This window comes from Somniosus microcephalus, chromosome 3, assembly GCF_052327205.1.
Source record: "Somniosus microcephalus isolate GS21.2 chromosome 3, FLI_Smic_1.0, whole genome shotgun sequence".
Lineage (NCBI taxonomy): Eukaryota > Metazoa > Chordata > Chondrichthyes > Squaliformes > Somniosidae > Somniosus > Somniosus microcephalus.
In genome coordinates, this window is record NC_140989.1 from 174,427,051 (window position 1) to 174,563,731 (window position 136,681).

General features: G+C 47.7%; 1 protein-coding gene across 1 annotated transcript; it reads left to right on the top strand.

Moving 5' to 3' along the window:
• Positions 1-6,264: 6,264 nt before the first annotated feature.
• LOC147121589 (solute carrier family 22 member 2-like) lies at positions 6,265-113,105 on the top strand. The gene is made up of 11 exons (XM_085981950.1): positions 6,265-6,760; positions 11,435-11,538; positions 11,644-11,798; positions 28,136-28,304; positions 28,394-28,508; positions 29,020-29,126; positions 30,871-31,085; positions 99,907-100,015; positions 104,288-104,400; positions 112,671-112,770; positions 112,879-113,105. Exons 1-11 carry the CDS (start codon positions 6,350-6,352, stop codon positions 112,985-112,987), a joined length of 1,707 nt encoding a protein of 568 aa, XP_085838076.1. The 5' UTR covers positions 6,265-6,349; the 3' UTR covers positions 112,988-113,105.
• The last annotated feature ends 23,576 nt before the right edge of the window (positions 113,106-136,681 follow it).

The window sequence follows — 136,681 nt, forward strand, 5'->3', positions numbered from 1 at the left end:
TATCTCCAGCAGATCCCTGGAAGTAGGCAGAGGTGAAGAAATTGAGGATGGCAAAGTGTGCCCACCAGGTCCTCTCGGCAGGACGTCTTCTTCTGTGACCACCTGACGCGATACCCTGAGCCTCAGAGGCACTGATGCTCCGTCATGTCCAGGAAGCTGATCCTTTGCCTATATACCCTGTGTTGGGGGTATTGCCTCCTGCGAGTTGCACCCCTGTGCTCATCCCTTCCCTCCTGTGGAGCGGCAGGTCGGTGAGGAGCAGGCTGCTGCTGATCCTGTTGGTGCTTCTCCTGCTGCCAGTGCTGTTGCTGCACTTTCCGCCCAGGGCCCCTGTATGGACACCACTCCTATCTCACTCCATCCCACCCAGGGCCCCTGTATGGACACCACTCCTATCTCACTCCATTCCACCCATGGCCCTGTATGGACACCACTCCTATCTCACTCCATTCCACCCATGGCCCTGTATGGACACCACTCCTATCTCACTCCATTCCACCCAGAGCTCTGTATGGACACCACTCCTATCTCACTCCATTCCACCCAGAGCCCTGTATGGACACCACTCCTATCTCACTCCATTCCACCCAGAGCCCTGTATGGACACCACTCCTATCTCACTCCATCCCACCCAGGGCCCTGTATGGACACCACTCCTATCTCACTCCATTCCACCCAGAGCCCTGTATGGACACCACTCCTATCTCACTCCATTCCACCCAGGGCCCCTGTATGGACACCACTCCTATCTCACTCCATTCCACCCAGGGCCCTGTATGGACACCACTCCTATCTCACTCCATTCCACCCATGGCCCTGTATGGACACCACTCCTATCTCACTCCATTCCACCCAGGGCTCTGTATGGACACCACTCCTATCTCACTCCATTCCACCCATGGCCCTGTATGGACACCACTCCTATCTCACTCCATTCCACCCATGGCCCTGTATGGGCACCACTCCTATCTCACTCCATTCCACCCAGGGCCCTGTATGGACACCACTCCTATCTCACTCCATTCCACCCAGGGCCCTGTATGGACACCACTCCTATCTCACTCCATTCCACCCAGGGCCCCTGTATGGACACCACTCCTATCTCACTCCATTCCACCCAGGGCCCTGTATGGACACCACTCCTATCTCACTCCATTCCACCCAGAGCCCTGTATGGACACCACTCCTATCTCACTCCATTCCACCCAGGGCCCTGTATGGACACCACTCCTATCTCACTCCATTCCACCCAGAGCCCTGTATGGACACCACTCCTATCTCACTCCATTCCACCCAGGGCCCTGTATGGACACCACTCCTATCTCACTCCATTCCACCCAGGGCCCTGTATGGACACCACTCCTATCTCACTCCATTCCACCCAGGGCCCTGTATGGACACCACTCCTATCTCACTCCATTCCACCCATGGCCCTGTATGGACACCACTCCTATCTCACTCCATTCCACCCAGGGCCCCTGTATGGACACCACTCCTATCTCACTCCATTCCACCCAGGGCCCTGTATGGACACCACTCCTATCTCACTCCATTCCACCCAGAGCCCTGTATGGACACCACTCCTATCTCACTCCATTCCACCCAGGGCCCCTGTATGGGCACCACCCCTATCTCACTCCATTCCACCCAGAGCCCTGTATGGACACCACTCCTATCTCACTCCATTCCACCCAGGGCCCTGTATGGACACCACTCCTATCTCACTCCATTCCACCCAGAGCCCTGTATGGACACCACTCCTATCTCACTCCATTCCACCCAGGGCCCCTGTATGGACACCACTCCTATCTCACTCCATTCCACCCAGAGCCCTGTATGGACACCACTCCTATCTCACTCCATTCCATCCAGAGCCCCTGTATGGACACCACTCCTATCTCACTCCATTCCACCCAGGGCCCTGTATGGAGACCACTCCTATCTCACTCCATTCCACCCAGAGCCCTGTATGGACACCACTCCTATCTCACTCCATTCCACCCAGGGCCCCTGTATGGGCACCACTCCTATCTCACTCCATTCCACCCAGAGCTCTGTATGGACACCACTCCTATCTCACTCCATTCCATCCAGAGACCCTGTATGGACACCACTCCTATCTCACTCCATTCCACCCAGAGCCCTGTATGGACACCACTCCTATCTCACTCCATTCCACCCAGAGCCCTGTATGGACACCACTCCTATCTCACTCCATTCCACCCAGGGCCCTGTATGGACACCACTCCTATCACACTCCATTCCACCCAGGGCCCTGTATGGACACCACTCCTATCTCACTCCATTCCACCCATGGCCCTGTATGGACACCACTCCTATCTCACTCCATTCCACCCAGGGCCCCTGTATGGACACCACTCCTATCTCACTCCATTCCACCCATGGCCCTGTATGGACACCACTCCTATCTCACTCCATTCCACCCATGGCCCTGTATGGACACCACTCCTATCTCACTCCATTCCACCCAGGGCCCCTGTATGGACACCACTCCTATCTCACTCCATTCCACCCATGGCCCTGTATGGACACCACTCCTATCTCACTCCATTCCACCCAGAGCCCTGTATGGACACCACTCCTATCTCACTCCATTCCACCCATGGCCCTGTATGGACACCACTCCTATCTCACTCCATTCCACCCAGGGCCCTGTATGGACACCACTCCTATCTCACTCCATTCCACCCAGGGCCCTGCATGGACACCACTCCTATCTCACTCCATTCCACCCAGAGCCCTGTATGGACACCACTCCTATCTCACTCCATTCCACCCATGGCCCTGTATGGACACCACTCCTATCTCACTCCATTCCACCCAGAGCCCTGTATGGACACCACTCCTATCTCACTCCATTCCACCCAGGGCCCCTGTATGGACACCACTCCTATCTCACTCCATTCCGCCCAGGGCCCCTGTATGGGCACCACTCCTATCTCACTCCATTCCACCCAGGGCCCCTGTATGGACACCACTCCTATCTCACTCCATTCCGCCCAGAGCCCTGTATGGACACCACTCCTATCTCACTCCATTCCACCCATGGCCCTGTATGGACACCACTCCTATCTCACTCCATTCCACCCAGGGCCCCTGTATGGACACCACTCCTATCTCACTCCATTCCACCCAGGGCCCTGTATGGACACCACTCCTATCTCACTCCATTCCACCCAGAGCCCTGTATGGACACCACTCCTATCTCACTCCATTCCACCCAGGGCCCCTGTATGGGCACCACTCCTATCTCACTCCATTCCACCCAGAGCCCTGTATGGACACCACTCCTATCTCACTCCATTCCACCCAGGGCCCTGTATGGACACCACTCCTATCTCACTCCATTCCACCCAGAGCCCTGTATGGACACCACTCCTATCTCACTCCATTCCACCCAGGGCCCCTGTATGGACACCACTCCTATCTCACTCCATTCCACCCAGAGCCCTGTATGGACACCACTCCTATCTCACTCCATTCCATCCAGAGCCCCTGTATGGACACCACTCCTATCTCACTCCATTCCACCCAGGGCCCTGTATGGAGACCACTCCTATCTCACTCCATTCCACCCAGAGCCCTGTATGGACACCACTCCTATCTCACTCCATTCCACCCAGGGCCCCTGTATGGGCACCACTCCTATCTCACTCCATTCCACCCAGAGCTCTGTATGGACACCACTCCTATCTCACTCCATTCCATCCAGAGCCCCTGTATGGACACCACTCCTATCTCACTCCATTCCACCCAGAGCCCTGTATGGACACCACTCCTATCTCACTCCATTCCACCCAGAGCCCTGTATGGACACCACTCCTGTCTCACTCCATTCCACCCAGGGCCCCTGTATGGGCACCACTCCTATCTCACTCCATTCCACCCAGGGCCCCTGTATGGACACCACTCCTATCTCACTCCATTCCACCCAGAGCCCTGTATGGACACCACTCCTATCTCACTCCATTCCACCCAGAGCCCTGTATGGACACCACTCCATCTCACTCCATTCCACCCAGAGCCCTGTATGGACACCACTCCTATCTCACTCCATTCCAACCAGGGCCCCTGTATGGACACCACTCCTATCTCACTCCATTCCACCCAGGGCCCCTGTATGGACACCACTCCTATCTCACTCCATTCCACCCAGGGCCCTGTATGGACACTACTCCTATCTCACTCCATTCCACCCAGGGCCCTGTATGGACACCACTCCTATCTCACTCCATTCCACCCAGGGCCCTGTATGGACACCACTCCTATCTCACTCCATTCCACCCAGGGCCCCTGTATGGACACCACTCCTATCTCACTCCATTCCACCCAGAGCCCTGTATGGACACCACTCCTATCTCACTCCATTCCACCCAGAACCCTGTATGGACACCACTCCTATCTCACTCCATTCCACCCAGAGCCCTGTATGGACACCACTCCTATCTCACTCCATTCCACCCAGGGCCCCTGTATGGACACCACTCCTATCTCACTCCATTCCACCCAGAGCCCTGTATGGACACCACTCCTATCTCACTCCATTCCACCCAGGGCCCTGTATGGACACCACTCCTATCTCACTCCATCCCACCCAGAGCCCTGTATGGACACCACTCCTATCTCACTCCATTCCACCCAGGGCCCTGTATGGACACCACTCCTATCTCACTCCATTCCACCCAGAGCAAATGTACAGACTTCCCTCCTAATAATGCACCATTCCATCCAGAGCCTTTGTATCAACTTCCCTCCTATATCCCACCATTCCATCCTTGTACTAGCTGTCCCGCACTTCAAATGGATTGCCCTGGAGTAGGACTTAAACCCACAACCTTCTGACTCAGAGGCACGAGTGCCACTACTGAACCACGGCTGAACACAAGGTGATCATTAACATATCAATATTTTGTTTTTGGATGTCCAGTCTCAATGTTACATGTTCATCGTGTGGATTTTAAACACATTGACCCATTTAGGACATATTTTAGATGCAGCTTCCAATCAAAGCCTAGCTACACCAGAGGAGGCATCATATCAGAAGTTAGATTAACTGAAAAAAACGTTATGGTTAGACTTAAAATTGGATCTTGAGCTGTTACATTTTGTGCCCATTGGATACGCTTACCTTTATTGTTTAATACTCCTTACTAGAGTACATAATAGTAGCAATTATTAATCAAGTTGTGTGGGGATCAGAAGGTCAGTCACACTTCGCAGACAGGGGAAGCTCTGATCTTTTCAAGTGACCTAAAGCACGCTTGGGTTGTTCATTTGAGTTGTCGGATAATATATTTAGCAACTTGGCTCAGTTTAATACTACTGACTATTTTTCATGTCATACTATTAACTAACCATAGGGTAGATTTTCCCTGACCTATGTGCCCAGGGAACACTGAGTTCCTCGAGTGAAAAGTTCAGGAATAGGTCACTGAGGCCTGGTTCCTGGGGTCTCTGAGCCTTTAACATTGTCTGAGGCTGCTGATCCTGCTGGTGCTTCTCCTGTTGCCAGTGCTGTTGCTGCTGAAGCTCATCTTGGTCCTCATTTGAGTTCCAAGGTAAGGCTGCAGAAGCGGCATCCATGCTGAACTGATGCCTGACAGATGGAAAGTGTAGATCAGGCTCACAAAAATCCAAGGTAGCAGAAATGTCCTGAAAAGTTGTGGAAATCAGCTGCAAAGTAGTGATCCCCCTGTCCAGGAACCTTTCACTTAGGCAAGGGAGCACAAGTGTGAGTACTTATAGGTTTGTTTGCCTGTCATTTGGTCAGCCCCCTCAAGTCGCACTATCACCTTGCTTTCACTAGCGAGTTCCAGGAAGCCCGGAAAACCTGTGCACTCAGAGTTAAAGCTCAAATCTTGAGTTAAAGCAGCTCCTAATTGCCTCTTAACATCTTTCAATTGCCAACCCGCCTTTCCCAAGGGGGTTTCTCACACACAGCCGAAAGCGTGCAGTTAAAAGCGGAAGTCAGCGAATTCGAGCCGGCTTTCCGTCCCGGTCAGTTTCATCTCTTTTAGCCACATGCCCGCTCCCAAACACACTCACTTTTTTAGGTAAAAATTTCCCCCAATATGTGCATGAGAGACAAGGGCAGAGTGACTGAGAGATAGCACACATGCCAACTATCCACAATTCAAACAATGGCACGGAATCTGAAACACAGTTTGTCCTTTATTTATTAACTCCATTATTTACACAATTGGTTTAAAGACCTTTGATCCAAAACCACTTCAGTTCTGTTACTGTCCTGCAGGCATAAAAATCATTCTGCAGGTAACATATTCAACTGAAGCAACTTACTAAAGTGCTGGTGAAAATATCTTGAGCGATGGCCACCTTTGATGATCTTTTGGAAGAAGTTGGGGGGTTTGGTGTCTACCAAAAGAAAGTTTTCTTTCTAATATGCATAACATCAGCAATGTTCTCCTATTTGTATGTCGGAATTGTTTTTTTAGCCGTCACTCCCAACCACTGGTGCAGGAGCCCTGGAGTGGCTGAGTTGAGGAATAAGTGTGGCTGGTCCCTTGAAGAAGAAAGGAATTATACGGTGCCTCCTGACAGTGCTGGCAGCTCCTCGTACAGTCGTTGTGAGAGATATGATATAGAATGGAACGCCACTTCAGTCAGCTGTGAAAATCCACTCCCATTTCTCCAGAATGGGTCGGCAGACCTACCACTTACGACGTGCCGGGACGGGTGGGTTTTTGAAGATGATTCGTTCCCGAGCATTGTGACGGAGGTGAGTTTCCTGACTGGAGATCATGCCAAGTATGTTAGCAAATTAGCAGCGGCCAAAGAAGAATTTTGACAGTGAGACCAAGGCTGCAAATCTTGAGCAATATCTAGTGGTACATTACCCCATCTAATTCTGGTAGTGAAGCAAAACAGCTGATCCAGAAGAGTCCACAAAGTTGTTTAAAATGCATATCTAAACCCCATAGTCAGGGAAAGGCTGCAGCAAGCACTTGTCAGTGGTTGCAGCCTCAGTGTAGCTTAGGTATTTTCACATCTATCTGTATTTAGCCAAATGCCTAATATCCCAAGCAGCAAGTCACAAGGACACGGGGAAAGGGCAGTGAAATGGGATTACAGTAGATAGCTTCAGCTGAAGAGCTTGTACAGGCACAGGTACGATGGACTGAAGCGTCTCTTTATGTGCTGTCATTTCTCTGATTCTATGACACACAGTCATTGAAGGACACTATATTTCTCCTCATATGTAAGAAGTTTAATTTAGAGGCTATTTAGAACCTCACCCTAATTGGAACACAATTTCAGACTTCCCAAATTGTGTACTCCCAGGCTTTAAACCAACATCGCACAAGACAGGAGATCATGTAACTGAAGCATAGATTCATGGAATGTTGCTGCTCAGGAACATGCTGGTGTTCTTCTCCATACCAGTGATCTGGTCTAATCCCACTCTTGGGGGTTGATTTTAACTGAGCCGTCAGGCGGGCTTTGAGGCGTGTGGGGGGTTAAAATCGCAAAACCTGGGGGTCGGGATCCCTCCCGCCTGGTTCCCGACCCCGAGCCATTTTAACCCAGGCGTGTCTGATGGTCCTGAATCAGTCCCGCCTGCAACAGGCGGGACTGGTCTTTAGGGCCCTTAAACAGTACTGATTGGCCTTTATAATCCCATTTTAACAGGCCCTTGCCTGTTTAACCCTTTTCCCACGTATATTGCGCCTGGTGGGGATCATGCCTGTGAAACCTGGCGCGAGCACTATTGGCTTGCTGACTATCAGCTGCAGGTCAACCATTAAAGAGGAGATTTGATCAGTCATCATTTGCAGGTGGCAGGACTTTGTTGTTTCAGGCCTGGGGCAACTTTTACCAGGCTTAAACACACCTGTGGAAGGTTGGAGCCTCACACACTTCTCCAATGTGACCTCCTGGGAAACCCCGCTCGCCACCTTCACTCAGCGCTTCCTCAACGGAGGCATATACCAGAAGCATGGGATCCATTTATTTCCTTCCCTTCTGGGCATTAGATGAGCTCGAACACCAGCCGCGGCACCAGCAGAACCAGGAACATCAGCAGCAGCAACAGGAGCACCAAGCTGCTGCTCACCCACCTGAAGCTGCACAGGCCAGAAGGGGCCAGCGCTTGAAAGTGGCTTGGGAGCACCTTGCTGCACATCAGGGGACCATGGGGACCGCCTCCTCCCAGGGGGTGAGGTGGGCTACTGATGGTGGCCCTCCTCCTGTTCTCGCTCATTCTCTTTTATTGTGAGCTCTCTTTTCCTGCAATGAGGGAGACAAGTGGAGTTTGAGTGAGAATGAAGGAGTGAGTGTAGAGAATCCATAGCATAGATGCTTAGAAGGAGACAAAGATGGAGTGAGGTGGCAAGACCAAGGGCCCTCCCTGTGTGTTGTCAGTTGTTTTCATAGCATCAGTGTGATAGGGAGTGTGAGGGCTGCATAGTCGAATAGTTAGGTGAATCTGAGCATAGAGAGAGAGGGAATGGGTAAGGGTGCATGGATGTCAGTGTCAAGTGGGATGTGGAGGAAGAGTTTGCTAAAGCTGAGTGCTGGTGAGGAGAGGCAATGGAGATCAGATTGAGAGTGATGGGAACTTCATACTCACTTTTCCAGTGCGCAGAATGTCATGAAATCTCTTCCTGCACTGTATCCAGGTTCTGCGGGTAGCTGATAAGGAGTTGACCTCCTCTGCCACTTGCAGCCATGCAGCCTTTGTCTGCTGGGGAGGCATCTTCCTCCCTGAAGAAGGGAAGAGCACCTCTTTATGAGCTCCTGCTCCCTCAACTAAAGCTTGCAGGGCAGCATCATCAAACCTGGGAGCAGACCTAGGTCTCTCGCTGGTCATTCTGCCTCCAGGTCCCTGTAGCATGAAAGGGCAAAAGGTTGGCAGCCTGCAGAAGAAGCAAGGCTTGTTGCAGACCCTAAATGCAGCAGCAATAATGACGTCATATTCTGCGACTTTCTGACTGGAAATACTCAATTGCCAAGGGTTCCCACACGTTGGAAATCAATTGGCCAATTGAGTTAAAATTGCATCAATCTCACACACCCATTTAGATTCGTGTGGGAAACACCAAATTTGGGGAACACGACAATTCCCCGCACCTGAGTTAAAATCGACCCCTTGATCTCTCCTCATGCTCTATTAATATTTAACATTTTAATTACCTGGGTACGGTAGCGTAGTGGTTATGTTATGGGACTAGTAATCCAGCTACATCAGTTCCAATCCCACCACAGCAGCTGCGAATTTAAATTCAGTTAATTAAATAAATCTGGAATGAAAAGCAAGTATCTGTAATGGTGACCATGAAACTACCAGATTGTTGCAAGAACCCATCCAGTTCACTAATGTCCTTTAGAGAAGGAAATCTGCCATCCTTACCCGGTCTGCTCCAGACCCACAGGAATGTGGTTGACTATTAAACGCCCTCTGAAATGGCCGAGCAAGCCACTCAGTTGTATCAAACCACTACAAAGAACTGCAGCAATTCAAGAAGGTGGCTCAACACCACCTTCTCAAGGGCAATAAATGGTGGCCTTGTCAGCGACGCTCACATCCTGTGAACAAATAAAAAATTCCCTTTGAAAAGACTTTATGGACTCTGCCCTCAACAATGGTTTTTGGTTGAGAATGTTACATTCTAAACAGCCATTATCTAAAGAATGTTTTTTTCTAAATTCCTGTTTCATACTTTGTATGATTATCTTCAATTTGTGCCCTCTCATTGACCAGTGGAAACAAACTATCACCAATTACCTTATATAATCCTTTATAACCTTAATTACCTCTATCAGGTGCCTTCTTAACTTTCTTGGCTCCAGTGAAAAAAGTTCTACCCTCTCAAGTCTCTTTTCCTCTCTGTAACCCTCTCATTCCTGGTTAAGTCCCAGTGAATCGATGCTGCAATTTTCCCCATTGCTTTTATGTTCTTTCTATAATGAGGTGCCAAAATCTTTACACAACACATCAACTATGGCCTAATTAAGGTCTTGTACAAGTCAACATCACCTCCTTGTATTCTGCACCTCAATCTCTAAAACCAACGATTCTGTTTGCCTTTTTAATGTATTTATCTGCTTGTGCTGCCACCTTTAATGACCGGTGTATCTGAATACCAAGACCCTTCTGCTTCTTTACTTCATTAAAACTGACCATTTAAGGTTTATTTATTTTTCCTATTCTTACTTCCAAAATGTATTACATCATATTTCCCACAATGAACTGAATCTTTTGCCAATCCTGCTAGCCTATCTATGTCTTCCACAATCTTCATCACAATTTCATATATAGCCTCCGCCCTCCCCCCGCACCCCAAAATTTGGTGGATCAGTAAACTTTCTTTTACCCTTATCCTTTGCTTTCTGCCTCCAACCATCTCTCTATCCAAATGGCCACATCCCCTTAGTTCTGTGCGCCCTTATCTGTCTCATAAGTCTCTTGTGTAATACCTTGTCAAATTCATTTTGAAAATGCAAAATAAACACATCCACTGTATTTCCTTTATCTATCCTCACTGTTAGTTCTTCAAAGAAGTCTATGAGATTGTTCAAGAACAATTTTCCCTTTAGAAATCCATGCTGACTGGCCCTAATTAACTCATGCCAAGTAGTTTGTAACTTCAAGTCCCAATGTCAGACTCCAGTCGTTCACCAACAACTGAAGTAAGATAAAGTGGCCGACAGTGTCTCGGCTTACCCCATCTCCTGACGGGTAGAGTCAGATTTGGAACCCTCAGTCCTCTTAGTTTCTGCCACTCCCCCATTATTCACTATAGCTTGCCTCCTTCATGACCATCCTCTTACGACTAATGTGCTTTTTAGTTGCGCATTGTTTTTAGTTATTTTTTTCCCTCGTACTCCCTCTTAGCCTTTCTAATCTCCCTTTTTAGATTTCCTGTTTTCTGGAAGAGGAAGTCCAGATCGCAGCAAATTGATATCTAAGGACCTTGTGCTGTGAATTTTGGGGTGAAATTGTTCTTCGGTGGTAGCGCTATACGGGCTCAGTTTCAACCCCTTTGTGTTTCCATAATCATAGCTCTTCATGAGACTTGTTCAGTTCAAGCTCCACAGAAGGGCTCCTCCAAGGCTCAGTTGATAAAGGAATTAAGTGGAATCAAGCCATACAGATCAGGGAAGTCCCAGGTTGATCCATGGCCCATGCTGAGTCAGCTGATCTCAGCTGCAGCGGCAGTAAGGGAAACATCACACTTCACCTCAGTGCAGTTGAGCCATGGAGAAGGAACATTAGCCAAGATTACTGTCCCTATCACATATCCAGTGATTCCTGCTGGAAAGTGGGCATGTGCAGGCGTGTGATGAGCACAGAATCAGGCTTAGCTTCAATAAATAAACAGTTCAAAAAGTATGAAACCTCAGATTAATAATGTTATGGTGCCATTCTTGTCTCCCTACATCACTTGTACAGTTCGGACTTGTGTGTGCTGATGCCTGGAAGGTGGACCTGTCTCAAGCTTGTCTAAATCTGGGATTTATGATTGGAACAATGTTCTTGGGTTATGCAGCAGACATGTATGTATAATTCACATCTACATTGTCATTTGCCAATTACACATTTGGTGATATTCAATATTGTTTACTTATTTAAACCTGAAAACTTTGCTCTGTTTTTCATAGATATGGTAGAAAACTGTGCTTCTTGTTTTCTGTGTTTGCGACCACGGTGGCAGGGATTGCAGTGGCATTAGCACCAAATTACATTTGGTTCCTCATCTTCCGCACTCTGCAAGGATTGCTCAGCAAGGGAGGCTGGCTGAGTGCCTACGTCTTAAGTAAGCTTTTACTTTCTTATATGAGTAATTAGTATTTGTACCCACAATGATCAATGGCACTGCTAGTATTTGCTATGAGTAGATACTCCTGTTTAATTAGCTATTGGTCTGGTATCATTTTTAGTTTCCTCACATTTTCAAAAGTATTTCATTGGCTGTGAAGCACTTTGGGACGTCCTCATGAAAGGCACTATATAAAAGAACATTTTTCTTTCCTTTTTGTTTTTAATTCATTATTAGACTGGCCTCAATTGTTAGTTGTAGACACTCCTATTTAATAAGCTATTGGACATGTATTATTTGTTAGTTGTATAGGACTAGAAAATCGTCTCGGACGGTGGCGCAAAATGGGTGGTATCAGATCGGCCGCCTGTATCCGTAGCGCCTGATATTCAGTTCCATTGCAGCCACTGCCTGAGATGAATTAATAGGCTATTGGACTGATTCCATTTGTTACATGCAGACACTCCTACTTATATGAGCCTGCATCATCAGAGCAAGGCCAAGTGCTTGCGCAGTAGTATAAAGAGAGGTGCATTTTGAAGATTAAGTTTAAATTGTGTGAATGGAAGGAGTGAACTGATCACCTGCGATTGATTTCACTAACCAGGGGAAGGGATGTCAATGGTCAAAACCCTTTGATTGCTTTAACACTGGGGGGAATTTTTCAGGGGGTCAGCGGGTACATTCAGTGGTGGGTCAGGTGGGAAAAAACATTTTATTTAACAGCGGGTCATTATGACTTTGTTAACAGACCATTAAGAAGTATTTTGCGCTCACCTTGACATTTTACGAGGTCACCCACGGGGTCCACGCTGCTCGGGGATCACGTCAGGTAAGCAGGTCGGGAGTTGTATGACCATGGATTCATCTCATTACTTGACAGCCGAAAATGGTCTATAAAAGCTCCCATCTCACAGCTGTTCACTTTCCAAGCTCAGAAGCTGTTGCTCACTGCATTTGGAAGACAGATTGAGCTTTATGCAGGTTGCAAGTGTTTGGAGCAAACTCTCTATCCAGTGTCACCTCATTGGAACAACCTATCTCACCATTGACAGATCGCTTCTGTCATCTCAAGTTCACCTGCCATCTATTACATCAGCATCGGTGCCATTGAAACTATCTCACCTTGATTTTCAGAATCCCACCACGATCAGCTCCAACACCAGCAGCACCAGGCACACCAGCAGCACCAACAACAACACCAACCTTCTCCGCAATCAACTGATACTGCACAGGACAGAGGGCATCAGCACCCAGCCACATTGCTACCTGGGCGGCCAGTGATGCCCTCACCATGGCCAGATTTACTTCACTTGACACTGTACACCCTGGCTGCCACATGATGCGCCAGGTTGGCACCACCCCACACCAACACCATAAAGCATCCCTACAATGCCAAAGCCATTCCATTCATACTCATCACCATTGCGGGGGTACCGTTATGTCTCACCATTCACTGCAACTCACTAAGCCACATCCAAAGGTGCACACAGATATGTCCAAGAACGCAAATGTTCAAAATAAAAATTTCAATGTTTGACACCACATTAACAGAAACGTTACATGAACATTGCATAACGCACACAAGTGCCTACCCTTGTGTGTTGTTAGTTGGTGTGATTGGGCTAAGATGAGGGTGAGTGTGAGTGATGGTTAGTGAGATGGGGATGTGATAATGTAGATAGAGAGGGGTGGGTGGAGATGCAAGGTAAGTTGGTGTGAGTAAGGATGTGCAGGAGTAGGGTAGATAAGGCAGAGTGATGGGGGTGTGATGAGTGGCACAGCAGGATGAGGTTGAGTGTAGCTTTGCAGTAACGTTTTGTGATCTACTGAGATCATTAAAAGGTTTGCACCACCGCAGCCTGGTCCTCCTGATGCCAACTCTCTGGAGGGAGTAATGGGAGAGCCTGGGTGCAGCCTTTGTGCAGTCATTGTCAGTGTTTGCAGCACCTCAATGCTGTAGAACACTGACAGCACAACTGTCAAAATCAATTTGCGCATGGTCCCTTTAAGGGAACCGGCTGATGATGCGTCATCAAATGACGTCATCAAACCCGCTTCCGTCAATTGGCCGGCAAATGCGCTGGGCGGGCTTAACAAGCCCAATCAGGAGAAAATCATTTTGGACAGCTGGCTGGAGCCAGTAGTGAGGCCGGGACCCACCACCGACGTCGCCCTCCACGGACCCGCCGTGGTAGGAGAAATCGTGGCAATGGTGGCAATGTCAGAAAATGTGACCTTTGATGTCATTCCACGATCACTGCCTACTTTTGACATGGCTCACCCATATTTCGTGACGATTGGCGAGCTTCCGACAGGAACCGATTTCCCACAACTGCCTGCCCCAGTACTACCCAAAATGAGATGAAGAATCCTACCTGGACTACACTTCCTCCCACCCCACTTCCTGTAAGGACTCTATTCCATTCTCCCAGTTTCTCCATCTCTGCCACGTCTGTTCTGACGATGCCACCTTCCATACCAGTGCTTCCGACATATCTTCCTTTTTCCTCAACTGAGGATTCCCCTCTACTGTGGTTGACACGGCCCTTGACTGTGCCCATTCTATTTCCCGCACTTCTGCTCTCACTCCTTCCCCTCCCTCCCAGAACCATGATAGGGTTCCCCTTGTCCTCACCTTTCACCCCACCAGCCTCCACATTCAACGGATCATCCTCCGCCATTTCCGCCACCTCCAACGTGATCCCACCACCAAACACATCTTCCCCTCACCTCCCCTTTCAGCATTCTGAAGGGACCACTCCCTCCGCGACACCCTGGTCCACTCCTCAATCACCCCCAACAGCCCTTCTCCTTCACCTGGCACCTTCCCGTGCAAGCGCAGGAGATGCAACACATGCCCTTTTACCTCCTCCCTTCCCACTGTCCGAGGCCCCAAACACCCCTTCCAGGTGAAACAGCAATTTACTTGTACTTCTTGCAATTTAATACACTGTATTCGCTGCTCACGATGCGGTCTCCTCTACATTGGGGAGACCAAACGCTGATTGGGCGACCGCTTTGCGGAACACCTCCGTTCAGTCCGTAAGGGTGACCCTGAGCTTCCGGTCGCCTGTCACTTTAATTTTCCACTTCACTCCCACTCTGATCTCTCTGTCCTCGGCCTAATACATTGTTCTAATGAAGCTCAATGTAAGCTCGAGGAACAGCACCTCATCTTTCGATTGGGCACTTTACAGCCTGCCGGACTCAACATGGAGTTCAACAATTTCAGATAATAATCCCTGCCCCCATTTTTCATGCAGTATGATTTTGCCATTCCCATTTGCAACATTTTCACAGCATGTTCTTTCAATTCCTTCCTCCCCTCCTAAACCCCCCCCCCCCCCACCCCGTCTCTGCACCTGTTTAAAATCTGTTACATTTCCAGCTTTTTCCAGTTCTGATGAAGGGTCCCAGACCTGAAACGTTAACCGTTTCTCCCTCCACGGATGCTGCCTGGCCTGCTGAGTATTTCCAGCATTTTCTGTTGTTATTTCAGATTTCCAGCATCCGCAGTATTTTGCTATTATAATCCAGGTTAGTGTCTGGGCTCACACAGGATGAGTGGTAATTTGGGAGAGGTACCAGAAGGTAGAAGCATGGAGCAGTTACTCAGCAAATCAGTGCCTTCGGGAAAGGATGGGTGAAAACTGGCGCAAAAATTAATAAATAAATGTTTATTAATTTGTATTTTCATGGCTTGATTTAGTCCTCTTTCCAATTGCTTGACTTTTCCTGGAGAGAGTGAATTGTGCTGGGATACTATTTCATACCATGCCAGCCCTCTTATACTCTGCACAGATGTCCATTCATGGTATGTGAGCCTGGGAAACGCATGTTGGCAGGCTATTTAACTGTATGAGGCATTGCAAGAATAATCCAATCCTTTTGTAAAGTTCATGCTTATAGCAGCGAAATTCCTGACAGGCCTCTGCTTCTCTAGAAATACAGCAGGCCAAGACTTCAGCCCACCAGTTTGAACCAGCATTGACCCCTTCCAAATCCCACTTAGGCAGTACTTGGGTATCTGCTGCAGCAGGAATGATAGAGCAGCACCTTGCTGCTCCATCAGTAGAGGGATGGTTCTGGCCAATCTGCCCAAAGTGCTAACCTGTTTTTGGAATAAAGGCAATGGGTGTAATTTTAACTTGCTGATAGTGTAAAGAGGATGATATCAGGTTAGTCATCTGTTCTACACCTCTCTTGATTAAAGTAAATGGAGATGAAAATCAGGAGATGGGTATAACAGGCAGCCAATCCGATATCGTCGGTTTTACTCTCTCAGTAAAAATTACCCCCAGTGCCTCAGTCGCCTGTTTCTTGATATTGATCAATTGGTCTGAGATCGACTGTCATTGGGAAACCCACATTCTGGGCCCCACATATGCTCCTAGACAGCAAGTGTGCCTCCATCATGCACTGCCTTCCAGAAAGGTGAATCTGGCAGGATTTCTTGGGGATGTTATCCCACCAGTACTGTCTCTTCCAATGGTATCATGACAGAATCTTGGATCACAGGCAGTAAGGGTTGAGAACACTGCAGACTGATTTCAACCCCACATTCCTCATGCCTGCACCCAGATTGCATGATTGTTTGTGCTGGAAAACATAGGAATTTCAGGGCTATTCTTTCTGGTAAATGATATGGAATGGGAATCCTGGCTGATTTTTCAAAATGTATTCATTCACGGGATGTGGGCATCGCCAGGAAGGCCAGCATTTATTGCCCATCCCTAATTGCCCTTGAGAAGGTGGTGGTGAGCCACCTTCTTGAACCACTGCAGTCCATGTGGTGAAGGTACTCCCACAGTGCTGTTAGGGAGGGAGTTCCAGGATTTTGAGCCAGCAACGATGAAGGAACGGTGATATATTTCCAAGTCAGGATGGTGTGTGACTTAGAGGGGAACTTGTAGGTGATGGAATTCCCAAGCACCTGTTGCCCTTGTCCTTCTAGGTGGTAGAGGTCATGGGTTTGGGAGGTGCTGTTGAAGAAGCCATGGCGAGTTGCTGCAGTGCATCTTGTAGATGGTACACACTGCAGCCATGGTGCGCCGGTGGTGGAGGGAGTGAATGTTTAAGGTGGTGGATGGGGTGCCAATCAAGCAGGCTGCTTTGTCCTGGATGGTGTCAAGATTCTTGAGTGTTATTGCAGCTGCACTCATTGAGGCAAGTGGAGAGTTTTCCATCACACTCATGACTTTTGCCTTGTAGGTTGTGGAAAGGCTTTGGGGAATCAGGAGGTGAGTCACTTGTTGCAAAATACCCAACCTCTGACCTGCTGTTGTAGCCACAGTATGGGATCGCTTAGCTGTCTATAGCATGCTGTTTTCGCTGTTTAGCATGCATGTAGTCCTGTTTTGCAGCTTCCCCATGTTGGCACCTCATTTTCAGGTATGCCTGGTGCTGCTCCTGGCATGCTCTTCTGCACTCCTCATTGAACCAGGGTTGGTCACCTAGCTTGATGATAATGGTAGAGTGAGGGATAACCATGAGGTTACAGATTGTGGTGGAATACAATTCTGCTGCTGCTGCTGGCCTACAGAGCCCCAAGGATGTTCAGGTTTGAGCTGCTGGATCCGTTCTGAATCTATCCCATTTGGCACGGTGATAGTGCCACACAACACGATGGAGGGAGTCCTCCGTGGGAAGCTGGGACCCTCCCCTCCCCGCCCCATCCCTCCCAGTGACCGTATTCTACGGTTGGCTAAGCCCCTGGGTGGGCAACACTGAATAAAAACCATTCCAACATTATACAGATATCTCTAGGAAGTATGTGAGAATGCATAATATGGAAACAGTTGGTATTCCAAATAATTTGTCCCACACAACGGGGTCGATTTTAACTGAGCCGTGAGGCGGGCTTTGAGGCGTGCGGGGGGTTAAAATTGCTAAAAATGGTGGGCGGGACCCCCCCTCGCCTGGTTCCCAACCCCGAGCCATTTTAACCCAGGCCTGTCTGATGGTCCCGAATCAGTCCTGCCGCCAACAGGCGGGACTGGTCTTTAAGGCCCTTAATCAGCAATAATTGGCCTTTATAATGCCATTTTAACAGGCCCTTGCATTTTTAACCCTTTTCCCACGTGAAACCTGGCGTGAGCACTATTGGCTTGCTGACTATCAGCTGCAGGTCAACCATTAACGAGGCGATCTGATCAGTCATCATTTACAAGTGGCAGGACTTTGTTGTTTCTGGCCTGGGGCAACTTTTACCAGGCTTAACCACACCTGTGGAAGGTTGGAGCCTCACACACATCTCCAGTGTGAACTCCTGGGAAACCCCTCTCGCCACCCTCACTCAGCGCTTCCTCAGCGGAGGCATATGCCAGAAGCATGAGAGCCATTTTTCTCCTTCCCTTCTTGGCATTAGAGGAGCTCGAGCACCAGGCGCGGCAGTAGCAGAACCAGGAACAACAGCAGCAGCAGCAGGAGCGACAGGCTGCTGCTCACCCACCTGAGGCAGCACAGGCCAGAAGGGGCCAGCGCATGGAAGCCCGTCGGCGCAGGAGATACCCCCCTAAACAGGGTCTACAGACACAGGGTCAGCTACCTCAACATGACTGAGCAGCAGTGCCAAAGGCGGCTCCGACTTTCGCGAGAGGTAGTGACTGACAGCTGCGCAATGATACAGCAAGACCTGCTGCCCAGAGGACCAGGTGGACACTCCTTATCAGTGGCCATCAAAGTCACCACCGTACTCAACTTTTTTGCCTCAGGCTCATTCCAGGGGTCATCAGCAGACATCAGCGGCATCTCCCAGTCGACCGCGCACACTTGCATCACGCAGGTAACCAATGGCCTCTTTGCCCTCGTGCACAATCACATCCATTTCACCAGGGATCGTGCTAATGTGATGGCGCGAGCGCTTGGATTAGCTCATCTGGCAGACTTTCCAAGGGTGCAGGGCGTCATTGACTGCACACATGTGGCCCTTAGGGCACCCCATCACAATCCAGGTATTTTTGTCAACTGCAAGGGTTTCCACTCCCTTAACGTTCAGCTGGTGTGTGACCACAAGAAGGAGATTTTGCAATTTTGTGCCAAGTACCCTGGCAGTTGCCATGACTCCTTCATACTGCGCCAGTCTAGTGTGCCTCCACTATTCAGGCCACCAGACCAACTTCACGGATGGCTACTTGGAGACAAGGGCTATCCCCTGAGGACTTGGCTAATGACGCCGTTAAGGAGGCCAGCTAACGAAGCTGAGGAGCACTACAACTCCAGCCACATTTCCACCAGATCCATTATTGAGCAAACCATCGGCTTGCTGAAGATGCGCTTCAGATGCCTGGATAGATCAGGTGGAGCCCTACAGTACTCAGCAGCCAGGGTCTCCAGAATCGTCGTGGTTTGCTGTGCACTCCACAACATGGCACAGCGTCGTGGCTTGCAGATTCCTGAGGACCAAGTGGCTCCTCACATACCCTCCTCAGATGATGATGATGTTGATGAGGAGGAGGAGGAGGAGGAGGAGGAGGAGGGCGAAAATGAGCATACTGCAGAGGGCCATCAACCAGCGGCAGCATTACGCAAGAACATTGCTGCCCGGGTTGCAAGGAACGCATTCATCCTGGCCAGATTTGCTTAGCCTAGTAAATCAAACTCTTGTGCCTCGCAGCTCCTTACCTGTGCATCAACAATGGCCAAACCCTGCAGATTCCTAGCTATTTGACCAGCATCCTGACAACTGCATGTAATCCTAAGCCCTCAATGTGAAAGCCCCATTCGCGAAATGACACACGCCAGAACTGCAACAGTTGCCATCAGAATTTTTATGCACAAGAACCAACTGATGTAAGAAAAAGGAGACTTACCATCAAGTAACTTTAAAGTAAGCTTTAAGTAACTTATAAACACACTATATACAAGAGAGGTCTTTACCATGCCTCTGGTAGAAGCCTCTTACAATACTGAACAGACCAGTATTTATACCAGTCCAACAGGAAGTGACACATGACAGGAAGTGAGGTATGTACACAGTTCATAGTTCATAGTTCACAGTTCACAGGAAGTGATGACATAACTCCCCGGAAGCTATTATTTTTATCACATTCTTCCCTCCTGCAGGTTTAGGAGGCTGTGGTCTACCTTTTGGTCCGCAGCCGCCGAACAAGGAAGAGTCGCACCCGTTTGGATTCCCGTCGTAGAGGGTCGCTGGTCCGCTTACATGCGGTTGGCCATTGGCCAGAGTCCGTGTGGCCTGGATTGCCCTGTGAAGGGTCGGGGAGATCATGGCTTCGAGTACGAGCCCCAATAGGTTCAAAGTCAGACTGCCTCTGTTCAGAGGGAGGTGCAGAGCTGGTCTGTGGCGGACAAGTACTTTCATGCGTGGTACTGGGAGGGTCGCAACCTTGAGCACGGGGTTCTACCGGCACCAAGCTAGTTGGTGTCCGATCAGGATCCTGGAGAGGGGTACCCGATAGGTCCCAAGAGTTTCCTGGTGAAATGCCATCACCCGATGTCCCACTAGGTCCTGGTGGGCAGGGAGCCAGATCCCGTAATGATACGGTAGATTCTCGGCCGTCGGAATATCGTATGTTTGCATAGGTGGGGTTGGCATCGGTTAGTTCGACCTCGTCTACAAGAGGGTCATTTTTAGACGTCCGAACGTATCTTCGGAGTAATACAGGTCCAGGAGTAGTTAGCCATGACGGGAGTGATGTCCCATGAGATGAGCGACGCTGGAATCCAAAGAACCGCTCATGAGGTGTAGTATTTGTGGCTGTAGAAAGCAGGGACCGTATAGAGTGCAATGCATCCGGAAGCACTGTTTCCCATTGCTGGTCTGGTAGGCCCCGAGATCTTAAAGCGAGACGTACGGAATTCCAGATGATACCGTTATACCTCTCTACCTGCCCATTTCCGATGGGATGGTATGGTGTTGTTTTGCTTGTAGCAATTCCCTGTTCTGAGAGGTAGTCCTTGAGTTCCCTTGACATAAAGGATGGACCCCGATCTGAGTGAATATAAGCCGGCATGCCACAGAGAGAAAATACCTGCTCAAGGCAGCAGATTACTGTGGATGCCAGCATATTGGAGCAGGGGAAGGCAAACGGAAAACGTGAATATTCGTCGATCATGGTGAGCAAATATGTGTTCCGAGTTGAAGAGGGCACTGGGCCCTTAAAATCGATGCTAAGTCGTTGCATCGGTTGGGTTGCATGTATGAGTATACCATCTGAGGGGCGGAAGAACTGAGGTTTTAATTCCGCACAAAGCCGGCATTCTGAGCATATTTTCTTTACATCTCCAGTGGAAAAAGGGAGATTCCGTGATCGTACGAAATGTAGCATGCGCGTAACGCCAGGATGACACAAACCATTGTGGACATCCATGAGGGTGGAGGATGACATAGTGGAGCAGAATGCCCGTGTGAGGGTGTCCGGGGCCACATTCTCCTTGCCAGGCCGATAGAGAATGGTATAACCAAAAGAGGCCAGTTCCATCCTCCAAAGTTGTATTTTATTATTCTTAATTTTGGTTCATTTTCGATTATCGAGCATGAAGGCGACTGATCGTTGGTCCGTGATCAATGTAAAGTGCTGGCGAGCTAGAAAATGGTTCCACTTCCGTACTGCCTCTATGATGGCTGTGGCTTCTTTCTCAACCGGAGGATAATGTAGCTCGGCACCTTGTAAGGTCCTGGACATAAATGCTACAGGACGACCTTCCTGATTCAGAGTAGCCGAGATCGCTACCTCCGAGGCATCACATTCAACCACGAAAGGGAGATTCTCATCAATGGAGTGAAGAGCCGCTTTCTCCAACTGTTTTTTGAGAAGGTTAAAGGCTGCAACAGCCGCTGTTCCCAGTGGAAATGATCTAGCATGCAGCAAGGGTTGGATTTTGTCCGAAAAATGAGGAATCCATTTAGCGTAGTATGCAAACAGACCGAGAGCCCGACGTAAAGAAGCCGGATTCTTAGGTGACGGGAGCTCTTGGAGCGGGCGAAGTCTTTCTGGGTCTGGCTTAATGATACCATTGCCTACGCAGTAGCCAAGGATGTTGATGGTCGGTCGCGACTCAACAGATTTGGATTCATTCAGGGTCAAATTACGGCGATGGAGGGCATCCCGAAATTTTTGGAGGTTGGAGTCGTGTTCCTGTTGATCGTGACCTGCAATGGTAATGTTATCAAGATAGGGAAAAGTGTCCCTTAGGTTTTCCTGCTTAACCAGGCCATCCATTGCCCGTTGAAAGACAGCCACTCCATTAGTAACCCCGAATGGGAGGCGACGAAATTGGTACAGCCGTCCATTAGCCTCAAAGGCTGTGTACTGCTTATCTGAGACCTTCAAGGGTAACTGATGATAGGCACTTTTTAAATCGTAAGTTGAGAACACTTTGTATTCGGCCAGTTTATTAACCATATCATCAAGGCGTGGCAATGGGTAGGCGTCCAAGTCGGTATATTGATTGATGGTTTGCGAATAATCGATGCATAGTCGCTGTTTGTGAGGTTTTAGAGGGTTCTTGACAATGACGACTTGAGCCCGCCAGGGCGACGAACATGGTTCAATGATAAATAACAACAGAAAATGCTGGAAAAACTCAGCAGGTCAGGCAACATCCGTGGAGAGAAATTTGAGTTGACGTTTCGGGTTTGACCCTTCTTCAAAACTGGAGAGAAAAGGAAGAAGGGTCAAACCCGAAACGTCAACTCAAATTTCTCTCCACGGATGTTGCCTGACCTGCTGAGTTTTTCCAGCATTTTCTGTTGTTATTTCGGATTTCCAACATCTGCAGTATTTTGCTATCGTACTATGGTTCAATGATATCCTCTGCTAGAAGTCGAGAGATTTCAGCCGCAATAAAAGATTGGTCTTCCTGATTAAAGCGCCGCGATTTCGTTATTATCGGTTGGCATTGAGGCGGAATACTGGCAAATAATGAGGGTTCATCAAGTGAAGCTGCTGATAATGCACAAAATGGTAATTTAGACGGTATATTAGAAATAGTAAGTCCGGGTTTGGATCCACCAAACTCAATGGTGAGTTTCTTATGCTGTTTTTGGAAGTCCAGCCCTAAGAGGAGATCACTACATAAGTCTTTGAGCGCCGAAAGTCGGGTGGAGGGATACATACGACCATGAAGTGTCATATCAACAACACAAAAGCCGGAGATTCTGGTATTAAGTGATGACTGGGCCATCGCAATTGCCTGGTCCGATGGGAAGACATGTAGTTTCAATTTCGCAACAATCTGTTCCTTAATGAAACTATCAGTACTTCCTGAGTCAATTAAGGCATCTAAGGTATGCCCTTTAATTGAAATTTTTGTGGCTGCCTGAGACAGGTTCTGTGGGCAAGCAGCTGTAATTGGTGTCGTTGCACAGAGAGTGGCTAAAACTCTCGGTGTGCTTCTTCGGGAGAGAGCGCGAGAGGAAGCTTGATAGGTCCTAGCTGGAGCATCTTGATAGGCCCTAATTGGGGCAGTTCGGTAGGTCTTAGCTGGATTGGCCCTCGTAGAGGCCCTTGATAGGCAAACTTTAGCAAAGTGTCCTTTTTTCCCGCAATAACTGCAGATTGCATTGCGAGCAGGGCAGATTTTCCTCGGGTGAAAAGCATCTCCACAAAAGAAGCATTCCTTCCTAGATTGCCAAGAGGCTGCTAAAGTGGGGTCGTCCTCCTCTTCTTCATCAGAATTATCAGAATTAGATTCCCCCATGATAGGGTTCACCTGAGACCGCTTGAATTGTCTGGTTGCAGCTACAGCAGCAGATCGAGATCTGGGCAGCTGATAGAGGTCTGCATTTCTCTTTGCCAAATCCAGTGAACAAGCTAGGTCAAAAGCTTTTTGTAGCTCAAGTGTTTTACTTTCTAGTAGACGCTGGCGTATAAATGGAGAGGCAATCCCGCAGATGAAAGCATCACGAATCATTTCTTGGTGGTACAGCTCAGCTGAGGCTGCCTGAAAGTTACAATCTACGCTGAGCCTGCGAAGTTCTTGCAGGAATTCGTCAATTGATTCCCCTGGCCCTTGTCGGGCTGTGGCCAGTAGATGTCTAGCATAGACCTCATTTGGGGTCTTCGCATACAGTTTCTTAAGTGCCCGAATCACCTCTTCGTAATTATCCCAGTCATCAACATATTCGAACACTTTTGGGGTCACATAATTGACAAGTATCTTCAATTTAGCAGGAGCATCCGCTTTACATTCATCCAGAAAATTCTCAAAAGTATGATACCAATGCTTCCATACCCTGCCAGCTGCTGGTGTATTCGGGTCCAAGTCCAGACGAATAGGTCTAAGGATTTTCTCCATGATGGGTGGTTCCCTGGATCCTTAACTTCCGAGTTTGTCTGAAGGTCTAGTATTTGTCAGTGTAAATATTAAGTTACTTAAATTGATGTAAGAAAAAGGAGACTTACCATCAAGTAACTTTAAAGTAAGCTTTAAGTAACTTATAAACACACTATATACAAGAGAGGTCTTTACCATGCCTCTGGTAGAAGCCTCTTACAATACTGAACAGACCAGTATTTATACCAGTCCAACAGGAAGTGACACATGACAGGAAGTGAGGTATGTACACAGTTCATAGTTCATAGTTCACAGTTCACAGGAAGTGATGATATAACTCCCCGGAAGTTATTATTTTTATCACACCAACTGATGGCATTTTTACAATATACACAAAATTTCACCCAAGTGACTACCCTTGTGACTACTTGTGCTTTATTTTCCTCTTATGCGTGCTCCTACGTAGTGGTTCCCCTGTGGCTTCAGCAGATGTGGAGGCCCCTTGCTCACTTTCCTGCTGCTCCTGTCTTGACACCTTTGGCGGGCGTCCTCTGGGGTGGCGAGCCTGTGAGGGTTCGTCAGCAGTCTGCTGCTGTCTATCTCACTTGGGTGTGGACTCTGGCGGGGCTCTGACCGAGGGCTCTGCAGTGGCATGGAAGTGTGAGCGCTTAGAGAGGAACCCCCATTTCCTTGAGGCCTGCCACCAACCTCCCTCTCATGGGTCAGCCCCCCCTCCACGCCTGCAAGTGGCTTGAGAGCACCTTGCTGCACATCAGGGGGGCCATGGGGGCCCGTATCTGCAATGACAGTCCTACTCAGAAGGACTTCCATGAAGGTCTGGTTTCTCTGTTCAATAGATGCCCATCGCTCCTCAAGAGATGTCATTCTATTCTGAACACTCAGCATGTTTTCCATACCCTGGCGACTAACCTCCTCCATGGCCGTAGCCCTCCTCTCCTCTACCGTAGCCAGCCTTACCATGAAGGCAGCAATCATTTCCACGTAGGTAGCCATCCTTTCCGTGTTGATGCGTTCATGCGCCACTGACTCCACAAAGGCTCTGCTCATGTTCGCTATGGACTCCTCCAATTTGCTCCACACTCGCAGCGACCCTGGAGACAAAACCTGCCAGAGACTCCTGCATCTGTGCATGGAGTTCCATCACCTCTGATCTTATGGATGGACCCAGCGACAGAGGGTCAACATGCAGCTGAGCCGAGCTGGCAGAGTCCTGCGCCCTCCGACGAGGACTCTCCACTGCTGTCCCTGTCTCCACAATCTGCTGATGCTCACTTGTGAGCTGTGATACACCAGGTGACAACACTACTCTCTGTCCCGAAGGTCCCCCCGAGGTGTGAGTGTCTGCGCTGGTGCTGGGTATGCTTATTTCTGCTGACGCTGCACCCTCAGATGTTGCAGATTCCTCTGAGGAGTCTGGAATCTCAGGCTCTTCCTCCTGCACACTGGGGACGGGGACTCTCGATGGTCCTGTGGGGGAGTCAAGGAAAAAGTTAGAGATGTGATGCCAAGGTTACATGCACATAGTATTTTGCAGATGATCATAAGTCCATATGACGTAGCTTCAGAATCATTATCAGAGACTCATGCAATGTCAATGAGAGAGATGCAAAACTATTCTGTCACCAGCTTGCGGGGATGCACCTGTCTGTCCTTCCCCAACTTCCGCATCTGTATCAGCCCCGACAATCTCCAGGACGGCTTCTTCCCAGGAGGTGAGCTGGGCTAATGCGGGTGGCCCTCCTCCTGTCCTGGCTCGCTCTCTCCTATTGTGAGCTCTCTTCTCCTGCAATGAGGGAGACAAGTGGAGGTTGAGTGAGAATGAAGGAGTGAGTGTAGGGATTGCATAGCATAGATACTTAGAAGGAGACAAAGATGGAGTGAGGTTGCAAGACCAAGGGCCCTCCCTGTGTGTTGTCAGTTGTGTTCAAAGCATCAGAGTGAGAGGGAGTGTGAGGGCTGCATGGTCGAGTAGTTAGGTGAATCTGAGCATAGAGAGGGAATGGGTAAGGGTGCATGGATGTGAGTGTCAAGTGGGATGTGGAGGAAGAGATTGCTAAAGCTGAGTGCTGGTGAGGAAAGGCAATGGGGATCAGATTGAGGGTGATGGAAACTTCATACTTACTTTTCCAGTGCGATGAAGGTCATGGAATCTTTTCCTGCACTGCATCCAGGTGTGCCGTGTGAGCCCCAAGGAGTTGACTTCCCCAGCCACCTGTAGCCACACAGTCTTGATCTGACTGGGAGGCCCCTTACTCCCTAAAGAAGGGAACAGGACCTCCCTGTGGGCCCTAGCCCTATCCAACAATGCCTGCAGTGATGCCTCATCAAACTCAGGCGCAGCTCTTGCCCTCCCGCTGGCTATTGTTCCTGCAGGCTCCTGTGCCATCATAAGGGGAAAGCTTGGAAGCCTGCAGAGGAAGCAAGGCTTGCTGTGGACCTTAAATGAAGCAGCAACGATGATGTCATCGGAGGGGACTTGCAGTCATGAAAAACCCATTTGCAAAGGCTTCCCACACGTTGGAAATCAATTGGCCAATTGAGTTAAAATTGCATCAAACTCACACATCCATTTAGATTCGTGTGGGAATCACGAAATTCGGGGAACCCGACAATTGCCCGCACCTGAGTTAAAATCGACCCCAACATCTCAGACAGCTTGGCCGGGATTTTCCCGTTTCCCACTCAAAAGGAGCGGGTGTGGGGGAGGGCGCCTGATAGACATTTAACTTCACAACGTGCATGTGACGTAATGGGCGGCTTGACAGGCTGGCTACCAGTCGGGCGGGGAACACCAGCTGACCAGGAAGCTGCAGCATCAGGGAGCTGCTGGGTCCTGGGGTTGGGGTTGGGGGAGCGGTTCCAAGCCGAGTGCGGGGGGGTGGGTGGTCTGATCCCAGCATATCCGTTCCGGGGTCTCCGATCTCTGACCACAGGGCTGAGTTGCAATCCCTGGGTGGAGGGGGGGAGGGGTCTGTCTCCGACCCCGGGTTGGGGCGGCGAACCTGGAGGGTGGGGTCCAATCCCTGAACCCAGAGGACAGCATGGTGTGATGGATCGCCGAGGGTGGTCCAATCCCCAACCCTGGCGGGAGGGAGATCGATCCCGGGGGGGGCAGTCCAATCCCCGACCCCGGAAGGGGGGTCCGATCCCCGACCATGGGTGGGGCGGCTACCCCAGGGTACGGCAATCCTGGGGGGGGGTCCGATCCCCGACCCTGGAAGGGTGGTGATCCTGGGGGGGCCTGAATAAGGGCAAAAGCGGGCGGGTTGGTGTCGGGTTTTAGATTTTTTCAATTTTCACTCCCCCCCCACCCCGCCTCCAACCCACCTGTATTTTTCATGTAAAAATTCCCCCCCAGTGTCTCTTTGGGAATGAACCCTTCTGAACTGCAACTACCTTCATAGTAACATCATCATAACTATAAATTAAAACAAAAATTCTTTCTGGTTAAATAGGTACAATTCATAAAAGATTACACCAGATTTCTACCTTTTAATTTGGGCTCTTCAAAGGTTAACATCTGAATACGTTAATTCTCTTGTCCATTATTTTAACAAAGATGTTAACCTGCTTATTTTATTTCAAATGGATCAATAATCAAGTAATGGTCAAAACAATTTTATGAATGCCTAGGGCCTATCATCAAGGATCAGTGTCCTCAAATATAATTTAGGTGCTTAAAGTCACAAAGAAAATTGATAAGATGGAGGTAAAGAATTTTGTGTAGAACCAAGAAAGAGAACTGGAGAAAATGAGTGCCTTAGAACAATAGGTTTACAGTACAGAAGGAGGCCACCCAGTGCTGGTAATACTTAATATTATAAGTCGAGAAAACTGCAAGCTGATAGTGATGTAAAGAAAAAGTTTTGCACACTTAACAGTTGCAGACTGGTGGAATAAGCTGACATCCAGCACTGTGAATGCTGGCATTTGAAACATTCAAGAAGGAAGCAGATTGATTGCTGATTCAACAGGAGGCAGTAGAGTACGGACTTGTTGCTAAAGCAGGCAGGAATGGAAATGGCCAATGCAGGTCCTGAAAGATGTGCTCTTTTTCACCCACCCTCTAGTTACAGAACTTGTTGGATTCGAACACAGAAGAACAGTGGGTATTATAAACCAGATGTGTTTCAGCTTCGGAGTGATGATACTTCCTGCTATTGCTTATTTTATGCCAGCCTGGAGAAGCCTACAATTGATGATTACCGTACCAAACTTCTCCTTCCTGATCTACTATTGGTAATATCTATCAAAGAAATCATTATTGCTGGCTTGAGTATGGAAACCAGCTGTGCCATAACAACAATCTGGCTGTCTTACATTCACAGGCTGATGCCAGAGTCTCCGAGGTGGTTACTGTCTCGAAAGAAAAAAGAAGAAGCCATGAAAATTCTACAGAAGGTGGCAAAAAAGAACAAGAAATCTTTTTCAACAAATACTGAGGTGGCCAACATGACAATTACCCATCAAATGTTACACCTTCTTTCTTTCTACCAATTTTTCTCCTCTTGCTCCCCTGAAGTTGGTGACTTCTGCTGATGTAGCTGAAGCCCTCACCCCATGGCTGAGGTTTCCCGTACCTAAGCTAAACTAAAGACACTAAAGCCAATCATAGTGTTCCAACTACTGCCCTGGCAGAGTGTGCCTATTTGTTTATGATCAAAATAAAAGGAAAATAAAACTACATGTGGTCATGATGCCACTGTAGCCGATAATTGTATCCCTGGTGCAATGTCCATAATGCAGCACCACATGCTTCTGAACACCTGGCAAAGCATTGAGCAAACTATTGAAATCTGGTATTATTACGTGTCAATTCATTGTAATATCTAATATCCATTGGTCACCCTAAGGAGATGGCACCTATTACAATTAGAGCCTTTCTTCATGTGCAGTTTGTTAATCAATAGGTGACATTCCAGGACATTTGATCATTTTGGGTTTTTTTTGGCAGAAAGCACAAATTGAAGATTGTGACGAAGAGCTGAAGAGCCCCTCAGTCAAAGACCTGGTAAAAACACCACAGATAAGGAAGAATACTCTTATTCTGATGTTCAACTGGTGAGATCATTTTTTAATTCATATGTATTGACATGAATTAGCTTACATGCCGAAATGTTACTGGGGAAGATTTTGATGCCTCCTGTCTGGTGGAAACAGGCGGTAGTGCCCTGAAAATTGAGTGACGAACTTACCGCTCTGTTCCCATCATCCCTGTGGTCATCGCTATTTTGCTGGGATCCAAGCACAAAGCTAATTTAGCTAATTAAATTGCAGTCCGATGACAGCAATAGGACCCCAGTGCCATTTTAGGACTCAACTGAGCAAAGCATGTATCACACACACTGAATTGTTTCAGATCAGTTCAGGTTCTCCACTGCAGCACCTGGAGGTAGAATTCGAGTAGAACGCTGTTTACAGATTGTGTGACTTATGCCTGAAGCCAAGTTGTGAAGCTGTTATAACTGAATCTTTTAGCATAATGTTAATGTTCATCATTCATTACTTGCCATTTCACTGGATGGATGTGGACTGAGAGTCAATGTTAGTGTCCTGGAGGGAAATCTGTTAAGCAAATCCACTTTACAGTGTCCACCACCATCTCTCCCTTCACCTCCTTCATTGGCTTGCATGCTCATCTGGAAAGATCCACAGTAAGATTTTGGAGTGCATGGACCCAGTCACAGTTGGGACATAAATGAGATGCCGATCTTAGTTTTGTATCTGATATTCCAGTTCTTTTATGAAAAGGTTTGTATCCAATAATTTTACCTAAGCTCAGAATTCCATCTTTCCCTGGAGATTCTGGTTTCAAAATGTTATATTCCCACCTCATCCCTGGTCCATGCAGGGACCAAGGATTAAGTAGCATGGAATGCAGCAGATCAGAGTTAGAAGTGTGGGTTGTAAGGTTGGATTGATATGATGGAGTTTTTCTTAATTACTCCTTGGGGTCGGGAGACATTTTAGAGAGCTTTATCTTTTTGGAAGTTCACCCAATCGTTAGTTGTCTCCTTGAAGAGATTGAATGTAGTAGGTGGAGTCCATGCTGAGACAAATTGATACATGCATGATATGTGGAGAGAACAGTCTCTATGGGAGGAAAAAGTCTTTCCCCATTCCATATTTTCTTAAGTTCCTAAATTTTTTTATCAAAACATATTCCACTCTGATAACTTACTTAGAGTGCTCCATTTAGAGCGTTTAGAACTCAGGCTTATTTGAAGTATATTCTTCTCTGTTCACCCTTCAATCTTCTTCCCTTGAAAAGAATTGAGGATTGGCTAGTGAGATGCAGTAGGTATTAAGTGGAGGCCGTACAGGCCTGGATTTTCATCTTCAGCCTCCCAGTGTAACTATTGGAGCATCTATTAGATATTGATGGACAGAGAACAGCAGGGTGCTGTGTACCCAAATTTCTGACCAGCCCCCCTGGAAAGTAAAGCTCTACACCAGCATGGTGAAGATGAAAGTCTAGGCTTGCGAGTCCATAGTGTCTCAAACTCTTAAAAGGACCATGCCCCTTGTGATTTTCCCCTACCGTACATGAAGGATAAATTAGAGTCACAGAATGAGCGAGAGCATACTGAGTGTAGTAGTCTAATTATTTACAATAGACTTACCCTGATGTGTTTATCTATCAATATGTTAAACAGATAACTGCAATAACAAACTCAAGGATGGGGACATCATTAGCGTACCAAACATAATCACGTTATGACAATTGTCTTTGTAACAGCAATTATTGGCTCAGCGGTCAGTGTAGTGGCATTAAATCAACTGAAATGAAAATCCTTTGTTCTAGGTTCACGAGTGCTGTGGTGTATCTTGGGCTTGTCATGCGTTTGGGAATTATGGGAGGAAACGTTTACCTCAATTTCTTCATCTCAGGACTTGTGGAAATACCGTCAGCAATCATTATTGTTCTACTTGTTGATCGGATTGGACGCTGCTTTCCCTTTGCAATGGGTAATCTGCTGGCAGGGGCATCCTGCTTGATAGCTGCCTTCATACCTGATGGTAAGTTACATGTCATAGTCTGGGATTTTAATCCAGTCGCTAATATATATGGGCTTCAATCTGGTGTCTGTAAATCAATGGTACATCTAAAGCTAACAAAATATGGGGCTATTAGTCAATCTACTATTGCATTTCACACAGTGGCGGGGGGGGGGATAATTTTTACTTTTGGCACGAGTGTAAAACAGGCAATATCAGATCGCCTCAAGATTATACTCAAGGGGATAATTAGACCAGGATACAAAGAAGTAGGATTTTTTAATTATACACAGTTTCTGATCACTTTTCCCAAATGAATGCTGAACACCCTCATGCTAAATGCCGCTCGATGCATTTTCAACAAAAGGGCAAAAAACGTCTGTTAAAAAAGTGCAACAGAGGAATTAAGCCTGAGAATGTTAAGCATTCATACAGGAACAACAAAATGATTGGACATGCTGTCTGTTTCAAAAAGATCTTAGGTAACAAAATGGGGCTCCAACATGACACATTTGGATGATGTTCCAACATGACACAGTTGGATGATGCTCCAACATGACACAGTTGGATGATGTTCCAACATGACACAGCTGGATGATGTTCCAACATGACACAGCTGGATGATGCTCCAACATGACACAGTTGCATGATGCTCCAACATGACACATTTGGAAGATGTTCCAACATGACACATTTGGATGATGTTCCAACATGACACAGCTGGATGATGCTCCAACATGGCACAGTTGGATGATGATCCAACATGACACAGCTGGATGATGCTCCAACACGAAACAGCTGGATGATGTTCCATTATGACACAGCTGGATGATGCTCCAACATGACACAGCTGGATGATGATCCAACGTGACACAGCTGGATGATGCTCCAACATCACACAGCTGGATGATGCTCCAACATGACACAGCTGGATGATGTTCCAACATGACACAGCTGGCTGATGATCCAACGTGACACAGTTCGATGATGTTCCATCATGACACAGCTGGATGATGCTCCAACATGACACAGTTGGATGATGTTCCAACATTACACAGCTGGATGATGATCCAACATGACACAGTTGGATGATGTTCCAACATCACACAGCTGGATGATGTTCCAACATCACACAGCTGGATGATGATCCAACGTGACACAGTTCGATGATGTTCCATCATGACACAGCTGGATGATGCTCCAACATGACACAGCTGGATGATGCTCCAACATGACACAGCTGGATGATGCTCCAACATGACACAGCTGGATGATGTTTCAACATGACACAGCTGGATGATGCTCCAACATGACATAGTTGGATGATGCTCCAACATGACACATTTGGATGATGTTCCAACATGACACAGCTGGATGATGCTCCATCATGACACAGCTGGATGATGTTTCAACATGACACAGCTGGATGATGTTCCATCATGACACAGCTGGATCATGTTCCATCATGACACAGCTGGATGATGCTCCAACGTGACATAGTTGGATGATGCTCCAACATGACACAGTTGGATGATGCTCCAACATGACACAATTGAATGATGCTCCAACATGACACAGCTGGATGATGTTCCAACATGACACAGCTGGATGATGCTCCAACGTGACACAGTTGGATGATGCTACAAAATTACACAGTTGGATGATGCTCCAACATGACACAGCTGGATGATGTTCCAACATGACACAGTTGGATGATGTTCTAACATGACACAGCAGGGTGATGCTGAACATGACACAGTTGGATGATGCTCCAGCATGACACAGTTGGATGATGCTCCAACATGACACAGCTGGATGATGTTCCAACATGACACAGCTGGATGATGTTTCAACATGGCACAGCTGGATGCTGTTCCAACATGACACAGCTGGAAGATGTTCCAACATGACACAGCTGGATGATGTTCCAACATGACACAGCTGGATGATGCTCCAAAATGACACAGCTGGATGATGCTCCAACATAACACAGCTGGATGGTGCACCAACATGACACCGCTGGATGATGTTCCAACATGACACAGTTGGATGATGTTCCAACATGACACAGCTGGATGGTGCTCCAACATGACACAGCTGGATGATGCTCCAACATGACACAGCTGGATGATGTTTCAACATGACACAGCTGGATGATGCTCCAACATGACATAGCTGGATGATGTTCCAACATGACACAGCTGGATGATGTTCCAACATGACACAGTTGGATGATGTTCCAACATGACACAGCTGGATGATGTTCCAACATGACACAGCTTGATGATGTTTCACCATGACACAGCTGGATGATGTTTCAACATGACACAGTTGGATGATGTTCCAACATGACACAGCTGGATGATGTTCCAACATGACACAGCTGGATGATGTTTCACCATGACACAGCTGGATGATGTTCCAACATGACACAGTTGGATGATGTTCCAACATGACACAGCTGGATGATGTTCCAACATGACACAGCTGCATGATGTTTCACCATGACACAGCTGGATGATGCTCCAACATGACACAGCTGGATGATGCTCCATCATGACACAGCTGGATGATGTTCCAACATGACACAGTTGGATGATGTTCTAACATGACACAGCAGGATGATGCTCCAACATGACACAGTTGGATGATGCTCCAACATGACACAGTTGGATGATGCTCCAACATGACACAGCTGGATGATGCTCCAACATGACACAGCTGGATGATGTTTCAACATGACACAGCTGGATGATGTTCCAACATGACACAGCTGGAAGATGTTCCAACATGACACAGCTGGATGATGTTCCAACATGACACAGCTGGATGATGTTCCAACATGACACAGCTGCATGGTGCTCCAACATGACACAGCTGGATGATGCTCCAACATGACACAGCGGGATGATGTTTCAACATGACACAGCTGGATGATGCTCCAACATGACACAGTTGGATGATGTTCCAACATGACACAGCTGGATGATGTTCCAACATGACACAGCTGGATGATGATTCACCATGACACAGCTGGATGATGTTTCAACATGACACAGCTGGATGATGCTCCAACATGACACAGCTGGATGATGCTCCATCATGACACAACTGGATGATGTTCCAACATGACACAGCTGGATGTTGTTCCATCATGACACAGTTGGATGATGTTTCAACATGACACAGCTGGATGATGCTCCGACATGACACAGTTGGATGATGCTCCAACATGACACAACTGAATGATGTTCTAACATGACACAGCTGGATGATGTTTCACCATGACACAGCTGGATGATGTTCCATCATGACACAGCTGGATGATGTTTCAACATGACAGCTGGATGGTGCTCCAAAAGGACACAGCTGGATGATGCTCCAACATGACACAGCTGGATGATGTTCCAACATGACACAGCTGGATGGTGTTCCAAAATGACACAGCTGGATGATGTTCCAACATGACACAGCTGGATGATGTTCCAACATGACACAGCTGGATGATGTTCCAACATGACACAGTTGCATGATGTTCCAACATGACACAGCTGGATGATGCTCCAACATGACACAGCTGGATGATATTTCAACATGACACAGCTGGATGATGTTCCAACATGACAGCTGGTTGGTGCTCCAACATGACACAGCTGGATGATGCTTCAACATGACACAACTGGATGATGTTCCAACATGACACAGCTGGATGATGTTTCACCGTGACACAGCTGGATGATGTTCCATCATGACACATCAGGATGGTGTTCCAACATGACACAGCTGGATGATGTTCCAACATGACACAGTTGGATAATGTTCCAACATGACACCGCTGGATGATATTCCAACGTGACACAGCGGCATGATGTTCCAACGTGACACATCTGGATGGTGTTTCAACATGACACAGCTGGATGGTGTTCCAACATGACACAGCTGGATGATGCTCCAACGTGACACAGTTGGATGATGCTCCATCATGACACAGCTGGATGATGCTCCAACATGACACAGTTGGATGATGCTGCAACATGACACAGCTGGATGATGCTCCAACGTGCCACAGTTGGATGATGCTTCAATGTGACACAGCTGGATCGTGCTCCAACATGACACAGCTGGATGATGTTCCAACGTGACACAGTTGGATGATGTTCCAACATGACACAGCTGGATGATGTTCCAACATGACACAGCAGGATGATGCTCCAACATGACACAGTTGGATGATGCTCCAGCATGACACAGTTGGATGAAGCTCCAACATGACACAGTTGGATGATGCTCCAACATGACACAGTTGGATCATGCTCCAACAAAACACAGCTGGATGGTGCTCCAACATGACACCGCTGGTTGATGTTTCAACATGACACAGCTGGATGATGCTCCAACATGACACAGCTGGATGATGTTTCAACATGACACAGCTGGATGATGTTCCAACATGACACAGCTGGATGATGCTCCAACATGACACAGCTGGATGATGTTCCAACATGACACAGCTGGATGATGTTCCAACATGACACAGTTGGATGATGTTCCAACATGACACAGTTGGATGATGTTCCAACATGACACAGCTGGATGATATTTCAACATGACACAGCTGGATGATTTTCAACATGGCCCAGCTGGATGATGTTCCAACATGACAGCTGGATGGTGCTCCAATATGACACAGCTGGATGATGTTTCACCATGACACAGCTGGATGATGCTCCATCATGAAACAGCTGGATAATGTTCCAACATGACAGCTGGATGGTGCTCCAACATGACACAGCTGAATGATGCTCCAACATGACACAACTGGATGATGTTCCAACATGACACAGCTGGATGATGTTCCATCATGACACAGCTGGATGATGTTTCAACATGACACAGCTGGATGATGTTTCGCCATGACACAGCTGGATGATGTTCCATCATGACACCGCTGGATGATGTTTCAACATGACACAGCTGGATGATGCTCCAACATGACACAGTTGGAAGATGCTCCAACATGACACAGTTGGATGATGCTCCAACATGACACAGCTGGATAATGTTCCAACATGACACCGCTGGATGATGTTCCAACATGACACAGCTGGATGATGCTCCAACGTGACACAGTTGGATGATGCTCCAACATGACACAGTTGGATGATGCTGCAACATGACACAGTTGGATGATGCTCCAACATGACACAGTTGGATGATGCTCCATCATGACACAGCTGGATGATGCTCCAACGTGACACAGTTGGATGATGCGCCAACGTGACACAGCTGGATCATGCTTCAACATGACACAGCTGGATGATGTTCCAACGTGACAGAGTTGGATGATGTTCCAACATGACACAGCTGGATGATGTTCCAACATGACACAGCTGGATGATGCTCCAACATGACACAGTTGGATGATGCTGCAGCATGACACAGTTGGATGATGCTCCAACATGACACAGCTGGATGATCCTCCAACATGACACAGTTGGATGATGCTCCAACATGACAGAGCTGGATGATGTTTCAACATGACACAGCTGGATGATGTTCCAACATGACACAGCTGGAAGATGTTCCAACATGACACAGCTGGATGATGTTCCAACATGACACAGCTGGATGATGTTTCAACATGACACAGCTGGATGATGTTCCAACAACTCACAGCTGGATGATGCTCCAACATGACACAGTTGGATGATGATCCAACATGACACAGTTGGATGATGCTCCAACATGACACAGCTGGATGATGCTCCAAAATGACACAGCTGGATGATGCTCCAACATAACACAGCTGGATGGTGCACCAACATGGCACCGCTGGATGATGTTCGAACATGACACAGCTGGATGATGTTCCAACATGACACAGCTGGATGGTGCTCCAACATGACACAGCTGGATGATGCTCCAACATGACACAGCGGGATGATGTTTCAACATGACACAGCTGGATGAAGCTCCAACATGACACAGCTGGATGATGCTCCATCATGACACAACTGGATGATGTTCCAACATGACACAGCTGGATGATGTTCCATCATGACACAGTTGGATGATGTTTCAACATGACACAGCTGGATGATGCTCCAACATGACACATTTGGATGATGGTCCAACATGACACAACTGGATGATGTTCCAACATGACACAGCTGGATGATGTTTCACCATGACAGAGCTGGATGATGTTCCATCATGACACAGCTGGATGATGTTTCAACATGACAGCTGGATGGTGCTCCAAAAGGACACAGCTGGATGATGCTCCAACATGACACAGCTGGATGATGTTCCAACATGACACAGCTGGATGGTGTTCCAAAATGACACAGCTGGATGATGTTCCAACATGACACAGCTGGATGATGTTCCAACATGACACAGCTGGATGATGTTCCAACATGACACAGTTGCATGATGTTCCAACATGACACAGCTGGATGATGCTCCAACATGACACAGCTGGTTGATATTTCAACATGACACAGCTGATGATGTTCCAACATGACAGCTGGTTGGTGCTCCAACATGACACAGCTGGATGATGCTTCAACATGACACAACTGGATGATGTTCCAACATGGCACAGCTGGATGATGTTTCACCGTGACACAGCTGGATGATGTTCCATCATGGCACATCAGGATGGTGTTCCAACATGACACAGCTGGATGATGTTCCAACATGACACAGTTGGATGATGCTCCAACATGACACAGCTGGATAATGTTCCAACATGACACCGCTGGATGATATTCCAACGTGACACAGCTGGATGATGTTCCAACGTGACACATCTGGATGGTGTTTCAACATGACACAGCTGGATGATGCTCCAACATGACACCGCTGGATGATGTTCCAACATGACACAGCTGGATGGTGTTCCAACATGACACAGCTGGATGATGCTCCAACGTGACACAGTTGGATGATGCTCCATCATGACACAGCTGGATGATGCTCCAACATGACACAGTTGGATGATGCTGCAACATGACACAGCTGGATGATGCTCCAACGTGCCACAGTTGGATGATGCTTCAACGTGACACAGCTGGATCGTGCTCCAACATGACACAGCTGGATGATGTTCCAACGTGACACAGTTGGATGATGTTCCAACATGACACAGCTGGATGATGTTCCAACATGACACAGCAGGGTGATGCTCCAACATGACACAGTTGGATGATGCTCCAGCATGACACAGTTGGATGAAGCTCCAACATGACACAGTTGGATGATACTCCAACATGACACAGTTGGATCATGCTCCAACAAAACACAGCTGGATGGTGCTCCAACATGACACCGCTGGTTGATGTTTCAACATGACACAGCTGGATGATGCTCCAACATGACACAGCTGGATGATGTTTCAACATGACACAGCTGGATGGTGTTCCAACATGACATAGTTGGATGATGTTCCAACATGACAGAGCTGGATGATATTTCAACATGACACAGCTGGATGATGTTCCAACATGGCACAGCTGGATGATGTTCCAACATGATAGCTGGATGGTGCTCCAATATGACACAGTTGGAAGATGCTCCAACATGACACAGTTGGATGATGCTCCAACATGACACAGCTGGATAATGTTCCAACATGACACCGCTGGATGATGTTCCAACACGACACAGCTGGATGATGCTCCATCATGACACCGCTGGATGATGTTTCAACATGGCACAGCTGGATGATGCTCCAACATGACACAGTTGGAAGATGCTCCAACATGACACAGTTGGATGATGCTCCAACATGACACAGCTGGATAATGTTCCAACATGACACCGCTGGATGATGTTCCAACATGACACAGCTGGATGATGCTCCAATGTGACACAGTTGGATGATGCTCCAACATGACACAGTTGGATGATGCTCCATCATGACACAGCTGGATGATGCTCCAACGTGACACAGTTGGATGATGTTCCAACGTGACACAGCTGGATCGTGCTCCAACATGACACAGCTGGATGATGATCCAACATGACACAGTTGGATGATGCTCCAACATGACACAGCTGGATGATGCTCCAACATGACACAGCTGGATAATGTTCCAACATGACACCGCTGGATGATATTCCAACGTGACACAGCAGCATGATGTTCCAACGTGACACATCTGGATGGTGTTTCAACATGACACAGCTGGAAGATGCTCCAACATGACACCGCTTGATGATGTTCCAACATGACACAGCTGGATGGTGTTCCAACATGACACAGCTGGATGATGCTCCAACGTGACACAGTTGGATGATGCTCCATCATGACACAGCTGGATGATGCTCCAACATGACACAGTTGGATGATGCTGCAACATGACACAGCTGGATGATGCTCCATCGTGCCACAGTTGGATGATGCTTCAATGTGACACAGCTGGATCGTACTCCAACATGACACAGCTGTATGATGTTCCAACGTGACACAGTTGGATGATGTTCCAACATGACACAGCTGGATGATGTTCCAACATGACACAGCAGGATGATGCTCCAACATGACACAGTTGGATGATGCTCCAGCATGACACAGTTGGATGAAGCTCCAACATGACACAGTTGGATGATACTCCAACATGACACAGTTGGATCATGCTCCAACAAAACACAGCTGGATGGTGCTCCAACATGACACCGCTGGTTGATGTTTCAACATGACACAGCTGGATGATGCTCCAACATGACACAGCTGGATGATGTTTCAACATGACACAGCTGGATGGTGTTCCAACATGACACAGTTGGATGATGTTCCAACATGACACAGCTGGATGATATTTCAACATGACACAGCTGGATGATGTTCCAACATGGCACAGCTGGATGATGTTCCAACATGATAGCTGGATGGTGCTCCAATATGACACAGCTGGATGATGTTTCACCATGACACAGCTGGATGATGCTCCATCATGACACAGCTGGATGATGCTCCAACATGACAGCTGGATGGTGCTCCAACATGACACAGCTGAATGATGCTCCAACATGACACAACTGGATGATGTTCCAACATGACACAGCTGGATGATGTTCCATCATGACACAGCTGGATGATGTTTCAACATGACACAGCTGGATGATGTTTCGCCATGACACAGCTGGATGATGTTCCATCATGACACTGCTGGATGATGTTTCAACATGACACAGCTGGATGATGCTCCAATATGACACAGTTGGAAGATGCTCCAACATGACACAGTTGGATGATGCTCCAACATGACACAGCTGGATAATGTTCCAACATGACACCGCTGGATGATGTTCCAACATGACACAGCTGGATGATGCTCCAATGTGACACAGTTGGATGATGCTCCAACATGACACAGTTGGATGATGCTCCATCATGACACAGCTGGATGATGCTCCAACGTGACACAGTTGGATGATGTTCCAACGTGACACAGCTGGATCATGCTCCAACATGACACAGCTGGATGATGATCCAACATGACACAGTTGGATGATGCTCCAACATGACACAGCTGGATGATGCTCCAAAATGACACAGCTGGATGATGCTCCAACATAACACAGCTGGATGGTGCACCAACATGACACCGCTGGATGATGTTCCAACATGACACAGCTGGATGATGTTCCAACATGACACAGCTGGATGGTGCTCCAACATGACACAGCTGGATGATGCTCCAACATGACACAGCGGGATGATGTTCCAACATGACACCGCTGGATGATGTTCCAACATGACACAGCTGGATGGTGCTCCAACATGACACAGCTGGATGATGCTCCAACATGACACAGCGGGATGATGTTTCAACATGACACAGCTGGATGATGCTCCAGCATGACACAGCTGGATGATGCTCCATCATGACACAACTGGATGATGTTCCAACATGACACAGCTGGATGATGTTCCACCATGACACAGTTGGATGATGTTTCAACATGACACAGCTGGATGATGCTCCAACATGACACAGTTGGATGATGCTCCAACATGACACAACTGGATGATGTTCCAACATGACACAGCTGGATGATGTTTCACCATGACACAGCTGGATGATGTTCCATCATGTCACAGCTGGATGATGTTTCAACATGACAGCTGGATGGTGCTCCAAAAGGACACAGCTGGATGATGCTCCAACATGACACAGCTGGATGATGTTCCAACATGACACAGCTGGATGGTGTTCCAAAATGACACAGCTGGATGATGTTCCAACATGACACAGCTGGATGATGTTCCAACATGACACAGCTGGATGATGTTCCAACATGACACAGTTGCATGATGTTCCAACATGACACAGCTGGATGATGCTCCAACATGACACAGCTGGTTGATATTTCAACATGACACAGCTGGATGATGTTCCAACATGACAGCTGGTTGGTGCTCCAACATGACACAGCTGGATGATGCTTCAACATGACACAACTGGATGATGTTCCAACATGACACAGCTGGATGATGTTTCACCGTGACACAGCTGGATGATGTTCCATCATGACACATCAGGATGGTGTTCCAACATGACACAGCTGGATGATGTTCCAACATGACACAGTTGGATGATGCTCCAACATGACACAGCTGGATAATGTTCCAACATGACACCGCTGGATGATATTCCAACGTGACACAGCGGCATGATGTTCCAACGTGACACATCTGGATGGTGTTTCAACATGACACAGCTGGATGATGCTCCAACATGACACCGCTGGATGATGTTCCAACATGACACAGCTGGATGGTGTTCCAACATGACACAGCTGGATGATGCTCCAACGTGACACAGTTGGATGATGCTCCATCATGACACAGCTGGATGATGCTCCAACATGACACAGTTGGATGATGCTGCAACATGACACAGCTGGATGATGCTCCAACGTGCCACAGTTGGATGATGCTTCAACGTGACACAGCTGGATCGTGCTCCAACATGACACAGCTGGATGATGTTCCAATGTGACACAGTTGGATGATGTTCCAACATGACACAGCTGGATGATGTTCCAACATGACACAGCAGGATGATGCTCCAGCATGACACAGTTGGATGATGCTCCAGCATGACACAGTTGGATGAAGCTCCAACATGACACAGTTGGATGATACTCCAACATGGCACAGTTGGATCATGCACCAACAAAACACAGCTGGATGGTGCTCCAACATGACACCGCTGGTTGATGTTTCAACATGACACAGCTGGATGATGCTCCAACATGACACAACTGGATGATGTTTCAACATGACACAGCTGGATGGTGTTCCAACATGACACAGTTGGATGATGTTCCAACATGACACAGCTGGATGATATTTCAACATGACACAGCTGGATGATGTTCCAACATGGCACAGCTGGATGATGTTCCAACATGATAGCTGGATGGTGCTCCAATATGACACAGCTGGATGATGTTTCACCATGACACAGCTGGATGATGCTCCATCATGACACAGCTGGATGATGTTCCAACATGACAGCTGGATGTTGCTCCAACATGACACAGCTGAATGATGCTCCAACATGACACAACTGGATGATGTTCCAACATGACACAGCTGGATGATGTTCCATCATGACACAGCTGGATGATGTTTCAACATGACACAGCTGGATGATGTTCCATCATGACACCGCTGGATGATGTTTCAACATGACACAGCTGGATGATGCTCCAACATGTCACAGTTGGAAGATGCTCCAACATGACACAGTTGGATGATGCTCCAACATGACACAGCTGGATAATGTTCCAACATGACACCGCTGGATGATGTTCCAACTTGACACAGCTGGATGATGCTCCAATGTGACACAGTTGGATGATGCTCCAACATGACACAGTTGGATGGTGCTCCATCATGACACAGCTGGATGATGCTCCAACGTGACACAGTTGGATGATGTTCCAAGGTGACACAGCTGGATCGTGCTCCAACATGACACAGCTGGATGATGTTCCAACATGACACAGCTGGATGATGCTCCAACATGACACAGTTGGATGATGCTCCAACATGACACAATTGGATGATGCTCCAACATGGCACAGCTGGATGATGCTCGAACATGACACCACTGGATGATGTTCCAACATGACACAGATGGATCATGCTCCAACATAACACAGCTGGATGGTGCTCCAACATGACACCGCTGGATGATGTTTCAACATGACACAGCTGGATGATGTTCCAACATGACACAGCTGGATGGTGCTCCAACATGACACAGCTGGATGCTGCTCCAACATGACACAGCTGGATGAATTTTCAACATGACACAGCTGGATGATGTTCCAACATGACACAGCTGGATGATGCTCCAACATGAAACAGCTGGATGATGTTCCAACATGACACAGCTGGATGATGTTCCAACATGACACAGTTGGATGATGTTCCAACATTTCACAGCTGGATGATGTTTCAACATGACACAGCTGGATGGTGTTCCAACATGACACAGCTGGATGATGTTCCAACATGACACAGCTGGATGATGTTCCAACATGACACAGCTGGATGGTGTTCCAACATGACACAGCTGGATGATGTTCCAACATGACACAGTTGGATGATGTTCCAACATGACACAGCTGGATGATGCTCCAACATGACACAGCTGGATGATGTTTCAACATGACACAGCTGGATGATGTTCCAACATGACAGCTGGATGGTGCTCCAACATGACACAATTGAATGATGCTCCAACATGACACAACTGGAAGATGTTCCAACATGACACAGCTGGATGATGTTTCACCATGACACAGCTGGATGATGTTCCAGCATGACACATCAGGATGGTGTTCCAACATGACACAGCTGGATGATGTTCCAAAATGACACAGTTGGATGATGCTCCAACATGACACAGCTGGATAATGTTCCAACATGACACCGCTGGATTTAAATTCCAACGTGACACAGCTGGATGATGTTCCAACGTGTCACATCTGGATGGTGTTTCAACATGACACAGCTGGATGATGTTCCAACATGACACAGCTGGATGATGTTCCAACATGACACAGCTGGATGATGCTCCAATGTGACACAGTTGGATGATGCTCCAACATGACAAAGCTGGATGATGCTCCAACATGACACAGTTGGAATCTGCTCCAACATGACACAGCTGGATGATGCTCCAACATGACACAGTTGGATGATGCACCAACATGACACAGTTGGATGATGCTCCATCATGACACAGCTGGATGATGCTCCAACGTAACACAGCTGGATGATGCTCCAATGTGAAATAGCTGGATCGTGCTCCAACATGACACAGTTGGATGATGCTCCAACATGACACAGCTGGATGATGCTCCAACGTGACACAGCTGGATGAAGCTCCAACATGACACAGTTGGATGATGCTCCAACGTGACACAGCTGGATGATGTTCCAATGTGACACAGCTGTATGATGTTCCAACGTGACACAGTTAGATGATGCTCCAACATGACACAGCTGGATGATGCTCCAACGTGACACAGTTCGAAGGTGCTTCAACATGACACTTTTGGATGATGTTTCCACATGACACAGCTGGATGGTGCTCCAACATGACACAGCTGGATCATGTTCCAACATGACACATTTGGAAGATGTTTCAACATGACACAGCTGGATCGTGCTCCAACATGACACAGCTGGATGATGTTCCAACGTGACACAGCTGGATGATGCTCCAACATGACACAGTTGGATGATGTTCCAACATGACACAGCTGGATGATGTTCCAACATGACACAGCTGGATGATGTTTCACCATGACACAGCTGGATGATGTTTCAACATGACACAGCTGGATGATGCTCCAACATGACACAGCTGGATGATGCTCCAACATGACACAGCGGGATGATGTTTCAACATGACACAGCTGGATGGTGTTCCAACATGACACAGCTGGATGATGCTCCAACGTGACACAGTTGGATGATGCTCCATCATGACACAGCTGGATGATGCTCCAACATGACACAGTTGGATGATGCTGCAACATGACACAGCTGGATGATGCTCCAACGTGCCACAGTTGGATGATGCTTCAACGTGACACAGCTGGATCGTGCTCCAACATGACACAGCTGGATGATGTTCCAATGTGACACAGTTGGATGATGTTCCAACATGACACAGCTGGATGATGTTCCAACATGACACAGCAGGATGATGCTCCAGCATGACACAGTTGGATGATGCTCCAGCATGACACAGTTGGATGAAGCTCCAACATGACACAGTTGGATGATACTCCAACATGGCACAGTTGGATCATGCACCAACAAAACACAGCTGGATGGTGCTCCAACATGACACCGCTGGTTGATGTTTCAACATGACACAGCTGGATGATGCTCCAACATGACACAACTGGATGATGTTTCAACACGACACAGCTGGATGGTGTTCCAACATGACACAGTTGGATGATGTTCCAACATGACACAGCTGGATGATATTTCAACATGACACAGCTGGATGATGTTCCAACATGGCACAGCTGGATGATGTTCCAACATGATAGCTGGATGGTGCTCCAATATGACACAGCTGGATGATGTTTCACCATGACACAGCTGGATGATGCTCCATCATGACACAGCTGGATGATGTTCCAACATGACAGCTGGATGTTGCTCCAACATGACACAGCTGAATGATGCTCCAACATGACACAACTGGATGATGTTCCAACATGACACAGCTGGATGATGTTCCATCATGACACAGCTGGATGATGTTTCAACATGACACAGCTGGATGATGTTTCGCCATGACACAGCTGGATGATGTTCCATCATGACACCGCTGGATGATGTTTCAACATGACACAGCTGGATGATGCTCCAACATGTCACAGTTGGAAGATGCTCCAACATGACACAGTTGGATGATGCTCCAACATGACACAGCTGGATAATGTTCCAACATGACACCGCTGGATGATGTTCCAACTTGACACAGCTGGATGGTGCTCCAACATGACACAGCTGGATCATGTTCCAACATGACACATTTGGAAGATGTTTCAACATGACACAGCTGGATCGTGCTCCAACATGACACAGCTGGATGATGTTCCAACGTGACACAGCTGGATGATGCTCCAACATGACACAGTTGGATGATGTTCCAACATGACACAGCTGGATGATGTTCCAACATGACACAGCTGGATGATGTTTCACCATGACACAGCTGGATGATGTTTCAACATGACACAGCTGGATGATGCTCCAACATGACACAGCTGGATGATGCTCCAACATGACACAGCGGGATGATGTTTCAACATGACACAGCTGGATGGTGTTCCAACATGACACAGCTGGATGATGCTCCAACGTGACACAGTTGGATGATGCTCCATCATGACACAGCTGGATGATGCTCCAACATGACACAGTTGGATGATGCTGCAACATGACACAGCTGGATGATGCTCCAACGTGCCACAGTTGGATGATGCTTCAACGTGACACAGCTGGATCGTGCTCCAACATGACACAGCTGGATGATGTTCCAATGTGACACAGTTGGATGATGTTCCAACATGACACAGCTGGATGATGTTCCAACATGACACAGCAGGATGATGCTCCAGCATGACACAGTTGGATGATGCTCCAGCATGACACAGTTGGATGAAGCTCCAACATGACACAGTTGGATGATACTCCAACATGGCACAGTTGGATCATGCACCAACAAAACACAGCTGGATGGTGCTCCAACATGACACCGCTGGTTGATGTTTCAACATGACACAGCTGGATGATGCTCCAACATGACACAACTGGATGATGTTTCAACATGACACAGCTGGATGGTGTTCCAACATGACACAGTTGGATGATGTTCCAACATGACACAGCTGGATGATATTTCAACATGACACAGCTGGATGATGTTCCAACATGGCACAGCTGGATGATGTTCCAACATGATAGCTGGATGGTGCTCCAATATGACACAGCTGGATGATGTTTCACCATGACACAGCTGGATGATGCTCCATCATGACACAGCTGGATGATGTTCCAACATGACAGCTGGATGTTGCTCCAACATGACACAGCTGGATGATGCTCCAACGTGACACAGTTGGATGATGTTCCAACGTGACACAGCTGGATCGTGCTCCAACATGACACAGCTGGATGATGTTCCAACATGACACAGCTGGATGATGCTCCAACATGATACAGTTGGATGATGCTCCAGCATGACACAGTTGGATGATGCTCCAACATGACACAGTTGGATGATGCTCCAACATGACACAGTTGGATGATGCTCCAACATGACACAGCTGGATGATGCTCGAACATGACACCACTGGATGATGTTCCAACATGACACAGATGGATCATGCTCCAACATAACACAGCTGGATGGTGCTCCAACATGACACCGCTGGATGATGTTTCAACATGACACAGCTGGATGATGTTCCAACATGACACAGCTGGATGGTGCTCCAACATGACACAGCTGGATGCTGCTCCAACATGACACAGCTGGATGAATTTTCAACATGACACAGCTGGATGATGTTCCAACATGACACAGCTGGATGATGCTCCAACATGAAACAGCTGGATGATGTTCCAACATGACACAGCTGGATGATGTTCCAACATGACACAGTTGGATGACGTTCCAACATTTCACAGCTGGATGATGTTTCAACATGACACAGCTGGATGGTGTTCCAACATGACACAGCTGGATGATGTTCCAACATGACACAGCTGGATGATGTTCCAACATGACACAGCTGGATGGTGTTCCAACATGACACAGCTGGATGATGTTCCAACATGACACAGTTGGATGATGTTCCAACATGACACAGCTGGATGATGCTCCAACATGACACAGCTGGATGATGTTTCAACATGACACAGCTGGATGATGTTCCAACATGACAGCTGGATGGTGCTCCAACATGACACAATTGAATGATGCTCCAACATGACACAACTGGAAGATGTTCCAACATGACACAGCTGGATGATGTTTCACCATGACACAGCTGGATGATGTTCCAGCATGACACATCAGGATGGTGTTCCAACATGACACAGCTGGATGATGTTCCAAAATGACACAGTTGGATGATGCTCCAACATGACACAGCTGGATAATGTTCCAACATGACACCGCTGGATTTAAATTCCAACGTGACACAGCTGGATGATGTTCCAACGTGACACATCTGGATGGTGTTTCAACATGACACAGCTGGATGATGTTCCAACATGACACAGCTGGATGATGTTCCAACATGACACAGCTCGATGATGCTCCAATGTGACACAGTTGGATGATGCTCCAACATGACAAAGCTGGATGATGCTCCAACATGACACAGTTGGAATCTGCTCCAACATGACACAGCTGGATGATGCTCCAACATGACACAGCTGGATGATGCACCAACATGACACAGTTGGATGATGCTCCATCATGACACAGCTGGATGATGCTCCAACATAACACAGCTGGATGATGCTCCAATGTGAAATAGCTGGATCGTGCTCCAACATGACACAGTTGGATGATGCTCCAACATGACACAGCTGGATGATGCTCCAACGTGACACAGCTGGATGAAGCTCCAACATGACACAGTTGGATGATGCTCCAACGTGACACAGCTGGATGATGTTCCAACGTGACACAGCTGTATGATGTTCCAAAGTGACACAGTTAGATGATGCTCCAACATGACACAGCTGGATGATGCTCCAACGTGACACAGTTCGAAGGTGCTTCAACATGACACTTTTGGATGATGTTTCCACATGACACAGCTGGATGGTGCTCCAACATGACACAGCTGGATCATGTTCCAACATGACACATTTGGAAGATGTTTCAACATGACACAGCTGGATCGTGCTCCAACATGACACAGCTGGATGATGTTCCAACGTGACACAGCTGGATGATGCTCCAACATGACACAGTTGGATGATGTTCCAACATGACACAGCTGGATGATGTTCCAACATGACACAGCTGGATGATGTTTCACCATGACACAGCTGGATGATGTTTCAACATGACACAGCTGGATGATGCTCCAACATGACACAGCTGGATGATGCTCCAACATGACACAGCGGGATGATGTTTCAACATGACACAGCTGGATGATGCTCCAACATGACACAGTTGGATGATGTTCCAACATGACACAGCTGGATGATGTTCCAACATGACACAGCTGGATGATGTTTCACCATGACACAGCTGGATGATGTTTCAACATGACACAGCTGGATGATGATCCAACATGACACAGCTGGATGATGCTCCATCATGACACAACTGGATGATGTTCCAACATGACACAGCTGGATGATGTTCCATCATGACACAGTTGGATGATGTTTCAACATGACACAGCTGGATGATGCTCCAACATGACAGAGTTGGATGATGCTCCAACATGACACAACTGGATGATGTTCCAACATGACACAGCTGGATGATGTTCCAACATGACACAGCTGGATGATGTTCCAACATGACACAGCTGGATGGTGCTCCAACATGACACATTTGGATGATGCTCTAACATGACACAGCTGGATGATGTTCTAACATGACCCAGCTGGATGATGCTCCAACATGACACAGTTGGATGATGCTCCAACATGGCACAGCAGGATGATGCTCCAACATGACACAGTTGGATGATGCTCCATCATGACACAGCTGGATGATGCTCCAACGTGACACAGTTGGATGATGTTCCAAAGAGACACAGCTGGATCGTGCTCCAACATGACACAGCTGGATGATGTTCCAACATGACACAGCTGGATGATGCTCCAACATGACACAGTTGGATGATGCTCCAACATGACACAGTTGGATGATGCTCCAACATGACACAGCTGGATGATGCTCGAACATGACACCACTGGATGATGTTCCAACATGACACAGCTGGATCATGCTCCAACATAACACAGCTGGATGGTGCTCCAACATGACACCGCTGGATGATGTTTCAACATGACACAGCTGGATGATGTTCCAACATGACACAGCTGGATGGTGCTCCAACATGACACAGCTGGATGCTCCTCCAACATGACACAGCTGGATGAATTTTCAACATGACACAGCTGGATGATGTTCCAACATGACACAGCTGGATGATGCTCCAACATGACACAGCTGGATGAATTTTCAACATGACACAGCTGGATGATGTTCCAACATGACACAGCTGGATGATGTTCCAACATGACACAGCTGGATGATGCTCCAACATGAAACAGCTGGATGATGTTCCAACATGACACAATTGAATGATGCTCCAACATGACACAACTGGAAGATGTTCCAACATGACACAGCTGGATGATGTTTCACCATGACACAGCTGGATGATGTTCCATCATGACACATCAGGATGGTGTTCCAACATGACACAGCTGGATGATGTTCCAACATGACACATATGGATGATGCTCCAACATGACACAGCTGGATAATGTTCCAACATGACACCGCTGGATTTAAATTCCAACGTGACACAGCTGGATGATGTTCCAACGTGACACATCTGGATGGTTTTTCAACATGACACAGCTGGATGATGCTCCAACATGACACCGCTGGATGATGTTCCAACATGACACAGCTGGATGATGTTCCAACATGATACAGCTGGATGATGCTCCAATGTGACACAGTTGGATGATGCTCCAACATGACAAAGCTGGATGATGCTCCAACATGACACAGCTGGAATCTGCTCCGACATGACACAGCTGGATGATGCTCCAACATGACACAGTTGGATGATGCACCAACATGACACAGTTGGATGATGCTCCATCATGACACAGCTGGATGATGCTCCAACGTAACACAGCTGGATGATGCTCCAATGTGAAATAGCTGGATCGTGCTCCAACATGACACAGTTGGATGATGCTCCAACATGACACAGCTGGATGATGCTCCAACGTGACACAGCTGGATGAAGCTCCAACATGACAAAGTTGGATGATGCGCCAACGTGACACAGCTGGATGATGTTCCAATGTGACACAGCTGTATGATGTTCCAACGTGACACAGTTAGATGATGCTCCAACATGACACAGCTGGATGATGCTCCAACGTGACACAGTTCGAAGGTGCTTCAACATGACACTTTTGGATGATGTTTCCACATGACACAGCTGGATGGTGCTCCAACATGACACAGCTGGATCATGTTCCAACATGACACATTTGGAAGATGTTTCAACATGTCACAGCTGGATCGTGCTCCAACATGACAGAGCTGGATGATGTTCCAACGTGACACAGCTGGATGATGCTCCAACATGACACAGTTGGATGATGTTCCAACATGACACAGCTGGATGATGTTCCAACATGACACAGCTGGATGATGTTTCACCATGACACAGCTGGATGATGTTTCAACATGACACAGCTGGATGATGCTCCAACATGACACAGCTGGATGATGCTCCAACATGACACAGCGGGATGATGTTTCAACATGACACAGCTGGATGATGCTCCAACATGACACAGTTGGATGATGTTCCAACATGACACAGCTGGATGATGTTCCAACATGACACAGCTGGATGATGTTTCACCATGACACAGCTGGATGATGTTTCAACATGACACAGCTGGATGATGATCCAACATGACACAGCTGGATGATGCTCCATCATGACACAACTGGATGATGTTCCAACATGACACAGCTGGATGATGTTCCATCATGACACAGCTGGATGATGTTTCAACATGACACAGCTGGATGATGCTCCAACATGACAGAGTTGGATGATGCTCCAACATGACACAACTGGATGATGTTCCAACATGACACAGCTGGATGATGTTCCAACATGACACAGCTGGATGATGTTCCAACATGACACAGCTGGATGGTGCTCCAACATGACACATTTGGATGATGCTCTAACATGACACAGCTGGATGATGTTCTAACATGACCCAGCTGGATGATGCTCCAACATGACACAGTTGGATGATGCTCCAACATGGCACAGCAGGATGATGCTCCAACATGACACAGTTGGATGTCGCTCCAACATGACACAGTTGGATGATGCTCCAGCATGACACAGCTGGATGATGCTCCAACATGACACAGCTGGATGATGTTCCATCATGACACAGCTGGATGATGCTCCAACATGACACCGCTGGATGATGCTCCAACATGACACAGCTGGATGATGTTCCAACATGACACAGCTGGATGATGTTCCTACATGACACAGTTGGATGATGTTCCAACATGACACAGCTGGATGATGTTCCAACATGACACAGCTGGATGATGTTTCACCGTGACACAGCTGGATGATGTTCCATCATGACACATCAGGATGGTGTTCCAACATGACACAGCTGGATGATGTTCCAACATGACACAGTTGGATGATGCTCCAACATGACACAGCTGGATAATGTTCCAACATGACACCGCTGGATGATATTCCAACGTGACACAGCTGCATGATGTTCCAACGTGACACATCTGGATGGTGTTTCAACAGGACACAGCTGGATGATGCTCCAACATGACACCGCTGGATGATGATCCAACATGACACAGCTCGATGGTGTTCCAACATGACACAGCTGGATGATGCTCCAACGTGACACAGTTGGATGATGCTCCAACATGACACAGCTGGATGATGCTCCAACATGACACAGCTGGATCCTGCTCCAACATGACACAGCTGGATGATGCTCCATCATGACACAGTTGGATGATGCTCCAACATGACACAGTTGGATGATGCTCCATCATGACACAGCTGGATGATGCTCCAGCGTAACACAGCTGGATGATGATCCAACATGACACAGTTGGATGATGCTCCAACATGACACAGCTGGATGATGCTCCAACGTGTCACAGCTGGATGAAGCTCCAACATGACACAGTTGGATGATGCTCCAACGTGACACAGCTGGATGATGTTCCAACGTGACACAGCTGGATGATGTTCCAACGTGACACAGCTAGATGATGCTCCAACATGACACAGCTGGATGATGCTCCAACGTGACACAGTTGGAAGGTGCTTGAACATGACACTTTTGGATGATGTTTCCACATGACACAGCTGGATGGTGCTCCAACATGACACAGCTGGATCATGTTCCAACATGACACATTTGGTAGATGTTTCAACATGACACAGCTGGACGGTGCTCCAACATGACACATTTGGATGATGCTCTAACATGACACAGCTGGAAGATGTTCTAACATGACACAGCTGGATGATGCTCCAACATGACACAGTTGGATGATGCTCCAACATGGCACAGCAGGATGATGCTCCAACATGACACAGTTGGATGATGCTCCAACATGACACAGTTGGATGATGCTCCAGCATGACACAGCTGGATGATGCTCCAACATGACTCAGCTGGATGATGCTCCAACATGACACAGCTGGATGATGTTCCATCATGACACAGCTGGATGATGCTCCAACATGACACCGCTGGATGATGCTCCAACATGACACAGCTGGATGATGCTCCAACATGACACAGCTGGATGATGCTCCATCATGACACAGCTGGATGATGCTCCAGCGTAACACAGCTGGATGATGATCCAACATGACACAGTTGGATGATGCTCCAACATGACACAGCTGGATGATGCTCCAACGTGTCACAGCTGGATGAAGCTCCAACATGACACAGTTGGATGATGCTCCAACGTGACACAGCTGGATGATGTTCCAACGTGACACAGCTGGATGATGTTCCAACGTGACACAGCTAGATGATGCTCCAACATGACACAGCTGGATGATGCTCCAACGTGACACAGTTGGAAGGTGCTTGAACATGACACTTTTGGATGATGTTTCCACATGACACAGCTGGATGGTGCTCCAACATGACACAGCTGGATCATGTTCCAACATGACACATTTGGAAGATGTTTCAACATGTCACAGCTGGATCGTGCTCCAACATGACAGAGCTGGATGATGTTCCAACGTGACACAGCTGGATGATGCTCCAACATGACACAGTTGGATGATGTTCCAACATGACACAGCTGGATGATGTTCCAACATGACACAGCTGGATGATGTTTCACCATGACACAGCTGGATGATGTTTCAACATGACACAGCTGGATGATGCTCCAACATGACACAGCTGGATGATGCTCCAACATGACACAGCGGGATGATGTTTCAACATGACACAGCTGGATGATGCTCCAACATGACACAGTTGGATGATGTTCCAACATGACACAGCTGGATGATGTTCCAACATGACACAGCTGGATGATGTTTCACCATGACACAGCTGGATGATGTTTCAACATGACACAGCTGGATGATGATCCAACATGACACAGCTGGATGATGCTCCATCATGACACAACTGGATGATGTTCCAACATGACACAGCTGGATGATGTTCCATCATGACACAGCTGGATGATGTTTCAACATGACACAGCTGGATGATGCTCCAACATGACAGAGTTGGATGATGCTCCAACATGACACAACTGGATGATGTTCCAACATGACACAGCTGGATGATGTTCCAACATGACACAGCTGGATGATGTTCCAACATGACACAGCTGGATGGTGCTCCAACATGACACATTTGGATGATGCTCTAACATGACACAGCTGGATGATGTTCTAACATGACCCAGCTGGATGATGCTCCAACATGACACAGTTGGATGATGCTCCAACATGGCACAGCAGGATGATGCTCCAACATGACACAGTTGGATGTCGCTCCAACATGACACAGTTGGATGATGCTCCAGCATGACACAGCTGGATGATGCTCCAACATGACACAGCTGGATGATGTTCCATCATGACACAGCTGGATGATGCTCCAACATGACACCGCTGGATGATGCTCCAACATGACACAGCTGGATGATGTTCCAACATGACACAGCTGGATGATGTTCCTACATGACACAGTTGGATGATGTTCCAACATGACACAGCTGGATGATGTTCCAACATGACACAGCTGGATGATGTTTCACCGTGACACAGCTGGATGATGTTCCATCATGACACATCAGGATGGTGTTCCAACATGACACAGCTGGATGATGTTCCAACATGACACAGTTGGATGATGCTCCAACATGACACAGCTGGATAATGTTCCAACATGACACCGCTGGATGATATTCCAACGTGACACAGCTGCATGATGTTCCAACGTGACACATCTGGATGGTGTTTCAACAGGACACAGCTGGATGATGCTCCAACATGACACCGCTGGATGATGATCCAACATGACACAGCTGGATGGTGTTCCAACATGACACAGCTGGATGATGCTCCAACGTGACACAGTTGGATGATGCTCCAACATGACACAGCTGGATGATGCTCCAACATGACACAGCTGGATCCTGCTCCAACATGACACAGCTGGATGATGCTCCATCATGACACAGTTGGATGATGCTCCAACATGACACAGTTGGATGATGCTCCATCATGACACAGCTGGATGATGCTCCAGCGTAACACAGCTGGATGATGCTCCAACATGACAGAGCTGGATGATGTTCCAACGTGACACAGCTGGATGATGCTCCAACATGACACAGTTGGATGATGTTCCAACATGACACAGCTGGATGATGTTCCAACATGACACAGCTGGATGATGTTTCACCATGACACAGCTGGATGATGTTTCAACATGACACAGCTGGATGATGCTCCAACATGACACAGCTGGATGATGCTCCAACATGACACAGCGGGATGATGTTTCAACATGACACAGCTGGATGATGCTCCAACATGACACAGTTGGATGATGTTCCAACATGACACAGCTGGATGATGTTCCAACATGACACAGCTGGATGATGTTTCACCATGACACAGCTGGATGATGTTTCAACATGACACAGCTGGATGATGATCCAACATGACACAGCTGGATGATGCTCCATCATGACACAACTGGATGATGTTCCAACATGACACAGCTGGATGATGTTCCATCATGACACAGCTGGATGATGTTTCAACATGACACAGCTGGATGATGCTCCAACATGACAGAGTTGGATGATGCTCCAACATGACACAACTGGATGATGTTCCAACATGACACAGCTGGATGATGTTCCAACATGACACAGCTGGATGATGTTCCAACATGACACAGCTGGATGGTGCTCCAACATGACACATTTGGATGATGCTCTAACATGACACAGCTGGATGATGTTCTAACATGACCCAGCTGGATGATGCTCCAACATGACACAGTTGGATGATGCTCCAACATGGCACAGCAGGATGATGCTCCAACATGACACAGTTGGATGTCGCTCCAACATGACACAGTTGGATGATGCTCCAGCATGACACAGCTGGATGATGCTCCAACATGACACAGCTGGATGATGTTCCATCATGACACAGCTGGATGATGCTCCAACATGACACCGCTGGATGATGCTCCAACATGACACAGCTGGATGATGTTCCAACATGACACAGCTGGATGATGTTCCTACATGACACAGTTGGATGATGTTCCAACATGACACAGCTGGATGATGTTCCAACATGACACAGCTGGATGATGTTTCACCGTGACACAGCTGGATGATGTTCCATCATGACACATCAGGATGGTGTTCCAACATGACACAGCTGGATGATGTTCCAACATGACACAGTTGGATGATGCTCCAACATGACACAGCTGGATAATGTTCCAACATGACACCGCTGGATGATATTCCAACGTGACACAGCTGCATGATGTTCCAACGTGACACATCTGGATGGTGTTTCAACAGGACACAGCTGGATGATGCTCCAACATGACACCGCTGGATGATGATCCAACATGACACAGCTGGATGGTGTTCCAACATGACACAGCTGGATGATGCTCCAACGTGACACAGTTGGATGATGCTCCAACATGACACAGCTGGATGATGCTCCAACATGACACAGCTGGATCCTGCTCCAACATGACACAGCTGGATGATGCTCCATCATGACACAGTTGGATGATGCTCCAACATGACACAGTTGGATGATGCTCCATCATGACACAGCTGGATGATGCTCCAGCGTAACACAGCTGGATGATGATCCAACATGACACAGTTGGATGATGCTCCAACATGACACAGCTGGATGATGCTCCAACGTGTCACAGCTGGATGAAGCTCCAACATGACACAGTTGGATGATGCTCCAACGTGACACAGCTGGATGATGTTCCAACGTGACACAGCTGGATGATGTTCCAACGTGACACAGCTAGATGATGCTCCAACATGACACAGCTGGATGATGCTCCAACGTGACACAGTTGGAAGGTGCTTGAACATGACACTTTTGGATGATGTTTCCACATGACACAGCTGGATGGTGCTCCAACATGACACAGCTGGATCATGTTCCAACATGACACATTTGGTAGATGTTTCAACATGACACAGCTGGACGGTGCTCCAACATGACACATTTGGATGATGCTCTAACATGACACAGCTGGAAGATGTTCTAACATGACACAGCTGGATGATGCTCCAACATGACACAGTTGGATGATGCTCCAACATGGCACAGCAGGATGATGCTCCAACATGACACAGTTGGATGATGCTCCAACATGACACAGTTGGATGATGCTCCAGCATGACACAGCTGGATGATGCTCCAACATGACTCAGCTGGATGATGCTCCAACATGACACAGCTGGATGATGTTCCATCATGACACAGCTGGATGATGCTCCAACATGACACCGCTGGATGATGCTCCAACATGACACAGCTGGATGATGCTCCAACATGACACAGCTGGATGATGCTCCATCATGACACAGCTGGATGATGCTCCAGCGTAACACAGCTGGATGATGATCCAACATGACACAGTTGGATGATGCTCCAACATGACACAGCTGGATGATGCTCCAACGTGTCACAGCTGGATGAAGCTCCAACATGACACAGTTGGATGATGCTCCAACGTGACACAGCTGGATGATGTTCCAACGTGACACAGCTGGATGATGTTCCAACGTGACACAGCTAGATGATGCTCCAACATGACACAGCTGGATGATGCTCCAACGTGACACAGTTGGAAGGTGCTTGAACATGACACTTTTGGATGATGTTTCCACATGACACAGCTGGATGGTGCTCCAACATGACACAGCTGGATCATGTTCCAACATGACACATTTGGTAGATGTTTCAACATGACACAGCTGGACGGTGCTCCAACATGACACATTTGGATGATGCTCTAACATGACACAGCTGGATGATGTTCTAACATGACACAGCTGGATGATGCTCCAACATGACACAGTTGGATGATGCTCCAACATGGCACAGCAGGATGATGCTCCAACATGACACAGTTGGATGATGCTCCAACATGACACAGTTGGATGATGCTCCAGCATGACACAGCTGGATGATGCTCCAACATGACTCAGCTGGATGATGCTCCAACATGACACAGCTGGATGATGTTCCATCATGACACAGCTGGATGATGCTCCAACATGACACCGCTGGATGATGCTCCAACATGACACAGCTGGATGATGCTCCAACATGACACAGCTGGATGATGCTCCAACATGACACATTTGAATGATGCTCCAACGTGACACAGTTGGATGATGCTCCAACATGACACAGTTGGATGATGCTCCAACATGACTCAGCTGGATGATGCTCCAAAATGACACAGCTGGATGATGTTCCATCATGACACAGCTGGATGATGCTCCAACATGACACCGCTGGATGATGCTCCAACATGACACAGCTGGATGATGCTCCAACATGACACATTTGGATGATGCTCCAACATGACACAGCTGGATGAAGTTCCAACATGACACAGTTGGATGATGCTCCAACATGACACAGCTGGATGATGTTTCATCATGGCACAGCTGGATAGTGCTCCAACATGACACAGCTGGATGATGCTCCAACATGACACAGTTGGATGATCCATCGTGACACAGCTGGATGATGTTCCAACGTGACACAACTGGATCATGCTCCAACATGACGCATTTGGATGATGTTTCAACATGACACATTTGGATGATGTTCGAACGTGACACAGTTGGATGATGTTCCAACATGACACAGTTGGATGATGTTCCAATGTGACACAACTGGATCATGCTCCAACATGACACATTTGGATGATGTTCCAACATGACACATTTGGATGATGTTCCAACGTGACACATTTGGATGATGTTTCAACATGACACAGTTGGATGATGTTCCAACATGACACAGCTGGATGATGTTTCAACGTGACACAGCAGGATCATGCTCCAACATGACACAGTTGGCAGCTGCTCCAACATGACACAATTGGATGATGTTCCAACATGACACAGTTGGATGATGTTCCAACAATGCACAGCTGGATGATGTTCCAACATGACACAGTTGGATGATGTTCCAACATGACACAGTTGGATGATGTTCCAACATGACACAGTTGGATGATGTTCCAACATGACACAGCTGGATGGTGTTCCAACATGACACAGCTGGATGATGTTCCAACATGACACAGCTGGATGATGTTCCAACATGACACAGCTGGATGATGTTTCACCATGACACAGCTGGATGATGTTCCATCATGACACATCAGGATGGTGTTCCAACATGACACAGCTGGATGATGTTCCAACATGACACAGTTGGATGATGCGCCAACATGACACAGCTGGATAATGTTCCAACATGACACCGCTGGATGATATTCCAACGTGACACAGCTGCATGATGTTCCAACGTGACACATCTGGATGGTGTTTCAACATGACACAGCTGGATGATGCTCCAACATGACACCGCTGGATGATGTTCCAACATGACACAGCTGGATGGTGTTCCAACATGACACAGCTGGATGATGCTCCAACGTGACACAGTTGGATGATGCTCCAACATGACACAGCTGGATGATGCTCCAACATGACACAGCTGGATCCTGCTCCAACATGACACAGCTGGATGATGCTCCATCATGACACAGTTGGATGATGCTCCAACATGACACAGTTGGATGATGCTCCATCATGACACAGCTGGATGATGCTCCAGCGTAACACAGCTGGATGATGCTCCAATGTGACACAGATGGATCGTGCTCCAACATGACACAGTTGGATGATGCTCCAACATGACACAGCTGGATGATGCTCCAACGTGTCACAGCTGGATGAAGCTCCAACATGACACAGTTGGATGATGTTCCAACGTGACACAGCTAGATGATGCTCCAACATGACACAGCTGGATGATGCTCCAACGTGACACAGTTGGAAGGTGCTTGAACATGACACTTTTGGATGATGTTTCCACATGACACAGCTGGATGGTGCTCCAACATGACACAGCTGGATCATGTTCCAACATGACACATTTGGTAGATGTTTCAACATGACACAGCTGGATGGTGCTCCAACATGACACATTTGGATGATGCTCTAACATGACACAGCTGGATGATGTTCTAACATGACACAGCTGGATGATGCTCCAACATGACACAGTTGGATGATGCTCCAACATGGCACAGCAGGATGCTGCTCCAACATGACACAGTTGGATGATGCTCCAACATGACACAATTGGATGATGCTCCAGCATGACACAGCTGGATGATGCTCCAACATGACTCAGCTGGATGATGCTCCAACATGACACAGCTGGATGATGTTCCATCATGACACAGCTGGATGATGCTCCAACATGACACCACTGGATGATGCTCCAACATGACACAGCTGGATGATGCTCCAACATGACACAGCTGGATGATGCTCCAACATGACACATTTGGATGATGCTCCAACGTGACACAGTTGGATGATGCTCCAACATGACACAGTTGGATGATGCTCCAACATGACTCAGCTGGATGATGCTCCAATATGACACAGCTGGATGATGTTCCATCATGACACAGCTGGATGATGCTCCAACATGACACAGCTGGATGATGCTCCAACATGACACAGCTGGATGATGCTCCAACATGACACATTTGGATGATGCTCCAACATGACACAGCTGGATGATGTTCCAACATGACACAGTTGGATGATGCTCCAACATGACACAGCTGGATGATGTTTCATCATGGCACAGCTGGATAGTGCTCCAACATGACACAGCTGGATGATGCTCCAACATGACACAGTTGGATGATGTTCCATCGTGACACAGCTGGATGATGTTCCAACGTGACACAACTGGATCATGCTCCAACATGACACATTTGGATGATGTTCCAACATGACACATTTGGATGATGTTCCAACGTGACACAGTTGGATGATGTTTCAACATGACACAGTTGGATGATGTTCCAACATGACACAGCTGGATGATGTTTCAACGTGACACAGCAGGATCATGCTCCAACATGACACAGTTGGAAGCTGCTCCAACATGACACAATTGGATGATGTTCCAACATGACACAGTTGGATGATGTTCCAACAATGCACAGCTGGATGATGTTCCAACATGACACAGTTGGATGATGTTCCAACATGACACAATTGGATGATGTTCCAACATGACACAGTTGGATGATGTTCCAACAATGCACAGCTGGATGATCTTTCAACATGGCACAGCTGGATGATGTTCCAATGTGGCACAGTTGGATGGTGCTCCAACATGACACAGCTGGGTTATGTTTCAACATGACACAGCTGGATGATGTTTCAACATGACACTGTTGGATGGTGCTCCAACATGACACAGGATGGTGCTCCAACATGACACAGCTGGATAATGTTCCAACATGACACCGCTGGATGATATTCCAACATGACACAGCTGCATGATGTTCCAACGTGACACATCTGGATGGTGTTTCAACATGACACAGCTGGATGATGCTCCAACATGACACCGCTGGATGATGTTCCAACATGACACAGCTGGATGGTGTTCCAACATGACACAGCTGGATGATGCTCCAACGTGACACAGTTGGATGATGCTCCAACATGACACCGCTGGATGATGCTCCAACATGACACAGCTGGATGATGCTCCAACATGACACAGCTGGATGATGCTCCAACATGACACATTTGGATGATGCTCCAACATGACACAGCTGGATGATGTTCCAACATGACACTATTGGATGATGCTCCAACATGACACAGCTGGATGATGTTTCATCATGGCACAGCTGGATAGTGCTCCAACATGACACAGCTGGATGATGCCCAACATGACACAGTTGGATGATGTTCCATCGTGACACAGCTGGATGATGTTCCAATGTGACACAACTGGATCATGCTCCAACATGACACATTTGGATGATGTTTCAACATGACCCATTTGGATGATGTTCCAACGTGACACAGTTGGATGATGTTCCAACATGACACAGTTGGATGATGTTCCAATGTGACACAACTGGATCATGCTCCAACATGACACATTTGGATGATGTTTCAACATGACACATTTGGATGATGTTCCAACGTGACACAGTTGGATGATGTTTCAACATGACACAGTTGGATGATGTTCCAACATGACACAGCTGGATGATGTTTCAACGTGACACAGCAGGATCATGCTCCAACATGACACAGTTGGAAGCTGCTCCAACATGACACAATTGGATGATGTTCCAACATGACACAGTTGGATGATGTTCCAACAATGCACAGCTGGATGATGTTCCAACATAACACAGTTGGATGATGTTCCAACATGACACAGTTGGATGATGTTCCAACATGACACAGCTGGATGATGTTCCAACGTGACACAGTTGGATGATGATCCAACGTGACACAGTTGGATGATGTTCCAACATGACACAGCTGGATGATGTTCCAATGTGACACAGTTGGATGATGATCCAACATGACACAGTTGGATGCTGCTCCAACATGACACAGCTGGATGGTGCACCAACATGACACAGCTGGATCATGCTCCAACATGACACAGTTGAATGATGTTCCAACATGACACAGTTGGATGATGTTCCAACATGACATAGCTGGATGATCTTTCAACATGGCACAGCTGGATTATGTTTCAACATGACACAGCTGGATGACGTTTCAACATGACACAGCTGGATGATGCTCCAACATGACACAGCTGGATCCTGCTCCAACATGACACAGTTGGATGATGCTCCATCATGACACAGCTGGATGATGCTCCAGCGTAACACAGCTGGATGATGCTCCAATGTGACACAGATGGATCGTGCTCCAACATGACACAGTTGGATGATGCTCCAACATGACACAGTTGGATGATGCTCCAACGTGTCACAGCTAGATGATGCTCCAACATGACACAGCTGGATGATGCTCCAACGTGACACAGCTGGATGATGCTCCAACATGACACCGCTGGATGATGTTCCAACATGACACAGCTGGATTGTGTTCCAACATGACACAGCTGGATGATGCTCCAACGTGACACAGTTGGATGATGCTCTAACATGACACCGCTGGATGATGCTCCAACATGACACAGCTGGATGATGCTCCAACATGACACAGCTGGATGATGCTCCAACATGACACATTTGGATGATGCTCCAACATGACACATTTGGATGATGTTTCAACGTGACACATTTGGATGATGTTCCAACGTGACACAGTTGGATGATGTTCCAACATGACACAGTTGGATGATGTTCCAATGTGACACAACTGGATCATGCTCCAACATGACACATTTGGATGATGTTCCAACATGACACATTTGGATGATGTTCCAACGTGACACAGTTGGATGATGTTTCAACATGACACAGTTGGATGATGTTCCAACATGACACAGCTGGATGATGTTTCAACGTGACACAGCAGGATCATGCTCCAACATGACACAGTTGGAAGCTGCTCCAACATGACACAATTGGATGATGTTCCAACATGACACAGTTGGATGATGTTCCAACAATGCACAGCTGGATGATGTTCCAACATGACACAGTTGGATGATGTTCCAGCATGACACAGTTGGATGATGTTCCAACATGACACAGCTGGATGATGTTCCAACGTGACACAGTAGGATGATGATCCAACGTGACACAGTTGGATGATGTTCCAACATGACACAGCTGGATGATGTTCCAATGTGACACAGCTGGATGATGCTCCAACATGACACAGCTGGATGATGCTCCAACATGACACATTTGGATGATGCTCCAACGTGACACAGTCGGATGATGCTCCAACATGACACAGTTGGATGATGCTCCAACATGACTCAGCTGGATGATGCTCCAATATGACACAGCTGGATGATGTTCCATCATGACACAGCTGGATGATGCTCCAACATGACACAGCTGGATGATGCTCCAACATGACACAGCTGGATGATGCTCCAACATGACACATTTGGATGATGCTCCAACATGACACAGCTGGATGATGTTCCAACATGACACAGTAGGATGATGCTCCAACATGACACAGCTGGATGATGTTTCATCATGGCACAGCTGGATAGTGCTCCAACATGACACAGCTGGATGATGCTCCAACATGACACAGTTGGATGATGTTCCATCGTGACACAGCTGGATGATGTTCCAACGTGACACAACTGGATCATGCTCCAACATGACACATTTGGATGATGTTCCAACATGACACATTTGGATGATGTTCCAACGTGACACAGTTGGATGATGTTTCAACATGACACAGTTGGATGATGTTCCAACATGACACAGCTGGATGATGTTTCAACGTGACACAGCAGGATCATGCTCCAACATGACACAGTTGGAAGCTGCTCCAACATGACACAATTGGATGATGTTCCAACATGACACAGTTGGATGATGTTCCAACAATGCACAGCTGGATGATGTTCCAACATGACACAGTTGGATGATGTTCCAACATGACACAGTTGGATGATGTTCCAACATGACACAGCTGGATGATGTTCCAACGTGACACAGTTGGATGATGTTCCAACATGACACAGTTGGTTGATGATCCAACGTGACACAGTTGGATGATGTTCCAACATGACACAGCTGGATGATGTTCCAATGTGACACAGTTGGATGATGATCCAACATGACACAGTTGGATGGTGCTCCAACATGACACAGCTGGATGGTGCACCAACATGACACAGCTGGATCATGCTCCAACATGACACAGTTGGTTGATGTTCCAACATGACACAGTTGGATGATGTTCCAACATGACATAGCTGGATGATCTTTCAACATGGCACAGCTGGATGATGTTCCAACGTGACACAGTTGGATGGTGCTCCAACATGACACAGAATGGTGCTCCAACATGGCACAGCTGGATAATGCTCCAACATGACGCCGCTGGATGATATTCCAACGTGACACAGCTGCATGATGTTCCAACGTGACACATCTGGATGGTGTTTCAACATGACACAGCTGGATGATGCTCCAACATGACACCGCTGGATGATGTTCCAACATGACACAGCTGGATGGTGTTCCAACATGACACAGCTGGATGATGCTCCAACGTGACACAGTTGGATGATGCTCTAACATGACACCGCTGGATGATGCTCCAACATGACACAGCTGGATGATGCTCCAACATGACACAGCTGGATGATGCTCCAACATGACACATTTGGATGATGCTCCAACATGACACAGCTGGATGATGTTCCAACATGACGCTGTTGGATGATGCTCCAACATGACACAGCTGGATGATGTTTCATCATGGCACAGCTGGATAGTGCTCCAACATGACACAGCTGGATGATGCCCAACATGACACAATTGGATGATGTTCCATCGTGACACAGCTGGATGATGTTCCAATGTGACACAACTGGATCATGCTCCAACATGACACATTTGGATGATGTTTCAACATGACACATTTGGATGATGTTCCAACGTGACACAGTTGGATGATGTTTCAACATGAAACAGTTGGATGATGTTCCAACATGACACAGCTGGATGATGTTTCAACGTGACACAGCAGGATCATGCTCCAACATGACACAGTTGGAAGCTGCTCCAACATGACACAATTGGATGATGTTCCAACATGACACAGTTGGATGATGTTCCAACAATGCACAGCTGGATGATGTTCCAACATGACACAGTTGGATGATGTTCCAACATGACACAGTTGGATGATGTTCCAACATGACACAGCTGGATGATGTTCCAACGTGACACAGTTGGATGATGATCCAACGTGACACAGTTGGATGATGTTCCAACATGACACAGCTGGATGATGTTCCAATGTGACACAGTTGGATGATGATCCAACATGACACAGTTGGATGGTGCTCCAACATGACACAGCTGGATGGTGCACCAACATGACACAGCTGGATCATGCTCCAACATGACACAGTTGGATGGTGCTCCAACATGACACAGCTGGATTATGTTTCAACATGACACAGCTGGATGATGCTCCAACATGACACAGCTGGATGATGCTCCAACATGACACATTTGGATGGTGCTCCAACATGACACAGCTGGATGAAGTTCCAACATGACACAGTTGGATGATGCTCCAACATGACACAGCTGGATGATGTTTCATCATGGCACAGCTGGATAGTGCTCCAACATGACACAGCTGGATGATGCTCCAACATGACACAGTTGGATGATGTTCCATCGTGACACAGCTGGATGATGTTCCAACGTGACACAACTGGATCATGCTCCAACATGACGCATTTGGATGATGTTTCAACATGACACATTTGGATGATGTTCGAACGTGACACAGTTGGATGATGTTCCAACATGACACAGTTGGATGATGTTCCAATGTGACACAACTGGATCATGCTCCAACATGACACATTTGGATGATGTTCCAACATGACACATTTGGATGATGTTCCAACGTGACACAGTTGGATGATGTTTCAACATGACACAGTTGGATGATGTTCCAACATGACACAGCTGGATGATGTTTCAACGTGACACAGCAGGATCATGCTCCAACATGACACAGTTGGCAGCTGCTCCAACATGACACAATTGGATGATGTTCCAACATGACACAGTTGGATGATGTTCCAACAATGCACAGCTGGATGATGTTCCAACATGACACAGTTGGATGATGTTCCAACATGACACAGTTGGATGATGTTCCAACATGACACAGTTGGATGATGTTCCAACATGACACAGCTGGATGGTGTTCCAACATGACACAGCTGGATGATGTTCCAACATGACACAGCTGGATGATGTTCCAACATGACACAGCTGGATGATGTTTCACCATGACACAGCTGGATGATGTTCCATCATGACACATCAGGATGGTGTTCCAACATGACACAGCTGGATGATGTTCCAACATGACACAGTTGGATGATGCGCCAACATGACACAGCTGGATAATGTTCCAACATGACACCGCTGGATGATATTCCAACGTGACACAGCTGCATGATGTTCCAACGTGACACATCTGGATGGTGTTTCAACATGACACAGCTGGATGATGCTCCAACATGACACCGCTGGATGATGTTCCAACATGACACAGCTGGATGGTGTTCCAACATGACACAGCTGGATGATGCTCCAACGTGACACAGTTGGATGATGCTCCAACATGACACAGCTGGATGATGCTCCAACATGACACAGCTGGATCCTGCTCCAACATGACACAGCTGGATGATGCTCCATCATGACACAGTTGGATGATGCTCCAACATGACACAGTTGGATGATGCTCCATCATGACACAGCTGGATGATGCTCCAGCGTAACACAGCTGGATGATGCTCCAATGTGACACAGATGGATCGTGCTCCAACATGACACAGTTGGATGATGCTCCAACATGACACAGCTGGATGATGCTCCAACGTGTCACAGCTGGATGAAGCTCCAACATGACACAGTTGGATGATGTTCCAACGTGACACAGCTAGATGATGCTCCAACATGACACAGCTGGATGATGCTCCAACGTGACACAGTTGGAAGGTGCTTGAACATGACACTTTTGGATGATGTTTCCACATGACACAGCTGGATGGTGCTCCAACATGACACAGCTGGATCATGTTCCAACATGCCACATTTGGTAGATGTTTCAACATGACACAGCTGGATGGTGCTCCAACATGACACATTTGGATGATGCTCTAACATGACACAGCTGGATGATGTTCTAACATGACACAGCTGGATGATGCTCCAACATGACACAGTTGGATGATGCTCCAACATGGCACAGCAGGATGCTGCTCCAACATGACACAGTTGGATGATGCTCCAACATGACACAATTGGATGATGCTCCAGCATGACACAGCTGGATGATGCTCCAACATGACTCAGCTGGATGATGCTCCAACATGACACAGCTGGATGATGTTCCATCATGACACAGCTGGATGATGCTCCAACATGACACCACTGGATGATGCTCCAACATGACACAGCTGGATGATGCTCCAACATGACACAGCTGGATGATGCTCCAACATGACACATTTGGATGATGCTCCAACGTGACACAGTTGGATGATGCTCCAACATGACACAGTTGGATGATGCTCCAACATGACTCAGCTGGATGATGCTCCAATATGACACAGCTGGATGATGTTCCATCATGACACAGCTGGATGATGCTCCAACATGACACAGCTGGATGATGCTCCAACCTGACACAGCTGGATGATGCTCCAACATGACACATTTGGATGATGCTCCAACATGACACAGCTGGATGATGTTCCAACATGACACAGTTGAATGATGCTCCAACATGACACAGCTGGATGATGTTTCATCATGGCACAGCTGGATAGTGCTCCAACATGACACAGCTGGATGATGCTCCAACATGACACAGTTGGATGATGTTCCATCGTGACACAGCTGGATGATGTTCCAACGTGACACAACTGGATCATGCTCCAACATGACACATTTGGATGATGTTCCAACATGACACATTTGGATGATGTTCCAACGTGACACAGTTGGATGATGTTTCAACATGACACAGTTGGATGATGTTCCAACATGACACAGCTGGATGATGTTTCAACGTGACACAGCAGGATCATGCTCCAACATGACACAGTTGGAAGCTGCTCCAACATGACACAATTGGATGATGTTCCAACATGACACAGTTGGATGATGTTCCAACAATGCACAGCTGGATGATGTTCCAACATGACACAGTTGGATGATGTTCCAACATGACACAATTGGATGATGTTCCAACATGACACAGTTGGATGATGTTCCAACAATGCACAGCTGGATGATCTTTCAACATGGCACAGCTGGATGATGTTCCAATGTGGCACAGTTGGATGGTGCTCCAACATGACACAGCTGGGTTATGTTTCAACATGACACAGCTGGATGATGTTTCAACATGACACTGTTGGATGGTGCTCCAACATGACACAGGATGGTGCTCCAACATGACACAGCTGGATAATGTTCCAACATGACACCGCTGGATGATATTCCAACATGACACAGCTGCATGATGTTCCAACGTGACACATCTGGATGGTGTTTCAACATGACACAGCTGGATGATGCTCCAACATGACACCGCTGGATGATGTTCCAACATGACACAGCTGGATGGTGTTCCAACATGACACAGCTGGATGATGCTCCAACGTGACACAGTTGGATGATGCTCCAACATGACACCGCTGGATGATGCTCCAACATGACACAGCTGGATGATGCTCCAACATGACACAGCTGGATGATGCTCCAACATGACACATTTGGATGATGCTCCAACATGACACAGCTGGATGATGTTCCAACATGACACTATTGGATGATGCTCCAACATGACACAGCTGGATGATGTTTCATCATGGCACAGCTGGATAGTGCTCCAACATGACACAGCTGGATGATGCCCAACATGACACAGTTGGATGATGTTCCATCGTGACACAGCTGGATGATGTTCCAATGTGACACAACTGGATCATGCTCCAACATGACACATTTGGATGATGTTTCAACATGACCCATTTGGATGATGTTCCAACGTGACACAGTTGGATGATGTTCCAACATGACACAGTTGGATGATGTTCCAATGTGACACAACTGGATCATGCTCCAACATGACACATTTGGATGATGTTTCAACATGACACATTTGGATGATGTTCCAACGTGACACAGTTGGATGATGTTTCAACATGACACAGTTGGATGATGTTCCAACATGACACAGCTGGATGATGTTTCAACGTGACACAGCAGGATCATGCTCCAACATGACACAGTTGGAAGCTGCTCCAACATGACACAATTGGATGATGTTCCAACATGACACAGTTGGATGATGTTCCAACAATGCACAGCTGGATGATGTTCCAACATAACACAGTTGGATGATGTTCCAACATGACACAGTTGGATGATGTTCCAACATGACACAGCTGGATGATGTTCCAACGTGACACAGTTGGATGATGATCCAACGTGACACAGTTGGATGATGTTCCAACATGACACAGCTGGATGATGTTCCAATGTGACACAGTTGGATGATGATCCAACATGACACAGTTGGATGCTGCTCCAACATGACACAGCTGGATGGTGCACCAACATGACACAGCTGGATCATGCTCCAACATGACACAGTTGAATGATGTTCCAACATGACACAGTTGGATGATGTTCCAACATGACATAGCTGGATGATCTTTCAACATGGCACAGCTGGATTATGTTTCAACATGACACAGCTGGATGACGTTTCAACATGACACAGCTGGATGATGCTCCAACATGACACAGCTGGATCCTGCTCCAACATGACACAGTTGGATGATGCTCCATCATGACACAGCTGGATGATGCTCCAGCGTAACACAGCTGGATGATGCTCCAATGTGACACAGATGGATCGTGCTCCAACATGACACAGTTGGATGATGCTCCAACATGACACAGTTGGATGATGCTCCAACGTGTCACAGCTAGATGATGCTCCAACATGACACAGCTGGATGATGCTCCAACGTGACACAGCTGGATGATGCTCCAACATGACACCGCTGGATGATGTTCCAACATGACACAGCTGGATTGTGTTCCAACATGACACAGCTGGATGATGCTCCAACGTGACACAGTTGGATGATGCTCTAACATGACACCGCTGGATGATGCTCCAACATGACACAGCTGGATGATGCTCCAACATGACACAGCTGGATGATGCTCCAACATGACACATTTGGATGATGCTCCAACATGACACATTTGGATGATGTTTCAACGTGACACATTTGGATGATGTTCCAACGTGACACAGTTGGATGATGTTCCAACATGACACAGTTGGATGATGTTCCAATGTGACACAACTGGATCATGCTCCAACATGACACATTTGGATGATGTTCCAACATGACACATTTGGATGATGTTCCAACGTGACACAGTTGGATGATGTTTCAACATGACACAGTTGGATGATGTTCCAACATGACACAGCTGGATGATGTTTCAACGTGACACAGCAGGATCATGCTCCAACATGACACAGTTGGAAGCTGCTCCAACATGACACAATTGGATGATGTTCCAACATGACACAGTTGGATGATGTTCCAACAATGCACAGCTGGATGATGTTCCAACATGACACAGTTGGATGATGTTCCAGCATGACACAGTTGGATGATGTTCCAACATGACACAGCTGGATGATGTTCCAACGTGACACAGTAGGATGATGATCCAACGTGACACAGTTGGATGATGTTCCAACATGACACAGCTGGATGATGTTCCAATGTGACACAGCTGGATGATGCTCCAACATGACACAGCTGGATGATGCTCCAACATGACACATTTGGATGATGCTCCAACGTGACACAGTCGGATGATGCTCCAACATGACACAGTTGGATGATGCTCCAACATGACTCAGCTGGATGATGCTCCAATATGACACAGCTGGATGATGTTCCATCATGACACAGCTGGATGATGCTCCAACATGACACAGCTGGATGATGCTCCAACATGACACAGCTGGATGATGCTCCAACATGACACATTTGGATGATGCTCCAACATGACACAGCTGGATGATGTTCCAACATGACACAGTAGGATGATGCTCCAACATGACACAGCTGGATGATGTTTCATCATGGCACAGCTGGATAGTGCTCCAACATGACACAGCTGGATGATGCTCCAACATGACACAGTTGGATGATGTTCCATCGTGACACAGCTGGATGATGTTCCAACGTGACACAACTGGATCATGCTCCAACATGACACATTTGGATGATGTTCCAACATGACACATTTGGATGATGTTCCAACGTGACACAGTTGGATGATGTTTCAACATGACACAGTTGGATGATGTTCCAACATGACACAGCTGGATGATGTTTCAACGTGACACAGCAGGATCATGCTCCAACATGACACAGTTGGAAGCTGCTCCAACATGACACAATTGGATGATGTTCCAACATGACACAGTTGGATGATGTTCCAACAATGCACAGCTGGATGATGTTCCAACATGACACAGTTGGATGATGTTCCAACATGACACAGTTGGATGATGTTCCAACATGACACAGCTGGATGATGTTCCAACGTGACACAGTTGGATGATGTTCCAACATGACACAGTTGGTTGATGATCCAACGTGACACAGTTGGATGATGTTCCAACATGACACAGCTGGATGATGTTCCAATGTGACACAGTTGGATGATGATCCAACATGACACAGTTGGATGGTGCTCCAACATGACACAGCTGGATGGTGCACCAACATGACACAGCTGGATCATGCTCCAACATGACACAGTTGGTTGATGTTCCAACATGACACAGTTGGATGATGTTCCAACATGACATAGCTGGATGATCTTTCAACATGGCACAGCTGGATGATGTTCCAACGTGACACAGTTGGATGGTGCTCCAACATGACACAGAATGGTGCTCCAACATGGCACAGCTGGATAATGCTCCAACATGACGCCGCTGGATGATATTCCAACGTGACACAGCTGCATGATGTTCCAACGTGACACATCTGGATGGTGTTTCAACATGACACAGCTGGATGATGCTCCAACATGACACCGCTGGATGATGTTCCAACATGACACAGCTGGATGGTGTTCCAACATGACACAGCTGGATGATGCTCCAACGTGACACAGTTGGATGATGCTCTAACATGACACCGCTGGATGATGCTCCAACATGACACAGCTGGATGATGCTCCAACATGACACAGCTGGATGATGCTCCAACATGACACATTTGGATGATGCTCCAACATGACACAGCTGGATGATGTTCCAACATGACGCTGTTGGATGATGCTCCAACATGACACAGCTGGATGATGTTTCATCATGGCACAGCTGGATAGTGCTCCAACATGACACAGCTGGATGATGCCCAACATGACACAATTGGATGATGTTCCATCGTGACACAGCTGGATGATGTTCCAATGTGACACAACTGGATCATGCTCCAACATGACACATTTGGATGATGTTTCAACATGACACATTTGGATGATGTTCCAACGTGACACAGTTGGATGATGTTTCAACATGAAACAGTTGGATGATGTTCCAACATGACACAGCTGGATGATGTTTCAACGTGACACAGCAGGATCATGCTCCAACATGACACAGTTGGAAGCTGCTCCAACATGACACAATTGGATGATGTTCCAACATGACACAGTTGGATGATGTTCCAACAATGCACAGCTGGATGATGTTCCAACATGACACAGTTGGATGATGTTCCAACATGACACAGTTGGATGATGTTCCAACATGACACAGCTGGATGATGTTCCAACGTGACACAGTTGGATGATGATCCAACGTGACACAGTTGGATGATGTTCCAACATGACACAGCTGGATGATGTTCCAATGTGACACAGTTGGATGATGATCCAACATGACACAGTTGGATGGTGCTCCAACATGACACAGCTGGATGGTGCACCAACATGACACAGCTGGATCATGCTCCAACATGACACAGTTGGATGGTGCTCCAACATGACACAGCTGGATTATGTTTCAACATGACACAGCTGGATGATGCTCCAACATGACACAGCTGGATGATGCTCCAACATGACACATTTGGATGGTGCTCCAACATGACACAGCTGGATGAAGTTCCAACATGACACAGTTGGATGATGCTCCAACATGACACAGCTGGATGATGTTTCATCATGGCACAGCTGGATAGTGCTCCAACATGACACAGCTGGATGATGCTCCAACATGACACAGTTGGATGATGTTCCATCGTGACACAGCTGGATGATGTTCCAACGTGACACAACTGGATCATGCTCCAACATGACGCATTTGGATGATGTTTCAACATGACACATTTGGATGATGTTCGAACGTGACACAGTTGGATGATGTTCCAACATGACACAGTTGGATGATGTTCCAATGTGACACAACTGGATCATGCTCCAACATGACACATTTGGATGATGTTCCAACATGACACATTTGGATGATGTTCCAACGTGACACAGTTGGATGATGTTTCAACATGACACAGTTGGATGATGTTCCAACATGACACAGCTGGATGATGTTTCAACGTGACACAGCAGGATCATGCTCCAACATGACACAGTTGGCAGCTGCTCCAACATGACACAATTGGATGATGTTCCAACATGACACAGTTGGATGATGTTCCAACAATGCACAGCTGGATGATGTTCCAACATGACACAGTTGGATGATGTTCCAACATGACACAGTTGGATGATGTTCCAACATGACACAGTTGGATGATGTTCCAACATGACACAGCTGGATGGTGTTCCAACATGACACAGCTGGATGATGTTCCAACATGACACAGCTGGATGATGTTCCAACATGACACAGCTGGATGATGTTTCACCATGACACAACTGGATGATGTTCCATCATGACACATCAGGATGGTGTTCCAACATGACACAGCTGGATGATGTTCCAACATGACACAGTTGGATGATGCGCCAACATGACACAGCTGGATAATGTTCCAACATGACACCGCTGGATGATATTCCAACGTGACACAGCTGCATGATGTTCCAACGTGACACATCTGGATGGTGTTTCAACATGACACAGCTGGATGATGCTCCAACATGACACCGCTGGATGATGTTCCAACATGACACAGCTGGATGGTGTTCCAACATGACACAGCTGGATGATGCTCCAACGTGACACAGTTGGATGATGCTCCAACATGACACAGCTGGATGATGCTCCAACATGACACAGCTGGATCCTGCTCCAACATGACACAGCTGGATGATGCTCCATCATGACACAGTTGGATGATGCTCCAACATGACACAGTTGGATGATGCTCCATCATGACACAGCTGGATGATGCTCCAGCGTAACACAGCTGGATGATGCTCCAATGTGACACAGATGGATCGTGCTCCAACATGACACAGTTGGATGATGCTCCAACATGACACAGCTGGATGATGCTCCAACGTGTCACAGCTGGATGAAGCTCCAACATGACACAGTTGGATGATGTTCCAACGTGACACAGCTAGATGATGCTCCAACATGACACAGCTGGATGATGCTCCAACGTGACACAGTTGGAAGGTGCTTGAACATGACACTTTTGGATGATGTTTCCACATGACACAGCTGGATGGTGCTCCAACATGACACAGCTGGATCATGTTCCAACATGACACATTTGGTAGATGTTTCAACATGACACAGCTGGATGGTGCTCCAACATGACACATTTGGATGATGCTCTAACATGACACAGCTGGATGATGTTCTAACATGACACAGCTGGATGATGCTCCAACATGACACAGTTGGATGATGCTCCAACATGGCACAGCAGGATGCTGCTCCAACATGACACAGTTGGATGATGCTCCAACATGACACAATTGGATGATGCTCCAGCATGACACAGCTGGATGATGCTCCAACATGACTCAGCTGGATGATGCTCCAACATGACACAGCTGGATGATGTTCCATCATGACACAGCTGGATGATGCTCCAACATGACACCACTGGATGATGCTCCAACATGACACAGCTGGATGATGCTCCAACATGACACAGCTGGATGATGCTCCAACATGACACATTTGGATGATGCTCCAACGTGACACAGTTGGATGATGCTCCAACATGACACAGTTGGATGATGCTCCAACATGACTCAGCTGGATGATGCTCCAATATGACACAGCTGGATGATGTTCCATCATGACACAGCTGGATGATGCTCCAACATGACACAGCTGGATGATGCTCCAACCTGACACAGCTGGATGATGCTCCAACATGACACATTTGGATGATGCTCCAACATGACACAGCTGGATGATGTTCCAACATGACACAGTTGAATGATGCTCCAACATGACACAGCTGGATGATGTTTCATCATGGCACAGCTGGATAGTGCTCCAACATGACACAGCTGGATGATGCTCCAACATGACACAGTTGGATGATGTTCCATCGTGACACAGCTGGATGATGTTCCAACGTGACACAACTGGATCATGCTCCAACATGACACATTTGGATGATGTTCCAACATGACACATTTGGATGATGTTCCAACGTGACACAGTTGGATGATGTTTCAACATGACACAGTTGGATGATGTTCCAACATGACACAGCTGGATGATGTTTCAACGTGACACAGCAGGATCATGCTCCAACATGACACAGTTGGAAGCTGCTCCAACATGACACAATTGGATGATGTTCCAACATGACACAGTTGGATGATGTTCCAACAATGCACAGCTGGATGATGTTCCAACATGACACAGTTGGATGATGTTCCAACATGACACAATTGGATGATGTTCCAACATGACACAGTTGGATGATGTTCCAACAATGCACAGCTGGATGATCTTTCAACATGGCACAGCTGGATGATGTTCCAATGTGGCACAGTTGGATGGTGCTCCAACATGACACAGCTGGGTTATGTTTCAACATGACACAGCTGGATGATGTTTCAACATGACACTGTTGGATGGTGCTCCAACATGACACAGGATGGTGCTCCAACATGACACAGCTGGATAATGTTCCAACATGACACCGCTGGATGATATTCCAACATGACACAGCTGCATGATGTTCCAACGTGACACATCTGGATGGTGTTTCAACATGACACAGCTGGATGATGCTCCAACATGACACCGCTGGATGATGTTCCAACATGACACAGCTGGATGGTGTTCCAACATGACACAGCTGGATGATGCTCCAACGTGACACAGTTGGATGATGCTCCAACATGACACCGCTGGATGATGCTCCAACATGACACAGCTGGATGATGCTCCAACATGACACAGCTGGATGATGCTCCAACATGACACATTTGGATGATGCTCCAACATGACACAGCTGGATGATGTTCCAACATGACACTATTGGATGATGCTCCAACATGACACAGCTGGATGATGTTTCATCATGGCACAGCTGGATAGTGCTCCAACATGACACAGCTGGATGATGCCCAACATGACACAGTTGGATGATGTTCCATCGTGACACAGCTGGATGATGTTCCAATGTGACACAACTGGATCATGCTCCAACATGACACATTTGGATGATGTTTCAACATGACCCATTTGGATGATGTTCCAACGTGACACAGTTGGATGATGTTCCAACATGACACAGTTGGATGATGTTCCAATGTGACACAACTGGATCATGCTCCAACATGACACATTTGGATGATGTTTCAACATGACACATTTGGATGATGTTCCAACGTGACACAGTTGGATGATGTTTCAACATGACACAGTTGGATGATGTTCCAACATGACACAGCTGGATGATGTTTCAACGTGACACAGCAGGATCATGCTCCAACATGACACAGTTGGAAGCTGCTCCAACATGACACAATTGGATGATGTTCCAACATGACACAGTTGGATGATGTTCCAACAATGCACAGCTGGATGATGTTCCAACATAACACAGTTGGATGATGTTCCAACATGACACAGTTGGATGATGTTCCAACATGACACAGCTGGATGATGTTCCAACGTGACACAGTTGGATGATGATCCAACGTGACACAGTTGGATGATGTTCCAACATGACACAGCTGGATGATGTTCCAATGTGACACAGTTGGATGATGATCCAACATGACACAGTTGGATGCTGCTCCAACATGACACAGCTGGATGGTGCACCAACATGACACAGCTGGATCATGCTCCAACATGACACAGTTGAATGATGTTCCAACATGACACAGTTGGATGATGTTCCAACATGACATAGCTGGATGATCTTTCAACATGGCACAGCTGGATTATGTTTCAACATGACACAGCTGGATGACGTTTCAACATGACACAGCTGGATGATGCTCCAACATGACACAGCTGGATCCTGCTCCAACATGACACAGCTGGATGATGCTCCATCATGACACAGTTGGATGATGCTCCAACATGACACAGTTGGATGATGCTCCATCATGACACAGCTGGATGATGCTCCAGCGTAACACAGCTGGATGATGCTCCAATGTGACACAGATGGATCGTGCTCCAACATGACACAGTTGGATGATGCTCCAACATGACACAGTTGGATGATGCTCCAACGTGTCACAGCTAGATGATGCTCCAACATGACACACCTGGATGATGCTCCAACGTGACACAGCTGGATGATGCTCCAACATGACACCGCTGGATGATGTTCCAACATGACACAGCTGGATTGTGTTCCAACATGACACAGCTGGATGATGCTCCAACGTGACACAGTTGGATGATGCTCTAACATGACACCGCTGGATGCTGCTCCAACATGACACAGCTGGATGATGCTCCAACATGACACAGCTGGATGATGCTGCAACATGACACATTTGGATGATGCTCCAACATGACACATTTGGATGATGTTTCAACGTGACACATTTGGATGATGTTCCAACGTGACACAGTTGGATGATGTTCCAACATGACACAGTTGGATGATGTTCCAATGTGACACAACTGGATCATGCTCCAACATGACACATTTGGATGATGTTCCAACATGACACATTTGGATGATGTTCCAACGTGACACAGTTGGATGATGTTTCAACATGACACAGTTGGATGATGTTCCAACATGACACAGCTGGATGATGTTTCAACGTGACACAGCAGGATCATGCTCCAACATGACACAGTTGGAAGCTGCTCCAACATGACACAATTGGATGATGTTCCAACATGACACAGTTGGATGATGTTCCAACAATGCACAGCTGGATGATGTTCCAACATGACACAGTTGGATGATGTTCCAGCATGACACAGTTGGATGATGTTCCAACATGACACAGCTGGATGATGTTCCAACGTGACACAGTTGGATGATGATCCAACGTGACACAGTTGGATGATGTTCCAACATGACACAGCTGGATGATGTTCCAATGTGACACAGCTGGATGATGCTCCAACATGACACAGCTGGATGATGCTCCAACATGACACATTTGGATGATGCTCCAACGTGACACAGTCGGATGATGCTCCAACATGACACAGTTGGATGATGCTCCAACATGACTCAGCTGGATGATGCTCCAATATGACACAGCTGGATGATGTTCCATCATGACACAGCTGGATGATGCTCCAACATGACACAGCTGGATGATGCTCCAACATGACACAGCTGGATGATGCTCCAACATGACACATTTGGATGATGCTCCAACATGACACAGCTGGATGATGTTCCAACATGACACAGTAGGATGATGCTCCAACATGACACAGCTGGATGATGTTTCATCATGGCACAGCTGGATAGTGCTCCAACATGACACAGCTGGATGATGCTCCAACATGACACAGTTGGATGATGTTCCATCGTGACACAGCTGGATTATGTTCCAACGTGACACAACTGGATCATGCTCCAACATGACACATTTGGATGATGTTCCAACATGACACATTTGGATGATGTTCCAACGTGACACAGTTGGATGATGTTTCAACATGACACAGTTGGATGATGTTCCAACATGACACAGCTGGATGATGTTTCAACGTGACACAGCAGGATCATGCTCCAACATGACACAGTTGGAAGCTGCTCCAACATGACACAATTGGATGATGTTCCAACATGACACAGTTGGATGATGTTCCAACAATGCACAGCTGGATGATGTTCCAACATGACACAGTTGGATGATGTTACAACATGACACAGTTGGATGATGTTCCAACATGACACAGCTGGATGATGTTCCAACGTGACACAGTTGGATGATGTTCCAACATGACACAGTTGGATGATGATCCAACGTGACACAGTTGGATGATGTTCCAACATGACACAGCTGGATGATGTTCCAATGTGACACAGTTGGATGATGATCCAACATGACACAGTTGGATGGTGCTCCAACATGACACAGCTGGATGGTGCACCAACATGACACAGCTGGATCATGCTCCAACATGACACAGTTGGTTGATGTTCCAACATGACACAGTTGGATGATGTTCCAACATGACATAGCTGGATGATCTTTCAACATGGCACAGCTGGATGATGTTCCAACGTGACACAGTTGGATGGTGCTCCAACATGACACAGAATGGTGCTCCAACATGGCACAGCTGGATAATGCTCCAACATGACGCCGCTGGATGATATTCCAACGTGACACAGCTGCATGATGTTCCAACGTGACACATCTGGATGGTGTTTCAACATGACACAGCTGGATGATGCTCCAACATGACACCGCTGGATGATGTTCCAACATGACACAGCTGGATGGTGTTCCAACATGACACAGCTGGATCCTGCTCCAACATGACACAGCTGGATGATGCTCCATCATGACACAGTTGGATGATGCTCCAACATGACACAGTTGGATGATGCTCCATCATGACACAGCTGGATGATGCTCCAGCGTAACACAGCTGGATGATGCTCCAATGTGACACAGATGGATCGTGCTCCAACATGACACAGTTGGATGATGCTCCAACATGACACAGTTGGATGATGCTCCAACGTGTCACAGCTAGATGATGCTCCAACATGACACACCTGGATGATGCTCCAACGTGACACAGCTGGATGATGCTCCAACATGACACCGCTGGATGATGTTCCAACATGACACAGCTGGATTGTGTTCCAACATGACACAGCTGGATGATGCTCCAACGTGACACAGTTGGATGATGCTCTAACATGACACCGCTGGATGATGCTCCAACATGACACAGCTGGATGATGCTCCAACATGACACAGCTGGATGATGCTCCAACATGACACATTTGGATGATGCTCCAACATGACACATTTGGATGATGTTTCAACGTGACACATTTGGATGATGTTCCAACGTGACACAGTTGGATGATGTTCCAACATGACACAGTTGGATGATGTTCCAATGTGACACAACTGGATCATGCTCCAACATGACACATTTGGATGATGTTCCAACATGACACATTTGGATGATGTTCCAACGTGACACAGTTGGATGATGTTTCAACATGACACAGTTGGATGATGTTCCAACATGACACAGCTGGATGATGTTTCAACGTGACACAGCAGGATCATGCTCCAACATGACACAGTTGGAAGCTGCTCCAACATGACACAATTGGATGATGTTCCAACATGACACAGTTGGATGATGTTCCAACAATGCACAGCTGGATGATGTTCCAACATGACACAGTTGGATGATGTTCCAGCATGACACAGTTGGATGATGTTCCAACATGACACAGCTGGATGATGTTCCAACGTGACACAGTTGGATGATGATCCAACGTGACACAGTTGGATGATGTTCCAACATGACACAGCTGGATGATGTTCCAATGTGACACAGCTGGATGATGCTCCAACATGACACAGCTGGATGATGCTCCAACATGACACATTTGGATGATGCTCCAACGTGACACAGTCGGATGATGCTCCAACATGACACAGTTGGATGATGCTCCAACATGACTCAGCTGGATGATGCTCCAATATGACACAGCTGGATGATGTTCCATCATGACACAGCTGGATGATGCTCCAACATGACACAGCTGGATGATGCTCCAACATGACACAGCTGGATGATGCTCCAACATGACACATTTGGATGATGCTCCAACATGACACAGCTGGATGATGTTCCAACATGACACAGTAGGATGATGCTCCAACATGACACAGCTGGATGATGTTTCATCATGGCACAGCTGGATAGTGCTCCAACATGACACAGCTGGATGATGCTCCAACATGACACAGTTGGATGATGTTCCATCGTGACACAGCTGGATGATGTTCCAACGTGACACAACTGGATCATGCTCCAACATGACACATTTGGATGATGTTCCAACATGACACATTTGGATGATGTTCCAACGTGACACAGTTGGATGATGTTTCAACATGACACAGTTGGATGATGTTCCAACATGACACAGCTGGATGATGTTTCAACGTGACACAGCAGGATCATGCTCCAACATGACACAGTTGGAAGCTGCTCCAACATGACACAATTGGATGATGTTCCAACATGACACAGTTGGATGATGTTCCAACAATGCACAGCTGGATGATGTTCCAACATGACACAGTTGGATGATGTTCCAACATGACACAGTTGGATGATGTTCCAACATGACACAGCTGGATGATGTTCCAACGTGACACAGTTGGATGATGTTCCAACATGACACAGTTGGATGATGATCCAACGTGACACAGTTGGATGATGTTCCAACATGACACAGCTGGATGATGTTCCAATGTGACACAGTTGGATGATGATCCAACATGACACAGTTGGATGGTGCTCCAACATGACACAGCTGGATGGTGCACCAACATGACACAGCTGGATCATGCTCCAACATGACACAGTTGGTTGATGTTCCAACATGACACAGTTGGATGATGTTCCAACATGACATAGCTGGATGATCTTTCAACATGGCACAGCTGGATGATGTTCCAACGTGACACAGTTGGATGGTGCTCCAACATGACACAGAATGGTGCTCCAACATGGCACAGCTGGATAATGCTCCAACATGACGCCGCTGGATGATATTCCAACGTGACACAGCTGCATGATGTTCCAACGTGACACATCTGGATGGTGTTTCAACATGACACAGCTGGATGATGCTCCAACATGACACCGCTGGATGATGTTCCAACATGACACAGCTGGATGGTGTTCCAACATGACACAGCTGGATGATGCTCCAACGTGACACAGTTGGATGATGCTCTAACATGACACTGCTGGATGATGCTCCAACATGACACAGCTGGATGATGCTCCAACATGACACAGCTGGATGATGCTCCAACATGACACATTTGGATGATGCTCCAACATGACACAGCTGGATGATGTTCCAACATGACACTGTTGGATGATGCTCCAACATGACACAGCTGGATGATGTTTCATCATGGCACAGCTGGATAGTGCTCCAACATGACACAGCTGGATGATGCCCAACATGACACAGTTGGATGATGTTCCATCGTGACACAGCTGGATGATGTTCCAATGTGACACAACTGGATCATGCTCCAACATGACACATTTGGATGATGTTTCAACATGACACATTTGGATGATGTTCCAACGTGACACAGTTGGATGATGTTTCAACATGACACAGTTGGATGATGTTCCAACATGACACAGCTGGATGATGTTTCAACGTGACACAGCAGGATCATGCTCCAACATGACACAGTTGGAAGCTGCTCCAACATGACACAATTGGATGATGTTCCAACATGACACAGTTGGATGATGTTCCAACAATGCACAGCTGGATGATGTTCCAACATGACACAGTTGGATGATGTTCCAACATGACACAGTTGGATGATGTTCCAACATGACACAGCTGGATGATGTTCCAACGTGACACAGTTGGATGATGATCCAACGTGACACAGTTGGATGATGTTCCAACATGACACAGCTGGATGATGTTCCAATGTGACACAGTTGGATGATGATCCAACATGACACAGTTGGATGGTGCTCCAACATGACGCAGCTGGATGGTGCACCAACATGACACAGCTGGATCATGCTCCAACATGACACAGTTGGATGGTGCTCCAACATGACACAGCTGGATTATGTTTCAACATGACACAGCTGGATGATGTTTCAACATGACACAGCTGGATGGTGCTCCAACATGACACAGGATGGTGCTCCAACATGACACAGCTGGATAATGTTCCAACATGACACCGCTGGATGATATTCCAACGTGACACAGCTGCATGATGTTCCAACGTGACACATCTGGATGGCGTTTCAACATGACACAGCTGGATGATGCTCCAACATGACACCGCTGGATGATGTTCCAACATGACACAGCTGGATGGTGTTCCAACATGACACAGCTGGATGATGCTCCAACATGACACAGTTGGGTGATGCTCCATCATGACACAGCTGGATGGTGCTCCAGCGTAACACAGCTGGATGATGCTCCAATGTGACACAGCTGGATCGTGCTCCAACATGACACAGTTGGATGATGCTCCAACATGACACAGCTGGATGATGCTCCAACGTGTCACAGCTGGATGAAGCTCCAACATGACACAGTTGGATGATGCTCCAACGTGACACAGCTGGATGATGTTCCAACGTGACACAGCTGGATGATGTTCCAACGTGACACAGCTAGATGATGCTCCAACATGACACAGCTGGATGATGCTCCAACGTGACACAGTTGGAAGGTGCTTCAACATGACACTTTTGGATGATGTTTCCACATGACACAGCTGGATGGTGCTCCAACATGACACAGCTGGGTCATGTTCCAACATGACACATTTGGAAGATGTTTCAACATGACACAGCTGGATGGTGCTCCAACATGACACATTTGGATGATGCTCCAACATGACACAGCTGGATGATGTTCTAACATGACACAGCTGGATGATGCTCCAACATGACACATTTGGATGATGCTCCAACATGACACAGCAGGATGATGTTCTAACATGACACAGCTGGATGATGTTCTAACATGGCACAGCTGGATGATGCTCCAACATGACACAGTTGGATGATGTTCCAACGTGACACATTTGGATGATGCTCCAACATGACACAGTTGGATGATGCTCCAACATGACACAGTTGGATGATGCTCCAACATGACACAGTTGGATGATGTTCCATCATGACACAGCTGGATGATGCTCCAACATGACACAGCTGGATGATGTTCCATCATGACACAGCTGGATGATGCTCCAACATGACACCGCTGGATGATGCTGCAACATGACACAGCTGGATGATGCTCCAACATGACACAGCTGGATGATGCTCCAACATGACACATTTGGATGATGCTCCAACATGACACAGCTGGATGATGTTCCATCATGACACAGCTGGATGATGCTCCAACATGACACCGCTGGATGATGCTCCAACATGACACAGCTGGATGATGCTCCAACATGACACATTTGGATGATGCTCCAACATGACACAGCTGGATGATGTTCCATCATGACACAGCTGGATGATGCTCCAACATGACACAGCTGGATGATGCTCCAACATGACACAGTTGGATGATGTTCCATCGTGACACAGCTGGATGATGTTCCAACGTGACACAACTGGATCATGCTCCAATGTGACAGAGATGGATCGTGCTCCAACATGACACAGTTGGATGATGCTCCAACATGACACAGCTGGATGATGCTCCAACGTGTCACAGCTGGATGAAGCTCCAACATGACACAGTTGGATGATGTTCCAACGTGACACAGCTAGATGATGCTCCAACATGACACAGCTGGATGATGCTCCAACGTGACACAGTTGGAAGGTGCTTGAACATGACACTTTTGGATGATGTTTCCACATGACACAGCTGGATGGTGCTCCAACATGACACAGCTGGATCATGTTCCAACATGACACATTTGGTAGATGTTTCAACATGACACAGCTGGATGGTGCACCAACATGACACATTTGGATGATGCTCTAACATGACACAGCTGGATGATGTTCTAACATGACACAGCTGGATGATGCTCCAACATGACACAGTTGGATGATGCTCCAACATGGCACAGCAGGATGATGCTCCAACATGACACAGTTGGATGATGCTCCAACATGACACAGTTGGATGATGCTCCAGCATGACACAGCTGGATGATGCTCCAACATGACTCAGCTGGATGATGCTCCAACATGACACAGCTGGATGATGTTCCATCATGACACAGCTGGATGATGCTCCAACATGACACCACATGGATGATGCTCCAACATGACACAGCTGGATGATGCTCCAACATGACACAGCTGGATGATGCTCCAACATGACACATTTAGATGATGCTCCAACGTGACACAGTCGGATGATGCTCCAACATGACACAGTTGGATGATGCTCCAACATGACTCAGCTGGATGATGCTCCAATATGACACAGCTGGATGATGTTCCATCATGACACAGCTGGATGATGCTCCAACATGACACAGCTGGATGATGCTCCAACATGACACAGCTGGATGATGCTCCAACATGACACATTTGGATGATGCTCCAACATGACACAGCTGGATGATGTTCCAACATGACACAGTTGGATGATGCTCCAACATGACACAGCTGGATGATGTTTCATCATGGCACAGCTGGATAGTGCTCCAACATGACACAGCTGGATGATGCTCCAACATGACACAGTTGGATGATGTTCCATCATGACACAGCTGGATGATGTTCCAACGTGACACAACTGGATCATGCTCCAACATGACACATTTGGATGATGTTCCAACATGACACATTTGGATGATGTTCCAACGTGACACAGTTGGATGATGTTTCAACATGACACAGTTGGATGATGTTCCAACATGACACAGCTGGATGATGTTTCAACGTGACACAGCAGGATCATGCTCCAACATGACACAGTTGGAAGCTGCTCCAACATGACACAATTGGATGATGTTCCAACATGACACAGTTGGATGATGTTCCAACAATGCACAGCTGGATGATGTTCCAACATGACACAGTTGGATGATGTTCCAACATGACACAGTTGGATGATGTTCCAACATGACACAGCTGGATGATGTTCCAACGTGACACAGTTGGATGATGATCCAACGTGACACAGTTGGATGATGTTCCAACATGACACAGCTGGATGATGTTCCAATGTGACACAGTTGGATGATGATCCAACATGACACATTTGGATGGTGCTCCAACATGACACAGCTGGATGGTGCACCAACATGACACAGCTGGATCATGCTCCAACATGACACAGTTGGATGATGTTCCAACATGACACAGTTGGATGATGTTCCAACATGACATAGCTGGATGATCTTTCAACATGGCACAGCTGGATGATGTTCCAACGTGACACAGTTGGATGGTGCTCCAACATGACACAGGATGGTGCTCCAACATGACACAGATGGATAATGTTCCAACATGACACCGCTGGATGATATTCCAACGTGACACAGCTGCATGATGTTCCAACGTGACACATCTGGATGATGTTTCAACATGACACAGCTGGATGATGCTCCAACATGACACCGCTGGATGATGTTCCAACATGACACAGCTGGATGGTGTTCCAACATGGCACAGCTGGATGATGCTCCAACGTGACACAGTTGGATGATGCTCTAACATGACACCGCTGGATGATGCTCCAACATGACACAGCTGGATGAGGCTCCAACATGACACAGCTGGATGATGCTCCAACATGGCACATTTGGATGATGCTCCAACATGACACAGCTGGATGATGTTTCATCATGGCACAGCTGGATAGTGCTCCAACATGACACAGCTGGATGATGCCCAACATGACACAGTTGGATGCTGTTCCATCGTGACACAGCTGGATGATGTTCCAATGTGACACAACTGGATCATGCTCCAACATGACACATTTGGATGATGTTTCAACATGACACATTTGGATGATGTTCCAACGTGACACAGTTGGATGATGTTCCAACATGACACAGTTGGATGATGTTCCAATGTGACACAACTGGATCATGCTCCAACATGACACATTTGGATGATGTTCCAACATGACACATTTGGATGATGTTCCAACGTGACACAGTTGGATGATGTTTCAACAAGACACAGTTGGATGATGTTCCAACATGACACAGCTGGATGATGTTTCAACGTGACACAGCAGGATCATGCTCCAACATGACACAGTTGGAAGCTGCTCCAACATGACACAATTGGATGATGTTCCAACATGACACAGTTGGATGATGTTCCAACAATGCACAGCTGGATGATGTTCCAACATGACACAGTTGGATGATGTTCCAACATGACACAGTTGGATGATGTTCCAACATGACACAGCTGGATGATGTTCCAACGTGACACAGTTGGATGATGATCCAACGTGACACAGTTGGATGATGTTCCAACATGACACAGCTGGATGATGTTCCAATGTGATACAGTTGGATGATGATCCAACATGACACAGTTGGATGGTGCTCCAACATGACACAGCTGGATGGTGCACCAACATGACACAGCTGGATCATGCTCCAACATGACACAGTTGGATGGTGCTCCAACATGACACAGCTGGATTATGTTTCAACATGACACAGCTGGATGATGTTTCAACATGACACAGCTGGATGGTGCTCCAACATGACACAGGATGGTGCTCCAACATGACACAGCTGGATAATGTTCCAACATGACACCGCTGGATGATATTCCAACGTGACACAGCTGCATGATGTTCCAACGTGACACATCTGGATGGCGTTTCAACATGACACAGCTGGATGATGCTCCAACATGACACCGCTGGATGATGTTCCAACATGACACAGCTGGATGGTGTTCCAACATGACACAGCTGGATGATGCTCCAATGTGACACAGTTGGATGATGCTCCAACATGACACAGCTGGATGATGCTCCAACATGACACAGCTGGATCCTGCTCCAACATGACACAGCTGGATGATGCTCCATCATGACACAGTTGGATGATGCTCCAACATGACACAGTTGGATGATGCTCCATCATGACACAGCTGGATGGTGCTCCAGCGTAACACAGCTGGATGATGCTCCAATGTGACACAGCTGGATCGTGCTCCAACATGACACAGTTGGATGATGCTCCAACATGACACAGCTGGATGATGCTCCAACGTGTCACAGCTGGATGAAGCTCCAACATGACACAGTTGGATGATGCTCCAACGTGACACAGCTGGATGATGTTCCAACGTGACACAGCTGGATGATGTTCCAACGTGACACAGCTAGATGATGCTCCAACATGACACAGCTGGATGATGCTCCAACGTGACACAGTTGGAAGGTGCTTCAACATGACACTTTTGGATGATGTTTCCACATGACACAGCTGGATGGTGCTCCAACATGACACAGCTGGATCATGTTCCAACATGACACATTTGGAAGATGTTTCAACATGACACAGCTGGATGGTGCTCCAACATGACACATTTGGATGATGCTCCAACATGACACAGCTGGATGATGTTCTAACATGACACAGCTGGATGATGCTCCAACATGACACATTTGGATGATGCTCCAACATGACACAGCAGGATGATGTTCTAACATGACACAGCTGGATGATGTTCTTACATGGCACAGCTGGATGATGCTCCAACATGACACAGTTGGATGATGTTCCAACGTGACACATTTGGATGATGCTCCAACATGACACAGTTGGATGATGCTCCAACATGACACAGTTGGATGATGCTCCAACATGACACAGTTGGATGATGTTCCATCATGACACAGCTGGATGATGCTCCAACATGACACAGCTGGATGATGTTCCATCATGACACAGCTGGATGATGCTCCAACATGACACCGCTGGATGATGCTGCAACATGACACAGCTGGATGATGCTCCAACATGACACAGCTGGATGATGCTCCAACATGACACATTTGGATGATGCTCCAACATGACACAGCTGGATGATGTTCCATCATGACACAGCTGGATGATGCTCCAACATGACACCGCTGGATGATGCTCCAACATGACACAGCTGGATGATGCTCCAACATGACACATTTGGATGATGCTCCAACATGACACAGCTGGATGATGTTCCAACATGACACAGTTGGATGATGCTCCAACATGACACAGCTGGATGATGCTTCATCATGGCACAGCTGGATAGTCCTCCAACATGACACAGCTGGATGATGTTCCATCATGACACAGCTGGATGATGCTCCAACATGACACAGCTGGATGATGCTCCAACATGACACAGTTGGATGATGTTCCATCGTGACACAGCTGGATGATGTTCCAACGTGACACAACTGGATCATGCTCCAACATGACACATTTGGATGATGTTCCAACATGACACATTTGGATGATGTTCCAACGTGACACAGTTGGATGATGTTTCAACATGACACAGTTGGATGATGTTCCAACATGACACAGCTGGATGATGTTTCAACGTGACACAGCAGGATCATGCTCCGACATGACACAGTTGGAAGCTGCTCCAACATGACACAATTGGATGATGTTCCAACATGACACAGCTGGATGATGTTCCAACATGACACAGCTGGATGATGTTCCAACATGACACAGTTGGATGATGTTCCAACATGACACAGTTGGATGATGTTCCAACATGACACAGCTGGATGATGTTCCAACGTGACACAGTTGGATGATGTTCCAACATGACACAGCTGGATGATGTTCCAATGTGACACAGTTGGATGATGATCCAACATGACACAGTTGGATGGTGCTCCAACATGACACAGCTGGATGGTGCGCCAACATGACACAGCTGGATCATGCTCCAACATGACACAGTTGGATGATGTTCCAACATGACACAGTTGGATGATATTCCAACATGACATAGCTGGATGATCTTTCAACATGGCACAGCTGGATGATGTTCCAACGTGACACAGTTGGATGGTGCTCCAACATGACACAGCTGGATTATGTTTCAACATGACACAGCTGGATGATGTTTCAACATGACACAGCTGGATGGTGCTCCAACATGACACAGGATGGTGCTACATCATGACACAGCTGGATGATGTTCCAACATGACACAGCTGGATGATGTTCCAACATGACACAGCTGGATGGTGAATGCTCTGGATCCAGCAATATTACTTGCTGCCCACCAGAATCATTAATAAATAAGAATAATGAGTCATACAAAACACGCAATATGGATACTTTTATGGGAGAATCCATGATTCCACAGTCACAGGGGGTGCCCCTTGGGATATCGTGCAGCAACATGACATCCATCCATTATAAGCAATGGAAGATGAATCACGGGCCGGCCATGGTTTCCCAAGACGAGGTCCCTGCATTTATCAGTTTCCCACTGGGAGCACCACATCACACACTGTCAAGTAATTTCCCTACATAATAGTCAGTGTACTGCAAAGTAAATGCTTGGAGAATTTTTTGTGAGATCTGATAAAGGTCTATACAAATGAAAATTTTTATTTCATTCTTCGTAAATGTATGAATTAAAAATTAATTTTTAGAGCTGATTAAATGCAAATATGTTGAGATACCGCGGCAAACGTGGGAGTCGAGACCAGAGCTAGTAAAACACAACTGTCTTTATTCTACCTCATGACAAAGAGAACTGGAAAAGCCCGCGCATCCACTTAAATACTTCCCAGACAGGAAGTGCTCCCGGCAGCCTGTCCCTGCGGAAACAAGTTACTGGAGGAAAGGGCCCCCGGCTGGGGGCGTCTGCTTAAACTGTCCGTGCCGCTGTGAGCGGATTATGTCCAGTGGCGGCGTGTCGCCACAGAGCTCCCCCCAGAATCCGCTTAGGAGGAGTGGACGAGTCGTGACGGTGGTCTGATGGTTCTGCCGCAGCGGCTCTGAGTGGTCGCCGGTCTAGTTGGTGGGGCCGGGCAGTTCACCGCCGGCTGTGCTGGCTTGCTGGCGGGACGGCCTCTAGTTGGAGGCCGTGCCACGGGGACCTGTTCTCCTCGTTCTGTGTGTGCTGGTTTGAGCCGGTCGATGGAGACTGTGTCGACCCTGTCGCCGAGTCGCAGCTTGAAGACCTTGTCCCCCGTTTGTAGCACCTCGTACGGTCCGTCGTACGGGGGTCGCAGGGGCCCGCGGTGCGCGTCGTGTCGCACGAAGACGAAGCGCGCCTGCTGTAAATTTGGCGGGACGTGAGGTGCGAGTTCGCCGTGTCGGTTGACCGGAAGTGGGGCGAACTGCTGAGCGGAAGAGAAAGAGTTGAGCCGCTGCTGTTCGGCCGACCAAGGCATGGTAGCCTCCGGAAGGAGTTCGCCTGGGACGCGCAGCGGTTGTCCGTAGACTAACTCCGCTGCCGAGGACTGGAGGTCTTCCTTGACCACGGTGCATAGGCCTAGTAGCACCCACGGTAGGCGGTCAGTCCAGGTACTGTCCTGCAAGCCGGCGCGGAGTGAGGCCTTGAGTGACCTGTGGAAGCGTTCACAAAGCCCGTTGGCCTGCGGGTGGTACGCCGTGGTTCGGTGGAGCGTCACCCCGAGGTTGCGTGCTGTGGCCGTCCAGAGTTCGGAGGTGAACTGGGCGCCTCTGTCGGAGGTTATGTCGGTCGGTACGCCGAACCTCACAACCCAGGTGTTAACGAATGCCCTGGCGATGTCGGCCATGGTGGTGGAGGTCAGCGGCACTGCCTCAGACCAGCGTGTGTAGCGGTCGACCATCGTGAGGAGATAAGTTTGGCCTTGCGATGGCGGCAGGGGACCGACGATGTCGACGTGTACGTGGTCGAAGCGGCGGCTGGGTACCTCGAAGTCTCCCAGGGGTGCTTTTGTGTGCAGCTGTACCTTAGCCCGTTGGCAGGCGAGGCAGGAGGTGGCCCAAGTTCGAACATCTCTGCTGAGGCCGTGCCAGACGAAACGCTGGGAGAGGAGTTTGACGGATGCGCGGGAACCCGGGTGGGAGAGCCCGTGGAGCGCGTCGAAGATGCGGCGGCGCCAGGTTGCAGGGACGACCGGCCTGGGTTGGCCGAGTGAGATGTCGCAAGTGACTGCCGTGACTTCGGGCCCGTGCGCGACCTTGACTAGGCGTAGCCCTGGCAGGCTGGTAGCCGCCGAGAGGAGGTCTGGGTCCGTGAGCTGGGCCGCTGCTAGTTGCGCGTAGTCGACCGCGAGGTGATTCGCGCAGATGGCGGGACGGGAAAGGCAGTCGGCGACAACGTTGTCTCTACCGGAGACGTGCTGGATGTCCGTAGTAAACTCGGACACGGCCGCGAGCTGGCGTTGCTGCCTAGCGGGCCAGGGTTCCGTGTGCTTGGCCATCGCGTATGTGAGCGGCTTGTGGTCCACGTACGCGGTGAAGGGGCGGCCTTCCAGGAGGAACCTGAAATGGTGGACCGACAGGTGGAGCGCGAGAAGCTCGCGGTAGAAAGTGGAGTATTTGACCTCCGGGGGGCGCAGTTGGTGGCTGTAGAAGGCAAGTGGCTGCCACGCGCCATTGACCCACTGCTCAAACACGGCGCCGACCGCGTGGTCGGAGGCGTCGGTGGTGAGTGCGACCCGGGCATCGGCCCTCGGGTGCGCGAGCAGGGTGGCGTCGGCGAGCGCGTTTTTGGTGGCGTCGAAGGCGGCTGACGTGTCAGTGGTCCAGGCTACGTCCATCTTGCCGGATTTACCTCGGAGGGAGTCGTATAGGGGCTTCATGAGGGCTGCCGCTCTGGGGATGAACCTGTTGTAGAAGTTCACCATCCCGAGGAACTCCTGGAGGCCCTTGATGGTTGTGGGGCGGGGGAATTGCTGGACGGCCTGCACCTTGTTGGGCAGGGGGACGGCCCCAGCAGGGGTGATGTGGTGACCGAGAAAATCGATCTCGGTTAGGCCGAATTGGCACTTCGCCGGGCTGAGGATGAGCCCGTGTTGGGCTTGGCGCCCGAACAAGATGCGAAGGTGTTCGAGGTGTTCCTGTTTGGAGGAGCTGGCCACGAGAATGTCGTCTAGATAGACGAATAGAAAGTTTAGGTCCCAGAGGACTGAGTCCATCAGGCGCTGGAAAGCCTGGGCTGCATTCTTGAGGCCGAAGGGCATCCTCAGGAACTCGAACAGGCCGAATGGGGTGATGACGGCCGTTTTGGGGATGTCCGCGGGGTGTACGGGGACTTGGTGATAACCGCGCACCAGGTCGACTTTGGAAAAGACAATTCATTCGGCCAGTCGGGCCGAGAAGTTCTGGATGTGTGGCACCGGGTATCGGTCGGGGGTGGTGGCGTCGTTAAGGTGGCGGTAGTCCCCGCAAGGGCGCCAGCCTCCGCCGGGCTTGGGGGCGATGTGGAGGGGCGAGGCCCAAGGGCTGCTGGAGCGGCGGATGATGCTGAGTTGTTCCATGGTGGTGAACTCGGCCCGCGCGATTTCCAGCTTGGCCGGGTTGAGTCTGCGGGCGTGGGCAGAAACTGGGGGGCCGGTGGTGGGGATATAGTGCTCCACACCGTGTTTGGCGGCTTTTGCCGAAAAGGTCGGGTTAGTGAGGGCGGGAAACTCGGCTAGGAGTGCCGAGTAGTCGTCCGTGACTCTGGCGAGGCAGTAGGTCGTCAGGCCGGCCGAACGGGCCGGGGTAAATGCGCCGGGGATGGGGGCCTTAGTGTTCATGTCGACGAGGCAGTGCCTCGGAATGTCGACAAGGAGGCCGTGGGCACGTAGGAAGTCTGCGCCGAGGAGTGGGCAGAGGACCTTGGCTGTGAGGAACTCCCAGCGGTAGCGGCGGCCCGCGAGGTCGAGCGTGACCATGCGGGTGCCATATGTGCGGATGTCAGAGCCATTGGCTGCGGCCAGCGTGGTACCCCGTGTGCCGCGTTGGATTTCGAGGGCGGAGGCGGGGGTGATGCTGTGCTGGGCCCCTGTGTCGCACAGAAATCGGCGGTTGGTTCTGTCGTTGGTGACGTACAGTAGAGGCCCCTTTTGCCCCGCGGCCATCGCGGGGGCCGGTGCGGGGGGGGGGGTTTGAAAGTACACGGTGGCGTGCAGCGTTGGGCCCTAGCACCAAAACGGGTGTGGTAGTAGCAGTGACCCGGAGTGGTAGGGCGGTCGGGCCTAGTGGGCCGGGAAGACCACGTGGTCGTTGCCGTGAGGTCGGGCGCGACGTCGTGAGCGGACTGTGCAGAGAGCAGCCGGTCGGCCTTTTCGGCTATGTCATTCAGGTCCGTGGAGCCAGGCTCCACAATGAGCGGGCGGATGCTGGCGGGGAGCTGCTGAATGAAAAGCGTGCGAAAGAGGACGCCGTGGTTTTTGTCGTCCGAGAGGGACAGCATGTGGGAAAGCAGGTCTGATGGTGAAGCGTCACCAAGGCCGGGGAGGTCAAGGAGTTGGCAGTGGCGCTGGTAAGAGGGCGTTTGAAATTTTTTAAGGAGCGCAGCCTTCAGATGTTCGTACTTGCCGTCCGGTGGTGGATTCTGCAGCGCTGCCCAAACCTTGGGGACTGTGGCATAGGTGAGAGCGGAGATGAGGTAGTCGTACTTTGTGGCGTCGACTGTAATGTGTTTCAGCCGGAATCTGGACTCAGCTTGAACAAACCAGGCTTCGGCTAGGTTCTCCCAAAAGTCCGGTAATTTAACCGTGACTGTGTTTGTATCCGCCATGCTAGCTTAGGATTCGTCCTGAGCGTCGGGGTCACCAGTGTTGAGATACCGCGGCAAACGTGGGAGTCGAGACCAGAGCTAGTAAAACACAACTGCTTTTATTCTACCTCATGACAAAGAGAACTGGAAAAGCCCGCGCATCCACTTAAATACTTCCCAGACAGGAAGTGCTCCCGGCAGCCTGTCCCTGCGGAAACAAGTTGCTGGAGGAAAGGGCCCCCAGCTGGGGGCGTCTGCTTAAACTGTCCATGCCGCCGTGAGCGGATTATGTCCAGTGGTGGCGTGTCGCCACAAATACCTATTAATTTTTTGCATCTCACATAAAATGTTTCAAATAACACAGAAATATAAAACCTTTTCCTCAAAAGAATAAAAATTCAAGTGTCGCTCAAGAAATATTAATTGCTAACACAATAGTTTGGTTTCCCGTGGTATTTGAAGTAATAAGCAAGTCTGAGAAAATGCTTCTTCTTTTTCACGTTGTGCATTTTTTTTTTATTCGTTCATGGGATGTGCGCGTCGCTGGCAAGGCCAGCATTTATTGCCCATCTCTAATTGCCCTCGAGAAGGTGGTGGTGAGCCGCCTTCTTGAATCACTGCAGTCTGTGTGGTGATGGTACTCCCACAGTGCTGTTAGGGAGGGAGTTCCAGGATTTTGACCCAGCAACGATGAAGGAACGGCGATATACTTCCAAGTCAGGATGGTGTGTGACTTGGAGGTAATGGTGTTCCCATGCGCCTGCTGCCCTTGTCCTTCTAGGTGGAAGAGGTCGCGGGTTTGGGAGATGCTCCGAAGAATCTTTGGCAAGTTGCTGCAGTGCATCTTGCAGATGGTACACTGGTGGTGGAGGGAGTGAATGCTTAAGGTGGTAGATGGGGTGCCAATCAAGCGGGCTGCTTTGTCCTGGATGGTGTCGAGTTTCTTGAGTGCTGTTTGAGCTGCACTCATCCAGGCAAGTGGCAAGTATTCCATCACACTCCTGACTTGTGCCTTGTAGATGGTGGAAAGGCTTTGGGGAGTCAGGAGGTGAGGCACTCACCGCAGAATACCCAGCCTCTGACCTGCTCTTGTTGCCACAGTATTTATGTGGCTGGTCCAGTTAAGTTTCTGGTCAATGGTGACACCCAGGATGTTGATGCTGGGGGATTCAGCGATAGTAATGGCGTTGAATATCAAGGGGCGGTGGTTAGACGCTTGCTTGTTGGATATAGTCAATGCCTAGCACTTGTGTGGCATAAATGTTACCTGCCAATTATCAGCCCAAGCCTGAATGTCGTCCAGGTCTTCCTGCATGCAGGCATGGACTGCTTCATTATCTGAGGAGTTGAGATTGGCACTGAGCACTGTGCAGTCATCAGCGAACATCCCCACTTCTGACCTTATGATGGAAGGAAGGTCATTGACGAAGCAGCTGAAGATGGCTGGGCCTAGGACACTGCCCTGACGAACTCCTGCAGCGATGTCCTGGGGCTGTGATGATTGATCTCCAACCACCACAATCATCTTCCTTTGTGCTAAGTATGACTCCAGCCAATGCAGATTTTTCCCCCTAATTACCATTGACTTCAGTTTTACTAGGGCTCCTTGATGCCACACTCTGTCAAATGATGCCTTAATGTCAAGGGCAGTCACTCCCCCCTCACCTCTGGAATTCAGCTCTTTTGTCCATGTTTGGACCAAGGCTGTAATGAGGTCTGGAGCTGAGCGGTCCTGGCGTAATCCAAACTGAGCATCAGTGAGCAGGTTATTGGTGAGTAAGTGCTGCTTGATAGCACTGTCGACGACACCTTCCATCACATTGCTGATGATTGAGAGTAGACTGATGGGGCAGTAATTGGCTGGATTGGATTTGTCCTGCTTTTTCTGGACAGGACATACCTGGGCAGTTTTCTACATTGTCGGATAGATGCCAGTGTTATAGCTGTACTGGAACAGCTTGGCTAGAGGTGTGGCTAGTTCTGGAGCACAAGTTTTCAGCACGACAGCCGGAATGTTGCCGGGGCCCATAGCCTTTTCTGTATCCAGTGCGCTCAGCCATTGCTTGATATCACGTGGCGTGAATCGAATTGGCTGAAGTCTGGCTTCTGTGGTGTTGGGGGCCTCAGGAGGAAGCCGATATGGATCATCCACTCGGCACTTCTGGCTGAAGATGGTTGCAAACGCTTCAGCTTTGTCTTTTGCACTCACGTGCTGGGCTCCACCATCATATTCATGGAGCTTCCTCTTCCTGTTAGTTATTTAATGGTCCACCACCATTCACTATTTCATGTGGCAGGACTGCTGAGCTTTGATCTGATCCGTTGATTGTGGGTTGCTTAGCTATGTCTATAGCATGCTGCTTTCGCTTTTTAGCATGCATGTCGTCTTCAGTTGCAGCTTCCCCAGGTTGGCACCGCATTTTTAGGTACACTTGGTGCTGCTCCTGGCATGCTCTTCTACACTCCTTATTGAACCAAGGTTGGTCCCCTGGCTTGATGGTAATGGTAGAGTGAGGGATATGCTGAGCCATGAGGTTACAGATTGTAGTGGAATACAATTCTGCTGCTGCTGATGGCCCACAGCGCCTCATGGATGCCCAGTTTTGAGCTGCTAGATCTGTTCTGAATCTATTCCATTTAGCACGGTGGTAGTGCCATATAACACAATGGAGGGTGTCCTCAGTGTGAAGACAGGACTTCATCTCCACAATGACTGTGCGGTGGTCACTGCTACCAATGTTGTCATGGACAGATGCATCTATGAAAGGTAGATTGGTGAGGACAAAGTTTTCCCCTCATGTTGGTTCTCACCACCTGTCGCAGGCCTAGACTTGCAGCTATGTCCTCATGACTCAGCCAGCAGTGGTGGTACCGAGCCACTCTTGGTGATGGTCATTGAAGACCCCCACCCAGAGTACATTCTGCACCCTTGATATGCTCAGTGCTTCTTCCAAGTGGTATTCAACATGGAGTAGTACTCAGATTCATCAGCTGAGGGAGGGCGGTAGGTGGTAATCAGCAGGAGGTTTCCTTGCCTATGCTTGACCTGAAGCCATGAGACTTCATGGGGTCCAGAGTCAATGTGGGAGAGGACATACCCAGGATGGTAATGGAGGAGTTTGGGACATTGGCTGAAAGGTATGATTCTGTGAGTATGACTATGACAGGCTGTTGCTTGACTAGTCTGTGGGATAGCTCTCCCAATTTTGGCACAAGTTCTCAAATGTTGGTGAGGAGGACTTTGCAGGGTCGACTGGGCTGGGAGTGCCGTTGTCGTGTCCATAGCCAGTGCTAACTGATCCATCCGGTTTTATTCTGATTGTTTTTCATAGCGGTTTGTTACAACTGATTGACTTGCTAGGCCATTTCAGAGGGCAGTTAAAAGTCAACCACATTGCTGTGAGTCTGGAGTCATATAGGCCAGACCGGGTAAGGACGGCAGATTTCATTCCCTAAAGGGCATTAGTGAACCAGATGGGTTTTTATGACAATCCAATAGTTTCATGGTCACCATTACTGATACTAGCTTTTTATTCCAGATTTATTTAATTAACTGAATTTAAATTCCCCAGCTGCCGTAGTGGGATTTGAACTACACATCTCTGAGATCATTAGTCCAGGCCTCTGGATTACTAGTCTAGTAACATAGCCACTATGCTACCATTCTCTAAACATCTAACTTCTTTCTAATTCAGATCTCTACTGGGTGAAAGCAGTAATCGCATCTTTGGGCAAACTTGGAATTACAATAGCCTTTTTGATGGTCTGTTTTGTAAATACTGAATTATACCCGACATTTTTAAGGTAGGTACAGAATAGGAATTATTTATATACTGCAAGAGCTGACTTTTATCAAATCAGTTCAGGTGCAATTGACACTGAGAATCAGTTCTGAACAGATTTCTGTGATATGAATTCAATTATTGGTATCTCATTCTCTTAACTGATAGTTGAAGTGTAAAATTGAAAGATAATTGCTTACATCGGCTTTGTCCTTCCATAGGGACCTCTAACTTTGACCCTGGTCTCCCTACTATTGTCTCCAACCTATTCCCTGCTACCAGGAAATATGTATTCCATTAATTATTACATTTAAACAGGTCTATGACACCTGAGCTTTTCCCATGTCCATTCGCATGTGCACTTTGGCTGTCACTCCAGACCCGAGCCATTCAAAACTTTTCCACTTTTTCCCCCTTATCTTTTCTCTCTATCCCTCCCTGTCGTCATGCCTCCTTTTATCTCTCCTCTCTCGGATACTCTTCCCCCCAAATCCCTACCCCAATCCTTCATTAGCCTTCGACCTTCCTACTCTCCTGCTGCCGTCCCAGGCTTGACTCCCTCTTAGATAAGCCTACAGCTTCCCTCTGTGCCTCTCTTGGCATCCTACGAAGGGCCTATCAAGGTAATCGTTGCTGTTGCCTTACGAGCAGCAACCCCAACTGTCCCATTGTTCTCTCTCGCCCACCTTCTCGCCCACTGGGGCCAAATCCTGCTGAACTTCTCCACATCCAACTCATCCCCCCCCAGCGCTGACCCTGTGGACACTGGCAGTGGGGCAGCCATCACCAGCCCTCTCCACATCTCCCTCCAGAATGTCCGTTCACTTGCGAACAAGGCCCTTGCCATCCATGGGCTTATTATGGATGATTGCCTCGACATCATGGCCCTGATGGAAACTTGGTTGAGGGGTGATGACACCTTACTCTTAAATGAAGCCTCCCCGCCTGGCTATACCTTCCACCACTTGTCCCGTTCAGACCGCAGTGGTGGCGGTATGGCTCTCATCACCAAATCACACCTTGGTCTGTCCCCCTACCCCTCCGCCACTTTCTCCTCCTTTGAGCACCTCACCTTATTTCTCCCCCCTCACCTCTTACTTCCTTCTGTGTCTGCCCCTGGAAAAAACTCTCTTACAACTGCATTTATGAAATCCCAACTGTCCAGCCTTTGGCCCTCCATTCACCATGACATTTCTGCAGCTACCAATCTGCTCAACCACACCCTGACCACCACCTTTGATGCCCTAGTTCCTATTAAAACAATTACTCTCTCTCACCCTGGCCGCTCCCCCTGGTACGACCCTCATCTCCACTCCCTTAAGTCCAATGGACGCAGACTTGAACGGCTATAGCGGACAGCTGGTTTAGCCATTCACCGCCAGATCTGGCTGGACCACATAAAGCATTATTGGGTCCTGCTCTCGTCTGCCAAAACTGCTCACTATTCCAGAATCATTCTGGAATGTAAAGATAAACCCCAGCTCCTATTCACTGCTGCTAAGTCTTCTTAAACCCCTCCCCCTGTCTCCTCCACCCTCACCTCCAACAAGAAGTGTGAGGAGCTCATGGACTTCTTTGTCTCTAAGATTGAGACCATCTGTACAGCTGCCTCTGCCACTTCCCTTCCTTCCCCAAGCCCACCGGGCCAAACTTCCTCTAAGGTTCCCCCCTGCCCTAGCACTGAACTCACATCTTTCTCCAGTTTCTCTCCGATCACTCCTCATGACCTCTCCCCGCTCATCTTGTCCATGAGACCCACCTCCTACTCCCTCGACCCTATTCCCACCGAGCTGCTGACCACCCAACTTCCTTTTCTAGCTCCCATGTTAGCTGACATTGTTAACAGTTCTCTCTCCTCAGGTACTGTCCCCCCTCCCTCAAATCTGCTGTCACCACCTCTCCTCAAATAACCAACCCTTGACCCCTCCATCCTTGCAAACTACCGCCCCATCTCCAACCTCCTTTTCCTCTCCAAAGTCCTTAAACGTGTTGTCGCCTCCCAAATCCGTGCCCATCTTTCCCGCAATTCCATTTTTGAATCCCTCCAATCAGGTTTCAGCCCTTGCCACAGTACCGAAACGGCTCTCATCAAAGTCACAAATGACATCCTTTGTGACTGTGACAAAGGTAAACTATCTCTCCTCGTCCTTCTTGACTTCTCTGCAGCCTTTGACATGGTTGCCCACTCCAACCTTCTCCAGTGCCTCTCCACCGTCGTCCAGCTGGGTGGGACTGCACTCGCCTGGTTCCATTCTTATCTGTCTAATCATAGCCAGAGAATCACCTGTAATGGCTTCTCTTCCTGCTCCCCCATTTGGTGTCCCCCACGGATCTATCCTTGGCCCCCTGCTATTTCTCATCTACATGTCGCCTTACCTGAGGAAGGACGTTCTTGCCATGGAAGGAGTGCAGCAAAGATTCACCAGGCTGATACCTGGGATGGCAGGAATGACGTATGAGGAGAGATTGGGTCGATTGGGCTTATACTCACTGGAGTTTAGAAGATTGAGAGGGGATCTCATGGAAACCTATAAAATTCTGTCAGGCCTGGACAGACTAGATGCAGGAAGGATGTTTCTGATGGCCGGGGAGTCCAGAACCAGGGGTCATAGTCTAAGGATAAGGGGTAAGCCATTTAGGACTGAAATGAGGAGGAATTTCTTCACCCAGAGAGTGGTGAACCTGTGGAATTCTCTGCCACAGAGGGCGGTGGAGGCCAGTTCATTAAGTATATTCAAGAAAGATTTGGATATATTTCTTAAGGCTAAAGGGATCAAGGGATATGGGGAGAAGGCAGGGACCGGGTACTGAATTTGGATGATCAGCCATGATCTCATTGAATGGCGAAGCAGGCTCGAAGGGCCGAATGGCCTACTCCTGCTCCTATCTTCTATTTATCTATGTATCTATGTTGCCCCTTGGCGACATCATCTGAAAACACAACGTTAATTTCCACATGTACGCTGACGACACCCAGCTCTACCTCACTACCACTTCTCTCAACCCCTCCACGGTCTCTAAATTGTCAAACTGCTTGTCCGACATCCAGTTCTGGATGAGGAGACATTTTCTCCAATTAAATATTGGGAAGACCGAAGCCATTGTTTTTAGTCCCTGCCACAAACTCCGTTCCCTAGCCACTGACTCTATCCCTCTCCCTAACATCTGTCTGAGGCTGAACCACACAGTTCGCAATCTTGGTGTCACATTGGACCCTGAAATGAGCTTCCGACCACATATCCGCAGCATAACTAAGAACGTCTATTTCCACCTCCGTAACATCGCCCGTCTCCGCCCTTGCCTCAGCTCATCTGCTGCTGAAACCCTCATCCATGCCTTTGTTACCTCTAGGCTTGACTATTCCAACACACCCCTGGCTGGCCTCCCACATTCTACCCTACATAAACTTGAGGTGATCCAAAACTCAGCTGCTCGTGTCCTAACTCGCACCAAGTCCCATTCACCCATTACCCCTGTGCTCGCTGACCTACATTGGCCACCGGTTAAGCAACGCCTCAATTTCAAAATTCTCATCCTTGTTTTCAAATCCCTCCATGGCCTCGCCCCTCCCTATCTCTAATCTCCTTCAGCCCCACCCCCGCCGAGTTATATGCACTCCTCTAATTCTGCCCTGTTGAGTATCCCTGATTATAATCACTCAACCATTGGTGGCCGTGCCTTCTGTTGCCTAGGCCCTAAGCTCTGGAATTCTCTGCCTAAACTTCTCCGCCTCGCTACCTCTTTCCTCCTTTAAGACGCTCCTTAAAACCTACCTCTTTGACCAAGTTTTTGGTCACCTGCCCTAATTTCTCCTTATGTGGTTCGGTGTCAACATTTTTGTCTTATAACGTTCCTGTGAAGCGCCTTGACACGTTTTACTATGTTAAAGATGCTGTATAAATACAAGTTGTTGTTGTAGAAGTTAGTGTATTTATAGCATTAACACAGTTTCATAAAATGACCTTCTTCCTATAAATAATCTTTGGTAAAATGTAAGTGAGAGTACAAAGTGGTGTTTAGTACCTGTACCAAGCATTTTACGAAGACTATTGACAGGAGGAAATTTACTTTAAATGCACTTTCTAAATAAGAAGTACTTGTTAACCCTTGGCTAAAACCTTAACTAGCCCTTTTAGCCCTTAGACACACACACACATATATAAAATAAAATTAATGACAAATCTAAACTAGATCATATAAAAAATAAATGCTGTTGGCTTCTGATTTAGAAAAGAGAATTAGTCAAATTAAATGATGGTTCACCGGGTTACAAAATGTTGATTTTCTCCAACAGAAACTTTGCTGTTTCGGTGTGCTCGGCAATGTGTGACATTGGGGGAATAGTAGCACCATTCCTTCTGTACAGGTTGGCAGCTATCTGGGTAGAAATGCCTCTTGTGGTCTTTGGTGAGTGAGTTGCATTGCATTTAAATGATTTAACCTTATGCATTCAATGGAGCAAATCGTTCCCTTCCACAGCAACCATTGAATACAGTGAGGTGTGATTTCTGCTATTAGTGTAACAAGATCACAAGATAATTACAGATGAAATCCATTGATCCATCTTAATTCATCAATCCAGATACACCCTACAGTCGCCCCCCCAGCCCCACCCCCCGCACCATTACAGCATCCAATTGTTTCTTCAAATGATTGCAGAGTTTTTGACCCACTGTCTATCTGGAAGTCCATTCCATGTATTGATCACCCTCTGCAAAGAAAAATTTTGTGATATCGGTCCTAACTTTGCCTGTTATTAGTTTGAACCTGTGACCAACGATCCCCCTAAGGTCCGCGGCCACACATCAATCGTGAGGTCCCGCACAGGCTGCTAACGAGCGGCTGCCGCTGGAAGAGATGCCGTGCATGCGTGGCCGTTACAGCAAATTTAAGGGGCCCGCGGAGGAAAAAAAATGAGAGAGAACATTGCCCTTGTCCCCTTGTTCTACACTCACAATTTAATTTAAAGTATTAGTCTGGATTTACCTTTTTCAGTCCCTTTACTATATTTTATGGTCTATATAAGGTCACCTTCCCTATGCTTCCTTGCTAGGCTCAAAAGCCCAAGTTCCTTCAATCTTTCCTCAAAACCCAGACCCCCTGACAGTAAGGATCAACCTCATGGTTCTTCTCTGAAGTGCCTCCAGGGCTTGAATGTCTCCCTTGTGTCACGGGGACTTGAGCTTGAAATAGTATTCTTCTCAATGGACCAGAACACTAGGGCCTAGAAATCTGTGTGTGGGTGACAGGTGGGTCCAAGGCACACCCGATATTGAGCCTCAGCCATCATTTAAATGGGCCTGGCGATCTCCAGTCACATGCTGGGCATCTGCAGGAAGCTCGCCGGCGAATCAGCATTGCATTTCAGACCGCTATGCCGCCGGCAGCGACCCTCTGATAGGTGCTGAAAATAGATCTTCATAGTGTTACAATTCTGCTATTATTTTATTCTCTACTGCTAAATAATGTCAATTAATAACTTGTTAATGGCTCCTAAAGCTGATTGGTGCTGTTTTCCACAGAAGGGTCACTTTTTGGTCCATGCATCCATAAAAACAGGCGACTGATGGGCTGTTTGACCAGGTCCAACACATCAACTTTTGTACAGAACAGTGCCTGCAATCTTAAAGACCGTAAGACTGCTGTCAACTGACGCAGAACCCTAGGGTACAAGAAAAAATTGGTACCACCCATATTGCTATTAAGCCAACATCCAACAATGCCATAGTTTACATAGAATGAAGGGCTTTCACTGGCTTAATGTGCAGGTGGTGCATGTTCACTAACATAGGAACAGCAGTAGGCTATTCAGCCCCTCAAGCCTTCTGTTAGATCATGGCTGATCCATACCTCACTTCCATTTACCCGCCTTGTTGAGTCTGTGGTTTCAATTGCAGTTATACTGAATAACGGGACACAGACTACAGAAGTAAGTAAACAGGTCTTTAGTGATTGAGGGTCAGGGCTGAACTGGGATACACTTTGCTCTGCAGGGTTTATATACCAGTGTGGTCACCACCGGAACTACAATGTACAGGAGCCATCAAAAAGTAGTCCATCACCTTAAGGTATCCTCTTAAGGTGGTACAGGTTACATACACTACAATTCCTCCTCTTTTAGCTTAACAGTGTACACCCCAAATTAAACATTACATGGATAACATATATACAATTTACACACAACTGTTCAAAGATTCAGTCTCTGAGGAGGCCTCCTGATCCGGCCCGGATAATGCCTTTCAGGGGTCTCTGGTTCTCGTTGCTGGGGTGACTCATCCACTTGATCTCCTATGGATTGAACATCATCAGGTACGTTCGAGTCTGAGGTAGATGCTACAGGCTCAATAAGTTCTTCAACTGGTGTCTCTGCCGTAGACATGGGGTCGACCCTTGTTCTCGATTCCACAAGTTGGTCAGCATGACGTTGTATTACGTTCTCTCCAACGTCTACCGTGTACATCAAGGGTCCTTGTCGTGCACGAATTGTTCCAGGTTGCCATTTATCATCCCTATAGTCCCTGGCCAACACTGGTTGTCCTATTTCGAAACTACCAGTGGCCTTGTTATTTACATGCTGGAATTGCTTGTTTTCGACTTCCCTTCGCACATTGGGTTTTAACAAATCCAACCGGGACCGCAACCTTCTGTTATAGAACATTATGGCAGGGCTTTGATTTGTCACTGAATGCGTGGCGTTTCGATACGCCATCAGGAAATTGTCCACCTTGTGTTGTAGTGGAATATGGTCTTCACTCATGGCCTTTATCGCCTTTTTGAACGTTTGAACAAATCTCTCGGCCAACCCATTTGTAGCCAGATGATATGGGGCAGATGTATAGTGTTTCACCCCATTCTTTTTCATGAATTTCTGGAATTCTTCTGACACGAACTGTGGTCCGTTGTCTGAACATATTTGCTCCGGAACCCATTTCTTGCAAATATGGTTCTTAGAACTGCGATCGTCTTCTCAGAGGTAGTGGTTGGCATCTTAATCACTTCTGGCCATTTAGAATGTGCGTCTACTGCTATCAAAAACATGGAATCCATGAATGGACCGGCAAAGTCGATATGCACACATTGCCATGGGGCTGAAGGCCATTCCCACGGATGCAGCGGTGCAATTGGAGGTGCATTTTGAACTTTTTGGCACACTGAGCAGCTTTTAGTCAGATCCTCTATTTGTTTGTCGATACCTGGCCACCACACATAAGCCCTAGCAAGGCATTTCATCTTGACTCCCCCCAGATGACCTTCGTGCAATTCTTTCAGAACTCTCTCTCTTAATTTAGGAGGGATAATCACCCTTGTTCCATACATCACTGTTCCTTGACATACGGACAGCTGTTCTCGTCTGGCTGAGAATGCTGGTAACAGTGGTTCGCCATGTGCTGGCCATCCCTTCACTGTCAAGTCGTAGACCCGAGACAGTGTCGGGTCATTTCGGGTCTCTCTCTCAATACCCGCATTGGTGATTGGTAAGCATTCGATGATGGTCGAGTGAAATATCTCTACAGGGTCAACTGCCGGTGCCTCTTGCACTGTAGGTAGTGGCAGGCGCGACAGCCCATCAGCATTACCATGTTGTTTTGTACCTTTGAATTCAATATCATATTGATGTGCCCCTAGGAAAAGGGACCATCTCTGAAGCCTCGGCGCCGTCATTACCGGAACACCCTTCTTAGGGTTGAAAATGGAAACCAACGGCTGGTGATCTGTCAGCAGCGTAAACTTTTGGCCTTGCAGGTAATGGTTAAATTTCTTAACTCCCCACACGAGGCTGAGAGCCTCCCTATCTATCTGAGCATAGTTGCGCTCAGCAGAGGGCAATGATCTGGATGCGAAAGCGACTGGCCTTTCCGAGCCATCTGGAAACTTATGTGAGAGCACTGCCCCGATACCATATGGAGAAACATCACAAGCTAAGCGAATAGGCAGCGTTGGGTTAAAGTGAGCCAACACTTCCTTAGAGGTGTTCAGTGCTTTGCTCTTTTGAAAAGCCCGCTTACAATCATCGCTCCACTTCCATGGTATTCCCATTTGCAAAAGAGTGTTTAGCGGGTGTAACACCGTGGATAAATTTGGAAGAAACTTATGGTAATAGTTAACCAACCTGAGGAACGACCTCAACTGGGATACATTCTCCGGTGCAGGAGCTTTTACAACAGCTTCGATCTTGTCAGGTGACTTATGGAGCCCCTCCCGGTCAATGACGTGGCCGCAGCACGAGATTCGCTTTTGAAAGAACTCGCATTTCTGGCGATTAACTCTGAGCCCATATTCTTTCAATCTGATGAGCACCTGCTCCAAATTCGCGAGGTGATCGTGATCGTTATCTCCTGTAATCAGATGTCATCCAGGTAGCACTGTGTGTCTGGAATTCCCTGCAATACCTGCTCCATGGCCCTTTGCCAAATCGCTGAGCCGATGCCACTCCAAAAACCAATCTATTATACCGATATAAGCCCTTATGTGTGTTGATCGTGAGATACTGACGTGACGCTTCATCAACTTCCATCTGTAGGTATGCCTGCGCCAGGTCTATCTTAGTGAAGTGTTTCCCACCAGACAGCGAAGCGAAGATATCTTCAATCCACGGAAGCGGATATTGCACCGTGTGAAGAACCGGATTAACAGTGATCTTGAAATCGCCACAGATGCGAACCTTCCCAGGTTCCTCCGGCTTGTTGCTCAATGAACGCTTCATGACAGGAACAATGGGTGTAGCCCATTCGCTCCAGTCCACTTTGGACAGTACCCCTGAACGTTTTAGCCCTTCCAGCTCTGCTTCCACAGCAGGTCGTATCGCATAAGGCACCGGTCTGGCTTTGAAAAATTTTGGGTTTGCATGTTCTTCAACCTTGATGGTTGCCGTAATTCCTTTCAGTGTTCCAAGTCCCTGTTGGAACACCTCCTTAGCATCGTCTAAGATTTTGGACAGTCGTTTAGGTTTGACGTCGTCCTCCTTACAGGCATCTACAGTCAGTGCTTGTATGGAATGCCAGTCCACATTTATTCTCCAGATCCATTCCTGTCCCAGTAGTGGCGGACCTCCATCAGGTAACACATACAAGTCCATTTTCTGAAATTCTTTACCATTGTAGACCACATTTACTTTTATCTTTCCTTTGGGGTATACTATTTGCCCCGTGTATGTTTTCAATACAATCTCCGTATCCCTCAGGGGAATGTGCGAGAATAACCTTATGTAATCTTGCTTATTCATGACCGTTAATGCCGATCCAGTGTCCAATTCCATCTTCACTTGGATTCCTGCTATCCGAAGCGTGACCCAGATAGTTTGGTGGTCTGCTGTGTTACCCACATTATGTATTTTCAGACAACCCAGTTGCTTACTGCTGGAGTCTGAATCCGTCTTCTGTTCATCTGAACTGTTCTCTGTCACCTTGTGTACTTTTTTGTACTTCTCCTGCGGTGACTTTTTGCTGCTGGTCTTCTTTCCTGACCGGCATACTCTCGCTATGTGACCAAGTTTGCCACATTGCCTGCATTCTTTATCTTTGAACCAGCACTGGTTCTGGTCATGCGTTGTCCTTCCACAACGATAGCACTTTACTGTGCCCAATGCCATTTCATTGGTGCTGAATTCCAATGGCCTTTGCTGTATCTCTGCAGCGCCTCGTGCTGCTGCCTCGTGGGATGCTGCAATGCTGAAAGCTTTGTCCAGCGTAAGATCCTTTTCCTCCAGCAGTCGCTTCTGAGTTCCTTCCCTTAGGAGCCCACACACAAACTTATCTCTCAGTGCGTCTGCTAGTCCTGTTCTGAACTGGCAGTACTTTGATAACTTGCGCAGTTCTGTTAGGAATTCAGCATTGCTTTCTTCTTTAAGTTGAATTCTTTTGTAGAATTTAAATCGTTCCGCTATCAGCAGCGGCGTGGGGTTTAAATGCTCCTGCAGGATAGTAACAATATCCGCGAAACTCTTCCCTACTGGTTTGTCTGGTGTTACAAGGTTCCTTAATAACCCGTATGTCTTCGCACCCATTGAGTTTAATAGGGTTAGTGCTTTCTTATCCTCTGGTACCTCATTCGTTATACAGTAAACTTCGATGCGTTCCACATAAGTGGCCCAATCTTCCACATCGTTATCAAAAGCAGTGATGTTACCCATTTTTGGCATCCTTGCTGAGTTTCTCCTTCCCCTTTGGATATTATTATTATTTTTTTTCCAAAATGGCGGCTTTTCCCGTGCTTGGCGGCTTTTCCCGCGCTTGTCTTCTTCCCCCGCCGACTCAAAATGGCGATTCCCGCGCTGTTGCCATCCACGCCTCCCAGCGGTCCTTTATTTTCCCCTGCGTTGCTGCTCTTGTTCCCCCGCCGCTCCCGCGGTCCCTGTGGCCATAAACGCTTTTCTGGCTGCTGCGCGTCTCTGCCCGATTGCAGTCCGGCCCCTGACACCGGCTGCGGTTGTGTTCTCCGCCCTTTTTGTTGTTTTCCCTCCCCTTCTCCCCTGACAATTCGGCCGACTTCCCCCCCGTGCCGCTCGATCGGGCTTACCCGCCGCTGTCGTAGAAGGGATGCTCACTGATGCTTGACTTCGTGGTCAGCAAACCAACCCGGGTTTCCGATGGCCTCCCGTGCGATGCAGGATGTTGAGGGCGGATGCCCTTTCTCGACGCCTGTTCCTGAGGACAAAGCTTCCTTTGATGCAAAACTGCCGCAAGGTAAGATCAGACTCGTCGCCACTGTTGAGTCTGTGGTTTCAATTGCAGTTATACTGAATAATGGGACACAGACTACAGAAGTATGTAAACAGGTCTTTAGTGATTGAGGGTCAGGGCTGAACTGGGATACACTTTGCTCTGCAGGGTTTATATACCGGTGTGGTCACCACCGGTACTGCAATGTACAGGAGCCATCAAAAAGTAGTCCATCACCTTAAGGTATCCTCTTAAGGTGGTACAGGTTACATACACTACACGCCTTTTCTCCATACCTCTTCATACGTTGTCTTGGGATTATGCACATTAATGTCAATTTCCCTCTGAGCGCAAACAATTCATATTTACTGCATCAATTCAACATTATCAGCCTCTACCAAGGGAAGGCTCAATGATTGACTGGTGACAATGACTCATGATGCCCTTGCTCCAGTGTAGACAGGTCTGAGGTGTTGTACAATGAAGCCAATGCCCAGACCAACGTACTGATCATCCAGTCCTTTGGCAACACTTCACGTGGGTGCAGTGCTTGGTTGGCTTGTCCTGAGAAGGTGGCCAAAACAGTGTCTGTGTACTACATGCTGCACCGCATTGTCATTGATGCTGTGCAGCATGCAGTGTGGCGTGCACCAGTGATCACCAGGTAGCAGTGTAAGACAAGGGCAAGGACAACACCTGTCCTGAGGCAAAAGGACTGCTGGCAGCACAAGAGCAGTAGCAGTTAATTGATGCTTTATTCCCCGAGCTGCTGCAATGAGACATTTATCTTGCGCTGGCTGCAATGATGTCCATCCCATCTATTCCCACTGTTGCCCTGCATCTTATCAGTAACTGATCAACATGAGCATGTGATGATGGTGTTCACAAAACAAGCACAGGCAGCGTGATGCTTTAAGGAGTGGCACCATTTATTTCACATTAATCTGTGACTGACCCCTGGACTCTTCACTTGTGTAGGGGCAACTGAGAGTACATCTGTGTGTCTCTGTGTATGTACAGAACTGTGATGTGCGAAAAGATGTATATATGTGTCAAGATGTATGTGGGCCATAATGGAGTTGGATGCCACCAAAATAAATGGCTGAGATGAATTCAGCGTGTGCGTGTACACTGCTGTGGTTTTGTACAGCTAATGCTTCATCTCAAACTGATGGATCTGAATCTGCCCCTACGTACTGCAGCTCTCAGGGTGTATCAGCAGATTGTCACTATCTACTTCTACTTCTGCCCCTGCCTTTGCCATGAGCAACCCTGTGCACCAGCATCTGTCCCAGGGGTCTCGTGAGATGTTGTCGTCATCACATCCAAGAGGTCAGGGGTCTATTCCACCAACACTTGTGCCGGGCTTGGTGTTCACACAGCACTGCTGCCAATGTGAGATCCATTTGAGGTAAACCTTGCGTCTTGTCTCATCTCGCTCTGCCGAAGGATATTTCCTCATGAGCAGCTGTGGCTGTGGCAGCACAGAAGAATGGATGTATGTCAGTACTGCAATCCCTCCTGCTGCGTGGGCTGGCACTGAAACCAGTACCCACAGTTTTGCATTGTGTCGCCCATGGCTCCCATAACTGCACCGGAGGCTCACACTCTTCTGGTGTTACAGCACGTGTTGCAGGGGCTGCCACTTACTACACATCAAACCTCAAACTGCAGAAGCCAAGCCTCCTATGCCCACCTTTCCCATGTTATTCAGGCTGCTGAAAGTTTGCCACAACAACTCTTTCAGAGTATTCAGAGTTTGTCACATAGTGCTCCCTATGGAGCCAAATAAAACAAATACACCAGGCACATGTCCAGCATCCTCAAAGAGGTTTGCAGAGAGGCCTAATTCATCAAATATACCTGGACAGGATCCAAAAGGGCTGTCGCCTTCACCAACTGTACGCCCAAATGCAATGGACGTGATTCAGTGTTTCTAAAATGTCAACCTGCTCTTTGCAAGAGTAAATTAAAAGACTGCTGTCAGTATTCAAATACATTGTGCCCATTCATTTGCAGGGGTGATTGCTTTCATTGCTGGAGGGCTAGTCTTCCTTTTACCTGAAACTAAGGGGATCACCTTACCAGAGACCATTGAAGATGCAGAAAACATCGGACGGTACGTAGACAGGGAACTGTGTGTGGGGCTGGGTAGGCTTTGCTGCATCTCATATTAAGTAAAATGTGCTGCTGGTTTTGGTAATAAAATGTTTCCTTGTTTCTTCAGAGAGAAGAAAATGGTCCCAAAGACAAACTACCAGCTGGTTGCTATACATTCTTCAGTAGAAAGAAGTAACAACAAGCAACCTGCTCCAGAGAAGATCATCATCTCATGAATTAGATGAAATTGTTAGAAACAAATATTGACTATATTTATTAGTCAATAATACTTAATAGTATATGCACAGGTTTAAAGGCATGCAGTGTCATGCCCTATTAAAAATTCACTCAAAATTCAGTTTTACTGTAATCATGCAAGTTAAGGATTCAAGATTTATGATTATAGTTCATTCTATCTGGAATCTTCATGTAAGATGAATGAAAATGGATAAGTGAACCTTGCTCATTGTATCTGTATATGGTCCTGCAAGGCATGTGCCGATCAGGAAGGGTCCTACCTCACTACACTTCATGTACTATGGAGTGGGATCATCTGTGACATTCTGGTGGGTTGGGCCTACATTTGAATGATGTAAGAGCAGACATCAATAGTTGGTTTTCCCAGGCAAGAAGGGTTTATTTATAAAAATTAGTGTCCCATAATGTCAGTTTCTCCCGAATCCACATTATTGTAATAGAAAATAGAAGAACATCTAGAAACCAAAAATATAATAATGAATAGTCAACATGGATTTCAAAATGGAAAGTCTTGCTTGACCAACCTTATTGAATTTTTTGAAGAGGTAACAGAGAGAGTAGACAATAGTAATGCAGTAGATGTAATTTATCTGGATTTTCAAAAGGCCTTCGATAAGGTACCACATAATGGACTGATGAACAAGGTCAGAGCATGTGGAGTCAGGGGACAAGTAGCAGAATAGAATGCTAGCTGGCTTCAGGACAGAAAGCAGAGAGTAGGAGTAAAGGGTAGCTATTCACAGTGGCAGAAGGTGGGTAGTGGTGTTCCGCAAGGATCAGTGCTGGGACCACTGCTGTTCACAATTTACATTAATGATTTAAACTTTGGAATCAAAAACACAATTTCTAAATTTGCGGATGACACCAAATTGAGGGGGATAGTCGTTACTGAGGAGGACAGCAACAAGTTACAGGAGGACATTAATAAATTTGCAGAATGGGCATATAATTGGCAAATGAAGTTCAACACAGATAAATATGAGGTATCACATTTTGGTAGGAAGAATAGGGAGGTCACTTATCACTTGGAGGTTGCGAGTGTAGGTGGGGTAGAGGAACAAAAGGATTTCGGAGTACGAATACACAAATCACTAAAAGTTACGACACAGCTTAGCAAGGCCAAAGTAGCAAACCAAGCACTAGGGTTTATTTCTAGAAGTATAGAATTGAAAAGTAGGGAAGTTATGCTAAACCTGTATTGAACCTCGGTTAGACCACAGGGTGACCTAATAGAGGTCGTTAAAATTATGAAAAATGTTGATAGAATGGATACAGAGAGAATGTTTCCACTTGTGGGGAAGAGCATAACTAGAGGCCATCAATATAAGATAGTCACCAAGAAATCCAATAGGGAATTCAGAAGAAACATTTTTACCCAAAGAGTGCTTTAAATGTGGAACTCGCTACCACAGGGAGTGGTTGAAGCGAATAGTATAGATGCATTTAAGGGGAGGCTAGACAAGCACATGAGGGAGAAGGGAATAGAGGGTTATGCTGATAGATTTAGATGAGGAAAGACGGGAGGAGGCTGGAGTGGAGCATAAACGCTGGCATAGACTGGTTGTGCCGAATGGCCTGTTTCTGTGCCGTATATCCTATGTAATCCTATATGTAAATTCCCCCATTGTGCTAGCTTGGCTTTAGGCCTGAATATATCCCAGTATTCAGAACTTCATCCTATCTTTAGATGCTTTAGACCTTTAATCCCTCTGATCTCTGAGGCCTGGATTGATCGGGTGGAAGGGTGTTGGGCAGGAATTTGGGCAGTACCAGGATCCGAAGGGCTTCTACCCCCTTCTACACTGCGGCCCAAATTAAGATTGGGGTGGGGGGAGCAGACAAGACTTCCGTCCACTTCCCTGTGACCACCCTGAGAATTCTACCAGCACACTCTGGTTAGGCCCAGCAGAAACCAGGCCAGCTGACAGCAGGTGTAGGTTCTGTACTGGGCTTTAAGGCCCCAAACATCTGTGGGACGCAAAGTAATCAATCCAAGACAGCAGGATTCTTTTTTTTTAATTGTCTCTTTGGACCATTAAGGACCTGTAGCTCCCCCAATTGGAGCAGAACCATGGAATTCCCTTGGGACAGGCAATCTGAGTGCCTCCAGACACCCCAATTATTGAAATGACTATTGCTGGGATTTGGGAATGGGGTCAGCAGCCCCAAGAGTAGCCGGCTGGGAATCTGACTCCATCACATTTCTGACGACGGAGTAAGGACCCCCGAATTTTGGCCCCCCTTTCTTTGACTTCTGCACCTTGTAGACAGCTTCAGCCTGCTTTCTGTAATCCATAATGTCTATAGGCATTGTCAAAAACCAATGTGTACTTCCCCATTTCCCTGCAAAGCACACTCTGACCTCTATCTCGCACCTTCCTCTTCTGGTGTAGAATTTCCCCAACACTCTAGGCCATAGCTTAGCCTATGAGCTTGCATCCTTTTTATCTCCATCGTTGCTGCTACGGCTCCTTTTAGGAGAAGTAGGATCCGATACAAAAAGGCACTTGCCAGCCCAGGGTCCACAAGTGGCCAGAGTAGTGGGCCTTTGGATTCTTTTGTGTTACTCTGCTTCAGAGCTGCTAGGGCCTCTGAGCTTCTGCACCTTGCACTCACAGGCTGAGGCATTGGGTTCAGCTTCTATAGCAAGAAAGAGCGAGCAATTGTGTTTGCTGATTTTTATACCCATCTGTGGCACCCTCCTGAAAAGTGTCAGTAATTCCAGTTGCAAAAGAGGAGACTCTATGGGGTTGATAATAGCACCCCCCACAATGGGCGGGAGAAGGTCTGGAGACTCAAAAATAAAAAATCAGGGAACACGTCCCCAACCCACCACGTATGCGCCTGCTGCTATTTTCACGATGGCGGGTTGCGAGCCATGCCTTCATTATAATATTTAAATCAGGCTCCCACAGTGCAGCTCGGAGCCTGATTTAACTGCTGCCGGCCGGGTTTCCCAGGGCTTGAGAAACCCGGCAGCAAAATAGAGGGGGGAGCTGCCGGCTCCAGAAGCTACATTTTTATAGCACTCCTTGTGGGGCAGGAGGAACAAGAGTGCTCCCCCCGGCTCCTCAAACAAACTTTCGACCCCCCTCCTGCCCATCACGGCCTCTCCTTGCTGCCGCGATCCCCCCCAAACCCCCGACCTCGCGCCTCCTGCCCCGCGATCGGACGAACCACTCCCGAACACCTGACCAACGGCCTGCCCGCGATGGTCTGTCCCATTTCACCCCGCCATCAATCCCTGTTCGCTCCTAATTACCATGGACCACCCCAAAGGTCCCTGGCTGAAGCCTCCTGCTGCTGGTTTTCCCGGCCGGCAGCAAGTCAGTCTGTCAATCTGGTCGGCTGCCGGGCGGGAAACAGAAGAAAAAAATGACAATGATGTCCTGCCTCCGGATTTCCCCATTTCGGCCCCCTCCTGATGTCGTCACCATCACAGAGGCCAGGCTTCAGCCACTTTGATTAACTCCACTTGACATCAAGAAACGGCTGAGTGCACTGGATACAGCAAAGGCTACAGATCTCAATAACATCCTGGCTGCAGTACTGAACGCCTATGCTCCAGAACTAGCCGCGCCCCTAGCTAAACTGTTCCAGTACAACTACAACACTGGCATAAAAACAGAAAATAATGGAAATACTCAGGCAGCATCTGTGGAGAGAGAAACAGAGTTAACGTTTCAGGTCGATGACCCTTCGTCAGGTTGATGACACTGCTTCTTCAATGACTTTCCTTCCAACGTAAGGTCAGAAGTGCACTGGCATCTATCTAACAATGTGGAAAATTGCCCAGGTATGTCCTGTCCACAAAAAAGCAGGAAAAATCCAACCCAGGCAATTACCACCCCATCAGCCTACTCCCAATCAACAGCAAAGTGATGAAAGGTGTCATTGACAGTGCTATCAAGTGGCACTTACTCACCAATAACCAGATCACTGATGCTCGGTTTGGGGTCCACCAGAAATACTCAGCACCAGACCTCATTACAGGTTTGGTCCAAAAATGGGCACAAGATCTGAATTCCCAAGGTGAGGTGAGAGTGACGGCCCTTGACATCAAAGCAGTATTTGACCGAGTGTAGCATCAAGGAGCCGTAGAAAAATTGAAGTCAATGGGAATCGGGGAAAACTCCCCAATGGCTGGAGTCATACCTGGCACAAAAGAAGATGGCTGTGGTCGTTGGAGGTCAATCATCACAGCCCCAGGACATCGCTGCAGGAGTTCCTCGGGGCAGTGTCCTAGACCCAACAATTTTACACGGCTTCTTCAATGACTTTCCTTCCAACGTAAGGTCAGAAGTACAGCTGTTCACTGATGATTGTACAGTGTTCAGTTCCATTCGCAATTCCTCAGATAATTAAGCAGTCCATGTCGCATGCCGCAAGACCTGGACAGCATTCAGGCTTGGGCTGATAAGTAACACCCACAACACACAAGTGCCAGACAATGACTATCTCCAACAAGAGAGAGTCTAGCTGCCACCTCCCCTTGACATTCAATGGCATTACCATTGTCAAATCACCCACCATCAACAACCTAGGGGTCACTATTGACCCGAAATTTAACTAGACCAGCCACATAAATACTGTGGTTACTAGAGCAGGCCAGAGGCTGGGTATTCTGTGGCGAATGGCCCACCTCCTGACTCCCCAATGCCTCTCTACCACCTACCATAAACTAGTCAGGATGTGATGGAATACTCTCCACTTATCTGGATAGCTGCAGCTGCAACAAAATTCAAGAAGCTCAACACCATCCAGGACAAAGCAGTCCGCTGCTGTGTTTACTATCTACAAGATGTACTTCAGCAACTCACCAAGGCTTCTTCGGCAGCACCTCTCAAACCCGTGACCTCCACTACATAGAAGGTCAAGGGCTAGCTTATTTTAATCGGTCTGCCGTTTATTAACTGATCTAATTGGTGTTTTACTCCTTAGGTATCAAGAATCAATTAACTGCACAAAATACAAGTTTCCAGCAATTACACAATACTTAAAGTAAGATCAGCAGAGTAGAGTACCCATGATACAGTAATTTACCATTAAAATAGACATGGCCTCCTGTTTTTGTCATTTATGAGGAAATTGTAGTGTCCGAGTATAAATAATACACGGACTGCAGGAGAACAATAATAACAGGTATTTACTGAACAGAGGGTAATTTAAGACTGACGTACAGAAGCCTGCTATGGCTTTATATACAGGGGTGGTCACTGCCGGTACTGCAGTATAGAATCAGTTCTTCTCTTAAATGTACTTACACAACAATTCCTCCCCTTTTAGATAAACAGTACATAACATTCATTTAACAACTAAATAATAACTAATTACAATTACAATTTTCTCTGTACTATATACATCAACTGAAATAATCATTTATAAGTTCAGTCTTTGAGGAGTCTTCCTAATCCTGACTGGATAGCGCCTTTCTCGAGTATCCTGTTCTTGCGGCGGAGTTGATTCTGGTTCATTGTCATTGGTTGGTTCGTCAGCTTCCAATACCACTGCTTCTGAGGTAGACGCAATCTGTACTTCGGGTTGATTACCAGGTGCACCTGCTCATGGTATGGGTTTGGCTTGTTCCTGTGACTAGAATCTGGTCAGCATGGCGTCTCACGATGCTCTCTCCAACGTCCACTGTGTACATTAGTGGTCCCTGCTGTGTGCATATCGTTCCTGGCTGCCATTTTTCTGTTCGGTAGTCGTGGGCCAAGACTGGTTGCCCTATCTTGAAGCTCCTGGTTGGCTTCTCATTTATGTGCTGGAATTGCTTATCCTCAACATCTCGTCTTATGTTTGGTTTGAGCAAATCCAGGCGACATCTTAGCCTTCAGTTGAAGAACATTATGGCTGGAGCTTGGTTGGTGACTGCATGTGTCGCATTCCGGTAAGCAAACAAGAAATTATCCACCTTGTGTTGTAGTGGTATGTCGTCATTATTCATTGCCTTTATTGCCTTTTTAAAGGTCTGAACAAACCTCTCAGCCAATCCATTTGTGGCTGGATGATATGGGGCAGATGTGTAATGTTTCACCCCATTATTCCTCAGAAACCTCCGGAAATCCTCTGACACAAACTGTGGCCCATTGTCGGAGCAAATCTGTTCTGGCAAGCCATTCCTGGCGAAGATGGTCCGTAGGACTGCAATAGTTTTCTCCGTGGTGGTGGAGGACATTTTGATGACCTCTGGCCATTTCGAATGGGCGTCCACAGCAATTAGGAACTTTGAGTCCATAAATGGACCAGCAAAATCAATGTGTACCCGTTGCCATGGAGATGAGGGCCACTCCCATGGATGTAGCGGGGCCTGTGGTGGAGCGTTTTGGACCTTCTGGCATCCTGTGCATCTCTTGGTCATATCCTCGATTTCTTTATCGATTCCCGGCCACCACACAAACGCCCTGGCTAGGCTCTTCATTTTTACCCCTCCCAGATGACCCTCATGAAGCTCATTGAGCACTCTATCTCTCAACTTGGGTGGAATTACCACTCGGGATCCACACATCAAGGTCCCCCAGCACACTGACAGCTGTTCTCTCCTTGGCGAGAATGCTGGCAACAGTGAGTCGCCATGTGCTGGCCATCCCTTCACCGTCAAATCATAGACCTGAGAGAGTGTCGGGTCATTTCGGGTTTCCTTCTCTATACTTGAGTTTGTAACAGGTAGACATTCGACTATGGTCACATGGAATATCTCAACAGGGTCCACTGCAGGTGCTTCCTCTACCATAGGCAACGGTAGGCACGACAGCCCATCAGCGTTTCCATGCTGTTTCATACCCTTGTACTCTATGTCGTACTGATGTGCCCCTAGAAAAAGTGACCATCTTTGCAGCCGTTGCGCCGTCATCACCGGAACGCCCTTCTTTGGGTTAAAAATGGAGACCAGGGGCTGATGATCAGTCAGTAGGGTGAATTTCTGCCCGTGCAGATAGTGATTGAACTTCTTCACCCCCCACACCAGGCTGAGGGCCTCCCTGTCAATCTGGGCGTAGTTACGCTCGGCTGAGGTTAACGAGCGCGACGCAAAGGCTATTGGCCTCTCTGAACCGTCAAGGAATTTGTGTGACAGCACCGCTCCAATGCCGTAGGGAAACGCATCACATGCTAACCGAATCGGTAGTGTTGGATTGTAGTGGGCCAATACTTCTTTTGAAGTGATTTGGCATTTACATTTCTGAAAGGCACGCTTACACTCATCACTCCATTTCCATGTTACTCCAGTTTGCAGTAGGGCGTTCAGTGGGTGCAGAATTGTAGATAAATTTGGCAAGAACTTATGGTAGTAGTTCACCAACCCGAGGAACGACCTCAGTTGCGACACATTTTCCGATGCTGGAGCCTTGACTACAGCCTCAATCTTGTCCGGCGACTTATGCAACCCTTCCTCATCAATCATGTGGCCACAATATGAGATTTGTCTCCTGAAGAACTCGCATTTGGGGCGGTTGGCTCGTAGCCCATATTCCTGTAATCTCGTGAGCACCTGCTCCAGGTTGGCAAGGTGTTCACTGTCATTTTCGCCCGTAACCAGGATGTCGTCCAAATAACACTGGGTTCCCGGGATCCCTTGCAGGACTTGTTCCATCACCCTCTGCCAAATAGCCAGCGCTGATGCTACCCCGAATACCAGTCGATTGTACTGGTAAAGGCCTTTGTGAGTGTTTATCGTGAGGTATTTCCTGGATGCTTCTTCCACCTCCATTTGTAGATACGCTTGGGCCAGATCAATCTTTGTAAAGCATTTCCCTCCAGATAGTGAGGCGAAAATATCTTCTATCCGTGGAAGTGGATATTGTACTGTGTGCAGGACTGGGTTCACAGTTACCTTGAAGTCCCCAGAGATGCGAACCTTCTTCGGTTCCCCAGGCATGCTGCTCAATGATTTCTTCATTGCAGGAACGATGGGTGTGGCCCACTCGCTCCAGTCCACTTTGGACAGCACACCCGAACGCTCCAGACTCTCCAGCTCTGCTTCAACGGCTGGGCGGATTGCGTAAGGTACCGGTCTGGCCTTAAAAAATTTTGGGTTTGCGTTATCTTCAATTTTTATCATTGCCGTTACTCCTTTTAGAGTCCCAAGTCCTTGTTGGAACACCTCTTTCGCGTCAGTTAGAATCTTTGACAGTCGTCCAGGTGTGATGTCATCATCCTTTTTATCAGTCACAGTTAGCGCCTGAATGGAATGCCAATCCAATTGTATTTTTCGGATCCATTCACGTCCCAATAATGGTGGTCCTCCATCTGGTAGTATATATAGATACAATTTCTGTGTTTCCTTGCCGTTGTATTCAACTGGCACCCTTATTTTTCCTCTGGGATAGACTTTTTGCCCCGTGTATGTCTTCAATACAATGGGCGTGTCCTTCAAGGGTATGTGTGGGAATAGCCGCTCATAGTCTCGTCGATTCATGACAGTTAGGGCTGATCCTGTGTCCAATTCCATCTTTACTGGGGACCCTGCTATCATGAGGGTGACCCAAATGGTTCGGTGATCCTCCTTTGCGATCACGTTGTGTAACTTTAGACAACTTAGTCTCCTGCTCCCGGAGTCCTTATCACTCTCCTGATCTTCCGAACTACTGTCTGTCAATTTCTTTACTTTCTTGTACTTTTCCTTAGTAGTTCTTGTAGTGTTGGTTTTCTTTCCCGACCTGCAGACTCTTGCTATATGTCCCATTTTCCCACATTGCCTGCATATTTTGTCCTTAAACCAGCAGTCCTTCTGATCATGGGTTGTTCTGCCGCAGCGATAGCACTTTTCTGCTCCATACGCCATTTCGTTAGCGCTGTATTCTTGTGGTTTCTGTTGTATTTCCGCAGCTCCCCGTGCTGCTGCTTCGTTGGATACTGCCACGCTGAAAGCCTGTTCTAGCGTCAGGTCCTTTTCCGAAAGTAGTCGTTTCTGGGTTCCTTCACTCTGGAGCCTGCAGACAAACTTATCCCGTAAGGTGTCTGCCAGTCCTGCTCCGAACTGGCAGTGCTTCGATAACTTGCGTAGTCCTGTAAGATAGTCAGCATTGCTCTCATCTTTGTGCTGGTTTCTTTTATGGAACTTGAATCTTTCTGCTATCAGCAGCGGTGTAGGGTTTAGGTGTTCCTGTAAGGTATTAACAATTTCTTCAAAACTTTTCTCCATTGATTTAGTGGGGTAATTAAATTCCGCAATAAGCCGTACGTTCTCGTGCCCATCAAATTTAATAATGCCGACGCCTTCTTTCCACCGGCCACCTCATTTGCCTTGCAGTGCACTTCAATTCTTTCCACATATGTGGTCCACTCTTCTACCTCGTTGTCGAAAGCAGTGATACTGCCACTTTTCGGCATCTTGGGCGATTTAAAATGGCGCCTCCCGCGCTTTTCCTTCTTCCCCAATGGAATAAAATGGCGCCTCCTGCGCTTTTCCTTCTTCCCCTTGCTGCCACGCTGCTCCTAGCGTTCTGCAGGGTAATGACGGCGACCCGTGGCTTCGGCGCGTCTCACCTTTCCTTTCCCTTGTTTTATTTTCGCTACGCTGCCCGGTTCTTGAGCACCGACCGCGCCCTGTGTGCTCCACCCTGTCTCTCTCTTTTTTCCTCCCGACGATGCTGCACGGCCCCTTTGCAGAGCCGCTCGATCGAGCTCGAGCCTGCCGCAGTCCGGAAGGGTCAGCGCACTACCTGCTACCAGCACGATTTGCTGGAACACCTTAACTGGGGAGCCAAGCCCAGCTCTCCACAGCCTCTCCTGCAACTCTCCAAACTCCGATGGATCCTTGGGCGGTTGCCCGCGGTCGACGCCTGTTGTTCTGACTTAGACCTCCAAAAGCTTCTTCGCAGGGAAAGATCCCCGTGAGGTGATGCAGTACTGCAGGTGAGTTCGAACCTGTTCGTCGCCAATGTAGTGTCCGAGTATATAAATAATACACGGACTGCAGGAGAACATTAATAACAGGCATTTACTGAACAGAGGGTAATTTAAGACTGACGTACAGAAGCCTGCTATGGCTTTATATACAGGGGTGGTCACTGCCGGTACTACAGTATAGAATCAGTTCTTCTCTTAAAGGTACATACACAACAGAAATAACCTGCAAGTTCAAGTATTAACATTTCTGAGTACATTCATTGCATTATATGCATAGAGTACTCCGTCAGGCAGGGTGATGTGGAAATATATTATAACAGTGAAACCTATCAACATGCAGTCATGAAAACATTGTATCACACCAGCCACCAGTGAGTATGCTACATCTTGAAGGAATGGTACCAGGGATGAGGGACTTCAGTTATGTGGAGAGACTGGAGAAGCTTGGATTGTTCTGCTTAGAGCAGAGAAGTTTAACGGGAGATTTAATAGAGTTGTTCAAATTATGAAGGGTTTTTATAGGGTAACTAGGAAGAAACTGTTTCTACTGGCAGGAAGGTCGGTAACCAGAGGACACAGGTTTAAGGTAATTAGCAAAAGAACCAGAGGGGAGATGAGGACAATTTCTTTTTACACAACGATTTGTTATGATCTGGAATGCGTTGCCTGAAAGGGTGGTGGAAGCAGATTCAATAGTAACTTTCAATAGGGAATTGGATAAATACTTGAAGGGGAAAATTTTGCAGGGCTCTGGGGAAAGAGCAGGGGGAGGAGTGGGACTAATTGGATAGCTCATTCAAAGAGCCGGCATAGGCATGATGGGCTGAATGGCCTCCTTCTGTGCTCTGTGATTCTATGATTTTGTCAGATATTTTTTCCAAGTTCTTGTCTTTCATGGTGGGTTACTTATAATCAAAATTGTTTTCAAAGTCTGGACAGTTTCTGATTTATCACATTAGATTAAGCTCCTGGCCCTTTATCTTATTTAGGTTATTTAGCCACTCCTGAATGTGATGAACCAGGCATTTTGTTAATCTGTTACACGCATGTCAGGGTCCCAGCTGCACATTCCTCTGCTGGCCGCCAGAGGGCGGTTTAGGAGGCCTCAGTACACTGCTGCCATGCCTCTGTACCTCACTCCTCACCTGTGTCTCATTCGAGTAATTGTCTCGTCAGAGTAATCAGGCCTGTTATTTAAGCTGACGATTTCCGGCCCCAATCACTCAGTCTTGAGTTCTCATGCCTGCAAGTCACAGGTTGGTTTCTAGTCCTTGCCCTGCGTTATGTATACTCGCTTTTGTTTCTTTGAATTGTTACTTTGGTCTTTTATTTGAAGAATTCTCTGTACGTCCTGTATTTGAAGAGCCTTCTACTAAAGCATCTTTCGAGTTTTACTCCATCTCAGGTCTCTGGCTGTCTGCCTGCACTTGGGCCCTCTACCGCACCCGTAACAGCAAGACTGAGCCATCAACATGGACCCAGCAGAAACCAGCCAACCAAGGGAGGAGATTAATCAACTGCGCTCTGCCCTGATGAGCCAGGGAGCCACGGTCAGGAGGCATGACCGACTGCTGCGGGAGATTCGTGATAGCCTGCATTCCCTAACCGAGGCCGTCGGGCACGGCCAGCAGTCGGTTTCCGCACAACCTCCAGCATCTAGAGCCCTCGCTTGGGCCACGGCCATATGGGAGCGACAAACCCCTGCCTGCTCCAACTGTCGGATGTTCACCGAGGAGATGAGGTGAGTCTTCAGCCATCCAGTCAGCGGGCGAGAGGTGGCCAATAGACTGCTCCATCTCCATCAGGGGAATCATAGTGTATCGGACTACGCCATAGAATTCCGTACTCTCGTCACGGCATTTTGAATCAACTGGGTGTAATGAATCACCTGGGCATATTGGATCACCTGGGCATATTGGATCACCTGGGCATATTGAATCTCCTGGGCATATTGAATCACCTGGGCATATTGAAACACCTGGGTGTAATGAAGTCCATTCAAGATACTCCGGAAGATGAACCCAGTTATCTACCGTCTCCTGTTGCCTCGATCCATGAGGATCCACCCATCCTTCCATGTCTCCCGTCTCAAACCTGTGCGGACCAGTCCCCTATCTCCAGCCACCAGACCACCTCCAGCCCCTCGACTAGTAGGGGGCCAGCCCGCCTACACTGTCCGCCATCTCCTTCACTCCCGCCGGGTCCGCGGGGGACTCCAGTATTTGGTGGACTGGGAGGATTACGGTCCCGAGGAGCGCTCCTGGGTTCTGGCTCAGGACATCCTGGATCCTGGGCTTATCCAGCAGTTCCACCAGCGCCAGCCAGAGGCTACTGTGGGTACGTCAGGTGCCGTCCCTAGGGGGGTTACTGTCAGGGTCCCAGCTACACGTTCCTCTGCTGGCCGCCAGAGGGCAGTTTAGGAGGCCTCAGTACACTGCTGCCATGTCTCTGTACCTCTCTCCTCACCTGTGTCTCATTCGAGTAATTGTCTCGTCAGAGTAATCAGGCCTGTTATTTAAGCCGACGATTTCTGGCCCCAGTCGCTCAGTCTTGAGTTCTCATGCCTGCAAGTCACAGGTTGGCTTCTAGTCCTTGCCCTGCGTTTTGTATACTCGCTTCTGTTTCTTTGAATTGTTACTTTGGTCGTTTATTTGAAGAATTCTCTGTACGTCCTGTATTTGAAGAGCCTTCTACTAAAGCATCTTTTGAGTTTTACTCCATCTCAGGTCTCTGGCTGTCTGTCTGCACTTGGGTCCACTACCACACCCGTAACAACGCAATAGCTGATTCAGCTGAAGCAAGTTAATCCCTTTTTTCATATAAAACTGAGAGTGAAGTAGGTGAGAGGGTTTAGTTTAGCATGAGCAGGCAACCATAACCTTTAGTTTTGGCACTCCAGGCATGTACATATCAGGAAATTGCACAACATTAGCCCATAATTTTCTGTCCATTCATCTTAACCAAACAGATTATCCAGTCACACAATACAATAGCAAAATACTGTAGATTATGGAAATCTGAAACAAAAACAGAAAATACTGGAAACACTCAGCAGGTCAGGCAGCATCGTGGAGAGAGAAACAGAGTTAACATTTCAGGTCGCTGACCCTTCCTCAGAACTGGAAAAGTTGGAGAAGTAACAGATTTTTAAGCAAGTGTGGGGCAGGGAAAGGGAGGAGGGGAGGAAAGAACAAAGGGAAGGTCTGTGATAGGATGGAAGGTAGGAGAGATTAAAAGACAAAAGGGATGATGGTGCAAGGCAAAAGGAGATGGTAATGGGACAAGTTAAGAAACAAAAGGTGACTCTAGATGAGGTGTAAATGGCAATGGTAGAATCATCAACAGCTGCCATGTGAGAGAAAAAAGAAAACATAGCGGCCGAGGGTATAGTCTGAAATTGGTGAACTCAATGTTGAGTCTAGAAGGCTGTAAAGTGACTAATTGAAAGATGAGGTGCTGTTCCTCGAGCTTACGTTGAGCTTCGTTGGAACAGTATAAGAAGCCAAGGATGGAGAGATCAGAGTGGGAGTGGAGCGGAGAATTAAAGTGACAGGCAACCAGAAGCTGGGGGTTATGCTTACAGACTGAACGGCGGTGTTCCGCAAAGCGGTCACCCAATCTGCGTTTGGTCTCCTCATTGTAGAGGAGGTTGCGAATACAGTATACTAAATTACAAGAAGTACAAGTAAATCGCTGTTTCACCTGGAAGGAGTGTTTGGGGCCTGGGACAGTGGGAAGGGAGGAGGTAAAAGGGCAGGTGTTGCATCTCCTGCACTTGCACGGGAAGGTGCCTTGGGAAGGGGAAGGGGTGTTGGGGGTGATTGAGGAGTGGACCAGGTTGTCGCAGAGGGAGCGGTCCTTTCAGAATGCTGAAAAGGGGGGCGGGGGGAAGATGTGTTTGGTGGTGGGATCACGCTGGAGGTGGCGGAAATGGCAGAGGATGATCCATTGAATGTGGAGGCTGGTGGGGTGAAAGGTAAGGACAAGAGGAACCCTATCGTGATTCTGGGAGGGACTGGAAGGGGTGAGAGCAGAAGTGCAGGAAATGGAACGGACACGGTCGAGGGCCATGTCAACCACGCTGGAGGGGAATCCTTGGTTGAAGAAAAAGGAAGACATGTTGGAAGCACTAGTATGGAAGGTGGAACCTTCAGAACAGATGCGGCAGAGACGGAGAAACTGGGAGAATGGAATAGAGTCCTTACAGGAAGCGGGGTGGGAAGAAGTGTAATCCAGGTAGCTGTGGGAGTCAGTGGGCTTATAGTGGATGTTTGTCGATAGCCTATCCCCAGAAATGGAGACAGAGAAGTTCCAATTTCCACCCTTCCCTCACCTTCACATGGTCCAGCTCCGACTCTTCCATTCCCTTCCTTGACCTCCTGTAGCCACGGTATTTATACGGCTGGTCCAGTTAAGTGTCTGCTCAATGGTGAGCCCAGGATGTTGATGGTATTATGTCCGTGTATAATTGAGACACGGACTGCAGGAGTTGGTTATAACAAGTCTTTACTGAATGGAGGCAACCTGGAACTAAAACTACAGAAGCCTGCTAGGGCCTTTTATACAGGGGTGGTCACTGCCGGTACTGCAGTCTAAGACCAGTTATTCCCTTAAAGGTACATACACAACAATTCCTCCCCTTTTAGATAAACAGTACATAATATTCATTTAACAACTAAATAATAACTAATTACAATTACAATTACGGTTGCTAGATACATTGGTTGAAGTTAAGCAATTATAAGTTCAGTCTTTGAGGAGGCTTCCTGATTCTGTCTGGATAACGCCTCTTTGGGGTATCAGGTTCTTCTGGCAAAGTTGAGTCAGGATCAATGTCGTTGTTTGGTTCGTCTGCTTCCAATATCACCAATTCTGCGGAAGATGCAATTGGTACTTCGGTTTCATCGCCAGGTGTCTCAGATCGTGGTGTGGAGTTGACGTTTTCCAGTGACTCTAGAATCTGGTCAGCATGGCGTCTTACAATGCTCTCTCCAACGTCCACGGTATACATTAGAGGTCCTTGTCGTGTACAGATCGTTCCTGGCTGCCATTTCTCTGTGCGGTAGTCCCGGGCCAAAACTGGTTGACCTATATTAAAACTCCTGGTCGGCCTTTCATTCATATTCTGAAACTGCCTGTTCTCCACATCTCTTCTGATGTTTGGCTTAACCAAATCCAAGCGGCATCGTAGTTTTCGATTGAAGAACATCATGGCTGGAGTTTGGTTGGTAACCGTATGTGTCGCATTCCGGTAGGCAAACAAGAAGTTATCCATCTTGTGTTATAGGGGTATATCTTCATTACACATTGCCTTGATAGCCTTCTTGAATGTTTGAACGAACCTCTCGGCCAATCCATTAGTGGCTGGATGATATGGGGCAGATGTGTAATGCTTAACACCATTGTTCTTTAAGAACCTCCGGAACTCTTCAGACACAAACTGTGGTCCATTGTCGGAGCAAATCTGTTCAGGCAGCCCATTCCTGGCGAATATGGTTCGTAAGACTGTAATAGTTTTTTCTGTGGTGGTTGAGGACGTTTTTATTACCTCTGGCCACTTTGAATGTGCATCCATCGCAATTAAAAACATCGAGTCCATAAATGGACCAGCAAAATCAATGTGCACCCTTTGCCATGGAGATGAGGGCCACTCCCATGGATGTAGAGGGGCTTGTAGTGGGGCGTTTTGGACCTTCTGGCATCCTGTACAGCTCTTGGTCATCTCTTCGATTTCTCTATTGATTCCCGGCCACCACACAAATGCTCTGGCTAAGTTCTTCATTTTTACCCCTCCCAGATGACCCTCATGAAGCTCATTGAGCACTCTATCCTTCAATTTGGGTGGAATTACTACTCTGGATCCACACATCAAGGTTCCTCTGCACACTAACAGCTGTTCTCTTCTCGGCGAGAATGCTGGCAGCAGTGGTTCGCCATGTGCTGGCCATCCCTTCACCGTTAAATCATAGACCCAGGAGAGTGTCGGGTCATTTCGTGTTTCGTTTTCTATGTTTGCATTCGTCACAGGGAGACATTCGACTATGGTCGAGTGGAATATCTCCACTGGATCCACTGCAAGTTCTTCTTCCACCGTTGGCAACGGTAGGCGCGACAATCCATCAGCATTCCCATGCTGTTTAGTTCCTTTGTACTCGATGTCATATTGGTGTGCCCCTAGGAAAAGGGACCACCTCTGTAGCCGTTGTGCTGTCATTATCGGTACGCCCTTCTGAGGGTTGAAAATGGAGACAAGAGGTTGATGGTCAGTTAGTACAGTAAATTTCTGACCGTGCAGGTAGTGATTGAACTTCTTCACCCCCCACACCAGGCTGAGGGCCTCTCTGTCAATCTGGGCATAGTTACGCTTGGCTGAAGTTAACGAGCGTGACGCAAAAGCTATCGGCCTCTCTGAACCATCAAGGAATTTATGTGACAGTACCGCCCCAATGCCGTAGGGAGACGCATCACACGCCAGTCTTATCGGTAGTGATGGGTTGTAGTGAGCCAATACTTCTCTTGAAGTGATTATGTCCTTACTCTTCTGAAAGGCCCGCTTACATTCATCGCTCCATTTCCATGCTACTCCCGTTTGCAGTAGGGCGTTCAGTGGGTGCAGAATTGTGGACAAATTCGGCAAAAACTTATGGTAGTAATTCACCAATCCGAGGAATGACCTCAGTTGCGACACATTTTCAGGCGCTGGGGCCTTAACTACCGCTTCAATTTTGTCAGGGGACTTATGTAACCCCTCTTCATCAATCACGTGGCCACAATACGATATCTGTTTCTTAAAAAACTCGCACTTGGGGCGATTGGCTCATAGCCCATGTTCACGTAGTCTAGTGAGCACCTGCTCTAGGTTGGCAAGGTGTTCACTGTCATCTTCACCTGTCACTAGGGTGTCGTCCAAGTAACACTGAGTCCCCGGAATCCCTCGCAGGACTTGTTCCATCGCTCTTTGCCATATCACCGGAGCTGATGCTACTCCGAATACCAGTCGATTATACTGGTAAAGACTTTTGTGAGTGTTTATCGTGAGATACTTCCAAGAGGATTCTTCAACCTCCATCTGCAAATATGCTTGTGCTAGGTCAATTTTTGTAAAACGCTTCCCTCCAGATAGTGAGGCGAAGATATCTTCTATCCTTGGAAGAGGATATTGTACTGTGTGAAGGACTGGGTTCACCGTCACCTTGAAGTCCCCACAGATGCGAACCTTCCTTGGCTCCTCAGACTTATTGTTTAACGTTTTCTTCATGACAGGAACGATGGGTGTCGCCCACTCGCTCCAGTCTACCTTAGATAACACGTCTGCATTCTCCAGATTCTCCAGCTCTGCCTCGACGGCTGGGCGAATTGCATATGGTACTGGTCTTGCTTTGAAAAACTTGGGAATTGCAATCTCTTCTATTTTTATCGAGGCGGTTACGCCTTTAAGAGTGCCCAGTTCTTGTTGAAATACCTCTTTGGCGTTAGCTAAGATTGTTGACAATCGTCCAGGAGTGACGTCATCATCCTTTTTACCAGCCACCGTCAGTGCCTGAATTGAGTGCCAGTCTAAGCTTACCTTTCTGATTCATTCACGTCCCAATAACGGTGGTCCACCATCTTGCAGTATGTAGAGATACAATTTCCGTATTTCCTTGCCGTTGTATTCGACAGGCACCTTTATTTTTCCTCTGGGGTATACTTTTTGCCCCGTATACGTCTTCAAGACAATGGATGTCTCTTTCAAGGGTATGTGTGAGAATAGCCGCTCGTAGTCTCGTCGATTCATGACGGTTAGAGCTGATCCTGTATCCAATTCCATTTTGACTTGGGACCCTGCTATCGTGAGGGTGACCCAAATGGTTCGGTGATCCTCTTTTGCGATTACGTTGTGAAGTTTGAGACAGCTTAGTCTCTTGTTCCCGGATTCCCTATCGCTCATCTGGTCTTCGGAACTACTGTCCGTCATCTTTTGTACTTTCCTGTACGGTTCCTTAGTAGCCTTTTTCTTGTCATTGGTCTTCTTCCCAGACCTGCAAACTCGTGCAATGTGTCCCATCTTTCCGCATTGCCTGCATATTTTGTCCTTGGACCAGCAGTCCTTCTGGTCATGGGTTGTTCTGCCGCAGCGATAACATTTTGCAAATTCCCGTGTCATTTTGTGTGTACCGTATTCCTGTGGCTTTTGCTGTATTTCCGCAGCTCCCCTTGCTGCTGCTTCGTACGATACTGCCATGCTGAAAGCCTTATCTAGCGTCAGCTCATTCTCTGAGAGTAACCTCTTCTGGGTTCCTTCACTCAGGGGTCCACAGACAAATTTGTCCTGTAGGGTATCTGCCAGTCCTGCTCTGAACTGGCAGTGCTTTGATAGCTTGCGTAGTTCCGTAAGGTAATCAGCATTGCTCTCATCTTTATGCTGATTTCTCCTGTGGAATTTAAATCTTTCTGCTTTCAGCAGCGGTGCAGGATTTAGGTGTTCCTGTAGGATAGCAACAATTTTGTTAAAACTCTTCGCCTTCGGTTTGGCTGGAGTAATCAGGTCCCGCAATAGGCCGTACGTTCTTGCGCCCATTAAGTTTAGCAGTACCGATGCCTTTTTCTCATCGGCTACTTCGTTTGCTCGCAATATACCTCGACTCTTTCCACATACGTGGTCCAGTCTTCTATTGCATTATCGAAGGCAGTGATATAGCCAGTCTTCGGCATCTTGGAAATCTAAGATGGCGCCTCCCACGCTTTGCCTTCTTCCCCGCTGGATTAAGATGGCGCCTCCCGCGCTTTCTGTCTTCTCCGCTGTTGCCAGCGCTGTTGCTGGCGTTTTATGCCTTGATGGCGACGCCCTATGGTCTTCGCGCACTTCCCCCCGCGCTGCTGCTAACGCCGCTCTCTGCGGTTTCCGTGGCAAACTGCAGCTCCTCGCAGCTTTCTGCGCGTTTAATTTTTTTTAATTATTTCCCCGTAGTCGGAACAACCCTGCGGGACTCTTGCCTCCCTCTTCTCGGGTCTGTACGCTGTCCGGCTTCGTAGCACTGGCCGCGCCCTGTGTGCTCCACCCTCTCTCTCTCTCCTCTTCCCGACAACGCTGCTCGGCCCCGTTGCAAGCCACCCGCTCGAGCTCTAGACCGCCGCAGCCCAGGAAGGATCAGTGTACTACCTGCCACCAGCCCGATTAGCTGAAGCACCATCGACAGGATAACCAAGCCCCGCTTTCGACAGCCTCTCCTGCAAATCTTCAACTCCGCTGACTCAGAGGCGGATGTCCACGGTCGACGCCCGTTTCTTCTGTTTCTTTCTTCCTTCTGGCCTCGACCTCTGATAACTTCGCTTCAGGGATGGATCCCCATGAGGTGGTGCAGACTGTAAGTAAGTTCGTATCTGCTCGTCGCCAGTATTATGTCCGTGTATAATTGAGACACGGACTGCAGGAGTTGGTTATAACAGGTCTTTACTGAATGGAGGCAACCTGGAACTAAAACTACAGAAGCCTGCTCGGGCCTTTTATACAGGGGTGGTCACTGCCGGTACTGCAGTCTAAGACCAGTTATTCCCTTAAAGGTACATACACAACAGATGGTGGGGGACTTTGCGATGGTAATCCCATTGAATGTCAAGAGGAGGCAGCTAGACTCTCTTTTGTTGGAGAGGGTCATTGCCTGGCCCTTGTGTGAAACAAATGTTACTTGCCACTTATCAGCCCAAGTCTGAATATTGTCCAGGACTTGCTGCATGCAGGCTAGACTGCTTCATTATTGACAGAGTTGTGAAGGGAACCAGACACTGCAGTCATCAGTGAACATCTCCACCTCTGACCATATGATGGAGAGAAGGTCATTGATGAAACATCTGAAGATGGTTGGGCCTAGGACACTGCCCTACAGAACTCCTGCAGCGATGTCCTGGGGCTGAGATGATAGGACTCCCAGAACCATAACAATCTTCCTTTGTGCTAGATATGACTTAGCCAGTAGAGAGTTTTCCCACTGATTCCCATTGACTTCAATTTTATTAGGGCTCCTTGATGCCACTCTCAGTCAAAAACAGCCTTGATGTCAAGGGCAAGTCACTCTCACCTCACCTGTAGAATTCAGCTCTTTTGTCCATGTTTGGACCAAGGATGTAATGAGGTCTGAAACCGAGTGGTCCTGGTGTAACCCAAAATGAGTACTGGTGAGCAGGTTATTGGTGAATAAGTGCCACTTCATAGCACTGTCGGCGACACCTTCCATCACTTTGCTGATGATTGATAGTAGGCTGATGAGGCGGTAATTGGCCAGATTGGATTTGTCCTGCGTTTTTTTGTGGACATACCTGGGGAATGTTCTACTTTGTCGGGTGGATGCCAGTGTTTTAGCTGTACTGGAACAGCATGGCTAGAGGCACAGCTAGTTCTGGAGCACAAGTTTTCAGCACTACAGCCGGGATGTTGTCGAGGCCGGATTGGATTGGTCCTGCTTTTTAGTGGACAGGATATACCTGGGCGTTTTTCCATATTGTCGGGTAGATGCCAGTGTTGTAGCTGTACTGGAACAGCCTGGCTAGAGGCGCAGCTAATTCTAGAGCACAAGACTTCAGCACGATAGCCGGGATGTTGTCAGGGCCCATAACCTTTGCTGTATCCAGTGCACTCAGCCATTTCTTGATATCACGTAGAGTGAATCATCTTGCTTGAAGACTGGCTTTTGTGATGTGGGGACCTCAGGAGTAGGCCGATATGGATCATCCACTCGGCACTTATAGCTGAAGATGGTTGCAAACGCTTCAGCCTTGTCTTTGCACTCACGTGCTGGGCTCCGCCATCATTGAGGATGGGGATGTTCATGGAGCTTCCTCCTCCCATTAGTTGTTTAATTATCCACCACCATTCATGACTGGATGGGGCAGGACTGCAGATCTGATCCGTATGTTGTGGGATCGCTTAGCTCTGTCTATAGCATGCTGCTTCCTCTTTAACATATATGTAGTCCTGTGTTGTATATTCACCAGGTTGGCACTTCATTTTTTGGTACGCCTGGTGCTGCTCCTGGCATACTCTTCTACACTCCTCATTGAACCAGGGTTGGTCCCCTGACGTGTTTTTAATGGTAGAGTGAGGGATATGCTGGGCCATGAGGTTACAGATTGTGGTGGAATACAATTCTGCTGCTGCTGATGGCCCAGTATGCCTCATGGATGCTCAGTTTTGAGCCATGAGATCTGTTCTGAATCTATCCCAGTTAGCATGGTGGTAATGCCACACAATACGATGGAGGGTATCCTCAGTGTGAAGATGGGACTTTGTCTCCACAAGGACTGTGCGGTGGTCACTCCTACCAATGCTGTCATGGACAGATGCATCTGCAACAGGTAGATTGATGAGGATGAGGTCAAGTAGGTTTTTCCCTCATGTTGGTTGTCTCACCACCGCCGCCACAAGCCTTTCCCAATGTCGGGTCTATCAGCACTGAGCATGTCCAGACTGGCAGTTATGTTTTTCAGAGCTCGGCCAGCTCGGTCAGTCGTGGTGCTACCGAGCCACTCATGGTGATAGACATTGAAGTCCCCCACCCAGAGTACATTTTGTGCCCTTTGTGATGGCTGTATTTTTTAGGCTTCTAAAAAGACTCGATAATGTAGACCAATGTTCCCTCTTATTTTTTTTGAGTGCCCAGCCCCTTTAAAGGGCTGCGTGGCTCATTCACAGTTTTGCAAACATGCGCAAAACTTAACATTGAAAAAGCCAATCCCGGGTTGCGCAGGACCGGCAGAGAGCTGCACAGTCAGGGAATGTTGATGTCGACCATGACAAGCTGTTTCACCTTGTCCATAATAGTAGAACCAGAGGCATGCACTTGAACAGGGGTAAATTCAAAACTAATCCGTGGGAACAATATTTCACTGAGCGAGTGGTCAATTTATGCAACAGGCTCCCAATGGAGACGTTGGAAGCAGTTCGTATTGATTCATTCAAATACAAATTAGATTGATTTGTCTCAGAAAATAACATTTTGCAATACAGTATATAAGTAATTTCAGAGATGACATGTGGTAAGTGTAGCGTGCTTGGGAGGAACAGGTGACTTTGGACCTATGGTTCCCAAAGCTCTCCACTATTGGGATTTTTCTCGTGTCATGTCTGGGTCTGTTGTAGGCTAATTAACAGAGATAGATTGCTATAATTAGTCAATAACTCCATTTTCATTGTATCATGCGACAACCAAGATGGTAGAAGGCAAACTAGATGTGCCATGGTCTTTTTTCATCTGGTAATTCCTATGGCCGGAATTTTCCGGAGGGTCAGCAGGCAAGATCAGTGGCGGGTCGGGTCCCCACTGTCAACCCGCCGCCACAAGCCTTTCCCAATGTCGGATCTATCAGCGCTGAACAGACCCGACAGGCAGCAGCGGGGGAACCCAATTAATCTTATTATTGTCTTGTTGACAGATCATTAATAGGCTTTTTTAACTTACCTTTTCACTTTAACTTCATGGCCACGGGAGCCACGCTGTTAGGGGACCACGGCTGTCAACCTGAGGCATGAGTTCAGTGGCCATTGGTCCAGCTGATTCCTTGACAGCTTGAAATGTGCAGTAAAATCTCCCACCTGATGGATCTTCACTTTCCTCAGCCACAAGCTGTTTCTCAGTCCATTTCCAGCACAGATTCTGCAGGCTTTCCACTTTCCACTCTCCATCCAGTATCACCTCTTTGGAAGAACTCTCTCACCACTGACAGAATGCTTCTATCATCTTTACTCCACCTGCTATCTATTCCATGGGTGCCCTTTATATTGTCTCACCTTAGTCCTCAGAATCCGACCATGATCAGCCCAACACCAACAGTACCAGGCACACCAGCAGCACCAACAACACCAACCTTCTCCGCAATCAACTGATGCTGCACAGGACAGAGGACATCAGCCCCCAAGACATTGTTGCCCTGGAGGCCAGGGATGGCCTCACCATGGCCAGATTTACTTCACTTGGCACTGTACACGTTGGCTGCCACATGATGCGCCAGGTTGGCATCACCCCACACCAACACCATAAAGCATCCCTACAATGTAGCCATTCCTTTCACACTCACCACCACCACTGCGGGGGGGGGGGGGGTACCATTATGTCTCACCATTCACTACAACTCACTAAGCCACTTCCAAAGGTGAACACAAATCTGTCCAAGAACACAAAGTGTTGAAAATAAAGGTTTCAATGTTTGACACCACATTAACAGAAACTTTACATGAACATTGGATAAAACACCCAAGTGGCTACCCTTGTGTGTTGTTAGTTAGTATGATTGCACTAGGGTGAGGGTGAGTGTGAGGGGTGGCTAGTGAGATGGGGATGTGATAATGTAGATAGAGAGGGATGGGTGGAGGTGCAAGGTAAGTTGGTGTGAGTAAGGATGTGCAGGAGTAGGGTAGATAAGGCAGAGTGATGGGGGTGTGATGAGTGGCACAGCAGGATGAGGTTGAGTGTAGCTTTGCAGTAACATTTTGTGATCTACTGAGAAGTGACTCCCACAGAGTGATGGGGATGTGATGAGAGGCACAGCAGGATGAAGGTGAGTGTAGCTTTGTACTAATGTTTCGTGATCTAATGAGATCATTGGAAGGTTTGCGCAACTGCACTCAGATCCTCCTGACATCCCTGCTTGTGCCCTCCTGTGCAATTTGCAACCAGGCTGTCTTGGTCTCCTGGGGAGGTGTCTTCCACCCATCGGAAGGGAAGAGGACCTCCCTGCGTGCTGTGACACCCTCCATAAGCATATGGAGGGAGTCATGGGACAACCTGGGAGCAACCCTGCACCTCTATGCAGTCATTGTCAGTGTTTGCTGCACTTCAATGCTGTAGAAC

Excerpts from the sequence above, each read along its gene's own strand:
- LOC147121589 (XM_085981950.1), top strand. The coding sequence starts at position 6,350 with ATGGCCACCTTTGATGATCTTTTGGAAGAAGTTGGGGGGTTTGGTGTC. Across the intron at positions 100,016-104,287 it reads TTATACCCGACATTTTTAAG|AAACTTTGCTGTTTCGGTGT; the intron begins GTAGGTACAGAA and ends TTTCTCCAACAG. Across the intron at positions 104,401-112,670 it reads AATGCCTCTTGTGGTCTTTG|GGGTGATTGCTTTCATTGCT; the intron begins GTGAGTGAGTTG and ends ATTCATTTGCAG.